This window comes from Spermophilus citellus, assembly GCF_964194105.1.
Source record: "Spermophilus citellus genome assembly, chromosome: 9".
Classification (NCBI taxonomy): domain Eukaryota; kingdom Metazoa; phylum Chordata; class Mammalia; order Rodentia; family Sciuridae; genus Spermophilus; species Spermophilus citellus.
In genome coordinates this window covers 93,204,866-93,349,044 of record NC_138191.1, presented here as the reverse complement: position 1 = coordinate 93,349,044, position 144,179 = coordinate 93,204,866, and the positions used below count along the sequence as shown (strand labels likewise).

At 43.3% G+C, this 144,179-nt stretch overlaps 1 protein-coding gene across 9 annotated transcripts; it reads left to right on the top strand.

Moving 5' to 3' along the window:
- Window positions 1-42,543: 42,543 nt before the first annotated feature.
- LOC308655739 (uncharacterized protein) lies at window positions 42,544-103,259 on the top strand. Of its 9 annotated transcripts, XR_014023513.1 has the most exons (7): window positions 42,544-42,771; window positions 49,818-49,930; window positions 64,731-64,864; window positions 67,662-67,737; window positions 89,256-89,349; window positions 90,059-90,122; window positions 90,623-90,899. XR_014023513.1 is itself a non-coding variant. In XM_081305950.1 (5 exons), exons 1-5 carry the CDS (start codon window positions 42,575-42,577, stop codon window positions 103,242-103,244), a joined length of 408 nt encoding a protein of 135 aa, XP_081162076.1. In that variant the 5' UTR covers window positions 42,544-42,574; the 3' UTR covers window positions 103,245-103,259. The 9 variants fall into 9 exon arrangements, 3 of the variants coding, with proteins under 3 accessions (XP_081162076.1, XP_081162077.1, XP_081162075.1); XR_014023512.1 differs by lacking the exon at window positions 64,731-64,864; XR_014023511.1 differs by lacking the exons at window positions 49,818-49,930; window positions 64,731-64,864.
- The last annotated feature ends 40,920 nt before the right edge of the window (window positions 103,260-144,179 follow it).

Sequence of the window (144,179 nt, the reverse complement as noted above, 5' to 3'; positions counted from 1 at the left end):
GTGGTGAGGCAGCACCTCATGGCAGGATGTACATGTCACAGCAGAGCTGCTCACCTCAGGGTCAGAAGTGAACGAGAGTGAGGGTGGGGTTGGGTCCCATTATTCCCTTCAAGGACCTGCCTTCAATGACCTGAAGATCTCCCACTGGGCCCAACCTCTTAGGTTTTCCCCATCTCCCAATGGAACAAGCCTTTAACAAACGGCCTTTGGGAGATATTTGAGACCTAAACTATAGAAACCACAAAAATTCTGGGTGAAAGAAGTCAGGAAAGAGTACACAATTGAATATTTCCATACACACACACACACACACACACACACATATATTATATTTCAAGGACAAACAAACTTAACCCATGTTATTAAAGACAGCACTATGGTTTTCTTGATGACTGCTGATTGGTGGGGGCAAGATGAGGCTTTGGGGTACTGGGATTCCTCTATTTTTATCTGGGTGCTGGTCCTTCACATAGTTGTGTCCCCTGGAGAAAGTTCATCAATCTTATACCTATGATTTGTGTACTTTTCTAAATATATGTGCAATGCTTCAAAATAAAGTTTAAATCAAAAGAGGAATAGGAAATTATTGAGAAATAGTTTGTGCAGACACGATGAAGTGAAAAGTATAACTCAACAGTCCAAATATAAGAAAGAGAGCAATTTGCTCCCTGTGCTTCTGAAATCTGGCGCAGAGGAGGGAACTGAGAACCAGCATCTAGTTTTCAATGATTTGCCCCAGAACTGTTTCTCTCACAAGGAGGACAATCACGGCTTTCAGGTTGAGGATAGACTCAGGAGGGAGGCTGTGTGTCTGGAGCCAAGTGAGTACAGAGAGGAAGGGGAGACCTCAACAATAATAATACAAGGACAGGCAAACTTAACCCATGTTGTTAGAAGACAGCAGAACCAAACTTGTTGAGTTTGTTCCCATATTTTTTCAAACCAACCCAAACAGTTTATATTTGGTGGAGTTTTTCACCACAGCACCTCATGAGCCTTGGGAAGGAGTTGTTTTTAAAAAATGTAGTAGAAGTCATTGGAAGCTTTTGAGAGAGAATGATGTACACAGGCTTGTGTCTTTAGAAGGGAGTGGATGGGGATCTGAGTGTGGAAATAGAGGCCACTGAGGGCTTAATGACAGTGGCCCGGGAGAGATGTCGATCTGATTGGAATCGAGGAGAAAGCAAAGGGAATAGAAAAAAATGGAAGAGATTCAAGACAGTGGTTTGATCTAGCTGGTGGGTTGGATATAAGAGATGAAGGATAAGAAAGAATCACTAAGTATTTAAGGCAGATTTTAGTGAGAAAATCTGACTAAAAACTCCCTGTGCGTGGGAACTCAAAAATATAAGTCTTGAATGTGCTAATATGAAAAGCTTGGTAGACATCCATGCACAAATAGGCAGAAGGCAGCTGAAAGTCCAAGTTTGAAGATTAGAGGAATGTTCTGGAATGAAGAGAGGTAGCAAGTTTTCTTGCAAAGCCTTCTCTCATATGCCTCTGAGTCAATATCTCACCACCCCTCTGGAGATCGTTGGAAAGTCTATTTCTACAAACAAAGAAACTGATGTTCAGAGTGGCTTGAGAGTCTCACACAGACCATTTGAAGAGTAAGCAGTGATGTCTAGAGAAGAACCAAACTTAATGAGTTCATTCCCACCTAAATAGCTTAAACTTGGTGGAACTTCATCATGAGCATGAACTGCTATATTGTAAGAGAAGCACTTAAGGCCATGAGGGTCAGCAGATATACTTGACATATATTGATCCCACTTGCTTTGCTCATGGGTCTGCATCTGCTTGTTAGACTTACTGTTACTTTTCCCACTGTCAAATGGGCAAGTGACACATGCTTCCTGCTCCTGTTAGAAAATAGACCTCTAGCTGCTTGGAGTCCTCCTACTTTTCTCTGTTTAGAACCTGATTTGGGTCATCAGCTAAGTAACTTTTAGGATTGTGTGCATAAGAGGGTGCTGAAAGAGAAATCCACTTACTCTCTTATAGACAACTGGGGAGCTTCATTGCTTACTTTGAGTTAATTTAGGTCAACGAGAACTCTGCAAGCATTTACTGCATATAAAATCTGTTCTAGACAAAGGAGGTCACCAATCTGGATAAAGGCCCTGTGACAAAGCCTTCTTCAGCTTGCTTTGCTTTTCCTTCATGGCCCTTGTAACATGTTTAATGATTTGTGCAATTTTTTTATTTAATGTCCACTGTTCCTTCCAGATCACTGCTTATACACTCTTTTCTCTCTAGGATCCAGTACTTTACTTGGAGGATAATAATTTTCTCATTAGATATTTGTTGATGAACTGACAGGAACTCAGAGCTGAGCAGCTGCCACAGACATAAACTAATATGTTTTAGTGCAAATACTGTTTTGGAACACTCCTGAGCCTATGTCCCTACCTTGAGAAACATGCCTGTTTCCCAAGTGTTGACATTTTACCTTTAAATCAGATAGAAAACTAGACCTACAGTCTCCTGGGAATCTACCAACTAGGATTTGTGTGGTTCCAAGTTCCTTTAGAGTAACACCCTACAGTGAGATGTCCGCAGAATGCTGATTTAGATATGATATGATTGGTGGTTGTCTCCTGTCCTTGGTAGCTCACATATCCTGGTAATTCTAGAATGACCCGCATTTCACCTGAAATTTTGGGCTCTCCTTGGATCCTTAGGGTGGTGCTTCAACATATTTCTAGGTGCTATGTTCCCTCCTTGATGGATTGGCCTTACTCCTCTTATGCCAACCTGGTTCCCTGTCCCAATCAGGAGCCCCTCAGTGGTTTGGAAATCTGAATTCCCCCTTCCCAGCCCTGAAGCAGTTACTAGGAGGAACCCCACAGGTCACATTGCTACCGTAAGATTGGAGCTTTACATGGGCTAACTCCCTTTATCATCACAAACCCACTCTAGTAGAATCTCAGTCCACCTTCTCACAGGTAATGAAAAAACAAAATAAAACAGGTTTACAGAAGCAAAGTAATTTATCTAAGGTCATACATCAAGGATCAGGTACTTAGCCTAAATTTTTCAACCCTCAATACTTTTAGGAGCATTCCTATCCTGAAACATAGGGGGCTTTGTAGTAAGTGGCCCCCAATATTCTTTACCAGGGTCAAGGACCAGAGGGGTATTTCTGAGAGAGCTAGAAATCTCTGACCACTCTCCCAGATAATTCAATTTGTTACTCCATTAAAATAATAAAAAATAAATACAGTAATACTACCACTGCTGGCCGTGTCCGGGAGGGGAGGGACTCACTAGGGTCTTCCCAGTGAGCAGATAACATATTTAAATGCAGCCCATCAGTCAGTAATCTGCTGCCACCCCATCCGCAGAGAGCTGCTTTATTGAACACTGTAATTGCCTGGATGCTGTTATTCATTTCTGTAGCTGTTGCTATTAATTAAATATTTTTGTCGAAAGCTCCCCGTGACATTTCTTTCTGCATTCTTGAATATCTGATAAGATATCCAGTCAGTACACTGGTACCCGCTGCATTTGGCTGATAGTCTTGTCCTAATTTCTAACCCTCAAAACTCTAAAGAAATGACACAGTTTAAGCGGAATGAGGACTTCTATTGTTACAGGATTTGGGGGAGAAGGGAGTGCAGGAGTCTTAGTGAAATAGATGCAAATGTCACGTTTTAGAGCTCATTGTGCAGGCTGAAGCTGGAAATTGGACTAGACCTTTATTGCAAGGCTTAGCCCATTCGGTATTTCAAAGAAAACTTTGTTGCATTGGTCCCTACAATCAACCCAGTAGAAACAGGCACTGAGTTATTCTTTCATTCATATTTAACCAGGATATCTGGAAGTGCTACCGTGTGCCAGGCCCTGTGCTAAGTGCAAGCCTGTATTGTAGAACGTGTGCTGTAGTTCCAGGTGTGAAGTTGCAGAGCCTGTGCCTAGTAAGGCTGGCAGCAAAAGGCTCAGGGCAAGGGGCTCAAGTATAGGTGGAGCAACATGCCCCTGCAGATGCCGGGTGAGATGCCGCGCTTGTGTATATGAAGAAGTGGATGTTCCTGCCGTCCTCCATTTATCTGAAGGACTTGGAGAAGGGCCTTTATTTTTTTCCTTGAAAGAAGAAGGAGTCAGAAGCCAGAGACCATGGGGTGAAGAGGAGGACAACAAAGGTAGAGGATGGCATTTCCCCCCATTCATTCTTAACTTCTGGTTTGGGTTGGTGCCCATGAGGGTAGAGAAGAGAAATTAGAACAGACATCATTGCGCCCCCCAAGAGACTGAGATGCACGTGGAGCAGTGGTGAAGCTGCTGTGGGACCTGGATGCATGGGACACTTCCAGGGCTAGGGAACAAGGCATCACTCCTTCATAGACCCCTGGTGTGCTCTAGCATCTCTAGGACTAGCAGCAGCCTTGGGCATGGGGAGTGAACAAGTCTGCAGGGACCCTGGCCATCTCCTGATGGGCACTATTGGGCTGGCAACAGGAGGGTGCCTTTAGGGAGCTCCAAGACTTGAAAGCTTTCAATAGGGACAGAGAAGAAGGTAGTGGATGTGATGTGGGTAGCAGGAGAACCATTTTTTTTTTTTTTTTTTAAATAGGTGAGCACATATATGGAGACTTGTGAGGCTGTAGACAAATTTGAAGAGTGATGGGATTCTTATGGGAGGACATTCAATTAGAAAAATTTGAATGTAACTTAACAAGTGAAACAGACTTATAATATATGGACTTTTTAGGTAGTCCTGTCCTTGCTGTGCTGGTAATGGTGTGAGGTTGAAGATGCTTTTCTCTGGGCCTCAGCTTCCTTAGCAATCAATGAATGTCTAGAGCAGTCCTTTCCTGTTCGCCCAGGTCCATGATTTCAGATGAGCTACTTATATGGTCCTTAAGCACTTAAGTGCAGCAACCTCCTATCACTAGGTGAGGGTTATATTTGCAAATCTAAGAAAGAAAGGGAAGAGCAAAAAGTTCAGGTTTTCATGGCAACCCAAATTCACAGAAGCTATGCATTGTTAAAGGGACTTCTGACAGGCAGATGAATAATCCCAAAGCCTTTCTAATGGGGCAGAAATTATCAGGAACTCTTTTTTTTTGGGGGGGGGGGTGTTGAGGCAGTGGAGACAAAGGCAAGACTAGTCAACCATTTTAATGAGATTTTTAATCAGTGCAAAAATTTTTGGCAACACTTTTAACGAAGGTGCTCAAATAAAAAATGTATTTATATTTAATGAGGCACTCTGTCTATTTATTATTTATGCAATAATAAATGCCAGTTCGTTATTAATAAAATATTGCTCAGTCATTAATCCTCAATAAATACAGTTAGAGTAATTAGTATTAAAGTGACACAGAATACTTCATAATGAGAAGGTAATTTTCTCAACGGTTAATGGATTATTCAAACAAATCTTAACTTGAAGGGATCAAGATCAAGTCCCTCTGGGGACAGGAACTAAGAAGTGATAGTGTAACCTTGAAAACTTTGAAAGTCTAAAGACTTGGAAATGAGGCCAGCAGGGGTCCTTAAACTGCTTTGAGAATCTCAGGTTTCTCAAAAAAAAAAAAAAACAAAAAAAAAACAAAACAAGTACAGAAGCTCCATGGACCTCACAGAAGCCCCAGGTCTGGACAGAATTTAAGATCAGACCTTACTAAATTGTGTGACCTTGGCAAAGTTATTGAGCTTCTTTGCACTCTAGTTCCTTTGTAAAAAAAAAAAAGAGAGAGAGAGAGAGAGAATTATGATGTCTTCCATTCAGCATGGTAGTGATGATTTAAATGAGAATTTGGAATTTTTAAAGACCTAGTACCTACCCCACCTGGCACATAGTAGATGTCTGATCAATGACAGTTCAAGCTAAATCCTATAAATAAGGTGCATTTCATGAGAGTAGCAATAGAAATTCCAGTCCCTATTTCCTGAGGAATTCAAATTTAGGTAACTTATCATTACTGCCCTATTCCTCATCTTTTCTCAAAATTCTGACTTTCATTCCTAGTCTATTGATTCTTTCTGGTTTACCTAAGCTGTTTGCATAGACGTCATGTCACCTTGACAGTATCTTACCTCTAACTGTGACAGAAATAACACAGAAGAGTAGGAAAGCTTGAGTCTGAGAAGAGAGGGAGCCTCATTCCCCCCCCCAGCTCTGCAGAAACTCCAGACAAAGCTCTGCCTCCCTGGACTACTGTCTTACCACACGTTGGGACAAATAACTCCCTCGGGCTTTAGCATGTAAATGTTTTATGACCCTTCCTTAAAGTGTGGGTTCTTAGTATTTTCTCTTCCGGTAGGGCTGGGGGTGCTGTTGGTGACACTGGAGAGAATGTCAGGTTGAGAGAGGACAATCCAGGGACCAGCCAATGCAGCTCAGCTTAGAAAAATACTGCGGAGGAGCTGGGGGGCAAAGGTTGGGGAGTATGAGCCTGGGGGCTGAGGCAAGGAAGGACCTGTCCCCCAGCAGAAGGTCTGCCAGTGAGAGGACTGATTCCAAGTCTCAGTTCCCAAATAAGGACCCATTGCTTCCAGGAGGTGAAGTTCACTGGTCTCTAACTCCATTCAGCAACTACAAGTGCATCTGTGTGATGGGCACCATTGCAGGTAGGGGACCTACAGAGGTCATTGTGCCATCTCTCTCCTCCACAACCCCACAATGAACAAATCACTGTGTTAGATATGATCAGTGCAGGAAGAGAAGCAAGATATCTTTAGAAAACCCTCTCTTATGTCTTCTAAAGAACACCTGAGTACACACCAGGATTGTGCCATTTCCTAGCCTTGTGTGTGACCTGAAACAAGTTACTTAGCCCCCCCAGTGCCTCAGTTTCCTCTGCTGTAAACTAAAATAGTAATCGTGCCTTCCTCACTGGGTTTTTGTGAATTTAAAATGAGTTCATACAATACATCACTTGAATATACTAATTGCTGAATGGTAGGAAACATTATTCATTCTCTACCCATTTGCCCCAAACCTCCACAGGAAAAGCATTTCACTGGGAGGCTCTAAACCAGTAGTTAAACTGAGAAGAGACTGGAACAGGCAGATTGGAGCCTGAACTTTTCTCTGTCACCTGTTGGTTAGGTTCCAGTTGGGACTTTTCAGTCTGCCTAACCCACAATCTTCTCATCTGTTAAAAACAAACAACCACAAAAAAAGAGATGGAGCTGGCTAATACATGACCTAGCCAGTAAGGGCGAGGACTGTGGATTATGCAGAGTTAGAAAGGTTTCTGTTTTGCTTTGTTTGGGGTTTCTGTCTCTGCTACAGGCCCTTTTCTAACTACACGCGCTCACAAAGCGTGAGTAGTTAGAAGTGAGTAGTTAGAAGTTCTCCAGGAAGGGAGAGAACTTAAGATTCACCCTACTTATTTAATGACCCATTAACCTTTTGCTGAAAATTGGCATTCTCTAGAAAGTCCTTTAGAAAAAGTTATCTGATCTACATTCTTATAGGAAAACAAGGTAGGACCTGGGGTGTATCAGTTTGCCTGAGCCGCCATAACAAAACATCATACACTGAGTGGTTTAAACAATAGAACTTATTGTTTGAAGCAAAAAATTTCAGACAGAGGTGCCAGCTAATTTGGTTTTTGGTGAAGACTGTCTTCACACATTACAGATGACCACTTTCTCTCTGTGTCCTCACATGGCCTTTCTACATGGAGCCACCAGTCCCATAGAATAGGACAAGGCCTTCACTTCAATGAGCTCATTTAACCTAAATTACCTCCTAAAGATTTTATTTCCAAATAAAGTCACTCTGATGGTTAAGGTTTTGACATGTGTATGCCCCTCACCTCAAAATTTAGTCCATTGTGGGAGGAAACTGACTTCTCCATCAAGGTTACACAGTAAATCTTTAGTAAACTGAGACCAGGACCCAGAACTGCTGGCATGCAACCTCATGCCATTTCAGTGTCATTTCTTAACAAATCAACTGAGACAGTCCTGTATTTCATTCATTCCTTCACTCCCCAGGAAAGGAGTGCCAATCACAAGCAATTCATTATGCTTGACTAGGCTCAAGGATTTCAAAGTCAAAAACAGACCCATTGATCTCCAAAAGGGAACTGAAATTCTAAGGAGAATTAAATGAGCTCCTGGAATTCTGTACACAAGGTGTTTATCTGCACCCACCAGCACTGTGCCAGAACCTTGGAGCAGCAGGTCTCATGGAACAAAGGTGCAATCCCAGCACTGTGCTGACTAGCTGGATGTCACAGGGCAATTACTTAACCCCTGTCTAAAACCCAGCTTTTTAATGTCATAAATAGGGATCTGACTTTCTAGAGTAGTTTGTGGAATAAATGTACAAATGTATATAATCTCACATTTGCCGGGCTCTTAGTAGATCTGTGGTGAATGCTAACTTACCCTTTCAACTAGAAAAGGATGTTAGAGGATTTGTAGGCAACCAGACCTGCAGATACTCTTTCTTCCTGGACATTAGTAACAGAGTTTGCACTTGGTCTTATTAACAAGTGTGTGCATGGGTAATCAATTTTAGATTTCCAGGATCTCAGGTGCGATGCTAGCTTTCATCATTTATCTGCCATTACTGCAGGGGACTGATCCCACTGAGACAGATTTATTAATAAGCACACATACTTTGTTGCTAAAAAGCCATTGAACCTCTTCTTTAAAAATGGGAACATTTGTGTGCTGCTGTGAATATATCCATATCCATTTTTAATTCTCACAGTTCCTGTCAAAACCCAACCTTCCTTTAAGAGGACTTTCTCTATGAGCTACCATTTATTTATCACCTACCAGAGACCAGGATAGCATAGTTATATTATTTCTCTTAATGTTCAGGATAAACCAGCTAGCAATGTCTTATAAACCCTATATATACATATTTTTTGGTACCAGGGATTAAATCCAGAGGTGCCACTGAGTCACATCCCTAGCCCTTTTTTATGTTTTATTCAGACACAAGGTCTTACCAAGTTGCTAAGGCTGGCTCAATAGCTCGTGGGCCAGCAGCACTGGGAGCAAAGCAGGTGCCCAGGTGCTATGCCTGCTAACTAGGATGTGGAATGTGTGAACCGTCCTGAGTCACTCATACACACCATCACATCCTTTCCCTTACCTCACAATCCTCCTGCCTCAGCCTCCCAAGCCGCCAAGATCATAGGCATTCATCACCATGCCTGGCTTGAACCCTATATTTTGGAGAAGAGACTGGAGATCAGCCAGGTTAGGGGCAGTGCACTGGTTCTCAAAGCAGGCTCTGGACCAGCAAGCAGCAGCAGCAGCACTAGAGGACAGCATATTCTCAGGGCCCCTCCCAGCTCTATTGCACTTAAAGCTCCGGAGGTGAAATCCTTCCAGGTGATTCTTATACGTCTGAAAAGCAGGGGGATTTGTCTCTGATTACACAGTCAAGAAGTGGCAAGCTAGAATTAGAGCTCAGATCCAACTGCAGAAGGGATGATTTTGACCCCCAGAGAACACTCGGTACTATCTGGACATATTTTTGGTTGTCACAACAGGGGAGAGGGGGCTTTGCTATTGGCATCCAGTGGGTCAAGGACAGGGATGCTGCTAAAATCCTACAATAGGCAGCACAGCCTCCAGGACAAAGAATTATCCAGCCCTGAGTCAGTGGCGCTGAGGTTTATACACTGTTGACTTATGAAAAGCCCCTTAAGGTGGGTGGGGGTCAGGGAGAGCCACAGAAACAGTTAGATAAGGGGAAAAAGAAGTCGAGAGAGAGAGAGAGAGAGAGAGAGAGAGAGAGAGAGAGAGAGACTTAAATGATCAAGAAGAGGAAGAAAGGGAAGGAGGGAGAGAGGGAGGAGAGAGGGATAAATGAGGGATTTGGAGACAGCCTATGAGAAGGCCTGTCCTGCCCTTGGATGGCAGAACACTGATGATCGAAATGGCCATTTAAAAATCATTGTGCCGGAGTCTGGGAGCTCCACAGCATGGAAGCGAAATACGTCTTCAGTATATCACGCTTGGTGCAACTTTTGGACGTGAAATGTACTTACAAAATAATGTGGCATTTCAAAAGCATGTTGTCCTCTGATAAGCCAGGGTCTGGAACCAGGAAAAAAAATATCTGTATGGACAATTACCAGACTGTAACGGCCGATGAATGTGATTTGTAACTTGCAGCTGCTATATTTATTTCGGCATATTAACATATAGACGTTTGTCACCTCACCAAATGCCTTTATTACTCTGTCCCACAGTGTGAGCTGACGATCTGCCGCCTCTTTCCCTCCTTGCACCCTCAGGGGTCACTCTTCCCCTCAGTCCTCTCTTCTCCTCTCACTGCCTTCTGTCCCCACTTCCCCATTGTCCCTGTCTGCTGTCAATCTTCCTCTCCCCTAGCTTTCCTCTCATTTCCCCTCCCCCTCCTCTCTTTGTTCTCCCTCCTATTTCCTCTTCTCCCTGATCTTGTCATTTTTTTGGTTTTACTTTTTTTCTAAAGCATTCTTGCTTGCTATATTAATTTCTTCCTCTGTTACCCCCCCTTTTTTTTCCTTCATTTTCTTAATTTATCTCCCTTTTGTCTCCTTGCACTCTCAATTTTCCAGTCCTTTCTCTTGCCCCTCACTTGCTCTTCCTCTCTCTCCACCCTCTGGGCTTTGACTCCATAAGGCCTTCACCAGCACATCACCTTGTATTAAAGGGGCTATTTTTCTGGACCATCCCTCTACTACCTCTGCATGCATGAGAAGGCATGCTTTTGGAAAGGGAACCTTGACACTTTTTATTGTGGGGGTAGGAGGGTCCCAAATGTGAAGAAATATTTCTGCTGCTCAGAAATACCATGGTTTCAGTTTCTGACTGTGGGAGGCAGAATAATGGCCCCCCAAAGACATCAGGTCCTAATTTCTGGAACCTGTAATTGTCACCTTATGAAGAAAAAAAGAATCATTACAGATGCAATTAAGTTAAGGACCTTGAGATGGGGAAATTATTCTGGATTATCCAGGTGTGCCCTACATGCAGTCTCAGTGTACTTATGAAAGAGAGACAAAGGGAGGTTGACACAGGCAGATAGGAGAAGAAGATGCTAAGGTGGAGGCAGTTTAGAGCAATTTGACCACAAGCCAGGAAGGCTGGCAACGGGAAGATGGAGGGTACAGGGAAAGCTTCTCCCTGGATCCTCAGAGGAAGCAGCCCTGCTCACAGCTTGATTTCATTCCACAAGGGATCCTGATTTGAAATTTCAAGCCTCCAGAATTGTGAGAGAAAATAACTTGTTGCTTTAAGCCACGAAGTTTGTAGTTATTTGTTTGAGCAGCCATAGGAAACTAACTCACAGATGCTGATCTTTAAGCCATGAGAAACAGGAAGTTCCAAGGTTTTGACTGATCTGTGACTGGTCCCTCTTTTTGTCCTGCTCTGTGACTCCCTCCTTAGCTGATGGATCCACAGGGCCCTGTGTTATGATCTCAGAAGACCTTTGTATTTTCTTTTAAACCTGGGGTGTTTAGCATATTTTGTTATCTGTAGGTTTGGGGATTATTCTATATTTCTTAATTTCTCTCTGTGCCTATTCTGCCACTTCATACATATCTTTCAGGCCCAAATTCTTTTTTTTTTTTTTTCCTGCCTGGTCTACTAGATTGCAGAATGAAATCAGAGGCTTTAGCATATGGCTTTTCATCTGCAAGGCTGGGCAGTTAAGACACCTCTCTGAGCCTCTGAATCTTTATCTATAAATCAGATTTAGTACCTAAAGCACGAAGATCAGCAGCTACAATATCAGCTGTAATCAGGTATATATTGTAGAACTCAAAGCATCTTAACTAAACCAGGGCCTGGATACCAAATCCATTTTAGAGATTATATATTTAATAAATAAACAACAATAAGAGAACAACAAGAATTTTGGGCCCAGACAGATGTGGGTCTGAATCCTAGCTCAACAACTTACTAGTCCTCTAAATTTGGGCAAGTTTTTAATCTGTTGAGTCTTTGTCCTTATCTGCAATATGGGGACAACCCTATCTGCCAAAGAGATTTACTGTTGTAAAGATTAATTAAAATATATGGATGTGTTCTCCCCAATGCCTAGCATAAAGCATGTTATTGTTATGACCTGGTATTACTAACAAAGATGATCATAATTCTGTTTGTTTTACTAACTGCATCTTTATGACAAAATCACTTCAGTTGTGATCTCAAGTATCCTGATTAAGGAAACAGGGGTCATTGTCCTTATGTCACTGGGAAATTATAAGGATTTGATGAAATCACACAAGTGACCACAGCTGGCCGAGGGACCAAAGCACAGTAGGAACTCATAAAGGGTCCTTTCTTCTTTAGACTACCGAGGATATCATGCTCCCTCAGCTCCACTGACAAGAGAAACCTTAAAGAAGCTATTTCTGATGGCTTTTCTTTCCTGATGAGTTTTTAAATAGATGGTTTTCAATTTTATGGAAAGCCCATTGACGCTATTTAAAACATGCATTGTTTCAGGAACACACTTCATTTTACCAGACAATTCCTCATTTAACCAACGATGCAAGGACTTCTTTAAAAATGCAATTTCTTACTTTTCTCTAAAATATGACCCAAATGAGGATAATTTCATAACCCAAGTAGCTGTGTTATGTAAGTCACTATCCCGATCCCACCTGTGTGGGTCAGAGCTCTTCTGCCCTTTGTGTGTCGGCTTCAATATGCAATCTGCCTTCGCACCTTGGCTCCATGTCAGTGTCTTCCGGAGATTGAAAGTCCACTGGGTCATTGCTTTTTGACTGGCATCTGTGAATGCTTCCTGGGCAGGGTGGCCATGTGGGAAATGTTGCTGGCCATCACTGTCAGATGACTGCTCTCAGCACCTGTTGGCCTTGAAGTACACACACACAAAGCAGAAACGGACACAGCCCCTTCTCCCAGTCACTGTCCATTTTGGCTCTGCCCAGTTCCAACTCCAGAATCCATCTCAGGTTTGGGCCAACCTCAGCCTTCCATAGCCTCCCCTAGCCATGGATAAAAGGTGGGGGTCCGAATACTAGGGAAATAAATTAGCATATGTTAGCCATCCCAGACCACATGCCAGGCCACGCAGAACTCTGCTTTTGATGCTGAGAGAAAACAGACTCATGCCAAGGCAGGGGATCTACACCAAGGAATAGGAACCCAGGAACTGGGGGAAACAGGCAGAAGTGACCAGAAGTGACTCTTCCCAGTGCAGTGATCCCAAAGTTTTCTGAGAGGCTCTCTCACCCACAGGCTTACATTTATTCTTCCCAAACACCCAGAGGTCAGTAACAATACGCATTACTGCATGTATATTGTTCATATGTTATATAAATACATATATGTTTTCTAGTTGCAGAGATTAAGCTTGAGTGTCCCAGCCAAGGTCACAAAGCTAGTTGATGGCAGAGCTGGGAGTCAAATGCAGTTCTGACCCTAAGACAGGCCACATGTGGAGATATTGAGCCACAGGTCCTTTCCGGCTTACCCAGAAATCCCTCACCTCAGTCCACCGGCCAGCAGAAGGAAGACATGTACCTGTAGGAACACAGCAAGGAACAGGGCCCCTTGCTATGTGCTTCTAGTGATTTCTCTACAGGGTGCCGTATTAAGAGAGGTAGGAGTTATTGGGAGGAGTGAAGAGAGAAGATGTAATTAGAAGACACTAAGAGCCCCTACTAACCAGATGTTGTTACTTAGCTTGTGACTCAGTTTCTTTATCTATGAGTCGGTAGAATGTCCCTGGCAGAGCTACTGTGAGACTAGAATGAGATGATCTTGAAAAAAAAAATGTGTGCATAGAGTTTGGAGCAGAATTCACATCCAAAGCATTTTCAACTGTGTTGTTTTGCATTTTTATTTCACAGAGTATTTGTGCTGAGGAGGACCAAGATGGTCAGCTCCTGCCACAGACAAATGCTCAGAAAAGGTCTCTTAAAAATGCTACATGCACTTCAAACCTAAAGCTAGCCTCCTGCCCCCTACCCTACCCTAATTTTTAATATATTTTTTTAACTTATCATAGTTACACTTCCACCTACAGGAAAACTTACATCAAAGTTTTCTCAGTTACTAGGAAGCCATTTATTACAAGAAATCACCTGTTTTCCACCTGAAGAAACTGATTTTTTTTTATAGGACTGGGATGAGCTTGAATGTCATCAAATGCATGTCTCACTTTTCTGTTTACAATTTCACTGTTGTGTATTCCAGATATCATACAGTGTTCAACCATTTCCATTTTTAAACATGTTATCATCCCCAAACGATCCCATGTGTCCATGTCCTTTTAACCTGAAAAGGGTGATATAACTTTGGAAAGGCTGGAGTGAGGGGAGCATTACAGGCTGGGCAGAAATACATGAGTCTACCAGAATACCTGGGCCAGAGTTTGAGACTAGGGCAGAGAACCAGTGTCTGGGAACTGAATGGATTGTTGGCATTCAGAGCACACAAGGTCCATCCCTTAGCAGCACTGATAGCTAAGCATGTGGCCAGAGGACACTGCAATTGTGCTACAACTGCAGTGTTCAGGAGATTTCTTTGAAGAAGATTTTGTAAACATGCTACATCCTCATGGGGAGCCTCAGTCCAGATGCCTGGACTGCTGGCTGAGTCCAGGAGGGGCTCCGTATGCCTGGCCTCAATAAAAAAAAGCAAACATAATCAATGGCTCAAGGTCTGCGACGAGATAAGAATATTGAATAAGACATAGACAAGCAAGACCCCTGTTCGTATTTCAGGTGATAGGAGCTCATCTATACTCTGGCAATATTGGCTAATTAATAATCATGATGCTGATGACAGCTAGCATTGTCTAGAAAATAATTTGTGGCAAGATATTTTGCTCAGAAACCTAGATCCCATTTATGATAGTATCATTTAGTTCTCACAACTCTTTGAGGTAGGTACATTGATGGTTCCTCATCTATCCATGAGAAATCTAGGGCTAGAGAGGTTTAGAGACTTGCCTAAGTACACACAGTAACTATGTGGCAGTCAGAAGCCAAAACCAAGTTGTCTCTACTTCCCCCACATCACTCAGGGGTGGGCAAAAGAGCAACAGGGAGCAAAGGACCAGCACATTAGAGTTTTTGATGCTGAGTTCGAGTTCTAATCTATTTCCTCCCTTAACCCCAAAGGCAGCTTTTTGATGTTATAGTGCACAAATTAACAAGACACTAAAATATTCTGACTTTGTAACTCACAGGTTGACTGACTGGCAAGTTACTCCTCTCTCTTTTTTATAGCTGTAGATGGACACAATACCTTTATTTTATTTATTTATTTTTGTCTTGTGCTGAGGATCAAACCCAATGCCTCACATATGCTGGGCAGGTGCTCTACCACTGAGCCACAACCCCAACCCCAAGTTACTTCTGTATGCCTCAGTTTCCTCATATGATATTAAAGAAGAATAGAGAATCAGAGGATTTGGGGGAGAATTTAAACAGGTCTAGCATCTTGCCTTTCATATAATCAGCACCAGTAACTCACTCTGACAAGTCCTATTAACATCCCCATTGCAGAGAAAAAGGAGACAGGCTCAGACAGGTGATTCATACTAGCACAGAGCCCAAAGTAAAAAAAAAAAAAAAGTGGTACAGGCAGCTGGTGGGTTCTTATTTCTGGACACCAAGACTTTTCTTGACATCAGATGCTCAATAATACTTGTTGAATGAAAAGTATACAAAAGAGCAGAGGCCAGTACAAACCAGGTTCCAGGGTCCAAGCTACAGGAAACTCCTTGCCTGCCCAGTGAATTCTAGGCCTCTGGAAAGGATGCTCTGAGGGACTGACAGACTCCCAGCTTGCAAACATCTGCTTTCACCTCCCCTTCCTCAGGAATGTTCCTGTGAAGGTGAAACTGTGAGTTCTGAAAGGGAACAGTGAATAGCTGCTCTTGTGCATTGTTATGCAAATGCTACACAAATTGGAGCCTTAAATCTGGCCCTAATGATGCCACTCTGCTTTGTCTTCCAGCTTCCCTGACACTCATTCTGAGATGCACAGTACAGATGTTAGTTTATTATGTACACCAATAATTCACTCTTCCTCTCATCGAGGTGGGCTGTTAGCAGTCACCACGGCAGGCAGTCCTGAGAGTGACGGAATGAACCCCCAGAAAGATGTGTGATTTAAGCTCTACGCAGCCCACAATTCACACGCTTTCCTTTATTGGGGGCCCAAGTCGCTGCTCATCAAGTGACTGGCAGATCCAGAAACAAGGCAGATCCTACAAAGAGGTTGATTAAAAGCTTACTTGAAATTTGGAAAATAATAATTTTTTTTAAAAAAATGATAACATTAAAAGAAAAACTCAAGATGCACAAAGAAAACCAATTTAGTTTGAGCCAATCCCTTGTCCTCAGAAGGATTAGAAGAAAGGTTCTGCTTTATGCTAAATGTAGAGATGGCTTTGCAGCCCAAACATATAACGTCCTGCTAATTATTCTTTCAAGCTTCAACATGTACTTTATTAATCTTCTTTTCCCACTTTAACAGCCCCGATGCAGACTGAATTCAGTGCATAGGCAACAGGACTGGTTGAGGTTTAGCGTGTCAGCTGTATCTTCCGTGCTTGCCACCCAAGGGCGTGCAACCTTGGCGGGCTCAGAGGTGGAAGTCACGTCAATCATGTTTGGCGTCACCCTTCCAGCAGATGACCTGCCAGGAGCATATCAGCCAATGCGCTCAAGATAGGATGCTGTGGTCTCTTCAGAGAGTCACTCAAAGAGAGACAGCTGAAGGAGGACAAGGAAGCAATGATAATAAACCTGAAGGATTTGGGAGGTGTTCACTCTCCTCATTCTCAGCCCATAGGAAAAATAGCAAAATGGATAGTTCCATAAAAATACCAATCACATGGAAATGAAACAGCTAAAAGCTCAGGTTGATTTTATGCTTTGGGGGCCACACTCTGTTTTTTCATATATCTGTCCATCCACTTACTAATTTGTGATTGGATGAATTATATCTAATAATATATGTCAAGTATTGTGCATGGGACCTAGACATGTGATACTTACATACCATCTGCTTCTGGGGAGGAAGGAAGAAAAAGAGTATCACTGTGTTTTGAGTATCTACTGTGAGTCAGACACTGTGAATTAATTCTGAATAGCCCTTACACCCTGAGAGGTAGAGGTTAACTTCATTTGTCAACAAGAAATGTGAAGTTCAGAGAGTTTGAATAACTTGCCCAAGACCACACAGCCAGAAAATAGACCTGAGATTTCAGAAATGCCACTCTCCTGATTCAGAATTCTTTCCAACCCCAAATTACAAATGCTTAGGATGCTTTAAATACCTGATTAATGTTTATAATGCAACATAGAACTAAAAATTGGAGGGAGACTGTTCGAGAAGAAGATGAGGATCAGGGTAAGGTAGAGGAAAGGGTAAAGAGAGTCATAAGAGGGTGGATATAATAAAAGTATGCTACATGTGTGTACGGATAAGATACAATGAAACCCACTATTCTGTATAAGTAATATGCACTAATAAAATTCTTTTTAAAAAGTCAAAGAGATAAAGCAATGTGAAAACTTAGATAAAAGAGAAGATGTGAGCAACTAACAGGAGTTGGGGAAGGTCTCTGGAGAAGGAATTAGTTGACCTAGGTCTTACAAGGGTTAGACATATGAGTGACCAACCTCAAAAAGTCCATCCTGAGCAAGGGTGGAGCCTGCAGAACATGGGTGAAGTTCAGGCAGCTCGCAGTAGTTCATGTGTGGATAAAGGCAGACGATGATGTGGTAGAAATGGCATATAGGATTAGGTTGTAGAACTGCTAAGGCCACAGAAACATTTTTCATTAATAATGTCTAAGAAAATTAATTGCATCTTCTACCTGCAGAAGACAAGAATATTGAGCTCAAAGCAGTCATGAGTCATGCCAATAAAATTAAACTCAGCCCCTTGTGTGGAATACATCAAGGTCTAACATGACACGGAGATCAGAAGACCTGAGTTCAAGTTCAAGTCCCAGTTCTTCTGCTCATCAACTAACTTGGAGCAACACGGCCTGCTGTAGCTGTGTTGGTTTGCTTGGTGGCTTACATCACTCTGAAACCCTCAGTACCACAAGTGTTAATCAGGCTAAGCATCAGATACCAACCACACAGCAGGACAATTAGGGGAAATACTTAAGTAATATCTATGACACGTTTCTTTCTCACAGATATTCCAGAAACTGCACACACAGTGAGGCCCAGAAACATGTACAAAGATTCTCCTGTTTCAACCCCAGAGCAACTCTGAAAGGTCAAGAGCATCATCCTCCTTTACAGATTGGGGAAGAGATCTCAAGATCTCAAGATCCTATCCCTAGGAAATTGGAGCAAACCTAGTTATATTAAAATTAGTGCTCTTTCCAGTAAATACTACTGCCCCACTATCCATTTGCATTTGGTATTCTCAAGTCCATAGGCTGTGGACCCATCAGAATGTCTAGCAAAACAGGAACAATGTTCAAACTGCTTTTTTGCTGTATGATATGTCCGGTCAGGGGAATGCTGAAATAAAGGCATTGTGTAGGGTACAGCTTGCTGAGAATCATGTGTCATTGGGATTCACACTACCTAGTTTATATAATAAATGATTTTTATAGAATATAACATTGGAAGGAGGATGAAGTGAGATAGTACCTGTTAAGAACTCTTGATAATATTAAGCATTCTAGGGAAAAGGCTCCACTTTCACAGAAAAAGTGAAGAAAATTTATTTAAAGTAATAGTTTTTTGTAAGCTTGTTCTCTATTTCCCACTACTAAAGTATAAAATACCTGCCACCTAAGAGTGTACTTTGATAGCACCAAAACACCCAGCATGGTGCGTGACATTTCTAAGAAACTCAGTTTGGTGAATTTAACTAACATCCTATTATATTTGATAATGATGATGATGATCACTGGGGTTTGTTGAGCAGTACCTACTGCCAGGCCTGTGTGTTCACTGTTACATATTTGTTGATTCTGTTAACTTCTAGCATACCCTTGTGAGGTGGCTGCTATTTATTATCTTCTCTGTTTTTCAGGTAAGGAAACAGGCAGAGAGGTGCAGCAGACTGCTGCAGCTCACCTAGCTAGTATGCTGGGGCACTGGGAGTGAAGCCCAGGCAATCTGGCACGTGCCCAGGTACTACGCTCTGCTAATAACTGTGATGTGGAATGTGAGAACAGTCCTGAACTACTCATAAGCACCATTACATCCTTGCCCTCATCTGATCCTCGGGTAGAGTAGGATTATTCCCACCTTAGAGATAAAAACACCAAGGCTCGAGGCCATACACTTGACTGGAAAGCAGCTGCATTCTTTTATTACAGAAAGGACTGCTCTCTTTTGCCTTCATTCAGGAAAAAAATATATGTATCTGAAAAAATTCCAAGAATTCTCAGAGCAATTACAGAGCCTCTTGCCACCAACACAACAGAACCTTCCTAAAGCCCCACACATGCCTGGAAGAGCACACACATAAAAGTGTAATTTGAACACTTGTCGGTGTTACCCCCTTGTTGCAGGAGAAGAAGAATGTTTATGCACAAAAATAAAAAATAAAAAAAAAATCTAGCTGCATTTCCCAGTTTAATTAGTTTTGTCAAGTGCCTGCAATATGATTTCCATGTTAATTTCCCCATATCCCATTTCAGTTTCTTTATATTCTACTTCAATTATTTGCTTAAAAATTGCGAGAGGCACAATGACTATGTTTAAATTCCACTTGACTCAACTAACATTTACTGATGTTCTCTCTTGGACTAGCTCTCAGAAAGCTGGGAATGTGTTCTTCCCTCTCCTCCCAGGCCTATTACAGACATTACTAATCTACCAACTGCTCCCCCGTATCCCACACCTCAAAAATCCTTTCAACATGGCTTTTCAGGCAACTAATAACAACCAATTAATGCTAATGTGGGAAAATACAATACATGCTTCAGGAGATGGCATCTTTACTTTTATAATTTTTATAATTTTTCTTGAAAAATACTTTTATTGAGCATGCATATATATTTTAAGTAAACAGATTATTGCTTGTTTATATATTTTTTAAAAGCTCTCTGAGCCATGAGACACAGAGATGACTCAGACAGTTTCTGCCACCAGGAACTTTACTATGATCTGGTGTGAGAGGACTGACCAGTTACAATGCAGTGTGATTCTGATGGCACAGATACAGGGGGTGAGAAATGCTTGAGTTCTGGAACCATGTAAAAGTGATAGCTGTAATTATTATGGCTATTGAGAAAACAGTCTCCAAATGCTAGCAGCTTAACACAGCAAAGGTGTCTTCCTCCATTGCAATCTGAAATGGGTTAAGAGGCCCTACTCCATGGAGTGACTCAGGGATTCAGGCTGCTTCCAATCTATATCTCTGTAAACTCTGCAGAATCCTTGACTGGGCCCCTCCACCTGGCTCACAGTATGGACTGAATAGTTTTATCCCCCAAAATTTGTGTGTTGAAACCCTAACCCCCAATATGATGGAATTAGCAGGTAGAATTTGGGGGAGATGATTAGATCATGAGGGACTAATCTTCATGACTGTGATTAGGAATAATTCCCTTGTAAGAAGAGACATGAGAACTTGCTCTTAACTCTCTGCTCTCCCACATGAGGATGTAAGGAGAATGTAGCCATTTGCAAACAAAAAGCTTTAATTTTGGAATTCTCAGTTTGCAGAACTGTGGGAAATGAATATGTGTTGTTAAAGTCACCCAGTTTATAATACTGTGTTATAGAAACCTGTATATGGATCCTGAGCAGGAAGAGAGGGTTTGGCAGATTGTGGAAGAAGGTTGTTATGGTTTGGATGTGAAGTGTCCCCAAAAAGCCCATGTGTGAGACAATGAAAAAACATTCAGAGGTGAAATGATTAGTTTATGAGAGCCTTAACCCAGTCAATGAATTAATCCCCTGATGGAAATTAACTGAGTGCCAACGGAAGGCACCCTACGTAGGGTGTGTGTTTTAATCAGTTTTTTTTTTGTTGTTGTTGTTGTTGTTGTTGTTTTTTGCTGCTATGACTAAAAAATCCATCCAGAACAATTTTAGAGGAGGAAAAGTTCATTTGAGTGCTTACAGTTTCAGAGTTTCAGAGGTCTTAGTGTCTAGACAGCTGGCTCCATTCCTCAGGACTTGAGGTCAAGCAGAACATCATGGCCCAAGAGTGTGACAGAGGGAAGCATCTCACATGATGATCAGCAAGCAGAGAGAGTCTCCACCTGCCAGATACAAAACATACCCCAAAGACATGGCCCCAATGACCCACCTCCTCCAGCCATACACTACCTGCCTTCAGTTACTGCTCAGTTAATCCTGTCAGGAGTTTGATTCACTGATTGGATTAAGGTTCTCATAGCTGAAATAATTTGTCCTCTAAGCCTTCTTGCATTGTCTCACCCATGAGCTTTTGGGGGACACCTCACATCCAAACCATAGCAGCGTGATTGGAGGAGGTAGGTCATAGCAGGTGTGCCTTTGGAATATATATTTTGCATCTGATGAGTGATGTGGAGTGCCCCGCCCTCTCTTTCTGAATCTTGATCATGTCCTGAGCCACTTCTCTCCACCACACACTTCTGCCATGTTATTCTGCCTCACCTTGAGACTGAGGAATGGAGCTGGCCTTCTATGGACTGAGACCTCTGAAATTGTGAGCTCCCAAATGTTTTTCTTACTCTAATATTGTTCTTGTCAGGTCTTTTGGTCACACCAGTGAAAAAGCTGACTAAAACAAGGGTTTAGAGACCAGACCCAGAAGGCATGTGCAGCTAACCTGTGCCTGCCTGACTGATGAGCTGCTGGGGTACAGGCTGATGTCACTATTCTCTTCTTGGTATACAAAATGACTATGTTTCCCAATTTCTATTTAAAAGTAGGGGTCATGAAACTCAAATCTAACGAATAGAATGCCTCTGAGTCACCCTCTGGGGGAAAGCCTCCCAAACCACTTCAGACTGTGATGTGAGAAATAAACTTTGGTTATGTTAAGCCACTGGGATTTTAGGATTATTTGTTATAGTAGCTTTTGCTAAATTACTCTACCTAATAGAGATTCCATTTCTTTTACTCTAACAAGGAGATAATAGTGCCCTGCTGTGAGGATCAAATAATAAATGGGCATAAAAACTCCCAAGTGATCTCCTGTAGGAGGTTAGTCATCATTCATTTTATCCTAGAAAAGCAGTTGGGATGGCAGTATGGAGTCAGCCAGGAAGACTTCTCCAGTACCTGTCAGGAAGATGGCCAAGAAGCCCAGGCTCTTCCAGCGATCACAGCATGCCAACCAGAGCTCGTGACTCCACAAAGGGACTCAGGTTTCCTTGGGTTGCTTCCTCTAACAATCCTGCACAGAGGATCCATTAATTAAGTCACAAGGGACCATCCTTAGCAAAGTAGTGTGTCAGAAAGTAAGTGCCAGGCACAGTTGGGCTAAGAGTCCTTTCTACAACATCTGGATGGTGATTGACAACTCAGAGGTGCCCCTTGCTTCTGTTCCAGGGCTTCTATTTATTTGAGCATGTGATGGTTTAGATATAAGGTTTCTCCCAATAGCACCTGTGTTAGATAATGTGAGAAATTTAGGGGTAAAATTATTGGGTTAGGAGAGATTTAACCTAATCAGCTGATTAGTCCCCTGATGGATTAACTAGGTAGTGACTAGAGGCAGTATGGTTGGAGGAGTTAGGTCACAGGGCAGGGGTGGTGAAAGAGCTCTCTCTCTTCCCTTTCTGCTTCCTTATTGCTATGCCCTAAGCTGTTTTCCTCCACCAAACCCTTCCACCATGACATTCTGAGTCACCTTGGGCCCAGAGCAATGGAATCAGCCGTCTATGAACTGAGACCTTTGAAACCGTAAGCCAAATAAACTTTTCCTCCTCTAATTGATCTTGTCAGGTCTTTCAGTCACAGAGACAAAAACACTGACTAAAACAGAGTATCATTAATAGACTCAATGGTGTGCTGGAGCAGGCTCAGACCAGAAGAGGGTTGGTCATGCACATACGCCCAACCCAACATTCATTCCCTCACTTAGAGTCTGTCATAATGGGGGTTCTCACTTTGCAAAAACAGAGGAATGTATGGATCATGACTGTAGTGGAAAGATTTACAAGCATGCCACTGGCAATAATATAACAACTAATAATAATAATAATAATAGCAGTAGCCATTTTTTCTCTGAATGCTCACAATGTGCCAGGGCTCCATAATTAACAAATAATAAACAGGTATTCCTTTCCTTGTTCCTCATACCATCCATGAAAGTAGACAATGCTGTATTATTCCTATTCCAAAGTGGAAACTAAAGCTTAGAGAGGTTAAATCACTTCCTAAAGGACATATAACAACAAATTAGGAGAACAGAGTTTGAACCCAGCTCTGTCTGATTCCAGACTCATATCATTTCTACTCTATTATGTGGGAAAGAGAGTTTGCAATTCAAAATGGGATTCTTGAGGGTTATTGAGTTTCTATCCACCCAGGGAGGAGAGGAATAACAGAACATTTAAAATACATCTGTCTTTGTGTGAGGATGTGTGATCTAGTAAGAACACTGTCCCACACTGTGGGTTATCAGTCCTCCAGGGATCCCCATGGGCTCTTCTAAACAGTCGATGCTGCTGATCTGCCATTTGGGCAGATAGGGAGACTGACTTATGGTGTTGAGTGGCTTGTTTTAGGCCAAAGATGGCAGGTGCAGTGTGGCCCCTGGGCCTCGGGTCTTCCATGACACTGTCTAGCTTTAGAACTCGAAAGCATATCCTTCCCCCATACAGTATGATGGCTTGTTTATATATTTCTGTCTACTGCTGCCATCCCTTGTGAGTCTGTTGGCAGCAGATTTAAAGGTCTTCCATCTAAGGGCCTCCAGGGTAGAGCAGGGGGTGCCAGGCATGTGGTGGATATTTTATGTATGAATCTGGAATGACTAAATGGCTACATAAATGGCTGAGTGGATGACAAAGGAGTGAGGGAATAGATTTTCCTGGCTGAATGAGGGAGGACTGTAACAAGGAGGCTGACAGGGAAGGGAGCGGTCCCCAAGAAAATGGAATGAAACAAAGAGGGCGAAAGGAGGAACACAAAGCAGGGTCAGAGTGGCCACTGGAAAGTAGCTTGACCTCCTTTGTGGCACTGTTCAAGGGCTTGTGCAGAGCTCGGCTTTCACAAACCTGTTGTGATTTTGATGCTTTTAATCAGCGAAACTGCAGGCTCCTTCTGTGGCTCGAGAGAGAGAGCCAAAGTCAAACAAGAGACTGCAGGAGGCAGCTGCCCTGTTTGTAGCCTTGGCTTTAGCTCTGCCAGCCCAGCCAATGCCAAGTGGAGCCCATGGGCCTGATGTGGAGACACATGTCTGAGCCATTCAGGTCCAGTGTGATCCTCAGGCCCTGCAGGTCAACCAGCTTTCCCTTCAGAATGGGCTGCATTGTGTCTGGCCCCACTCTCCCTCTGTCTATCTCCCCCGAACCTCAGGCCTCCATCCCCTGTTATCCTTTCCTCCACACTTCTTCATGCTCTTGGCTTATTTGCCTATTTCCTCTTTCCGTTTTGAACCCCGAGACTCAATACTTCCTTCTACTTCTTGGCTCTGACATCTGGCTTTTTTCCTTGGTCACAATTTGTATTTCAGATTACACTGCCTTTGGCCTTGAGTGGATAAGCAGTCAGCTGCCAAGACTGCCCCGTCAAGCATGTCCTGAGCAGGAACCCAGTCTCTATACCTGCCATTATTTCTCCATGGATGCTGTGCTGGTCAGGATGTTTGTGTTTTCACACTTACACCACCCTCCCCCACCCCCAAGTGATCATTCCACAGCAGGGGTTACTCCATCTTGGCTGCACCTGAATTGTCTGGGGTACTTTTTAAAGAATCCAATCTCCAGGTCTCTTACAGAATCCCTTTTTAAAAATCTCAGGGGTTATTCTAATGTAGAGCCAGGATTGAGAATCACAGATCTAAAGCAATCGGTTAATCCCATTTCCCTCGCAAGGGCATCAGCCTGAGACTCAGTCTTGCAGCAAAAAAACACACAGAGGCAGCTGTGAAATTCTTGTTAGGGAAGACAGAAGAAAGACACGTAGCTCTTCCTCTGCCTCACTGTCATTTCCAGCTGTAAAGCAGGAGACTTCATTGCTGCTACCATCTTGGAGCAATGAAGCCTGGGGAGAGTCAACACACTGAGGATGGTAGAATTGAGTGACATGAAAAGAACCTCAGTCCCCAAGTACTTGTTCTTGAACCAAGGAACCAATCTGACCTCTGATCTTATTTGATGAGATAGTATAGCTCTTAGTTGTTTATGTCAGGAGTCAACACATTTTTTTTTTCAGTAAAGGGCTCAAGTATTTCAGGCTTTGCCAAACATACAAGCATGCTACTCTGCTCTTGTAGCATGAAAACAACCGTAGACAATACATAAATTAATAGGCATGGCCATTTCAACAAAACATGATTTACCAAAATAGGTAGTAAGTGGAACATGGCACTCTTTCAGGCTCCAGCTGGCTGATCCTCTAGCTAAGTCATCCTTCTTAAGTGATTCAAGGAAAATTCCCAAAGCCAAGTCTTCATGACTGGTACCTCCCAAACCCACTGAACCCCGTGTATACGTTATTTTTTGTGTGTCTGTTAGTCAAGTCATCCTTGATGTCCTATAGGCACCCCAAATTCAACACATTTCAAGTGGTTTCATTTCTCCCATACCCACCCCTAGGTCTGCTTCTCCCCTCCTTTACCTGCTTAGCAAATGCCCTGTCACCTTGAGTTGCTCAAACTTAAAACCCATGTTATCTTTATTTCCTCTATTCCCATGAGTCAACCAGCCACCGTGTTCTGTCAATCCTACCTTTAAAATATGTTCCCATTCTACATCCATTCAAAACCATTTACTGTGTTCCAGGCACAGTGCCAGAACTCAGAATCTAGCAATGATAACCACAGAGGCACTTCCTGCCCCCTCTGAGCTTGGACAGGACTATGGATACACAATAGAAAATTGCTGGTTCCTGCCATCTGAGGAGCCCCACATGTCAGCCTCTGCACTAGGCACTTTACAGCAAGAACTTGGCTCTTAAAGACAAACCTGAGCCCATATATTATTGTCTCCTATTCATAAAAAGAGAAATTGAGGCTAGGAAAAGTTGAATCACACCAAGGTCTTAGCAGCACAGAGGTGGCAGCAGTATAATGAGGGGCAGATCTGTCCCCACACCCAAACTCAGGTCCTCCTCCATACTTCTGGAGGTTAGGCCTTTAACTATAATATCACTCCATACCTGCTTGTGCATCTTTGCATGGAGTTGGCCTTTTGAGTCACATCGCCACTTTGGGAATTTTCATCAAGGATATGTAGGCTGCCACCTGGGTCCCACTTTGCAAAACGCCTGTGCCAAATGTCTCCTCAGCACAAGGGTTGAGCAATTAGCCACAGGCTATTAAGACACCCCATGTTAGAAATCAGTCACTCTCTTCTCTGCCAAATAACACTGCCACCTGTGCCAAGTCAGGGCTTCCTCCCAGAGAACGACAAACATCCAAGTGCTGGAGGTGGGCATCAAGGGTCCTCAGCAAAAAGCTCCCTCCTTCATGCCTGGTCAAGTAAGCATGGTCCAAGCAGACCTGAGACACTCTGGCTGCCTCTGCTCTGTTATTTTCCTCTCACATTGCCAAGTTAAAGATGGGAGGATGATTGAAAGTACAAAACCCCCCAAATTGCACAGACTCAGGTTCAAATCCCACTACTGCCTGAGGCAAGTCACCAAGCCTCCTCTTGCCTCACCTTTAAACTGGAATCGTGCTCTGGCTGCCCAGAGTTCCCTGAGCAATGAGGTCTGTGAAGAAGCTAGGGCACTGCAGGGCCTGAGCAGGTGCTCAGGGGGCAGCTGCCCTCTTCCCTGCAGTGGCTGCCATGATAACAGCTCCCAACCAAAGGCTACAGGGCTGCTGCTTTCTCTGCTCCAGAGATTCTAATGTTTCCTGTGCATATTAAATTTCATTATCTTTGTCCTAGGGAGTGATTATCCCCACCCTACAGGTAAAGACATTGCAGTACAGAGACATTTAGGCAGGTAGCAGACTTAGGACTTGAGCCCAGGGGTTAAGCCTTTAACTATAATATCACTCTGATTCCCACCTCCAAACCCCGTCCTTACTATTAGACAGGTGGTTGCCGGAATTCTCAGTAAGATCAGGGGTCCTAACTTGATGTCCTGTGTTTCCCTATTGTTCTTAGTTTACCAAGTCTCCAAAGTTGGGGGTTCTCCTTCATTCTTGTCAACTGTTCCTCCTAATGTTAGTCAATGTTCTGCTTGCCTTTCTATTGAACTAAAGATGAAGAGTTCCCCTTTATAGAGGGACAACTAATAGATAATGCTTTGGACTTTAAGTTAATGTTAATTCTTTTTATTTTATTTATTTTTTATTTTTTTTATTGGTTGTTCACAACATTACAAAGCTCTTGACATATGATATTTCATACATTAGATTGAAGTGGGTTATGAACCCCCAATTTTACCCCAAATGCAGATTGCAGAATCACGTCGGTTACACATCCACAATTTTACATAATGCCCTATTAGTAATTGTTGTATTCTGCTACCTTTCCTATCCCCTACTATCCCCCCTCCCCTCCCCTCCCATCTTCTCTCTCTACCCCATCTACTGTAATTCATTTCTCTCCTTGTTTATTTTCCCATTCCCCTCACGACCTCTTATATGTAATTTTGTATAGCAATGAGGGTCTCCCTTCATTTCCATGCAATTTCCCTTTTATCTCCCTTTCCCTCCCATCTCATGTCTCTGTTTAATGTTAAACTTTTCTTCCTGCTCTTCCTCCCTGCTCTGTTCATAGTTGCTCTCATTATATCAAAGAAGACATTTGGTATTTGTTTTTTAGGGATTGGCTAGCTTCACTAAGCATAATCTGCTCTAGTGCCATCCATTTCCCTGAAAATTCTATGATTTTGTCATTTTTTATTGCTGCATAGTACTCCATTGTGTATAGATGCAACATTTTTTTTTATCCATTCATCTATTGAAGGGCATCTGGGTTGGTTCCACAGTCTAGCTATTGTGAATTGTGCTGCTATGAACATCGATGTGGCAGTATCCCTGTAGCATGCTCTTTTAAGGTCTTCAGGGAATAGTCCAAGAAGGGCAATAGCAGGGTCAAATGGTGGTTCCATTCCCATCTTTCCCAGGACTCTCCAAACTGCTTTCCAAATTGGCCGCACCAATTTGCAGTCCCACCAGCAATGTACAAGTGTACCCTTTTCTTCACATCCTCGCCAGCACTTGTTGTTGTTTGACTTCATAGTGGCTGCCAATCTTACTGGAGTGAGATGGTATTTTAGGGTGGTTTTGATTTGCATTTCTCTGACTGCTAGAGATGGTGAGCATTTTTTCATGTACTTGTTGATTGATTGTATATCCTCCTCTGAGAATTGTCTGTTCAGGTCCTTGGCCCATTTGTTGATTGTGTTATTTGTTATCTTATTGTCTAATTGTTTGAGTTCTATGTATACTCTGGATATTAGGGCTCTATCTGAAGTGTGAGGAGTAAAGATTTGTTCCCAGGATGTAGGCTCCCTATTTACCTCTCTTATTGTTTCTCTTGCTGAGAAAAAACTTTTTAGTTTAAGTAAGTCCCATTTGTTGATTCTTGTTATTAACTCTTGTGCTATGGGTGTCCTATTAAGGAATTTGGAGCCCGACCCCACAATATGTAGATCGGAGCCAACTTTTTCTTCTATCAGACGCAGAGTCTCTGATTTGATATCAAGCTCCTTGATCCATTTTGAGTTAACTTTTGTGCATGGCGAGAGAAAGGGATTCAGTTTCATTTTGTTGCATATGGATTTCCAGTTTTCCCAACACCATTTGTTGAAGATGCTATCCTTCCTCCATTGCATGCTTTTAGCCCCTTTATCAAATATAAGATAGTTGTAACTTTGTGGATTAGTCTCTGTGTCCTCTATTCTATACCATTGGTCCACCCGCCTGTTTTGGTACCAGTACCATGCTGTTTTTGTCACTATTGCTCTGTAATATAGTTTGAAATCTGGTATCGCTATACCGCCTGATTCACACTTCCTGTTTAGAATTGCTTTTGCTATTCTGGGTCTTTTATTTTTCCATATGAATTTCATGATTGCTTTATCTATTTCTACAAGAAATGCCATTGGGATTTTGATTGGCATTGCATTAAACCTATAGAAAACTTTTGGTAATATTGCCATTCTGATGATGTTAGTTCTGCCTATCCATGAACAGGGTATATTTTTCCAACTTCTAAGATCTTCTTCTATTTCTCTCTTTAGGATTCTGTAGTTTTCATTGTATAAGTCTTTCACCTCTTTTGTTAGGTTGATTCCCAAGTATTTTATTTTTTTTGAGGATATTGTGAATGGAGTGGTTGTCCTCATTTCCATTTCAGAGGATTTGTTGCTGATATACAGGAATGCCTTTGATTTATGCGTGTTGATTTTATATCCTGCCACTTTGCTGAATTCATTTATTAGCTCTAATAGTTTCTTTGTAGACCCTTTTGGGTCTGTTAGGCATAGAATCATGTCATCTGCAAATAGTGACAATTTAAGTTCTTCTTTTCCTATTTTTATGCCTTTAATTTCTTTCGTCTAATTGCTCTGGCCAGTGTTTCAAGAACTATGTTGAACAGAAGTGGTGAGAGAGGGCATCCCTGTCTTGTTCCAGATTTGAGAGGGAATGCCTTCAATTTTTCTCCATTCAGAATGATGCTAGCCTGAGGCTTAGCATAGATAGCTTTTACAATGTCAAGGAAAGTTCCTGTTATCCCTAGTTTTTCTAATGTTTTGTACATAAAGGGATGCTGTACTTTGTCAAATGCTTTCTCTGCGTCTATCGAGATGATCATATGGTTCTTATCTTTAAGTCTATTGATGTGGTGAATAACATTTATTGATTTCCGTATATTGAACCATCCTTGCATCCCAGGGATGAATCCTACTTGATCATGGTGCACAATTTTTTTGATGTGTTTTTGTATTTGATTCGCCAGAATTTTATTGAGGATATTTGCATCTAGGTTCATTAGAGATATTGGTCTGTAGTTTTCTTTCTTTGAGGTGTCTTTGTCTGGTTTCGGAATCAGGGTGATGTTGGCCTCATAGAATGAATTTGGAAGAGCTCCCTCTTTTTCTATTTCCTGAAATAACTTGAAAAATATTGGTATTAATTCTTCTTTAAAGGTTTTGTAAAACTCCGCTGTATACCCATCCGGTCCTGGGCTTTTCTTGGTTGGTAGTCTTTGATGGCTTCTTCAATTTCATCCATTGATATTGGTCTGTTCAAATTGTGTGTATCCTCCTGACTCAGTCTGGGAAAATCATATGACTTAAGAAATTTATCGATGTCTTCACTATCTTCTATTTTATTGGAATATAGGTTTTCAAAATAATTTCTAATTGTTTTCTGTATTTCTGTAGCATCTGTTGTGATATTGCCTTTTTCATCCCGTATGTTAGTAATTTGAGTTCTCTCTCTTCTTCTCTTCGTTAGCATGGCTAAAGGTCTGTCGATCTTATTTATTTTTTCGAAGAACCAACTTTTAGTTTTGTTAATTTTTTCAATAGTTTCTTTTGTTTCAATTTCATTGATTTCTGCTCTGATTTTAATTATTTCTTGCCTTCTGCTACATTTGCTGTTGTTTTGCTCTTCCTTTTCTAGGGCTTTGAGATGAAGTGTGAGCTCATTTATTTGTTGGTTTTTTCTTTTTTTGAGGAATGACCCCCAGGCGATGAATTTTCCTCTTAAAACTGCTTTCATTGTGTCCCATAGATTCCGATATGTTGTGTCTGTATTTTCATTTATCTCTAAGAATTTTTTGATTTCCTCCTTTATGTCTTCTGTAACCCATTGATCATTCAGTAACATATTGTTCATTTTCCATGTGATGTAGGATTTTTCCTTCCTTCTTTTATCATTGATTTCCAGTTTCATTCCATTATGATCAGATAAAATGCAAGGTATTATCTCCACCCCTTTATATTTACTGAGGGTTGCCCTATGGCATAATATATGGTCTATTTCTGAGAAGGATCCATGTGCTGCTGAGAAAAAAGTATAGCCATTTGATGATGGTTGATATATTCTATATGTCAGTTAAGTCTAGGTTATTGATTGTGATATTGAGTTCTATAGTTTCTTTATTCAACTTTTGTTTGGAGGATCTGTCCAATGGTGAGAGAGGTGTGTTGAAGTCACCCATAATTATTGTGTTTTGGTCTATTTGATTCTTGAACTTGAGGAGAATTTGTTTTATGAATGTCGCAGCACCATTATTTGGTGCATAAATATTGATAATTGTTATGTCTTGTTGGTGAATGGTTCCTTTTAACAGTATATAATGTCCTTCTTTATCCCTTTTGATTAATTTAGTCTTGAAGTCGATTTTATTCGATATGAGGATGGCCACCCCTGCTTGCTTACGAGGACCGTGTGCGTGGTATATTTTTTCCCATCCTTTCACCTTCAGCCTGTGTATGTCTTTTCCAATCAGATGTGTCTCCTGGAGGCAGCATATTGTTGGATTTGTTTTTTTTTTTTTAATCCATGATACCAGTCTATGTCGCTTTATTGGAGAGTTTAAGCCATTAACATTCAGAGTTACTATTGATATATGGTTGGTACTTCCATCCATGTTTGATTATTTATCCTTTTTTAAAAAAAAATTAGTTTGTTTCTCCATGATTATCTTTCCCCTTGCCCTCTGTCTTTACCGAGGCACTTCCCACTGATGGTTTTGGTTATTGTTTTTCATTTCTTCCTCGTGTAGTGTTTTGCTCAAAATGCTTTGCAATGCTGGTTTTCTGGCTGCAAATTCTTTTAACTTTTGTTTATCATGAAAGATTTTTATTTCGTTGTCATACCTGAAACTTAATTTTGCTGGATACAGAATTCTTGGTTGGCATCCATTGTCTTTCAGTGTTTGAAATATATTGTTCCATGACCTTCGTGCTTTCAGTGTCTGTGATGAAAAATCCATTGTTAACCTTATTGGTTTACCCCTGAGTGTAATCTGTCTCCTTTCTCTTGTAGCTTTTAATATTTTCTCTTTGTTCTGTATATTGGATATCTTCATAACAATGTGTCTTGGCGTTGGTCTACTGTGATTTTGTGTGCTCGGTGTCCTGTATGCATCTTCAATTTGTATATCTGTTTCCTTTTTTATTTCTGGAAAGTTTTATGTAATTATTTCATTCAGCAGGTTACTCATTCCCTTGGTTTGAATCTCTGTACCTTCTTCTATCCCGATGACTCATAAGTTTGGTTTTTTTATGTTATCCCATAACTCTTGGATGTTTTTCTCGTGATTTTTTACCAGCCTTTCTGAGTTAGCTAGACTCTTTTCAAGATGATATATTTTGTCTTCATTATCTGACATTCTGGCTTCTACTTGCTCCACTCTGTTAGTGATACTCTCAATTGAGTTTTTAATTTGGATTATCGTTTCCTTCATTTCTAGAATTATTGTTTGATTATTTTTTATAATCTCTATCTCCTGATAAAGATGATTAACTTCTTCTTTTATCTGTTTATGTAATTCATTCTCAATGTGTTCTTTCGCTGCTTGAATTTGCTGTCTTGTATCCTCTTTAAGGTTCCATTCCATCTGTCTAAGGTGTTCCTTGAGTTCTTTATATGACCATTTTTCTGATGACTCTAGGTCCTCCTGAATATTTAGGCTGTCCTGCATTGTTTGTATTCCTTTTCTTCCTTGCTTTTTGAAGCTGCTCATGTTACTTCTTGTTCTGTTTGACTGATGAGTTACTGTTTACTCCTATAAATTTATTAGATGCTTGGAAGGAAAGGTATTAGAAGGGAAGGGAAGTAGTCACTAAGGGGAATGAGAGTAAGCAGGTAGAATTCAAGGAAGGGCTGATAAGATAATTGAAAAGAAATGAAAAGACAAAAGAAAAAAAAATAGGAAATAAAAAAGAAAAAAATTTAAAAAAAAATAATAAAAAAAATTAAAATTAAAATTAGAAGAAAAAAAATTTAAAAAAATTGTAAAAAAAAATTTAAAAAAAACAACAAGAAAGAAAAATGAAAATGAAAGAAAAATCCAAATCAAAAAAAAAAGAGAGAAAAGAAAAAAAAAAACTAATAAATGCAGTCTTAGAGTTTGATTAACTTCTCTTCCAGTAGGTGGCGCTGTGCCCACCAGGCCAAGTTTCTCCTATCAATACGCGCGAACCAATCACTGTGCGGCAACTCCTCCCAGACTGGGCGAGTCTCCAATCCTGAGTGCCTAGGGCCTCCTCTTGTGTCTAGTCACTTCCCACTTTTCCTCTAGCCAGGCCCCTCTCACGGGTGCCGCTCACCACAATACTGGCTACACGCCAGGTCTGCTGCTCCCAGGAGCCCTGTTTTCATGAATGACTGGGCACACTCTTCCAGTTTGCCATTCCCTCAGACCCTAAGTTTGTAGAGCTTGGGGCTGAGAATCCTCAGTGACTTTTACTTGCCCTCCGGTAGCCACGTCCCCAGTAGCTGGTGCAAGAGACCTCAGCTGTCAGCAGTGGTGGGAGCGGTAGTTCCGCGCCGCAGGTCCTGAGCCACCTCTAAGTTAATGTTAATTCATAATAATGCATTGTGCAGCCATTTTTCAGATAATAAAACCAAGGCTCAGAAGGTGACAGTGATTAAGTGCCTAGGTGGAATTTAAAGCTAAGCCTCTCTGCTCACAGTTCCTATACTTTTTACTCCATTCCAAGAGCTCTGATACCCCAGTGCAATGCTCATTTTCCTTCTCTCTGCCTGTCTGTGTTTCTGTCTATCCCTGTTTCTCTTTCCCTCTGTCCTTCCCACTCTCCCTTTTTCCCTTTTTCTTTTTCTCCCTCTTTTCCTTCCCTTAAGTAGCTGAGCCACTCTCCAGCTGCCAGCATCTCTGGATCTAGTCTGTTCTAATGAGTTCAGAATTCCCAAACCTCAGGGCTGGCTGGTTGCCTAGTACAGCCCCATTTTCCTCAGCACTCTCCAGCCATGGACTCTCTGCCCAGGTTGTATGCAGTAGGCTTTTGGTCACTTTTCTGACCTTGCAAGGATAACCATCTCAATCAATGGACTTAGTATATGGCTTTGGATGGGGTACTAAGAATGATCACTTGCCCGGAAGCTGAGACCTGAACTGGAACTTCAGTTCAGTTATCTATAACTGGCTCAACTAGAATTTACAGGTTTCCTTAAAATAAATGTTCCCTGGGTATTCAGACTAAAGCCATGAGGCTCATTTGTAACTACCCCAAGGATCCTGCTTCTTTGATCTTTGGGCTTTGCTGATACTATGCTTTCTGCATATGCCCATCCTCCTTTGCCATACCCCATTCGGTGGGGGGGAAGGTGAATTCTTCTTGTGGAAACCTCATTCTTTGAGAAAAAAAGCCTGTACCCACCCCCATCTCAGCTTTGCATGCATCTCTGTGCTGTCTTAGGGCTGATTTCCATCAGTCATCAGACAGGACTGGACTCTTTTGTTGATCATAGCTATCTCTTCTGTCAGCCCATAAGTCCTGCAAGGGCAAAGGCTACCAATTCCATAGATCCTAGTATAATGCAAGGAACACATTGGCTTAGATACTCTGGAACATGTGTTTTTAGGAAGGAAAGATGAAAGAGAAAAAGTAGAAACAGAAGAAATAGACAGAAGGATAAGACAGGGAGAGAGAAGTAAGAAAAAAGAAAACAAAGAAGAAGGCAGAGAATAAAGGAATAAAAAAGAACAGCAGAAGAGAAAAAAAATCAGGGATAGGAGTGGGGAGAAAGAAGCACATGCAATCTCCTGGAATGATCTTAGGAGGGGACACAGACATGAGCAAGTCAGGGGTCCTATTCCAATGGTGTTCAGAGACCAATCAGGGAGACAGAATCAGTCCGTGGTGAATATAACTTGCAGAAAAAGCAGGCTGCATTGTCAGTTAAACCAGCTGCAAATCTGGGTTTGAGATGCTCTGCGTATGGCATGGTAGGAGCTGGTTTTGAATCCAGTTGACAGGAACACTGGTAGCATCATCTTCTGGATTTAATGATAGTGATGAGATAGAGCCAGGTTCAGCATGGTTTGAGAGGATAGCTTCTTCCTTCCTATAATCTGGGCCAGAAATCTGAAATATCTGATGTGCACTGTTCTGTATAGTGACTGACACACAGCAGATGCTGAAATATTTATGGGGTGAATAGATACAGGCATAGAAATGATTCAGGAGAACAGGATCACATGCCCAGCATCCTGTAGGCATTTAACACAATTGTTAAGGGGTTAGATGAATGATTGTTGTGTGATTCCTGAGACCTACCCTGATGCCTGGCACATGGTGAGTAAATGTGTGCTAAATGAACAAAATTCACAAGGTTTCATCTTCCTCACCACCTACCCCTTTCCTGGGCCTGGAAGCCAATGGAGGCACTTTTTACCCATTCAGCAACAAGCCTGCCTTTGGCACTCTGCAGTCAGCACCAGCAAAGTCTCAGACTGCCTTGGGTTAAATGACACTGAGTTTAAAGCCTTCGATACAGTTGCTTGTTCCTTTAAGAGATGGAAGCATGTTCCAGAGTTTCTAAGCCAATGTGTCTGCAAATATGTTAGCATTCATTTTGTTAGCCCTTCAGTCCCCGTTTAAATCCTTCCTAATTGCTTTTTCTGGAATCAGAAGGTAGTAATTGTTTTTATAATCACTTCCAGTTTCCAAACCCACACTGACATTTCATTCTCCTCCAGACCCTTTTTAGACTTTCCTGAGAAACTCAGCAGTACTGTGCTGTCCAACTCCTGTGGGTAAAGATTCGGGGTAAGAGATGATACATGAAGGAGAAAAATCCCAGCTGACTACTGCCTTGGAGATGGCAGGGGCCTTACACTGTCATTTGAAAATATTATTATTCAAAGAGGAGGCCATGTGACACAATAAAAGGACCAAAGGTTTTCGAGTTAGGAGACCAACATTCAAATCTCAGCTGCTGCACGGCATGACCTTAAGCTAGTCTCCATCCCCAGGCCTCAGTTTCCCCCTTTATGAAATGAATGAGCTAGAAATGCTGGCCTCTGAGATGATTCTCAGCTCTATTATTCTGAGGTGCTAAAATGACTCAGGTCATGCTGAGGGCCAGAAAATGAAGGGTGATTCAGACTGCCATGGCAATTCATATTTTATTTATTTTTAAATTATGGAGGAGTTCCTTTGCCAACTACAGAGGTCCCTCTCACTGCTGGAACAAATGTCCATAATTTCAAAGCTATAACATTAGGCATTAAATTTAGAAAATAGAAAGGGAATAAAATGGTGCTTTTGTGTTTATAGCTTTATTAATAACTTTTACCTCATCAATAATGTGGTACATTTGCAACCCCAGAAGGCAAGAAAATACCTAGCACAGGAAGAAGAGTATGAATTAACATTTATTTGCTACCTGCATAAATTATCATTTATTGAGTACTTATAATAATCTAGACACTAGGCCAGAGATATTTCTTATGTTGTTTCCTTTCATATCTATAATCATACCATGAGGTAGGCATTATTTTCTCCATTTTATAGATGAAAAATATGATGCCCAAGAGGATGTAAACTTGTCCAATGCCATATAACCAGTAAGGCCAATTTGAACCTAGGTCTCTCTGATGCTTGGACCAATATTTTTCCTACTGTGTCACTTATGAAATGTTCTTGCTAAGCAGAGCGCTTCCTACTGGTGGAATTAATCAAACAGCAATTAGGGATGCCTTAAGAGGGATTGCTGTTCTAGGAGTGGAAACTCAGTGGTTGGACTGGGGATCTCTAGAGTTCTTTCCAATCTGACAATGATTCTATAACCTTAAATAATTACTCAAACAGTAATAAGCAAATATCACTAATTCCCCCTGGAAAAGCTTTTCCTCTTTAATGTCTCACAATTATTTTTTTCCAAAAAGAATACTATTTTTTTCTCAAATTCAGAAAAGTCCACTACCCTTGTTTGATTCTTTTGATAACCACCCAAACACAGAAATATTATACTACACTAAGACTTCTGTACCATTCTCCCCAGGAGGTAGACCCAGGAAGGTGGATGTTAATTCAGTAGCATAGGAAATGTCCACCTGCAACCCCGGGGCAACACAAACCACGGCTCTCCTGCTTATTAAAGAGCTCTTTTCCTTTTACTCCATGTGTTCAAGGCAGCATTATAACTACCACTTCTACAGAAAGCCACGGATAGTAACCACCTAAGATAATTCTTTCTCCAGCTTTTTAAGTAGCTATTTTCTCTGGAATTCCCACCAGGAGTTTTGAGTACATTTGAGTTTCCTTGCTAGACAATAAGCTAAGCACAGAAATGTGTCATAAGAAACTTCATGCAATGAACTTCTCCCTGAGGTGACCTTAGCAGCATCCTCATCATTATTAGTATTTCATCAAGAAAAATTCCAGCTTTTTCTCTCACAAATGGACAACTTTGGCTAGGATCTGGACTTCTGAATGGTTCTTTTCAGAGAAAAGTAAAGTGGGCCCTGTAAACAAAGCCTTCCTCTCCCTGACACTAGGCAGAAAGAATTCCCCATGCGAAGCTGGTAAACGGCTTCCAACAAGAGCATCTTGGGAAGAGAAAGTCAACCATGGAACTCAAGTGCTTCAGAAGTGAGCAAAAAGAAAATTCGAATCAGTGACCTGAGCACAGATTCATAGCTTGAAGATTCATGGGAAAAATCTGGTTTGAACCCAGCATGTGGCAGAGGCTAGAAGTCCCTCGAGGCCTAATCTTTGTGTGGTTGTCATGCCTGGTGCATGAGAGCCAAGCATGTGTGAACAGCTCATGTAACCAATTACCACGAGCCAGTTGCTGTTCTAAATGTTTTTCATAGATTGGCTCATTCAATTCTTAATAAAAACCCTGTGAGGTAGTTATTGTATTACTACTAGTTTATGGACAAGGAAATTGGAGATTAGAGAGATTAAACAATTTGCCCTAATTTATATGACTCCCAAATGGTAGAGCCAAGATAGAGCTCCAGATATTCTAAATAAAAGCCCAGGAGGGGTACCTCTAAAGAGCGGGTAAGAGAATTACAACTAATAAGAATAGATAGAGTGAGAAAATAAGTGGGAGGTGAACATATGAGTACTCATAACTGAAAAAATGGGGGAAAAATGAAGTACGATCACAAAACCAAGAAGGTGGTAACAAGAGGACAACTTATATTGTCAGAGCAGAAGTCATACAAAAGAAGGCAAATGGGCAGGCAAAGGTACAGGGGAGAGATGAGAAAGTCAGGTAAACACAACAGTGGAGTGGTGAATGATCTAGATCAATTCTAAACAATACGAAGCATCCAATGAAGTTGGGGCGATGAGAACTCAGGTGAAGCTTCCACTGTGTTCAGAAAGAGCAAAGGCAGTAGGAACCTGCTGCATTGAGCACAGAGATGCTTCAGAAAATCCATCTTCCTCTTGTAAGTCAAAGCTACTCTGTCTGGGAAGGGGCTTGCAGAAGGGAGAATGGTGGTAGAGAATTCAGGGCGTCAGTTGCCTTCTCAGGAACTAGAGAAAGCTGTTGGGCAGAACCTTCAACACAACTAGTCCTCAAAAGCCAAGCCCCTGACTTCAGGCTACTGGGTGTCTGGAGGATCTGCCTGCCCAAGACTTTTATCCAAAGTAGCACTCAAGGCTCTCCAAGACATTGGTGCCAAATAATTGCATCAAACAGACTGCTGGTGAAATGACAGCTGACATGTGAAGCCCCTCCTCGGTTATCAGCTTGCAGGACAGAAATGCCAAGACAATTTCTTGGGGATGCTAGAAAGATTCTGGTGAGGCCTTTAGCAAGCCAAGTTCAAACTGCTCCTCTGGTTCCTAAAGGAATTAAAGGAGTAGGTCCTGGGAGGGTGGCCCTGGGTTTGAGTCCCTTCTGCAAGCAAGTCCCTTCCCCAGAAAAGCTTCAACAGAGGACAAATGGCCTCTAGGCTCCTTGTAGTTTGACAGTGATAATGATGATGATGATGATGATTGATGATGATGAAAATGACGATGACTACTATTCAAAAGGCATGATTCATGTCATATTTGAAAATATACTTACTTCTTAATTTCCTGCTATTCCTTAAAACAAAGTTAATTATGTTAAAAGTAAAATCCTTATTCTGTTTGGACCTTACTATTTGTGAGTATAATAATATGACATCTGGGATTTGCTTGAAGATATTTGAATCCCATCTCCAGTCTCAAATGAGAAAAATGGATAAAATAAAATTAACAAAATACTGAGGTTGTTGAAATGGGGTAATAGGCAAATGGGACTTCATTAAACTGATCTCTCCACTTTAATGTAGGCTTTAAAATTTTCACAGTAAAACTAAGAATGAATAATCACGTATAAAATAAATGTATTCTGTGCAGTCTTTTCCTGCCCTTAGATTAAAACTCCATGATATCCCTGCTCCCTCTTAGATAACAGGCAGTTCACGGGATCTTTAAGTCATACATTTAATTTCTATTCAGAAATGGGAATGTCTAGTCCAAGGTATACATCGAAGCTTCTCTGTGATTTAGTTTTGATCTTACTTGTCTCAGTTCTGGCCACTTTGGAAATCCACAGCAGGAAAGGGATTGGGCAAGCTTGGCCAATGTGCCCTTTCATTTCTCTGATCTGCCTCCAATTCCTCATTTACACCTCACCTGTCCCAAGCAGGGGAAGCACATTAGGAGAACCAAAGAGGAGATGCCAGAAAGGTCTTGCTTATATTGACAGTATGGCAAACTGGCCTTGGGGTCTCTGTATCTTGCAGATGGTTAAGCCTGCCTCTTTCTTAGTCTAGAGGATAGTTTTGAGAACACTAGAGCAGAGCTGTCCAAGAGAAATCTAATGCAGGACACAAATCTGAGTCTTGTAAATGATTTTCAATTTTCTAGTAGCTACAATTTAAAAAGTAAAACAATAAAAATAAAAATAAAAAAAACAGGCAAAATTAATTTAAATAATGCATTTTATTTTGCCTAACATCTGAAGTAGTATTCCAACATATAATTAATATAAAATACTAATGATATACTTGACACTTTATTTTTCATACTACCTTTAGTAAAAACTGCAGTATATTTTACACTATCAGCACATCTCAAGTTGCATACTAAATTTCAAGCCACATGGGCCTCGTGGCTTCTATACTGAAATGCATCCTTTTAGAGATTCCCATCACTAGGGACTCCCTCTTCACTTGTACTTTCCTTGCTCTTGACCAGGATGTACTGATTACATAGCCTGTTCTGTCAGAGAGGGCTCGCCTAGTCCTGTTGCCTGGGTTTTGTTATTCATTAAGTAACTTAGTTATTAGAGTTCACTCTCCCAACTGTTCCTGTTTGGAACATGAATTCCATGGTCATACTACCTATGGATACTTATCTCATCTGTGGAAAATCCAAGCTTCCTGGCAAGCTCCTTGCCTTTGAATTCCCCCTGCCCCCTGGACAGTGCACTGGACAGGCCCTTGGAACATCACATCTGTTCTCTCCCATGAGTCTCCTGGCAGGTCCTCAGGAGCACTCACCCAGCCCTGGTCCCAACACACTCTGGAGCGTGGACAGATTTCTACCTATGCTCCCTGCCAGAGGGGTCAGGCCATTTCTCCTCTAGATCAGGGCTCTGCAAATGAGAGCCCAATGAGCTAAGCATGGCTTTTACATTTTTAAAAGATTGAAAAAAATATACAAAGAAAGTAGAATCTGTCACAAGGACTATGTGTGTCCTGCAAAGCCTAATAGCAATTTGTCCCTTTACCAAAAAAAAAAAAAAAAAAAAAGGTTGTGGAGCCCTACTATTTACCTTCCAAGCAGGAGAGGAGGTCAGAACAAATCTCACTAAGTTTCAAATGCCAGGATGCATAAACGAGGCTGCTGCCTCAGCTGGAAGTTGAGAAGGGCAATCTTGACCTCTCACAAGGCCTGAGGACAGGAGTACCTTGCTCCCCCAGCCCTGTCCTTAGGGGCACACTGCAAGAACATGCCTAGCTAGACCCTCTTTCACCTCCTTCCTCTCCACTCTTTCAACTTGAAGCCATATCCTTTAATAATCTACATACTTTAATTTGTACTGCCCTTTGGAGTTCCACTCTTATCATATTTAGTACATCGACAAAGTTTCAGTTGAAAGCTCTGGTTATTCTACTACCCTCTTCACATCACCATCACCACCATCAACTGTGATTTAGTTCCCTGAACAGCCAATGGATTTATTGGGGTAGGAAAGAGTTAATGATAGTTAATTCACCTGTTCAACACCAGCACAACTACAACCCCAAATTCTCTAAAGACATTGCAATCTTTTTCCCAAATGTCTTCACATTCTTTGTATCTTTCCCTGTGGCATTCCTTTCCTTCTCTGTTCACCTGCCAACCTCTGAGATGCAGCTCAAATAATTCAAAAACAAAATTTTATGGGAAAATTAAAAATAAACTTCTCTGATTCTCTCAAATTAAAATAGCAACTCCAGCAAGGGGGAAAGACACCATCATGCCCATTCCACAGCCAGAAAGACACATCCCTCCTCTTGTCCACAAACAAGTGCATCCCATCTGGTTGTAGAATGACTCTTCTATCAGGGAAGGGACTCTACTTGTTAAACCACTTTGAAAAGTTTTATAAAATACCGAGGCCAGATTAGCATGTTGGTGTGTACCTGCAATCCCAATGACTTGGGAGGCTGAGGCAGGAGGATTATAAGTTTGAGGCCAGCCTGGCTACCTTGGTGAGAACCTCAGAAACTTAGTGAAATCCAGTACTGGGGAAAAAAAATTATGGAGGCCTATCCCCCTTCCAGACAAAGGAATGGGTTTCTCTGAGTTGAGGTCTGAACATGGGCATCTTTATTCTTCAGTGATCTACTATGGAGCCAGAGCTGAGAACCACCACAAAATGGGGAGTGACCAGAAGCTAAGGACTCTAGTTTGTCTCTGTAACTCTAGTTTAGCAAAGATTCATTCAACCAAAGTTGTCCAATGAATAAACTATGAATACAAGAGAAAAATAAAGAATAATTTATGGAAGTATATTCATACAAGTTTATTAAAAACCGTTGTGAGATAAACAACCATATATTTATCTAATGACTTCTGACTTATTGGACAGGCTTGTGTAACCGTATCAAACATATAAATTAACTAGGCCCCCCACATCTAACGAAGCAGTTTTCCCAGTTGTGGTAAATGTGGCCTTAAAAGAAATATAGATGGATGCTGCAAAAACAGGAACATTAAGCCAGTTCATTAGCATAGTCTCTAAAGTCCAAAAGACGGACCTCCAAAGCCCCCTCATGTAATGCAGATATATTTCAAGGTTGTTATCCCACAACTGTCAAACCCAGCCTCTTCTTGCCTTCTGCTGTGTGATTTATACTCAAGAGTGGCATGAGAGTTTTTTTTATTAATTTGTTTGTCAAGCAACACTCCCGGCTCTCTGGTAATTATGTTGCCTGTTAGTAGCATTAAGTACAAACATATCTCTTGGTTTATTCACTTGTTAATATGTGCCTCTCCTATATTTAGATGCAGTGATATATACAGTCATGAGATCAGAAAATTGCTGATGGTCAGGAGAGGACAACTGGAAGGCACGTCTGCCTTTTTTGCCTGTAATTAATATGCAGTGCACTGGTGGCACGTGGTGGAGAGATCAGATGAGAAGCTCTGCGTCTGAGTTGGCCCCAGTCACCCTGTCTTTGGACAAGTTAGCTTACTGCTTTGTGCCTGATCACCCCATCTCAGAAACGGAAGGCAATAATGAAATCCATCTTGAATGCCCAGCAGAGTGTGAAATAAGAGAGGAGAAAAACACTTCGTAAGTACAAATAACTATGTTAATATGCTTTCTTCATGCAATCGGTTGCTAATACGCCACACATCTACGGCGTCAGGTACTACAGGGATATAAATAGCAGTGGCTGCTGTCATCATTGCTATTATAGAGCTCCTACTACAATAATGAAGTCCTCTGGGATCTTGTGGTTATTAGTTTTGTGTGACAACTTGGTGGGGCCACATGGTGCTGAGATATTGGGTCAAATATTATTCTGGGTGCCTAAGAAGTTGTCCCTAGGTGAAATGAACATTTAATTGTTGACTAAGTAAAACACAGTGCCCTTTAGTGCAGGTGGGCCTCATCGTGTCCATTGATGACCTCACCAGAACAACAGGGCTGAGGGAGAAGAGGAAGCCTGTGGGTGTCTGTTCTTTACTGCCTTCAGCTTGAGTCGGAAACACTAGCCCTTCCTGCCTTTCTGACTGGAACTCAAGCCATAGGCTCTCCTGGCTCTCAGGCCTTCAGGCTGGCACCAGAAGTGGACCATGGGCTCTCCTGTGTGTCCATCTTGCTGGCTGCAGACCTCAAGGTGTGTCAGCCTCCACCATCACAGGAACTTATTCCTAACAGTGAATCTCTCCCTCTCCCTTTCCCTCTCCCTCTCATTCACACACACACACACACACACTCTCTCTCTCTCTCTCTCTCTCTCTCTCTCTCTCTCACACACACACACACACACACACACTCACACACTCATATTATATTGGTACTGATTCTCTGGAGAACACATCCTAATATCCATCTTTAGCAATACAAGCCCTTTGGGGATCTTTGGGGATCTTCAGAGATGATTCTCTTCCACTAAAATGTCGTATGTTGATGGAAGTTTCTCATCTGCACCTACTAGAAACAGTTGTGTTAGATGACAGTGATTCAGAATGGCGGACCAGCTTTAAGAACACAGATTCCCAGGCCTGAAACATTTAATCAGTACCTTTAAAGATAAGAGTCCAGGGATCTGGATTCCCTAACAGGCTTCTCAGTAATTTTAGCTGACTAGATACATTTGGTAACTACCCATCTAGGTGGGCTAGGAACCAAGGATCTTCCCCGTGTCTAGATTGCTATATCAGGTCCTTAGGTTTGGTTACTATTTTCCCCTCTTAAGTGACAAATGAACTGGACAGATAATATATGAGACTTATAATAACGAATTTCAGCTCTACTCATATTTCCCCTGTATCTAAGCTCCCTGGGGACCTCCCCAACACCTACTGAATACAATCTGACCTCCTTAGAATGGTGCTCAAGCTCCTCCACAATATGACCCTGGGTGAGTCTCCAGTCTCATCCTCATCAGTCACCCTCACATGCATCTCACAGTCTACCTCCCCCAGAGTGCTGGGTCCCTTCTGTGACCCTATGCATCACTTCTATTCTCACCTCTCCCTGTTACCCCAATCACTCATGCTACAAGTTTGGGCTCAGGTGGCATTCTATGCCATGCAGCCTCTCTGATGGCTCTCTAATGACCTCCTTTATATTATAGCTATCCCTCATGTACACATCATAGAACAGGAACTTAGCAAAAGCAGAGCTGTGTGCTTCATGCCTGTGTCCTCAGAGCTCTGTGTCTGGTGCACAGCCAGGTTCATGTGTTGAATCGATCCAGGACAATTTTTTTTTTCCTACATGATGACCAAAAAGGAAAAATTTTAAAGGTGGGATATTTAGTTACAGAACATGAGAAGGATAAGGACAAAGGGCACAGCATGGGGACCAGAGAGCATAGCATATTGGTTAGAAGCAAGATCTCAGGAGAGACACAGCTAGACTCCACTCCCACCTGTCCTACTTAGTAGTGATCTGATGGGTCATGTGGCCTCACCGTTCAGTGTCTTCACCTAGATACAAGGAGACTGATGATACCAACCTCCACAAAGAATGAAATATGCTCATAACTAAACATGTTATTAGGGTATAGTATATAAACCATTTAATAAGTTATACTTAAGATACTTTCCTTAAGATATTGTTGTGTGTGCGTGTGTGCGTGTGTGTGTGTGTGTGTGTGTGTGTGTGTAGTGATTAAACCCAGGGCCTTGTGCATACGAGGCAAGCACTCTACCAACCGAGCTATATCCCCAGCCCTTTCATGAAGATTTTATCACTGTTTTAGCAACTGAGAACAGACCTGGACAGTGGAAGTTCTCTGATTTATATGGACTAGAAAGTGGAAGTCCTCAAGCTAACTTATCTTCGAGGCCATTTCCATTTCCAAAGGGTACCTGCCTAGGGGTGGGGGAGCCCCAGAGTTATGTTCTCATCTTCCCCGGGGTTGCCTTTCTTCTCTGATAAATTCCCTTAGGAATATAGATCCACAGGAGATTTATGTGTGTGTGCTGTTTTCCAATAGTTAAAGCAACTATTTGCCACCACGAAACATCCATTCGTGTCCTGGAGGTCAATTCTAAAGGTGCCTGCATCTGTGAAGGAGAGGATTGATAGAGGCCACAGGCCACTGACTTGATATTATTGCACTTGAGACCAGTCTCCTTTGACTCTGTGCAGGAAGGAGAAATGGGCCACACCTTGACCTCAGCCTGGAAACCTTACAGACATCCTTGGAATTGAAAAAGTGATTTTAGATACTATTAGGCCCAATCCACTGCCCTGGGCATGTACTAAAACCCAGGTTGGACTGCAGAAAATCACTGAGACTAGCTCGGGAGGTTGAGGCAGGAAGATCACAAGTTCAAAGCCAGCCTCAGCAATGGTGAGGTGCTAAGCAACTCAGTAAGACCCTGTCTCTAAATAAAATATAAAACAGGGCTGGGGATGTGGCTCAGTGGACAAGTACCCATGAGTTCAATCCCCTGAACACCCTCCCTACAAAAGAAGAAGAGAATTAACAAAGCTATTGTTGCCAAAGGCCACTGAGTCTATGATAAAGACTGCCTTGTTCTGACAGAAATGAGAAAAAGAAGGACAATGGTGTAAGGTTTTCATAAAAGTGAACAAATTAAACTTTTTAAAAATCTAAGTTTCAATTCTTTATACTTTGATGATGTTAAAATTACTCCACATTTTTGTTGTTGATAGTGGTGGCTGTTTTATATACCTATAGAATCCCCAAGAGTTTGGGACCTTTTGGTGTCAGGATTGAGAATAGCAGCTCTGGAATCAGAAAGACCTGGATTGTTATCTTTGCTTTCCTCCAAGTTGAGTGATTTCTCTGCATCTTTAAAATGGAAACAGTGATAATCATGCCTACCTTCCAGGACTACTATGTGATGAAAAGACCTACCAAATAGCATGTGGTTAGCACAAAATGTGGCACATTTTGTGGCACAAAATTCATAATGATAGGTTATTCAAGTTTTTCAAAATTCAATCATGTAGATAAAAATGTCAAAATGAAGAACCAACTTGGAAGGAACTAACAATCATTTAACTCTCCCATGTGGAATTCCTCCTAGACATAAATGGTATTCTTTGAAGACTACTGGTTTTGGATTCAGACAGACTGGGTTTCTATGATATGTACCTGGGCCATTTGGGTGGGATCAGTAAGTTTTAATAAGGTAGCCCATTTCTCTGAGCTGCTGTTTCCTCATCTGTTGAGTACAGTCCCTAATACAGAACATTAACTCACTAGACATTTTACACCCATGCTCAAAATATATGCAGCAACCCCACAAGATAGATTCAGTTAATTATCACCATTCAGTTGATTATTGTTTATAGTTGAGTATATTAATAGAACATAACTATATAGTTATCAATAACATGAATTGCATTGCTAGAACAAGGATAATTTCCTACAAGACTGGGGTTACAACATTTTCAACAACTGATTGATATATAACCTTATTTTTTGTGTGTTTCTTGCTCTTTGGAGCATCAGATGACACTTCAGTACCATGCTTTGGGGCCACATCCAAAGATAAAATCACCCAACAGGCACAAAAATGCAGAACACATGGCCCTACACAGAACACGCAGGGCGCCCTTGTAAGAAGGATGAGAGATGAAAAGAGGGCAGAGCATCATCCGATTCAGCGTCAGCTTGGGATGTGCATGTGGGGAAATTGCAACTTTTTGCTACTCTGCCCATGTCTGCTAATGACCATAGGAACAGCCAAGTTTTGATTTGGGGCTTACAAATAAATTTCAGTGAACAGTTGCACTTGCAAATATAAATCTGTGAATGATAAGGATCAACTGTGCTATTCTTTTTACAGATCCAAGGCTCAAAGAATTTATGTTATACAAGTAGTTAATGGCCAGGTGGTTGATTTGAGAGTGGGTTTATGTGTCTCTGATAGCCCAGGTTCTTTCTATTACTAGCCCTTCATCTAGTGCTGCCTGTGTCCCAGTTACCTTCAGGAAGCAAGAATGGTCTGAATAGCTCCCTCACATGAGGATGATGAGCATCGATTTCACCAGTGCCCTTTAAGGGGCTTTGTAAACTAGAGCATTATACAAATATAAAGGGTTGTTATAAGTGGCTCCACTGAAGTGAGGTTACATGATCTAGCATTAAGGCCGATCATAATGAACTCTCTGATTCTTCCACAGTAGAAAGAGATGAAGTTAAGAACCAGACCTTGAGAGGTCCATGTTTGGGTAGCACTCATCCCAGCAAGCAATGAGCAGCCAGGAATTCCAGCTAACTCAGTGCAGCCTCAGTGGGATCACCCATCTAGGTTTCTGAGAGCAAAAGAAGTATTCATAGTATATTCAGTTAAAAAATCAAAATGCAGGTTGGATGCACTAAAAATAAATAAATAAATGCTTCTGATGTCAAGTCCACTCACAGTTGCTGTTTAAAAACAAACAAAAAAACCTGCCACCCAGGGCCACAGAAAACAATGCAGCCGCATTGTCCAGCAGATATTGATGAAGGGGGATGTTGTCTCAAAAATCATCTTGAAGCCATTTGCTGTGCCTTAATGAGGGAGGGGGCTTGGAGCCCATGGGCTCTATGTTAATTACAAAAGATACTTAATAATTGAGGCCAGAATCATCCAATATAGTTTCTGAAAAATTAACTATCTCTGATTAAAATAATCAGTAAAGAGGGAGAGCAAGGACTTCATGTCCCTTCACTCACTAATTCCACTTCAAGAATGCTAACAAATTGACCAAATGAAGGGGGAAAAATTGATGTAGAAAGATGTTCATAGTGTAGCTCTGGCTTTTAGCTTTTGTAAACAATGGGATTTGGTTAAAAATTATGATGCTTTCACACAATAACAAATAAGTGTAATTAAAATGATTTCAAAGAACTTTTAGCAACATAGGAAAATATTCAAAGTGCAATATTGGTAAAAATACATGGAAACAGGATACAAAGAACATGAATCAAATTGAGTGTGTGAGTGTATTCTTAAAAACAAAATAAGCAAACAAAATCTGAAAGAAAATATGTTAAATGTTAACCATGATTGAATATTATCTGCAAAATTATGACTGATTTTGTCTTCATTTCCAAGGTTTCTACAGTAAGCATATATTATTATTTTTTTTAAGATGGGGGAGGCAAATAGCACAAGGAAAGTACAATCCAGTTTGCTATCACACTCTACACCTAAAAGAGTGCTTTGATGAACAGAGACACAGATTAAACAAGATTTAGCCTGTTCATCTAACAGGTCACTGATCTGTAAAAATATCAGATGTTTTCAGATTTTTCAAATCATTTATTATTAAGCAACTAGTTGGAGTGTAGCCAACTTAATTAAACAAAGAACATGAGATGGCCCCATCCCCAGAAAAGCCCCTGGAGGTGCTGGGATTCTCCTCTGTTCACATCTGCATGGCTAGAAACTGTGCCTGCTACAGAGCAGGAGCTCAATAAATATCTACTGTGAGCTTGGAGACATGGAAACAAGGCTGTAACACTCACAGTTCAAAAGCATCTTTCATTCATTCATTTATGCAGTCATTCTAAAATTCATTAACTACTTATGCTCTATGTGACAAGCGTGGGCAGCTTTTAAGACCCTGAACAACCAACGAGAGTCTCAATATATAAATAAATAAAGGACTTCATGCAAGAAGAAAGTTTTTGAAAAAAAAAATACTGAAGGAGATTGGATGGGGGAAGAATTTCTCTGGGTAGAAGTTCAGAGAATGTTTCCTGGAGGGAGTGGGATGTGAGTCAGGAGAGGTTTTATCAGACTGAAGTGAGGGCATGGAGATAAGTCCTGAACATAGGACTTTATAAGATGTGGAGAACAAAAAATGCTTTGTTTGGTCTGCACATGGCAACCTGAGGAGATCCTAGAGGTGGGGCTGAGCAACACATTTGGACCTGGTTATGTAGAGAGGGTTTGGAAAGGCACAATAAGATTTGCCTTCTCTGGTAGAAAAAGGAGAATCACTGAAAGTAGGAGTGACCTGTTCAGAGAAATCTTCTAGGGAATGCTTAGGCAGCAAGGGGATAAATTGGATGGGAAAAAAGAGATCTGAAATCAGCAAAATTCTCCATGGCAAGAATCTCCAAGAAACAAGAAACGATGGCGAATGCCCTTCAGATGAGCTTTGGAAATTCAGTTCTAATTCATTCCTTCACCAGGCCTGTCTCAGCTCTCAGCTGCAGGATTCCCTTCCAGTTGAAAGGATAGGAACCAACCATTAGAGAGATGCTCAAACTCTGGGCTCAACTACCAGCCCTGTATCTGCCCCCTCCCTCTCAGAAGAAGCTGAATTGCTTTGCAAATGTATGCAGATACATGTGAATAACAAAGCCATTAACATGTGCCCTAAGCCTCAAAGGGAAAGGTTTGCTTTGATCAAAGCTCATAATGGGATATATCCAAGGGGCAGAAAAGCAACATCCAGCTCAGCCCAAACAAGGGAAGGTTTAGATTCTGGAGCAGAAAGCCCTGCCTTAGTACCTACTATTCAGTCAGATATTAGGATGCCTAAAGTTGGAATTGCTAGAAAAGATCTTCCATCTGTTTTAATTTATCACAGCTTCAAATACAGATAAAAGTGTGTGTGTGTGTGTGTGTGTGTGTGTGTGTGTGTGTGTGTGTGTTTTAATCTGACCCTCTAAACTCCGTTTTTCAAAGTGTGGTTCCTGGACCAGCAGCATCAGCAGCATCCTGGAAAGAGTCAGAAATACGGACTCTGAACCAGATCCTAGCACCAGTGAGTGAGAATCTGCATCTTAGCAGGATGCCAGGTGGGTGAAGCAAAAGCACAAACACACTTTAATTTTAAGAGTACTGATTTAAATGACTTCATACCCATAATTACAATTTCCTACAGGACGGGGCCATTTCTTACTGTTCTTCTGATCCCCAGACACAGTGCAGGTCACATAGTAGGTTATCAAAATAAGCTTCTGTAAAATAAGATCACAGCTATCTCAGAAGCTGCCGTAGAGTGAAAGCGACGTCAAATGTTCAAGCACAATGCCCAGTATGGCTGTGGTGATGCTGGGGGTGCCCAAAGTTCTTTAATTCTTTTCTCATTCTTATTCCTCACTAAAAACAATTACTGAACAGTTCCACTCCACAGGAATGTTGAGAATCTTGCCTTTCACAAACATCTATTTAACCCAATTCCATGTCAACCAGCAGGAGTTACAACCTGTGTTTCACCAACAAGGAGAGCAGGGTCCACAGAGATCAAAGGACTTTTGCTGAGTCTTCCAGCAGTGGAAGCAGAGCTAGAATCTGAACCAGGCCCCTTCCAGTCCACCCTGCCCATAAGGCAGAGCAGATCACACTTGTGCCCTGCGGAATAGCCTCTGCATAAACATAGAATCACAGGTCTTTAGCGCAGCTTGGCAGGAGAGGGTGCCACCTGACCACAAGGTGGCCATGCATTGGCAGTGGCAGCAGGACAGTATTGCAGAAGACCCAGGGAGACCCCCGTGATCTGGTCCTGCCTGCTTCTCTACCCTCAGTGCCTTCTTTGGAGTTGATCTTTCCTTGGTTTCTGGTCACATTTGTCAGTCACAATGCCATCAACACATTCCCGCAGTTCACCCTAGTCCCCTTCTCTGCAATAAACTGGGCTAGTACCTTTGTGCCAGAGAGCTTCTATTGGCCTCCTTCAGACCCTTCAACCTCCTCCAACTTGCCCTGTGGCCCTGGGGGCTGATCCATGTGGGCTACAATGGGTGACCAGGAACCTGCTTCCCAGCTGTGTTTGGCAAGGGACTCAGGGAAAGCAGGAGTATTCATTCTTCAGCTCCTCCTCGCTGCATTCCTCTAAGGAAGGACCTCTTCCAAGAGACAGATGACACAGGACTCTCTCCATCTAGATTCCAGTACCTGCAGTCTCCTCTCATCCCGCAGGATCCTGTGTGTTCCCAGTTCAGCACCACACACCTTCACCCAACCTGTGGTTTCCTTATGACCTCACCTTTGGGAAAAAATCCTCCTTGAAGTATCCTGTTTCAAGTGTGTTCTGTCTCCTGTTGGAAATCTGATTAACTTCCTTCAAAACTCCGTCCAACCATCCCCATCTCAGATTCCAGGACATCTTGGGCTTCCCACTCTCACAACATTGCTTACAGAGTACCACTAGTGTTCTAGTTACCTGACTTCTTCTGGGTTTGGGAGAATATTTTTGCTCTACTCTACAGCTCCGGCACATGGAAAGATGGAAAGTACTTTACAAATATTTGTTGAAAAAAAAGTGACAAAATTAAATGTTCTTAAGCAAACCATTCTATCTTACAAAAATGAAAATTTCTGCTTTTTTTTTTTTTTTTTTTTTGGTAAGCAAGGTGATCTTTGAAAAAAAAAAAAGTCTAAACTGGGCTTATTCCAGAAAACTGAGACAGATAGCTACCCTAATTATAACCCACATATGGCAGTGTGATATTGAATATTATAGTAAAATTTGAGGACTCTAAAATTGCTGGAAGAGTGTGATAATGGAATCCTAGAATGGCCACCAGTGGTCCCTGCCTCCTGCTAAGCGTAGCCTGTGAAATCCTCTACCCTGAGTATAACCTGGACCTGGTGACTTTCTTCTATCAAATAGAATATAATACAGGTGATAGGATATGACTTCAGCAATTTAATTATAAGAGTAGGTCTTCTGTTTTGCTGGCAGTCACTCTTTTCGGCTCTCTTGCTCTGATGGAGCTAGCTACCAGATTTGTGAACTACCCCATGCAGAGTTCCATGTGCTAAGGAACAGAGGGCAGCCTCCAGCCAGGAGTCACAGGAACTAAGCCTTTGGTCCAGTTGCTTGCCAGGAACTGAATCCTCCAGTAACAACTAAGTAAGTTTGAAAGGGTATCTGCTTTGGCCAAAACCTGGGATGGCTACAGCCCCAACTAGTATCGCAGTTTGAGCCAGAGAATCCAATAAGTGGCCTTCAGATTTATAAAAATCATGAGATACTAAATGTTGTTGCTTTAAGCCAAGATCTGTGGGGGTAAACTGTTACGGAATAGCAGATATCTAATAGAGTCCCTCTAATTTAAATATTAGTGACCTGGTTCTGTTTCCAGTCTGCTAGATCCCATGGAAAGTGAATTAGAATGGGAAAATCAGAAGAGGAATAAACAGAGAAAGGGATCAAATCTTTCTAGATTTTATTTACTCTAATAATGCTAAGCTCAGAAATTATTTCTTCTAGACTGAAGAAGAAATTCAATGGGCCCTGCTATCTAGCTGGCCTGAGTCTGCCTTGTCTTAGGAGTTTAATCCAAAAGGCAATTTGGTTTTGCTGCTCGTGGGCTTTGCCCCCCATTTGAACCCAACATTAATGAAAACCAAGGCTGCCACTTACAGGCCCTGATGGGTGATCTGCAAAATGGCCACCAATGACACCTTCCATGTGTGTCTGTGCATGCTTCTCCTCTATCAGGAGGTCAGATCTCTTGCCTTTGAACCTGGCATCTCATGCCCAAAAGACTGTAGAAGAAGTAACCCCATGCTAGGGGCCAGGACTGGCACTTGGAACCTTGATGGAATTTATTTTTGCCTCTTGGGATCTCTGAGACACCATGTGTTCACCAAGTCTGATTACCCTGATGGAGAGGGAGGCCACATGGGGAGAAGGAGCTGCAGAAGGTGGAGAGACTGGAGGGGGGAGGGAGAAGAGGAGGAGGAAGAGAAAGGAGAAGAGAGGAGACACCCAGCCAGCTTCCAACATTCTGTCTTCCCCACTACAGTACCAGCCATTTGAAAGCAGCTGTCCTGGATCCTCTAGTCCCAGGTGAACTGCTCCAACCAACATGAGCAGCAAGAACTAACCACAATGAACTCTGCCTAATTGCAGAATCACAAGCAAATGAATGGTTGGTGGTTTCTGGGTTTCACTGTTGGGCCAATGTGTTACACAGCACTGACAACCAACACTCCCAAGGAACTGAGCTGTCATGAACGTAGGTCAGCTTTTCACCCACACTCCTTTGTCCTTACAACACCAATCCCTTGGGATGGTTATTGCCACCCTGTTGCAGATGAGAAAACTGAGGCCTAGTGGGGCCTAGTAATTTATAGCACATCAACACGAGTAGAGAATGAGTCAGAATTGGCATCTGAATCATAATGATTAAAATATGTGTACTTTACACTAAACACTGAGATAGTGCATCATGCCGGGCCACCACTGGAGACTGTAGTCTGGGAGAGTGTCACCCTTAGATTGTGAGATGCACACTCAAAAGCAGCACCAGGACCAACCAAAGTGGGAAGAAAGAAAAGCAAGTTGTAAATGACTCCTGGCCTGTGGGGGACGTTGAGCCCTACTCTCAGGGAATTGGTCACCCACAGAAAACTGTAACTTTGGCAAATGATGCAGGAAATAATCTCAGGTTATAGGGTGGCTTTCAGATTGGACTCAGGTTCTTGACTTCAAGTTCTGCCCAGTGACAGGAAGAGGTGCATTTTTCATGTTTTATGTTAGAAAGAAGTTTGCTTTCTTGGTTGCTTCCAGACACCTCTGGGCTTGGGGTGGGGTTGCAGGAACCAGAAAAGAAGAGTTTCCAGCAGCACAGCATGCTTCAGAATCAATCCTCTGTTAAGTGTCCTCACCAAAAACCTGGAGTAGGTGGTTAGCTGTGCATCCTGCAGGTCCCCTAACAGCAACTATAGTTACCAAGGTGCTTGGCCCATTCCAGGGACAGTTCTGAGCCTTCCTATTGTACAAACTCATTTAATCTTCACAGTGACCCCGTATATCAGGAACAATTTTCAGTCCCATTTTTTGGATGAGAAGTCGAGGCACATCAGCCTTAGTTAACTTGCCCAAGGCATGCTGGGAGCTTGCAATAGAGAGAGCAGCCCAGAGTCTGTGGCTCTGCCCTTGCAGCCTGAAAATGAGGCCACTGTGTGTGCCCCGGCACTTTGGGCTGCCCACAGGGAGGAATTAGCTCCCCACCTTCGGTGAGTTTACTGGAGGCCGGCTCTGGTTCTTACAGTTCCCACTAAATGTGACCAATTGTCTCATTACTTACTTTATCACAATCCATCAACTGTTCTTATCCAAAGGTCAAATTAACACTTTTATCATCATAACAACTGTATTGCAATTCTAGGCCTAGGGCCTCTACTAATATTCTCAACAGTCTGTGATAATAAAGCCCAGCATATGATAAAGCACCTGGCTTCAATACTCCACTCTCTTTCCCTGCTGGAAATAGCTCTGCTGTCTCCCTATCTTCCCTCCTGGAATTAATCTAACATCACCTCCCTGGGGCTTTGCTTGACGTCATGGCCTAGCTTCCTTCCATGTGGTTCCATGTCTTTACGTCTATATCAGCCCCCCACACACCCCAAAGCTTCCTAAAAGATCATTTTCATATGAATGCTGATTGTAGGGTATGTTTCTAGAAAATCTGACCCAGAAAAGCTTTGAAATAATAGGCCTAAAGAAGGGATGTCTTACTGATCTACTCACTCAGGTTCTAACTGGTGTAAGAGCTGTTATTTGTTTTTGGAGCCCCTTGCAGTCTAAAAAGGCACTAGTAGAGCCATGACTAGATATCTTTTACATTTTAAAAATAATTCTATGGTCCTCCTATAGAGAAGGACTGTAGGCAGGCAAGAGCCAAACTGAGGAGACTCTTGAAAGCAGGTATTTATAAAACTACAGGAGAGCCAGGCATAGTGGGGTACATCGGTAATCCAAGCTACTCAGGAGGCTGAGGCAGGAGGATCTCAAGTTTGAGGTTAGCCTCAGCATTTTAGCAAGATGCTGTCTCGAAATGAAAAATAAAATAAAAAGGGCTGAGGATGAGGCTCCATGACAGAGTGCTCCCTAGGTTCAATCACCAGTACTGGTGGGGGGAGGAAAAACAACAACAAGAGGCAGTTGTGTGTGGTTATTCCAGGACACACTGTAACAGGGACTCAGGCTGCTTTTGATTACAGCACTGACTCTCCACTTGGGCCTCCAGATGGGTAGCTAAGAGAAGGATAAAAGCATGGTACCTCTGCTTTCATTTGGTGTCTGTCTCATTTGCTACCTTAAATTATGGGTGAGAGTCCTGCTCAACTGTGAATGCAGAATGTTAACCTTTAAGGAGTGCCTGTCTAAAGGTGGTCATCCTACCCCTTCAAGGTCGAAAGCACCAATGTTAAGAATCACTAAGAGCTTTTCAAGATTTGCAGGGATGTCATGATCAGCAGATTATCAACTGCCAGCAGTCATAGCATCCTGTTCCAGAACACTAGAATGATGCTTGAAAATTCCCCATGATTATCTTGGACCTGAGAGTCGTTGTCCTAACTTGCTCCACGCATAGTTAGACTGGGTCTGGTTGCTCTCATCATCTCGGGTTTGGTTCTGTGGGGTCCTGTAAGCACCAGAAGAGATGATCACCTGCAAGACTCAGTGTTCCTGGAACTTGCCTGGTTTATTCTTCTTCTTCCAATTTATCTTAAGTTCCAGGAACACTAGGTCTTGTGGGTGATCATTTCCTCTGGTGCTTACAGGACCCCACGGAACCAAACCTGAGATGATGAGAGCAACCAGACCCAGTCTAACTATGCGTGTTCCTTATCAGGTCTCCATCCCACTAGGCTTGGGCTCCTTCCATAGAGAATTCCAACACTGTTGTTAGTACCTTGGAGAGACAGATTTTCAGTCAGTATTCACTGTTTGTGTCCACCACCATTCATCTTCTGTTTGGCCACTTGGGGTGAGTGGCTGATCCTTTTCCTTTAGGACCCCTAAGCTGGGTCTGTACTTCAGGACTCTGGTAATAAGACTTTAGAGATAGACAGGAAAAAAATGTGCTGATGGACTGGATGTGGGGATGGACATGTGGAACAGATCCAGGTGACTCCTTGATTTTGAGTTGGTGGTTAAGCAGCCTAGACACAGGCACAGATCACCTTGATATCCACATATTTGATTTTAAAACAAACCTGTAGTGGATTCCCTGTGCTACTATCTTAGTTCACCTTACATAATTTTCTTGGTTTTTTCAAAGTATAGAAAAAAAGGAATCAACTGTGGAATCTTGATTTACTATACAAACACTCAGCCTGGTCCTTCAGGAGGTTTCCTCTCACCTAGGTTTAACAGGCTTCCTCCAGACAAAACCACAATTTGTCCAGGGCACTGGAAGAGAGACTTAGCTTGATAGGATATATGGTGTGTGTGTGTGTGTGTGTGTGTGTGTGTGTGTGTGTGTGTGTAGGGGTGTGAAACAGGATCTTTCCACTCTGGGAGAGCAAGCATCACATCCAAGCCTGCAGAGGTGTGCAGGGATGATGAATGCCAACTCCTGCTCCCAAGGAAGCAACACCAGCTGGAATAAGGATCGTATAGCACCCCAGAGGTTTAGTGTGTGTGAAGGTAAATATGAGCATAATATCAAGACTAAGAGATACAAAGTTAGGTCAGGCACATGCCTGTAATCCCAGCAGCTCGGGAGACTGAGGCAAGGAGGATCACGAGTTCAAAGCCAGCTTCAGCAACAGTGAGGTGCTAAGCAACTCAGTGAGACCCTGTGTCTAAATAAAATACAAAATAGGGCTGGGGATGTGGCTCACTGGTTGAGTGCCCCTAAGTTCAATCCCCGGTACCCAAAAAGAAAAAAAGAAAGATATAAAGTTGGAAACTTAACTTCAGTGTCTCCAACTCCCCACCCCTCTGCAGACCACTATTCAGGTCTCCCTGGTCCCCCAGTCCCTGGCCCTCCCTCACTGAGCCCTGGCTCCGTTAACCTTGTCTTCTTATTTTTAAAAGTTCTGATGCTTTGACATCTGGGGCCTTACTGGGGCTGTGGGGACTTCCTTTCAGGAGAGAAACAACTCTTCCCAGCTCTGCTTTCAAATACAACCAACCAATGAGAACATGCCCCAGCTCATACACTCCTGGCCACCATCCAGTGCCTTAGTGGCCCCAGGGCCAGGTACCAGCCATGAGAGACAGCCCCAAGGCCCCAGTGCCTGCTAAACTATTCAAACTGGCCAATCCTATCCTTACAGAAGCTTCTCCACCTATTTCTCCCCAACAGAACCTTCTCTAAAGATTTTTGCCCCTGTTTAGCTTCTCCTTCCCTTACCTCTAAGTCAACCCTGGAGTTTCCCAGGGGTCCCCATGACATAGTGAGTTCAGGTTTTGTTTTTTTTTTCAATAGCAGTCATCTCCTAATCTGTTGGCCTTCCCATACATAAATAATAAAACTTGTATTTTAAAATCTTGCTATCTTCTTGGAGCATTCTGTCCACTCCTAGGTGCCCTACACACTTTCTCAACCTACAAAAATTTGGCTTCAGAGTCTCTACCCCATCCAACTCAATGCAGCATAGTAGTGATGAGTTTAGACTTGGTTGCGGGGGGAATGGCTGGGTGACCTGGGGAAGAGTCCTATACCTCTCTGGACCTCATTTTCCTTTTCATACAGGGATAATAAAAATGTCCATCTTACAAATGTATTGAGAAGATTGAATTAGAAAGAATGAAAATTGCTTGCAACAGCTCCTGGTGTACAGAAAGAATTCAATAACTGTTAGCTATCAGCATTGTCAATTATTAGGGAGCAAAGAGGAACCGTGCTTGCAAAACTAGCCAAAGATGCTCAAATGTCACCTACTGCTCCACCAGTGCCTTCTACAGACATGGAGCATAGGGTGGGCAGTGGGGAGGAACGATTGCATATTCATAAGCACCTCCAACCAAATTAATTGATAGGGTACGATAGTAATAAAGCGAATTAATTTCCATTTTAATAACTTCACATGCTACATGTTAAGTATAGGTCCACATTACCAATGGTCACACAATTTCCCCTTTGCATCTGTTCCGTGTTGATTATGATGTCAGGAAAGCAAAAGTTAAATCCCTTTTTCAGGAAGGAAAAAAAAAATCTAATTTAATAACATTGCCATCCTGTTGAAAGCAGGATTAAATCTTAATAAGGGTGGAAGGATGTTGTGTTTCATGTCTATCCCTCTTGAAGCCTTGGCAACTTGTTCAGGGATACAGACCGCGTTGTCAAAGGACTTCACAGCCCAACCCTGGCCTCATCTGCCGGCATCCAGGATGCCGGGAAAGTCACGGATGGTGCTGACACTTCTATTTTCACATTTCCCATCCTGGTGCTTTTTCTCATTAAAGCAGCTTGATTCTGTAATTTCTACCAGTACAGATGAAGATAAAATGACTCCCAACTTTTATTTTGACCTTATAAAACTATGTAATTGGTTCCGAACCTTCAGGCTAAATGAGTTTTCTTTGGATTAAGAACCTTGGTCAGAGGAATCATAGAGTTAAAAATATACCACATGCCCAGAGAGAATCAGCTCGTCAGCCAATACTCTATCTGAATGCATTGAAACTCACATCTAACTCATGAAAGGGGAGTTTTCCACTATTCATTTTCTTTCTCTTAAAAACAAATGTAACAGCTCAAAGTCTAATAAAACCCACCCATCTCAGACTGGAGATAGAGCTCAGTAGTAGAGTGCTTGCCTACCATGCATGAGGCCCTGGGTTCAACTCCAGTACTGCAAAAAATAACAACAATGAAAATGAACATCTTAATTCCCTTCTTTCTCTGAATCCCAACTCTCACCCATTCCTTATTACTCACAGGACTGAGTTTGAGCTCCTAAAGAGTGCATATGAAACTCATGGACTGGCTCTCCCTCATTCTCTGACCTCACCTCTCCCTGGTGTACCTCACCCATGCACCACCCTGGTACATCACATTATATTTCCCCACAGTGGCCACCCTAGTCCCTGGCTCGACATCTTTGCAAGTGCATTATGGCTTATCCAGAATAGTCTCTCTTACTGATCCTTCAGCAAAACTATTCATTAAGAGGTAGTTCCACTCTCCCCTGCAAAGGCTTCGGTGCTGTTAGCCTTCCCCGATGACCCTAGGCAGACACTGGGACCCTAGCCATCTGTGTTCTCACATAACCTCATGCAAGTCTGTGCATTACAGCTGCCAAACTAAATTGCAATGATCCACTTACTTGTCGCCAAGGCTGAGATTGAGGACAGAGACATCTTTTCATCTCTGTTTCCTTACATAGCATCTAGAACACTTGGACTCTAGCAGGCTCTCAGCATATGTTTGTGGAATGATTTGTAAGAGCCAAACTTAGGCAGTGCTTACTGCACAGAGGCACAACTCTGAGCCTTAACATCTATGTACATTGACTTTAAACATCCAAGCTGGTTCTATCACTATAATCCCTATGTTATAGTCACAGTTCCTGAAGCATCGAGGGGCAAGGTAGCCCACAAAAGATCACACAGATAACAAGCGACAGTACAGATTTTAGGCCAGAGATCGGCTATAGACAGTGGGCCCTTAAACACCACCCTGCACCTGCCTGCAAAGAAGGCCCTTGACAATACCCAGATGGACAGCCCAGATGAGGGCTGGCTGCCTGGACACTCCAGACTCTGGAGGACTCGGGGGCTGGTTCAAGGCTAGAGGGGAAAGAATGCTCTGATCCGACTGCTGGGCCATTAGACAGGCATATCTGCTGAAAAGGGCTCACCTCCCACCCCAGCCTTCTGGCAGAGGAAGTTCAAATGCCCACATGGTTTGGACTTTGGATGGTTGATAAATAACAGAAGTCACAAATATTCATTGTGGTCTCTTGCATACTGTTCATCATGGGCCAGGTCAGCTCTACCCTGAGGACAGATTGCTGGTGTCACAGATGACTATTGGACTGAAGCAGGGTGGGAAGTGAATCCAATTACAGGGCCACCCATAAAGAGAAGCTGGCTTCTTTGGAGTACTTCTGACAAGAACATGATCAATCAGACTTCTCATCAATGACATTGGAAGCAAGCTCCTACCTGGGCTATCAGAAGCACATCTGATTTAAGGACAGTTTTTTAAGGGTTCCACATTTAATCAACAGAAGCTTTAAAAATGCTCAATTTTAATTCTCCTTTTGAAGCTTTAATTCTTAGGGCAGTCAACCAACATTTACTTGCTATTGACTGTGTATGTTCCTACAGGCAGCAGGAACCTAGAAATGAACAAAATCAACAACAGGGGGCTGGGGCTATAGCCCAGTGGCAGAGCCCTTGCCTAGCATGTGTGAGGCATGGGGTTCGATCCTCAGCACCATATCAAATAAAGGTATCGTATCATCTACAACTGAAAAAATAAAATAAAATAAAGCAACAGCAGAACCCTTAGAGCTGCCAGATATTGGGCTTCTACTATATATCATCCCTTTAAGGAATCACAGGCACCAAGACTACAAACACTGAATGACAGTTCTATACTGGCATCACATACATGGCATTCTGGAAGCACACTCAATAAACAGAGAAGGGACAGGGGGAAGAAGAAACCCCCTTAGGATGCAATAGACATGCAATAGCACTGCAAAGACTATTTGCACGAAAACTAGAATAGCACAGCCCATAGTTTAACACACCTGAAACTGAGAATGCAAGGAGGGGGTATTGAGAGACTTAGGCGGGAGACAATATATTCTAAGGAGCTTAGATTTATCTTAAAGGCAAGGGCACCACTGACAGACTTGAAGTGAGGAGGAGGAAGGCATTATTATAATCAGATTTGCATTTCAAAACTAGCACTCCAGCTATCCCAGTGTGGGGTGATGAATTAGAGCCAGGAGAAACCAGAGGTAGAGATTCTAGGAGAGAGGCTGTTGCATGCGAACAGCTGAAAAGTGGCGTGTGACCCAGTAGCAGAGTTTATTTGTCAAATTCAGCACTAAGGAGGGTATCATGGAAATATGCATAGATCAAATGTTCCCAACGATATGTCCTAGAAGGAATAGATCACTAGCTAAGACGTGAATACATAGCTGCTCTGAGGCCGTTGCCTAACTAACAGGGCAGTGCGAAGAAGCCAGATGAAACTGAAATTCCCTGTCTCTTTGGACAGATCCTGCAGCAACGTTTCCCCCATCTAGGTACCAGTTTCTCCATCAACATATGGGGGGATATCATGGAACCAATGTAAAGAACGGTCCAGAGATATCATATTAGAAAGTGCGTCCTTTAAGGAATTGTGGAAACAATTAAGATTATATACCTCTTCAATCTCCAGAAGAATTTCAAGGTTAAAACAACAACAAAGAACTGGCAGGAAATTCAGAGACTACACAGCCCAAACTTTTCAATGCATAGACTGAAAATTTGTCCTGTTCTGTTCTCACTGCTTGCCTGGCTGTTCTAAGCTGAGCCATTTGACAAAACACTCCTTGTCCATGACTCATGACATCCTCAATGTCACTCCCACGAATCCCAAGGGATCATCCCCTCTTGGGAGCTCAGGAAATACTCAATGTCTGGCTGGCCTCCACTTTTCTCATCTGTGAAATGGGATCACTATTCTTCCACGTACTCAGTACAAGGCAGACTCTAATAGACAGGATAATCACATTTAATCACAGAGCTGTTAGATGTGCCAGTTACCTGATGGCATGTCCCTTTTCTGTCCTGTGCCTAGTTTACAGAAAACAACATTCTGCAAACCTCCTTGCTCTCAGGTTTCTGAGTGAGCATGACCACTATGAAGCTCTGTGGGAGGCTGGAGGCTCATGGGGGGGTGGGGACAGGGATGGTCTACTCCTGACTCTCCTGGCTTTCGATTGCGTCTTCAGGATGGATATCACCTTTTTAGTGGCTCCTGGACAGCCATGGCCTCAGAAAGTGACCCTGATCACATGAGGGGACTTGGTGGTTGCTTTTCCCTCTGTTCTTTCAGCCTTGGGGTGACAGTGGCTTCTTCCTGTCTTACCTCTAGCTTGCCTCAATGTCCCCCTTTGACTTGTTGGCACTTTCATATATGCGACCAATTCCTACACTCCATTTCCTGTACCCGAAATACCTGGAGAGATTTCTGATCCTAACTGATATGTTAAAGGGAAAGGGAGAAAAGAAAATAAGCAATATTATTTCAATGTTATGTATAAGGGAATAATAATACCCTTGCTCTGAGTATTATTTCATAATTTCAGCACAGCCTAATTCTTAAGGTTACAAATTTTGACAGAGAAAGTGCGTCCTTTAAGGAATTGTGGAAAAAATTAGATTGTATACTTTTATTATGAAATAATTTACAAATTATTTCACAATTTAAGCATAGCCTAATTCTTAAGGTTACAAATTTTGACCTTCTCCAGCCACACCCCACCTGCCTTCAGTTACCACACATCCCAATCTCCATAAGTGGCAACTCAAACTTAGCCTGTTTCCACTTCCATAAATTAGAATAAGAGTAATAACGACCTGTAGAGTGGTGGAAAGTAGGGATAATTATATAAGGCAATTAGCACAGGACCTGATACACAATGCTAAATATTATTAATAATAAGAAAATAATAAAAATGTATACAAACCTATGTGGCTGGTAGTATTATTCTTCATGACATATGAAGAAAGTAAAGTTCACAGAAGTGAGGTTATGTGCCCAAGGTCATATGGTTGGGGCAGGGGGTGGCGGCCAGACAGAGACCAAGAAAGGGAGCTACTAGGATTGGAACTCTATTTCCAAAACTTTTTTGTTTTTTTTTTCTGTTGTGCAGTTTGGCATCTGTTTTAGTCTGCATGTTCACTACTATGACTAAAAGACTCAACCAGAACAACTGTATAGGAGGAAAGGTTTATTTGAGGGCTCATGGTTTCAGAGGTCTCCATCTACAGGCAGCGGGGCTCCATTCCTGGGGCTCGAAGTGAGGCAGATCATCCTGGCAGAGCGTGTGGCAGAGAGAAGCAGCTCACAGGTTGATCAGGAAGCAGAAAGAGAGAGATCCCTGCTTGCCAGATACAAATATATACCCCTAAGCCACGCCCCCAACGCCCCACCCTCTCCAGCCACACCCCACCTGCCTTCATTTACCAATTAATTCCATCGTGTGATTAATTCACTGATTGCATTTAGGCTTTTGAAACCTAATCATTTCTTCCCTGAACCTGCATTGTCTCACACATGAGCTTTTGGGGGACACCTGACATCCAAACTATAACAAGCTCCCAACCGGAAATGATAGAGGATGCTGCAAACAGTGTCTGAGCTCTCTGGCTGCCTAATTATTTGTATGCATTTTTGTTAAGAGGAGAGTTTGGGAGGACCCAGAACCCTGACAAATCCCATCCCACAGGCGGGCCTACAGAACAGTAGGGTGGTTAGGGCCAGCAGCAGGAAGCACTGGCCCCAGGGAGGCCACACCCCCCACTCTGATGATCGGCTGGTCGGGGGCTGTGGAGGGGCCTCACCTTCTCATTACTGCTCGCTGAGGAGCAAGGGCTAATGGACTGTCTGTCCACAGGGACAGTCGGCCTTTCCTGGCAGCTCTCCCCACAGCAGCGGGGCCTGACCCCGTAACCTCAGCACCACGTGCAGGACCATTACCCATCCCTGACACTGCCCGCATTGAGAGCCTCTCATTACCGCCATGCAGATTGTTTCTGGCGATAATGAGGTGGCAAGACAAGAAACCAACCGTCCTGGGGATTTTCATCCACAGTAGCTGAGTTCCTAACCTGCCGTTTTAGAAAATTTCACTCTAAATTGCAAGAGATAATTTTCTCCAGAGACACTCTGACCCTTCTCTTTGTCCTTCTTCCAGGACCATGCTAGGAGCACCCCTTCCTTCCCCCCATCTTCGTCTTCCCTCTTCTCTCTACCCCTTTTCTCTATTCTCCCCTTTTTCCTGCCTTCTCTTTTCGCTGCTCACTTGTTTCTCCTCTTCCTTTACACAGCCTAGGGACAGAAGCGCTGGACCCAGATGCATTCCAGGGCTCAGCTCTGCTCCCCGGCAGTCTGGGGCCAGTGTGTCAATCTTGTGGGGCTTTTGTTTCCCTATCTGCAGTCCCAGGGTTTTGAGGTTATTAAAGGAGCTCATTGATAAAAGGAGGCTCATAGGTACAAGGGTACAAAACTGGAACAGCAAAAGTACAGATGCCTTCTGACACTGTGAGGTTTATTGAGTTGAGTCTGTCCTATGTCAGGTTCTGTGAAAGGACCAGGAAACGCACTAAGGCTTGCTTTCTTCTCTCATTTTGATACTTGAGAAAAGCCAGAGAGCTTTAGATTTTCAATAATAATAATAATAATGCTGATGATGACAGTTTTTATTGTTATTTTCAATCCCCTAGGATTGAACCCAGGGTGTACTTAATCACTAAGCTACATCTTTAGTCCTTCTTGGTAAAATTTGTCTTCTCTTTGCATATTTTAATATTGGTGCAAGCTCATATTTATACACGCACACAATAATATAATTTGGCCAATATCACTCCCCAGCACTTCCAGCCTCCCTGCCCTCTTCCCAATCCTCTGGCCCTATTCTCCACCTCTCTCTTTGATTTCCATGAGATCCCCACGCCCCAACACACACACCACCTTTCCTTCTTTGCTCCTCTCTAGCTTCCACACATGAGAGAAAACATACAACTCTGACCTTGCGAGTTTGGCTCATTTCACCATAATGGTTTCAAATTTCATTCACTTTCCTGCAAATGACATAATTTTGGGGCTGAATAAAACTCCACTGTGTATATATGCCACATTTTCTTTAACTTTTCTGATTTTTATTTTGAGACAGGGTCTCCCTAAGTTGCTGAGGCTGAACTCGAACTTGCCACACTCCTGCTTTAGCCTCCTCAGTTGCCTCCTTAGTCCCTGGGATTATAGGACTGTGCCACCATACCTCACTGAATTTTCTTAAACTAAATGAAGGTATGTGTTTTACCCACATATGTCAAATATCCAATGGGGATAACAAACTTTTTTTTTATAAGCCAAGGAAATTGAGGTCCAGGATATCTTGATGAGTGAAAAGTTCCAGTAGTCCAAACCACTGACTTCGGTCAAAGCCTTGTCCCTCCCACAGAACAGATTTACAGAAACAAGAACTTCCTTTTCCTATTGATTCTATCTTCTATTTTTTTTTTTCCTAAAGTAAAAGTCCCTTTGAAACTAGGAAGCATATGAATAAAGTAACAATGACACATCATTACTTTTATTTGCATGTTTTTAATTACTAGTGAGGTTGAACACATTTCCACATTAGCTTTCAAGTTACTTTGCTAGAACCTGTTTTATGAATTTAATTGGTCCATCTGGTATCCTCTCCACACATCATGAGCTTCCAGAGAACAGAGCCTGAGCATTACTTGTTTTTGTATCCTTTGTGCAGTGTAGTAAATAAAGCAACTTAGATGGAGTGGGCACCCAAGACAAGTACCCCTGCCACATGCCAAGCACCATGTCTGGAGATCAAGTGCACAGCTCTTGGGGATGCGGTCTCAGTCCCATGAGCCCTGCACTCTGTGGGACACGCACAGAAGGGAGTATCGATCAAGCTTCCAAGCCCAGCTCCTCCACTTATTGGCTGTGTGACCTTGAGAAAAGTTAATACATGTCTCTGGACCTTAGTTTCTTAAACTAAAATTAGGATGTTCTGGATGGGCTTGGAAGCCCTACAAATTTTTATCATGACATGCCATTTGTGAAACATAGGCTGAAAACAAATAATCAAATTGAAGTTATTTTGAAAATTCTGTGTTGTTAATCCATGGGTTGTATGGAGCAACACTATCCACAGACAAATGAATGTGAGTTACATATGTAGCCATATTTATGCAAATAAAAAACAACAGATGAAATTAATTAATTATACTTTATTTAATACAACATATCCAAAACATTACTATTTTGACACATGGCACTAGCCAAGCATCAAGAGCTCAAAAGCCACACGTGGTTGGTTAGCTGGGATGAGGTATCCCCTCTGGGGAAGTGGTGTTTTCTGCTGCTACTGCCCCCTGGTGGGTGCATAGATGAGTGACAGCTCACAAAATGGGTATGGTGGGCACAGTGAAGTGTCTGGGTATCCTATAAATCTTTGTCACATGCCCCTTTATGCCCCTCTCCACACCTGAAACACAGTGCAATTTCAAATTATCTTTTTGTTTCAAAAGGAAACAGAAACCTCATTCACTTGTTATGGTTAAAGAGTCACAGTAGAGTGAGTGAATGGAGGACATCCCAGCAATTCCACATGTGTGAGAATACAGGCCCTTCTACTGACACTGTCTCAGGCCAGAAGTTAGCCACATCATCTTGGTCTGAGTTGAAAGTTCAGTCTGTGACTTTATCTGGAGTCCACAAGAAAGGAAACATTCGTCAGCTCAGCTGCCCTCACTCTCCTTCCTAGGGACAGTGACGCTCTGCGTCACTAGGTGGCCACACAGAAAGCTTTGCACAGCCTTCTGAATCCTGGGAGACAGACAGGTGGCCTGGTATACTCAGATTCCTCACAAACTGGCTAAGAATATGACATGTTATGACCTGCTACTAAGTAGAATATGTTTGATTTTCTGGGGACAATTCATTTTGGAATAGAGAAAGAACATGGATTTTAGAGTCAGATTTGGACTTGACTCCTTAATGTGTCATTTGCTACATGGCCTTGAGTTTAAAATTTAATCTCTTTAGAATTCAGCTTTTTAACCTGAAAATAATAATTATTTTGCAAGATACTCTTAATATTAAATGATAATTATTCAGTAAATATATATTCAGCACATACTATGTAGCAAGCTCTGTGTGTGTATGTACATATATATGTGTGTGTGCATATATGTGTGTGTATATAAATTTATATATTGAAATATATATAATATTGAACATATATATATAGAACATATATATATATATATATATATATATATTGAATATAGATAGATAGATAGATAGATGGATAGATAGAACAAAATTACAGAATAGAATCCATCTTTTCTTTCATGGGACTTTCAAACTGGTGAAAAAATACATATTTTTAAAAATAGCATTTGAAAAGGACACTGTGGAAGCGCTAGGTTAGGAACTCCATGGCACAGGCACAGGTTTCAGACAGGACTTCCTGAAAAATAATGTTTAATGGAAACTGTACAATATGATACAAAACATTGTTTGGAGAGGTGTGGAGGGTACATAGAGCACTGTTCTAGGCAGACAGAACAGCAGGTGCAAAGACTCTCTGGTAAGAGGGGCTATAGATTATTTGAGGACCTGAAGGGCATTCAGTCCAGAAGAGAAAGAAATCTATGAAGATGGATTTTATGGGGCCAGATCCAGAAGGCTCTTGTGAGCTGGTAAGGGTTCAGTTCTCCATTCTCAGGTCATAGAACTTATTGGCAGGTAGTCAATAGGACAATGACATTGTTGCATTTCTTTTAAAAATCCTCTGGCTACATTATAAGACATGATTTCAGTCATGGTGAAGAGAGCAAAGTAGAGGCTGTATAGGAACATGGTCCAAATATCATGGGGATTTGGACGAGACATGTAGCGTGATGAAGAGAGAGGAACTCATCTGAGCAGTATGGAGCAGGGATCAGAGACAGAGCCAGCCATATTGCTTATCCCCATGAGCTGCTCTGTGGCCGAGGCTGATGGGTTTTGCCTGGTGCTGCTCTGTGCCCATTCACACCCATTCAGTGATCGTTTGTTGATGCCCTGATCATTGTAGGTGCTGGTGATACCATGGAAACACAGAGGGACCAAGATTTCAGCCCTAATGCAATTTAAAATCTCTTGGAAATATGGTAAGAATGATGTATGCACCAAGCTGCCACATGGTTGGGACCGATAAACACTGATTCACTTCCTTCTCCGCTCTCCCAGTGATGACAGAGAGCCCCAATTTCTATTTACATTTAGATAACTCTCTGTGAAATCACTCTGCAAACTAGGTGACACTGCAATCTTAGGAAAAGGTCTGAGACTCCCATGGTGTCAACCATACCCTCTCTCTCCCTCCCCAGACCCCTCTCTTTCTTTTTTTTTTTTCCTGTGGTACTGGGGATTGAACCCAGGGTCTCTCTACCACTGAGCTATATCCACAGTCTTTTTTATTTTAAGTCAGGATCCCACTATTTGCCCACGTTGGCCTTAAGCTTGCAATCTTTCTGTCTTAACCTCCCAAGCAGCTGGGATTACAGGCTTGCACCACAGCTCCTGGCTCTGTTGATCTCTCTGTTTGGGGTCACTCTCCATCTTCTCACTAAGCCAGGGCCCCACACGATTGCCTGCTGTTCCTTCTACACATATGTAATAGGGAAGGTAAGAAAGAAAGGGAAGGAACCACACTGAACTGAAAGTCAGGGCTGTGTCTTTCAGGAGCATTTACCAGGCACTGGCTCTCCCCAGGGTGCTCCATGGTCCTGGGGTAGAGTTTTATCAGCTCTGTTTACATCCGAAGAGGCCAGGTTTGCACAGAGTCTTCTGGGCTGAGAAGTTGGGTCTGACTTGATATAACCATTCCGGGTTTCTACTCCAGCTGATTATGAGTCAATGGCAAATGGTCTAATCTTAAAGTCTCCTTTCACATCATGTATCAAACTAGAGTTAAGACTGGATTGGTTTCACTAGTTTGTTTAGTCATGGTTAAAAAATGGTATAGGTAAAGGATATTTTGGTGCACAAATTAATTAGTGACCAATTTTAGTTGCTCTTCTCTTTCCATTTTCCTGCCAAGAGAGATCACAGTAGTTTCAGTTCATTCTATACCTATAATGAAAAACAAAAACAAACAAACAAGCCAAAAAAACCCCCAACTCATTGCTTAACATCTCCAGTGGTGCAAAGGGCCACTCCTCCAATCTTGTCCCATAATTTCATGCCACCATGATTGTTCCAGGCTTCTTGCCTTAGCTCTATGGGCCTCTCAGATTCCATGTTTCTGCCAACAGGTTAGCATGAGGACACCAGCTCCTCTATTTACAAGCCTAGGCCACCACATGAATGAGAAGTATTTACACACTGCAGGCTGAGCAGCCCCCACAGCTCCTAACCGCCTTGAAAGGAGGCCCTCCTGCAATGCCAATGGTTACGGCTGGACATAAAACCCATTATCAGCTCATTGGCTGTTTGGACATAAAACTGTTTGGTCCCACAAAGATATTCCTCCACTGTGGGAATATGTTTAATAAGAACCATGGATGACAGTAAAAAAGCACATTTATTTCCTGTAACCTACAGAAAGTCTTTATTGCATATAGGATAATAACGGGCCACTGTGAATTACTGGTGTGTAATTCCTCTGAGGAGGTCAGGGGCACAGAACACAGTGGGGAAGAGCTGCTGTTTAAACACAAGGCTTTGGAGTTGGAGAGGCACAGGAGGAAGATGAGTGTGGTGTAAGAGATGACGACCTGCTGTCAAGCAATGGCCCAGCACAGTCACATCCCAGAGGGCCCGGGCAGCCTTTCTACTCAGCAGCAGGTGGCCTAAAGCAAAATTACCAAGCCATACAAACATTAGCCTCCCTCATACATAATGATGCTCAAAGCTACATCCCAACTTGTCTTTTTACTGGAGCCTTACAATCCCCATGGGAGATCAGCCCAAGGGGCCCAGTGTTAGCCTGGGATGACCAGGGTTGCAGAATGTGTTGGAGTGTCATATAGAACACAGAATAGGGGCTGAGCAGACCTGGCTCATCAGGTTCAGTCCGTCCCCACGATGCCACCTCCTTACTGCTTCTCAGATGCTACAGGTGTGCTTCTGTTCCAGGACCTCTGCATCCTTTCCTTTACCTGGAACCCTCTCCCATCAGGTATCGGAATGCTTCCTCCTCCAACTCCATTCAGATGTTTGCTCTATTATCATCTCAATTGTATGTCCAACTGCAACCCCACCCTCAGTACCTGCCATCTCCCTTGTCAGCTTTGCTTTTACCCATAGTCCTTGTTATCATCTAACAGTCTATAGATTATCTTTATTAGTTTATTGTGTACTTTCCCCATCACAATGTAAGTTCCCTGAGGGCAGAGACTTCCATTTGCTTTGTTCACCCCTACAAGCTGGACCAGTGATGGGCATCAACTAGATTCTTAGCAAACACATGTTGAGTGAATGAGGATACAAATACATGCCCTAATGCTCTAAGGGTGAGTGGCCACTGGCCTTCAAGAGATATGTCACTGCAATACATTGCTGTTTAGTGCTGTTCAGGACAGCAACAGTGGTGGCTGCTTGCTGTTTACTACAGGTGCCACACACTTCACTGGGCACCTGATGTGACTGGTGTGTCTGATCATCTCCATCCTCCTGAGGCAGGCATTTTCCCAGGTCATGCTCATTTTCATTGTTGGGTACGTTGTCTATCTCATTCCATCTGCTTTCCCATTTCCCAGATCCCAGGCCATGGTGAGACCAGCATCCTAGTGCAAGATGTCTTCTGTCTGCCTCTCTAGCCCCAGTCTTCTCCACTGAGCCCAGGCCAAGGAGGCAGATCCCCAAGGACTACCCTGGATTCCAGTCAGGGTAAGCCAACGGGGCCCAAAAGGAGACCAGAGGAGAAAGGAGTGTTGCTCACCTGGGTGCCTCCCTGTGTGCACTGGGCTGGTGAACCCTCCACCAACCATCACTACTCTTCTCAAGGTGGCCTCTGCATGTGACTTTGGATCCCAGTACCTGCTCCCTCACCTGCATCTTTCAGGTCCACAAGTGGCCACAGCCCATAGCTCTGCCCTATCTTGTGTGGTTTCCCTAAGCCCTGTTGCTACTTCTTAAAGAGGCCCTTTATTAAGCCTTCCTCAATTGCCCCTGGTGAACTCGGAGCTCCCACCTTCCCCTCTGGCCTCACTCAACCTGATTCTCCCCTTTTAAAGGGAGTGTGCCTGTTACATGAGGAAAGCGCTCACCACAGTTCCTGAGCACTCTGCCAGTGCTCCTGAAACTTGGCTTATGACCTATCATAACCTGGTTGTTGTCTCCTTTCCCCCTCAGTCACTTCTATTCCCCTTGGTCACCCCGACCATACTGGGGATTTAGATTGTATCCCCTCAAAATTCTTATCTATGTAGATCCTCAGAATATAATCTCATTTGCAAACAGGATCGTAACAAGTGAAATTACTTAAGCTGACATGAGGTCATACTGCATTAGGATGGGCCCTAATCCAGGGACTGAAAACCCTAAAAGACTAAAAAAGCAGAGATGCGCAGAGGGGGAGTACAGCTGTGTGAAGGCAGAGGAGAGAGTAGAGGAATTGAACTCCCAACCAAGGAGGGCTGGCAACTCTGGAAACCAGGAGGAAGAAAGACAGGACTCTTTCCTCAAACCTCCAGAAAGAATATAGCCCTATTGACACCCAGGTTCTGGATTTCTTCATCCCTAAAACCATTAGAGAACAGAGAATAAATTTCCATTGTCTTAAGTCCCCCAGTGTGTACTACTTTTGTTACAGCAGCTACAGGAAATTCATACACCTACAAACTTCACCTTCTAGCTCACCTGAAATTTGAGCCTCCACAGTGGGTTTCTCAATTCCAGGTCCTCTTGGGTCTGCCTAGGGACCGTTCTCCCCCAACCACAGTGATTGTTTTCCCCATCACAACACTTAATCGATAGGGCCTTTCCTGACTCTCCAAGTCCTACTTCAGGAAGCCCCTCTTCCAAGTTGTGCAATACCCATGCTTTTCCACCCTGGCACCATTATATTCCATAGCAGTTATATGGCTGTCTTGTCCTTTGTACTATAAGGCTCGTGAGGATGTGACTCAGCCTGATTTCTACTTAGTGGTCCTCAGGGTGCCTGGCATCTATCAACCCTAATGCTCAGTGAGTGCTTACTACATTCTCAGCGCTGTTCTATACGTTTTATTTTTATTAACTCATGTACTCCAACTTACTTCCCTGTGAGGTAGGAGCTATTAATTTCCCCCAGTCTCCAGTTAGCCACAGTGGAAAGCAGAGGCTGAGACAGCCAGCAGCCCATCTGCATTATGCTTGGCGTTGTGCCAGATGTACTTTGCAATTCTACCAGCAAACCCCACTGTATGATTTCAGTTTCCAAGTGCAGATCCATCTTTGCCTTAACCTCATTTATGCCATCCTCTCTCACTGTATCACCCATGTTCGACTGTTGCGTGGCACAATAACTCTCTGCCAGCCTCCAAACAGTTTTCCCAGCCATCAAGAAGGCGCAATTGATTCAAAATGTTAATATCTGCTCACCACGGAGACCATCCGCGGGTTTCATCACTCACAGCGATGCTACCTACTGGAAATGCAAAAGTGCGGGAATCTTGAAGGCTGCGCAGGAGCTGGTGATGGGAGATGCAGGCTTCTTGGATAAGCACAATCTCACACAGGAAGATGTGCATCCTTTCCCTTAACTTGGGCCTTCCGGCATATAGATGAGAAGTAGTTTAAAATAATATGGGTAGGAAGGGAGTACCCACCCACACTACTGAATCTTCAGCTGTCGTGTATTAATCATGGACTGGGTGCTAGGAATTATGTTAGGTGCTAGCAACACAACAAAACAGAAGGGCGGGCCCATCTTATCCATCTTTTTGTCCCCAGGTAGGACCACACCTGCTACACCCATAGACAACTACACCATCTCTATTCCTTTAATACATCCAGATTAACTTACAGCAAAAAGTGGAAAACATTCCAGACCATTTGCAAAGGTCTCAGTGCCACCTTTTTTTTCTCCAAACATAGCCCTGTTCTATTCTGTTTGTCTCTCCATCCTGCTACTTAGCACAGGGTGCTGGTTTGGGCTCCTATTGCTCCTCTGTTCTGCTCAATGCTATCAAAACTTCTCTAGAGTGGTCCCAAGCATGGGCTCTGAGCCAGGTGGTCTGGCTGACTCCAGCTCTGCTATATTCTGGCTGGGTTATCCTAGAGAAGTCACTGAACTCCACACACCGCAGGTATCTCATCCAAACATTGAAGAAAATAATAGTGCATACCTCAGAGTGTCATTGAGACAACTGAGTGTTAAGAAAGTTTTGCAAAAGAGTGCCTGACACATAGTAACCACTCAATAAACAGTCTGCTAATTCTATTCTTATTGTTATCATTTGGTTAACGCTTGAGTACCCACAGGACAGTGTCACTATAAATTGATTCATTTTTATTTATGTTTGTGTATATTCATTTGTGTGTTTAACCAATATGTATCCACTAGCCACCAGGTCTTTGTTAGAAACTCTGAGGAGTACGGAGGTAAATAAGACACAGTCTTGTCCTTCAAGGTGCACACAGTCCAATGGGGCAGACATGCAAGAAATAATCATCGTCCAGAGTACTACATGGAATGCTTTATTTGCTTATCATTTTCAGTTCTCCTAGTAGCTTAATGGGGCAAGGATTCATTATTATCATCCCCAGTGAAATCACAGTGAAGTTAAGCAATTTCCCCAAAGATGCACAGCTTGAAATTGGCTGAAAAAAAAAAGGATCTGAATCCAGGCAGTGTAGCTCTTAGCTTTGCTACCGTCACAAAACTGAAGACTGTGACTGGTAGACCTGCTGGGTACACCTGGGAAAGTTACACAGAGTAGACTGGCTTCTGATGTAGGAGGACTTCCTATGCAGTGCAGGGGGCACGCCAAGCGTGGATGAGCAACCTGAGCCAGGAAAGGGGAGCACTCAGGGGGGACGTGGTTAGTCTGGAAGCCAGAGACTGGGCGTGGTGCAGGGTGAAGTGCAGGAAGGGCAGGAAAGGCACTAAGATAGGTTGGGTACAGGTCCAGGAGTTGGCACCAACTTTGAGGCAGGGGGGACTCACACACCAAATGACATGGTTGGAGCTGGAGTTTAGGAAGAAGGCAGAAAGCTAGCCCTTGGAGGTAAGGAGCAGGCAGGGAAGTCGGGCAGAATCATGCGCACCGCCTCTATGTATTATGGTCTGTGCTAGTGAAAGAGCATAGACGCTCATGTAGACAGACTGGATTTGAACTTGGATTTCATTCTCCTTGCTGTAGAACCTTGAAACTCACTCACCTCCTGAGATCATCTCAGCTGAGTAAAGAGCGGCTGGTTGAGGCCCCTTCCTAGGATTCACAAGGAGGCACCTAAAGTGAGAAAGTGCAGGTGCTGGGGACGGGTCCTTCCTCCGCATCCTTTCCCACCCTCCATGTGGACCAACTGAGTGTCCCTAAGCGAGGACTGCCGACAGAGAAGCTCATCTGGGGTTGCATAAGCAAGCGCACTCGGGGCCCAGAGTGAACTGCCAAGGCTCCGCGCCTGGGCCAGGAGCCTGGGCTGCTAGACAAAAGTGACATTAGCCCGAGCAGCTTGCTCTCTGATTACCTCTGCTCACATACCCCTCCTGCGGTGACATCCCATTCCGATGTGGGGCAGCTGGTTCCTTGGCAGGGGGATGCCACATTCTAACTGGGGGAGGCCACCATTTAGGGAAGCCGGCCAAGCCAGGGGCCGTCTGCCTCCCTGCCACTTCCTCCAGTGCTGCTGGCAAGGAGCAGGGGAAAGAAGGAACTCTGAAACTCAGGAACTCTGTCCCTTCTCGGGCAAAGGAGAGGAGCAAAGGCTGGGGAGAGAAACCCAGGTCTGCAGAGGGCTCCAGAACACACTCCCTCACCTGGTTCCTTCACACGCATGGATGGGACATCCCAGTGTAAGAGAGGGCTTATAGTCCCTGGGCCTTGGCGGGGAACAGACCTGTGTTTGTCTTACCAGCTTTGAGATCCTAAGCAAGTTGCTCCATGTGTCAGTTTTCTAGGCTGCCACAGCCAATGCCACACACTGGAGCTTGGAGAACAGTATTTACTGTGTCCTAGTTCTGGATTTCAGAAGTCTGAGGTTAAAATGTTGGCAGGGGTGGTTCCTTCTGCAGGTTTTCAGCCTCCAAAGCTCTGAGTTAAATAAGCATTTTTACTTCATAAATACTTAGCTTCGGGTATTTTGTTATAGCAACAGAAAAATGAACCAATGAAATTGAGAAGGTAAGTGCCTGACAAAGAACAGGTATGAATAGCTAGGATGAGGAGAGGCGTCCGTTCCATGTAGTTAATCTACTATCCCAACGTTACCAAATTTAGTGTGCTAACATGCCTGTTGGAAGTTTAAAGGCTACTTAATCTAACATCTGTCTCAAATAGTAAGGAAACTGAGGCCAAAAGAAAAGAGAAAAAGAATTATTTTGGTGATTAATGAATATCCTTAGGCTAGAACTAATTTTTTCCTTTGTAATAAGAAGCCTTTTCATCAGGGAAACATTCTCTGTATTAAACATCATATATAGACATCTATCTGTATATACCTATAGATAGAGATATCAATATTTATAGCTATACATATTTTCACTGCACTATAATACACTAACAGTGTGTCTTATGCAGCATAAGCTCTTTTTTCTTTTGTTCTGAGAGTCATTTTTATGTTCAAGGTTTATTATAATACAACAAGGGGCCCAGGGCAGGAATAACTGGCCCTATTACCACAGATGAGGAAACAGAGGTTCAGAGTGCTTCAGGACTTTGCAAGGTCATGTAAAGAGTATGACAATGGTTAAAGCATGGCTCTTACTGCTCTTTGTCCAGGGCTTTCTCCACTACAGCATGGTCTTACATGTGGCTCTCTGTCACCTTCAAATGGAAGAACACTTTGACACTTTGCAAAGTTTGGGCAGGGCCTCTACAGAAAGTCCTGACCACCCTCCTCTGTTATTCCAGCAGACTTCAGCCGGTCTGCCTGCCCCAACACCATCCAACGAAAACATTGAGGGCTCACTGTGTGGACTCTGATTTCCCTCAAGATCTTTTCCTGTTTGCACTGTAATCCTGTTAAGTAGGTCCTAAATCATCACAATATCACATTGGGAAACTGACACATGGGAAGCCCGAGCAAGTGGCCATTTCCGCAGCTTCTGAGTGACTGAGGCAAGATGGGACCTTCACAGCCTCAGCTCTCCTTCAGTAAGAACGATAACTGCTTCCCAGTGATGAAGGGAGGAATCCATGGAATTGAACACGGAAAAGCATTTTTTAAAAGTCACAAAGTATCATATATATCTAGGAGGGGGCTTATTATTTCTTCCTTCCCTGGAATGTATAGGCTCACAATAAACCAAAGAAATTCCATTTCAGATCCTACTCTCCCTTTCATGCTCAACTGTTACAGTAAAATGAGGGCCTGGGGATTTGGGGAAATAATCAAGAGCCAAGGACCAGCTACAGAGATATGAGATGGGAAAGAAGGAACCACCAGGCCTCGTTGTGCACATGATTTGCAAGCTGATGTGTAAACTATTGGCTGGGGCCAATTACTCTCATCTTAATTAATGAACACACAACCCACAATCTGTCTGAGAAATGCGAAAAAATATGGCACGTGTTTGTAGGCTGCAGCGCGCCAGCTACCAGATCTGGATCACCTTCCTCAAACTGCTGGGCTGGGAATCACCATGGAGACCACATTTTAGCATCCCGACAACACTGAAATCCATTCCATTCAAACCACCACCCTTTGTAAAGTGCCCCTGAGAAGTGTGCGCTGTGTGGCTGGCCCCGGGGCTTGGCGCTGCAGAGCTATCTGAAGACAGGCAGGTGACCCCCTGCCCTGCAGGACTGGGAAGGAAGGAGCTGCTCAGCACTGTACCTGGCACTGAAGGGGGACTCCAAGGATGGGGACACCAACTTGCTTTCCAGGCATTGAGCTCGGGCCATTGGGAATGACACCAGACACTTTTATTGAGTGCTTACTCAGAACTAGGCACTGTGCTAACTAAGCAATATGCACAGATGATCTCATGTAATCCTCCCAACAACCCCATGAATGATTGAATATTAACTTCTAAGATTTATTGAGCACTTACTGTGTCCTGCACATGCCCTAGGCTGAGTGCTAGTAGGTCCTAGGATTTACAGGCTTATGCAAGACCACTGGTTAGTAAGTGTCACAGTCAGGAATTAAGCCGCATAAATTCAACTTCAAAAGTCAAGTGAGCTTAACCATCATATGATACTATAGCCAACTGCCTGATATTTGTTGAGTGTTTTCAAGGCTGACAAGGATCTTTTATTTTAGCACATTTCAAGTGTACAGTCTAGTAGTATGAACCACAGTCCCCATGCTTTACAATTATACCTCCCAAAAAGCTGGTTATAAAAAGAATTTAAGAAAAAAAAAGAAACTGATATTTTAGCAAATTTCAAGTACACAACATACGAGGGTATTAACTATAGTCACCATGTGTATAATTATACCTTTAAAAGAGCTGCTGGATAAAATCAAAATCTAAAAAAAGAAAAGAACCTTCTATTCTGGTAGAGGGAACTAGGGTTGGAGGGAAACAAACAATAAACAAATGCAGTTTTTGGCAGACTCTGGTTTGCACTGTGAGGAAAATGTAGGGGGCGAATCGACGACAGGAGGAGCATGAGAATGAGCAGGGTCACAGCTGCAGACAGGGGGCTCCCCTGAAGCCGACCCAAGGCTGTGGTGTATGGGACCCACGGCAGTGGTCTTAGGACGTCTGATGCCCTAGGAACACACCCCCGTGGAGGAGGGAAAGGACACAGGGCTTGGCAGGTGAGATAGATAGAAAGTGTCACTCAGCCAGAGCCTTGGTCAGCCCTGAAGGGAGCTCCAAAAATGGAAGAGCCATGCAGAAGTGTCCCTTCATATGTCCACATTCACAAGGGCCAGCTGAGGAAGGACCTGGCCGTGGGGAAGCAGCCATCTGCAGCCGAGGCCCTTCTAAAGGGAAGGCAATGGAAGCTACCAGCACCCAGCGCATCCAGCAGCTGGGCCAACAGCAGGTCCCTCTCTGAAGGGGGATCTGGAAGGCACCTCATGGTGAACACCACAGGGTGACCTGAGGGGCTGAGGCAGTGACAGCCAAGCTATGTCCTGAGTGAGATGGAAGCAATGAGGGAGGCTAGAAGTAGCCCCAACAGGCGGACTGCTCTTCCAGCAGGGGACAAAGAGCAGATCTTCAGAACAAAAAGTAGCATGAGACACCGCGAGACAGAAGTGGTGAGGGTAGGGTAACCCTCCTGCTTTAGACACACAGTCCCAGGGCAAGGCACTCGTGAGCAGTACAGGTGTGCATCTGGTGTGACCCATGGCTTTTGGATGGGAAGAGATTGATTTGTTAAGCTTAAAACTCTCGTAAATGCTTTTTATGTTATAAGGATCTTATGGATTTAATTGACCACAATTGCGTTCCATCAACAGGTTGTGCAACTGTTAAAAATAATCGTAATTGCAAAAGAGCATTTAGTATGTGCCAGGCCTCACTCTGAGGGCTTGATTTATATTAATTCACATTATCTCACAGTCACCATATAAAGTTGGTATTATTTTCCAGAGGAGGAAACCAAGGCTCAAGGAGATTAGGTAACTTGGTCAGGACTGCGTAAGTGGTAAGATGATGATCCAGACTTCAGCCTGGGCATCAGGCTATGGTGGGGGGAGGGGGCTGTGACTGACCCCACAGTAAGGGTGCCTGGGTATGAATCCTGGAGGTGTTTCTAAGTGTGGAGTCCAGCTCTAGGTACCAGAGTCCTGCTCCTCAGACACCTCAAGACACTGTGATCAGTTATTTCTCACCTGTTCACCCCCTTCTCTGGAAAGAGTCAGAGCACTCTTTCCAAAGCAGAATTGAACAATGCCTTTCTCCTGTTTAAAGCCCTTCAGTGATTTCCCCATCTCGGAGACTAAACTTCTCATCTGGCCCTTGGTCCTGTCTCTCCAGCTCTGCGTTACAGTTGTCTTTCCTTGTATCCTGGCCACACCTCAGGGCCTTTGCATGCAAAAATGGCTTCCTCCCTCCTCTCCGCTCTAGCCAATTGCTTCTCCTCATCCCACAAGTCTTACATAGAATATAATGTTGATTTCTTATTTGGGTCGTTAACATTAAAATTTTCATGAAATGGAAACTGCAATGAGTTGATGACTGTCTAATTTCCTACCACAATGTTGGTACGATGAAGAGAAGAACCCAGACTTGCTCATCCCCCTACCTCCACAGAGTAGACTTGGCTGCGCAATTCCAGTGTGGTGCCTGCAAGAGCAATGGCATGTGTTTCATCATCCAATGCGTTTGTTCAGAAGATGGAGGGCAGAGCGTCAGCATGGTCTTACACCTCAGGTTCCTGTCCTCTAAACAGTGAGATCTCCTCGCATAGTTCCTGTGTAGATCAGAGCTAACAGAGGCAAAACCAGCTGGGAGTCCAGCAACTAGCAGCCCATCACTAATCTAGACCGACCACCATTCTTGTTGTATTACTAGTAACATTTCAAAAAGGACAGGGTTAAGACTGCAGGCTCTGTGGCCAGTGTTCTGGAACCAAACGCCAGCTATACTACTGGCTGCTCTGGTGCCTTGTCCTCCTGTGCCTCAACTATCCCAAACTGTAAAATCAGGACGATCAGAGCCCCAGACTCCTGCCGCTGTTGTGAGAAGAAAGAAAGGGAAGGGAGGGAGGAAGAGAGAGAAAGAGAAGGGAGGAAGGGGTGGAGGGGGAAGGGTAAGGAAAGATGGCAACTGAGATCAAGGAGCAAAAGCTCAGGGCAGGCTGTCACAGGCTCCGGGCAGAGCTGCTCCAAGGCAGGTGAGAGGTCAGGCGGGACAGCATGCGTGCCGTCTGGGGCTCAGGACCTAGACTGGCCAGGGTAAGGCAGGAGAGACTGGGCTGGGGGTTGTGGTAGAGATGCTTGTCAGAGGGTCCTTGCATCTATCAGATGCTGAGACAGGAGGATTTATGATGCTTTCAACCTCCATAGTGGAGTGTTTTCTCTCTTTATTTCACCTACACTTAGAAAAAAAAAAGGGGGCTATGTTCAGTTCACCCTTTGTTAGGAACAAAGCAAAGCTTTAAAAGATGTCTATACAGATTCCTGGAATATTCCAGAACCCAACAGGAAGGTTAAAGGCATCAGGAATCTCTGACTCTTGGGCTCACCGTTCTAAACTGGAAAGTGAGTAGGAACAGAGTAGGGCAAAGGCACCTCCAGTGTGGCCATTACTGTCACAGGTACTTAGCTTGTCACAACACCACACCCACCCTGGGCTTCACAATCAGCCTGGGCTCTGTCCCTCGGGGCTGTGTGAGGAGAGACCACACAGGCTGGAGGAGGTGGTTCTGGCAGGAGATGGCAGGAGAAAGCAGGACACGCTGTGTGACAGTCCTGCTCTGTGCCCAAAGCCCTCCACACATGTACCTACTCTGTAGCATTCCATGCAGACTTCATAGGGACGTGGTGAAATGGTTTTCATTTTCATTCATTCATCTACCCAACACGTGTTATTGGGTACTTATTGTTATTATTATTATTGCATTCTGACCCCGTCCCATCAAACTTAACCTCTTAACTTCATGCTTGGAGAAAGAGACACAGATGAGTGAGTTGTCCAGGATCTCCACCTGGGGCATCACCCTCTAAGGACAATAGTATATATTCCCTGTCCTGATTTAATTAAGATGAATAATTCCATCTGCTAGTATCAGCACCGATGGCAGTCATGGTAAATACCATTACCACTTGATGGCTAACAAGAACATATACGTGACCAAACCCATGAAGTGTGTAGGAGAATTGTCCCCATTTTTTAAATAAATATACCAGGACTCAGAGAGGTTCATTAACCAGCCCCAGTTCATTGAGAGAGTGAGTGGGAAGGAGCCTGCTCTGAGAATACCACTCTTCAGCACAGCCCACGTGGTATCAGTAATTACTGTCTCCATTTTGAAATAGTATCTCAGCTACTGCATGCATATTTAATTGGATCTTTCAATAAACCCAATGAGATAAAGAGCATTATTCCCATCTCAGAGCTGAGGAACCTGAAGTTCAGAAAGGGTCGGTAACTTGTGCGGGGACATGGTAGCAAGGGCAGGAGTTAGGACTCAAATGATCATTTCGTGATTCCAACACCCATGCTTGTTTCATTAACCACCCCACTGAGTGCCCACTGGGAACCTCCTGTGGAGAGATGGACACTGCTGGTCTTGCCCCAAAGCCAGTAGCCTAGGATTTCCCTTTCCCATACTTCTGAGTGTCTCAGTCGGAGGCCCAGCGTTCTTCTTGGGGAACAGCATGGAGAGAGGCAGAGGCCTTGCTTGGTACTAGGCCAGGTGCTTAGGGACTGGACCTGCAGGGAGCTGACACAGTTTCAAGCCTCCTGCCCTAATTACTTGATAATCTGTTATCGCACAGATGGAATTAGGAGGGAGGTGCATTCAGGTTTTGCCTGGGCAAAGGCAAGCAGGTAGAAATACTTTACTCTCAGTTCACAGGAAGAAACCTCCACTGAATCTATAATGAATTCCAAATGTTAGTTCAAGAAGACAGGAAAGGAAGTGGGTATTTGTTGAACATTTACTATATTCCAGCCATGGGGCTGACCAAGGTCATATATGAGAAGGGTTGGCTCATTGGGTCATCCCAACAATGCTAGGAGAGACAGATAAACACTGCTCTTGCAATATGTAGGTGATGAAGTGAAGGACTCCAGAGGTGGATGAGCCAGAGAGCTGGGTCAGGGCAGGTGAAGAAGCTGAGACTCACTCCTGCAGAAGTCCCAGAACAGTTTAAACCAGGAGCAGGATACAGTTGGAAGTGTAGTCTAGAAAAATTGCTCTGACTTCTAAGGAATTTTCTTTAGGATGCCGCATTCTCCAGTTAATCTGAAGGTTGGCCAAGGGTGTCAATATATAATCATGAAAATACTGGTTTATGTAAAGGGAAATTCTTTTGGTTGAATTCTCAGTATTTGAATAAGATATTATTTTTGAAAATAGTGGCAAAATTAACGTTTATCGGGCATTATCAAAAAAGAAAAGAAAAATTTCTTCTGCTGTTGCTGCTGCGAAGTTGGTATGTTTGAGAAGGCAAAGACTTAAGGCAAGGGGTCTAGAGTGTATGAGTGTGAGAGGTGCCGAGGGCCTGGGTCTAGCGTACACAGGGAAGGGTGGCTATCCTCCTGCATCTTCAGGACACCAAGTCCACTCTACATGACTGATGGGAAGCCAAGAAGAAGCAACAGAATAAGGGGAAAGGAGGAGCCGCAGATGATTCTCAGGGTTCTGACCCATGTGACTGGATGGATGGAGGTAAGGTGGGGTAAATGTGAACATATTTTCAGGTAGAAACATCCAGCTTTCAGTCAGGGGCTGGGGCCATGGAGAAATCCCTGACTTAGCGCTGGTCCTTGCAGCCAGGGGCATGCATGGAACTGCTGGGGGAGGAAACATGGTAAGATTGGAAGTGGGGAGTACAGCAGAACACTAGTGACACCAAGAAGAGCCCAGAGAGAGGCTTGGCAAGAGTGATCAGAGCAAAGGAGAAAAAGAGGAGAATCCACAGCTGCTTCTAAAGGACCAAGCGCTCTCGGGTATTGACTTCGTTCACAAAGGAAGAGTGCTGCTAGTCCCACTGAGAAAGTATTCTCTCCAATGAGATCTCTATCGTGCTGGAAAAACACACAGTGTGAATTGGGAAAGATCCAGAATCCATATGAAAAATTATTAGATTTTTCTAATAGAATTGAAGAGATTGGAGGAGCGAGGAAGAGGTCTCTGGCATCCCTGCTGCTGGCCTGCTAACAGAAGAAGATGAAGGACCTGGACTGTGGCTTCCTTCCTCGAGTCTGTGCTGACAAAGATATGATGTTGTCACTTTTGACACAGAACTGATGCTTGGCATACACTTGATGCTAGCTAAATATGGAAGGCGTCTTGAAGCATAAGCCAAAGAATGAACAGACGGGAACAGAGCTCCTGACAAGGTACATGTCACACAGGGCTTGAGATTCAACCAGTGCCTATGACTTAACCAGTGCAGTACCTAAGACAGGTGCCTTCCCACTATCCTATCCTTCAAAAGCAGGAGTGTTCCAGGAACACAGGGAAGACCACAGAATCACAGGATCTCAAAGCTGGAAGGGACCTGAATTGTTACTTTTCAAATGATTAACAGATGTATTAATTTGCTAATTCATTCATTCACTCTAAATATATATTTATCAAATAAACACTTATTATTTCCACTTAGTATTATTCTAGACATGGGGGATACAACGTAGAACAAGACTGATCATAATTCCACCCTCATGAAGCTTACATTCTATCAGGGGACAGGCAAAAATAAAAAGACATATCATTACACTATAATACAAAAATATATTACTTAATAGAATATGACACATAATAAAACATATATTAGAACATATAATATATAGAATAAAAAATAAAATATATGTTTGTGGATTAGGAGTCATCTGGAGAAAAACAAAGTAGGATGGGACAGTAACTGTGGGGTAGAGTTGCACTTTTACATAAATTCACCACCACAGACTCTTTCTATACTATCTCACTGAACAGTCTTCTCTTCCTACATTTATTCATACCCATTAGTTGATTTTGTTTCTATTAAAGACATAAGAAAGATAGAGGCCATCGTTATCATTAGAGCTAACTCATTGAAGATTTCTTTGGAGCCAGTCATGGTGCTGGCTTGTTTGCAAGCAGCATCTCATTTTATCTTCACACCAGTATGGAGGTAGCCACTATCATGACCCATTTTACAGAATTAGGGGAGAAAAATTAAAAGGGGGGAAAAAAACAGTAGCAAATGCCCCTAGCTCTCCCTGGACCTGAAATGCAGCCTGCCGCCCACAATCCCTCCGCCATGCTTGGGTTTCCTTGTGGGCAAGAGGGGAAAGAGAAGATCCAGCTCTAGAGCTTCTGTGAGAGCTAAAAGATACAAATGCATGACAGAGTGGGAAGCCAACCAGATAGATCTGATTCCAAAGTGCAAATCTCTAACACAAACTATTCTGACTCATTTTTGAGATGAGGAAATTGCTAAGTAGAAGTGATTACAGTAATGATAAGATTATAATATTGACATGATCTTGCAAAATCTCCCTGACTCAGCAGCCCAGGCCACCAATTTAGAACAGAATAATGACATTCTTTATAGTTCTCATGGCTTGAATGTCTGCCAGGGCTTAAATCAAAGGGAACTCAGGACCGTATTATATATAACCTGTAACTTCCTCAGGTTTCTCTTCAATTCCCAGATTTGGTTTCTTCCAAACAGATGAATAAGCACCATACAACCCTGGTCATGATGGTAATCACCGATACTCTTACAGTGCTTCTAAAGTACATCCCAGTCCAAGTACTTCACACATAATAACTCACTTAACCTTTGCCAACAATCTTAACGAGGTAGTTACTATTCTTTTTTGTTGTTGTTGCTGGAACTGCAGATTGAACCCAGGAGCGCTCAACCACTGAGCCACATCCCCAGATCTTTTTTATATGTGATTTAGAGACAGAGTCTCACTGAGTTGCTTAGGGCCTTGCTAAATTGCTGAGGCTGACTTTGAACTCACCATCCTCCTGCCTTAGCCTCCTGAGTAGCTGGGATTACAGTCATGTGCCACCACACCCAGCTGGTAGTTACTATTCTTATTATACTGATTTTATTGTGAAGAAACGGAAGCCTTGAAAGTCAAACTGCTTGCATATCACAGCAGCTCTAATGAGTAAAATTGGCCTGTGATCCCATATCTCCCAAAGTCAGAGCCCTGGCTTGACACCTACACTTTCCTGAACTCAGCACACTGTCCAAACCACCATGGGCTCCCCCACCGCTCTGCCTTCATGCACACTGTGCTATCTGTCTGGAAGGCTGTTGTTTCCTCTTCCCACATTCTCAACTGATTAAATCCACTTTTCCCTTCAAGTCCAGCTCAGCACCATCTCCCGTAGGAAGCTCTCTCTGACTGTTCCCACCTCCAAACTCCAGAGTAGATGCCCTCTTCTCTGGACTCAGTACAATGCCCGCCTCTATCACAGCACTAAATAGTACATCAAACTCTTCTGTACTTGTCCCCATCCCATTCTTGCAGACGATAACTTGCTTTAAGCTTGAGACTGTATCTGGCAGAATGCTCGGAGTGTAGGGACCCCTCCATAAATATTTGTTGAATATTAAGTGTTGACCTTGTTAGAAACATTGATGGTTGTATCTCTGGGATGCATAATTCCCTGGCTCCTTTCTTACAGACTTGTGAGAATTCTAGAGAATTTCAAACTAGGGAATTTAGGTAAATTTGGGATTGGCCAACCCACCTTGTGATTTGTACGAGAATGTACTCATTAGCCATCCAGTAACCCATTACACCAGTCACAGTAATCCAGGGTATGCAGCTGACTTAAAGAGGCATGACCAGAGGAAGAATAGTAATTAGTTCAGAAGGTGATTGAATAGAATCTCACTCTGCTCCCAGAGGGAAGCAGGAAGCATGCAGCCCGTGAGGGTGTTATCAGCCATCTTGACACCTCAAGAAGATGAAATTGACTCCACAAAGTTGAGATTAAAAAGAAAGAACATACTCTTGTGATATTGATGAAACACAGCTTCAGACCAACCTTGACTTCTCCCCTCCCTTGGTACATCTCAAACCCAGGAGCCAATAAATTCCATAGTCGTTTAGGTCTCTTTGAGATGTGCTTTCTATTACTTACAACAAAAATATATTCTAAATGTTTTTTCTGTCCAGCTGGAGATGGGAGGAAGGGTAGGTACTACATGAAGGAATGATAAAGGCAGAAGCAAAATGTGGGAAAATAGAAAATATCATGAGAGATGTCACCAAAATTGCACCTTAACTGTGGTGTGTGGTCGCTGGGAACCCATTGGTGATTTAAGAGGAGAGGAGCGCTTTTCCTTTCAGAGCTGTGGCTTAGAAACATAATTTTATCTCACTCAACCTTCAACTGCTAGAGTGCGCTTTACATCGTTGTGTCTTCATCTTTGCAGATTAATCGTCACCTGGAAAGAATAATAAATATCTCAAGATTTCCTCTAGTAGGTAAAAATATGTATTTCTGATGTTAAATAGAAAACAACATTCTCAGGGAAGATTCTGTGTGTGTGTGTGTGTGTGTGTGTGTGTGTGTGTGTGTGTGTGTGTATAGGAAACAGATGGTATCTCAGAGCCTCAAGTCTGTTGGCTTATAATACCAAGGCAACGAACTTTACGCCAACAATTAAACTAGTCTTCCCAGTAAAATGGCAACCCCCCCAATCACATGGCTCCCAAAGATATTGCCAATATGAAGTGTTTAGAGTCACCAGAGGAAAATAAGAAGAAAACTTTGCAACAGCAAAATTAAAAAGAGAAGATCATAGTGTAAGGAGACGGGGAAGGCAGCTAACATTTCCTGAATATCTATTCAGTGCCATGAATTGGTGAGGTGCTTGCCACTCATCAACTCCATCTTCCCTTGAAAGGCAGAGATGCAGTCTCCAGCCCCCATGATTCCAAAGTCCACCAAGTCATGTACGATTTTAAAGTTCCTAAAAGTGAATCGTGATGGAGCCAAGCTCCAATAACCATTGCCTTCATCCAGCTTCCATAACTCTATTCACCCTTTGGTTTGCTCATTCTTGGGTTCCAAAAGCACTGATGGCTTCATCCAGCCAAGTTAAAAAGGCAAGTCTCTGTTTCCTTGAATGATTAATATGGTCATGTGAATTTTTTGAAATTGTATGCAGAAACAATCCATCACTTCCAAGAGGAAAGTTGAGAACCAGGTCACAATTTCTCCACTAAAGTTAGTTAAAGGTAAAGACTTTATCCCTGAGTGATAGTGACAAGAATAGCTCCTTGCTGGGCATTCCAGTTGGACTACAGGATGCGAAACCTGTGCAGTGCTAGACCACTGTGATTGGAGAAATGCTTGTCACTGCAGCATATATTTGCCTATCCTGACTGATTCAGAAGGATCTGTCATGACACAGGAGTATCTGCTGAACCCAGGGTCAGAACCAGGGTCTATAAAACTCTACATATGTTCCACTCTGCATGTCTACTTTGGTCTCTCTTGTCCTCCTTCCATCTCTGACTCTTTATCTCTGTCTCCATCTCTTTTGTGAATCTCTTATTTCTCTTCTTGATCCTTCAGTCTAACCCAGGGGGAATCATGAAAAAGATGTTTGCCTCAAAAGCTCTTGAACATATTTGTCACAAGTCCCTTTTCCTCCCTCTTCCTCCTCCTCTTCCTCCTTCTACTTCTCTCCCTCTCTCTGTGTGTTTTACACACACACACACACACACACACACACACACACACATCATTGTCACTTGGTTTTATTCCCAAATTACAGGCGGACTTTGATCAGCTCAATTTACAATCCAATGCCCACACCTAATCCAATCATACATGCCCAGGAGATGAAATAAAAGGAAATGGCTGTTGCTAAGGGGACACCAAGGTGAATTACTATAAAGTAGATGTTAATAATAGTAACTAACACTGAGACAAAGTGTCCTCTATGAGCCTTACATCTGTTGATTCTCTTTGTCCTCGGAACAACGCTATGAGATAGCTACTAAGATTATGAGCCCCATTTTACAGATAAAAAATAAAATGGAGACTCTTAGAGGTTAATTAAGTTGCCTGAGGTAACAGCTGATAAGCAGAAGACCAGATATGTGCACCAGGAAGTCTCAACTGAGTCCTTGCACTTGACCTCCAAGCTATGCCCCCTCTTATAATTGGCATCTACTGTAAACACCTGGTTTCTCCAAGTAGACTCTGGGATCCAGAAGAGCAAAAATCCGGATCCAAATCCGGATCCAAATCCACCATGCCTACGAGAGTATTAGAAAGAAGGAAGCAACCTGCAGCAAGGACTGTGCTAGATGCATCCACTTTGAACAACTGCGGTCACTTAATGGTCAGGATGTGCTCAGGAGTTGAATGACTTTCCCAAAGTTTTATAATTACTAAATGAAAAGGTCATAACTTGGAAGCAAATCTTCTGATTCCAAATCCAGTACTTTTTTTTTAGTTCTACTGCACTAGGGTATTTGTGTTGGTGTCAAGAATCATAAATAAATCCAGTTCCCCTCCCTCTCACTCACTTCAAAAGATACCATCCCTGAAGGTTGAGAAGGTATGACAGAGGCCCCTTCTTGCAACTGCACTGGTAAAACTGAGAAGGCAACATTTAGGTCTGCCTCCCAGTCCCTCTTTCCCAGAACCAGGCTTTTGTGTCGTCTGTGCTCTGTGCAAAAGAAGAAGGAGTTCTGAGCTCTGAAATTCAGAGTTGGCGGGGACCTGAGACCTGGCCAGGCTAGGGGTTCTGGGCTGGGCTCCAACCCAGCAGGAAGCTGGAGAGGGATTGAAGGACTTGGAAGCGGGCCAGGTGGGCAGAGTGGACATGCAGGAGAGGAGCAAATGTACAAGTTGCAGCCTGGTGCTGTTGTTGGGTGGGGGCAGTGGTTTTCCTGGGTCATGTTCTCCTGGGAAACGACACATCTGACTTCTAGAATATTCAAAGACAGAGCTCCTCATATCACATCAGGCCGTGTCTTATTGGCTCAGGCACTAAGAAGGCAGAGCCTCAAAGAACAATGATTTTTACTGTTGCAGAGATCTGGTGGGGCTGAGAGGGAGCAGGGACTGACCTAACCTACACCTCTTTTCTATAAGGAATAATAATAATAATGACAATGACAATGAGGATACCATCTGTGGTCACTCGCCACTGGCCATTGCATGTCCACTCACATGCTGATCCAATCCACACTTACAGAAGAGAAGACAAAAGGTAAATGATTTTCCCAAGGTCACATAGCGAATAATCCAAAGAACCAGGATTTGAATTCACATCTGTCTGATTCACAAAGCTCTGCCTCCCCAGTGAACAGATGATCCATAGCAAGTCAGGAAGTGGCCTTGGAATTGACCAAATGGGCTCCTTACTCACTAGATGAAGAGGAAAGAGAAGGAAAGAAGAGAAGTCAGGAAGATAATGAGAATGAAGAAGACAAAGACAGCAATAGACAGGAAGAGAGAAATAACAGGAGGGAGAGAGACCCAGGGAGAACAAAGCTTGCACCAAGGATCTTATGTAATGCCAACAGATGTAGAGGAGAGCAGGGGAGAGAAGGATTACAGGCTTGGTAATTGTTCTTCTGACCTCAGCTCCCAAAGATCAATGGGTGCGCCAGCAGCCTAATGGACTAAGTGCCTTCGCTATTCCTCAAAGCCAACTGCCTATCCAGAGGAGCAAAGGAAAAGGAAGATCAGCGGCCTCCACAGGCTGGGGACCGAGGCCCCCTGTGCTGCCCCTATCCCTGGGAGTCTGTGCTCCCCTCTCAGTGCCAGGGGCCACCTCAGTTCTCAGAGGGCAGGATGTTGACAATTATTGATCCTGAAGTTCAGAGATAAGCAGCGCTGGACTCTGAGCACCACTGTGCTCCAGTCTAAGAGTCAAGCCCTCAGAGCTCCACTTTTTCTCTTTAATGACTCACTTTGTCTTTCCGCAGCGTGCTTCCTGAGATGGGCAATTTACAACTCTCTACGGACGTGCTTGCCAGCCCCGAGGAAGGAGAGAAGGATCAGAGGATAAGCTGGGCCCAGGTGACAGAGACATCCCTCGACCACTGCCTTCCAGCGGGGAGTCCTCCTCATCTTGGGGTTCAGGCTTTCCCTATGTCTCATCTGCCACCCTCAGGCTTTCCGGAGACCCAGCATGAAGAAGTCCTCAGCCTCCTCTCATCTTTCCTCCGTGGAGATCTGCTGCCCTCTTATTCTGGGAGAGTGGGCTGGAGAACTCCTTGATTACCTAGCTCAGTGACCGTGAAGAAATTCCTTATGTCACTATACCTCAGTTTCCATACCTATGAAACGGGGCTCTTGACATTGAGACCAACCTTTTGGGCAGCAGATAAAGTGAGTCATTGACTTCACATCAGCACATTGAAAGCATGAGATTGTTACAGGTCAAGGGCTTACGCAGAGTAGGGTGATGATAATAACTCCCAGGTACAGGGAGGGAGAACAAGGCAGCTTGTTCAGGAAGTTTCTTGATTTCCATGTGCGAGGAGGTGGGCAAGTAAATGATTCACCTCAAGGTCCATAAGAACAGACTAAGAATCCAAGGAGTCAGGTAGCTCCAGCAAAGCCATAGGGTAATGTGGTTAGATGGCACTCTGCAGAGGATACTCTGGGTCTCATGGCCCAGAATCATTGTGGAGCATCCCTCAAAGGAACTTTCCCAGGCTTCCCACACAGAAACAGCAGCCTCTGCCCTACTCTCTCCACTGACTGACAATGTTTTTCCTTATAGTCCTCAAGATTAAGATTCCTACTCCCCCTGCACCCATTCTGTTACCTGCCCACTCCATCAACAGGTAAGCTTCATGAAAACAGGGACATTTGTCTAATTTGCTCACTGCTATATTCTCAGCATCCAAAATAATGCTTAGCATATAATCAGCTCCCAGCATTATGGAATGAATTTGTTAATAAATAACTAACCATTCACTCCATATTTCAATTGCCTTTTTGTTTTTTCAAAACTCCCACCATGTAAAACCTCAGTGATTTGGGTTATAAACATCTAGTACTGGGGCTGGTGATGTAGCTCAATGGTAGAACACTTGCCTAGCACGTCCAAGGCCCTAGGTTCTATTTTCATTTTTTGGGTACCAGGGATTAAATCCAGGGGCCCTCAGTCATTGAACCACATCCCTAGTCCCTTTTATTTTATTATTTTGAGACAGGGTCTTGCTAAGTTACTGGGGCTGGCCTTGAACTGGCCCTGAGTTGCTAGGATTGCAGGCATGCACCCCCAAGCCCAGCATGGAACTAAGATTTAACATGTGATGTGGTCTTTGTTTCCCTTCTCCAGGTACTAGAAAGTTCACTGGAGAAGATGAAGTTGGAGGTAACTGTGTGTGCATAGGGCTTTGCCAATGGGAAGGGGAGGAAAGCTGTGTCCTGGGCAGATATATGGGAAATGTAGGGTCCATCTGTTAAGGGGTATCCAGTCCCCACCACTGCCTACCCTTCAGTGACTAAGTCTGAAGAGACTCCAGATGCATCTGAGTGACTTTGACATCTTGGAACTGAAGGACACTGGGGCACAGGTGGTTCCCCTATCTTTTCAATAAAACTTTATGACTCAATCAAGATCCTGAGAGTTTTTTTTTTAATACACAATGGGTTAGTGACTTAGAACATGTGAAAACTCTTCTCCATATCTCAACAACACATTTTCCTCTGGAGGAAAAATAAGCCTGGCCAGGTAAGCACCGGGAATAACAGATGTGTTTTTGCAAGATTATACTCAAGGGACAGAAAATAAAGGTTCTGCTGGATGCAGATGTCCTAAAAGCAGCAAGTTTATCCTGTAACCTTGCCAACGCAATGCTTACTGTTCTCAACGCTAAGCTGGAATGAGGGGAAGAAGAATATTCAAAGAGTAAATCAACTTGAAACTCCAAGGCAAACAAGAGCAGAAATAGGAAAGCCCTTGACATTGAAGTCAATCATTAAAATTGGGCCATGCCTCTCTTGCCTCACTGATGTAGAATTGTAGCAGAGCTAGATTTATCTTGGAGGCTGTCAGACATTCTGGAAAGAATTGGAAAGGGCTGCAATAGGATTGAGGCTCTGCCACTTACTGCAGGCAAAAGTGATTTGAGGAGTGGTGGGAAGGCAGGCGCCTTGTCCAGATGGCTCTCCTCCCTGCCCCGAAGGCTTGGTATTACGTCATAGTAGTAGTTCCTGCTATTAAAGAATCAGTCTGGCTGATTCAGAGGAGACCAAATTGCATCACTGAACTAGGCAATGGCAGAGCTGAGACTCAAGTTCTTATCTGCTCTACTCCAAAGCACTTGATCTTGTCACTATTCCTTATTATCTTCCAATGGGTGATTAAGAAAAACACAACCTACAGGTTGTACTCAAATGAAATCAGTCTTAGTGACCTGCTTAAATGAGATACCCATAGAGAATCAGAATACCTGAGTTCAGATCCCATGTTTGGACACTTTTGAGATTTGCATGATCCCAAGAAAGTCAATTTCCCCTTACAAGAATGGACCTAATGTTGGTGCCAGTCCAAAGAGGATAAGTTGAGATTCACAAACAAATTGTAAAATGTCAGTAACTCACAACAATGCAGAAATGAAGAAATTTTTTTGCTTAGGCTCTGTGTGTGTCTCTCAAGTCGTCTGGGGACTCTTCTTTATATTAGCCTCACTCTAGCACTTAGGCTGATGGAGCATCCACTAATTGGAACACTCCTGGCCACCTGGCAGAGGGGGTGGAGATGATGAGAATGCCTCATTCTGCATTTAAATGCTCATCTTGAAGCTGACCAATATTATTTTGGGGAGCTCACAACTCCTTGGACAGAACATATTGTTTTTAATTAAATGATAAAAGGACAAATTATGTAGAAAAAAAAAACAAACTGTACATCTTTGCATTTTAAGTTCAGGGAAGCAATAACTCTCTGTCTTTCCCCCCATTTGCAGGTACTTTTTTCTGAGAAGTCTTATTGGTGAGTGCTGGTAAATTTTCAGATGCTCATAATGCCTACCACTAGTTCAGGATGCAACAAAGAAGTGAATTTTTACTATCAGAAGACATTGAAATGGTCGTACAAACTTTGAGCCTATGAAAAAGGTGTAATGCCTGAGAAGGATCATAGAATCATAGGATTTTATATCTGTAAAAGACTTCAGCAGTCCTCAGCTCATGTGCTTATTTTCTCAGAGGAGAAAAAAATAAGGCCAGAGAAGGGCCATGACTTGCCCACAGTTACAGTCACACAGCAAGTTAGTGTCAAGGCCACTAGTTAGTGCAAGTCCTCTGCTTGCCACACACAACACACTATAGACTCCTTTCCTCTAGTTTTACCTTCTCATCTGAAGTGTTTAAACCAAATTTTGCTCATTTACAATCTGTTCTTCCTTTAAGCTCTTGGAGTCACTGATCTATCTAGACCTGAAAGCTATTCCTCAGGGATCAAGTCTGAAAAAAAATTAGAAATGGCTGGAAGTGTGGGTTATCTATACCTCATCTTTATCCAGTGTGCCAAGGCGTAACTCACATCATTTACATGGTCCTGGGAAAAGAGACTAGGAAAATGGAGATTAAGACCAAAAAAAAAAAAGGCAAAAGTAAAGAAAAGCCCTGTGTTCAAAGAACTTCCTGTCCAGATAAGGAGGGAGAGAGGAGTACAAATTATAGCTCAGAGACCACTAAAGGGAAGGAGGCAGGGGAGCCTAGAAGTGGAGCTGTGGGAGAAGATGAGCAAGAGGAGAGTCAAGGAAAGCCTTGTGGAAGACGGTTCCTGTGAACTGACCCTTGGAGGACCATGGGGACGAAGAGCAAGAATAGCCAAAGAAAGGAGGGGAAAGGGCAGCCCAGGCAGAAGAATCGAGCACATAGCTGGAGGCAGACCACAGCTCAGCTCCCCAGGCCCCTGGACACAGCTGAGCCATGCTCTGGGGTGGAGGCTCAGGCCCCGGTGAGCCAGGCCAAGGAGGCTGGACGTCCACCTTTGAAATCTGGGAGGAGGGGATCACTGTTACACTAGTGGTAGACTCAGGGAAGATGGGCTTTCAAATACCATGAAATTTACTCTTCTCTAGCGAGAAGCAGTCAAGTGGTTTAGAGGAGAAAATGAACCCACTTTAAGAAAGCTCTAGGTTGTGATTTTTGATAAGTGGTTTTCTTGGACGTCAATAAAACAGCACAAGACTCTGCTTCCTTCTCCTCAGGAGAGGCACAAACCTTTCTCTACATCTCTTTTTCCTTCCAGCAAGGAAAGGGCATAAGTAAAAAAAAATATATATATTTTTTAAATTTTCTTTCTCCCTTGCCCCTCCCCGCTTTACAGTGAAAGCTCATCCTAGAGGACAAAACAATAGATTTCACTAACTCAACGTGAGGCTATGGGGGTAGATGCTAAATTTCCCTCCTTGGCTGTCTGTGTCTATGTGGGCTCCTGCCCTCCACAGCGTCTGTGTATGTGGTGATGGGAATTGAACCCAGATGCCCATGCTTGCTTAGCAGGTGCTCTACCCCTGAGCCACAGCCCCTGGTTTGGGTCTTTTCCCTCCCCACTCTCCTCCATGGCACTCAGGTCCTATGGAAGCTGGGCGCTGGTCTCATCCATGCCCCCCTAATACCTGGAGCATGGGGGAGTTTAGCAAGTGCTGAACAGTGGGAAGGAATAGTAGACAAACACAGAAAACTTAGGTCAGAGTCTGTTTCTCGATTTGTGAATTCTGTTATGAGAAGGCTTCTTACTGTGGAACTGACCTACCATAACATTGACTTGCGCCCATCACGAAGCATTCCACAAATAAGGAGAATGTGCATTATGTGCCAACCACTGTTCTAGGCATCAGTCAATAGAACAGACAAAGTCTTTACTCAGATGTTTGTGTTCTAGAGAGCAAGCCAAGCAATAAACAAACAGACAAATACAATGACAGATAAGGCAATTACTGTGATGAAAAAAATTAAGCAACATTAAAGGATTAGAGTATCTGGTGGTGGCCAGGAAGTCTCCTTGAAGAGGTGACACATCTGAGCAGAGACCAGCAGGAAGCAGGGGAGCATATCATGAGACTCTCTGGGGATGGAGCAGTACAGAGAAAGAGAAGAGCAAGCTCAGGCTACCCACTTGCTGTGTTGTTAGAACAGAGAATTGCTCATTGTGGGGGGAAAAGAGAAGCATGGGAAAAAAATCAGAGATACCTGTAGGTCATGGGCAGGGCCTCCAAATTGTCCATAAAACATACACCTATACTTACATGTATCTTTAAATAGTTCTTTTAAATACTGGGTCTTTAAGCCACAGTTTTCTCATCTGTAAAATGGGGATAACTATTTGTCCCTCATGGGATTTCTGTGAGGATCAAATGGGAGGTTTCTGCCTCAGGTACCTTCATTAAATGCAGCTATTGTTGTGGCTACTGTCTCTCTACTCTAGCCTCAGGGCTTGTTTCCCTCTAACTTTCTCTTGTGCTATGAGAGGAGGCATCACCTGGCACTATCTTCTTTCATGGTTCTGTTATTTTCTTGTATATAAAAACAATACCTTTATTTTTATTCATTTGTTTTTATACAGTGCTGAGGATGAACCCAGTGCCTCATGTATGCTAGGCAAGCGCTCTACTACTGAGCTATAAACCCAGCCCCGGTTATTTTATTTTATTTTATTTATTTATTTTTGTTCCAGGGAGGGGAGGAGCTATCCTGGGGTTGTTTAGAAGCAACCCTGTTTTCAAAGGTGCATCATGGGTGAGACACATCCAAATGTACAAAAATACTATGCATCAGGCTGCAGCAAGAGCTCTGTGGTCCCAACCTATAAGCAGAAGCTGATTAAAAAAATTAAGCAACATTAAAGGATTATGTTATGGGTATGTGTGGTAGCTTAGACTTATGAAAAAAACCCTGGGCTCAGGTTGCCAAGGACCTGTGTTCAAAACTGAGGTGCACCAGTTACTGGCCCAGAAATTCCTGGACAAGTCTCTTCTGTCTCTCTGAGCTTTAGTTCCCATCGCTGTAAGATACTCAATATATGATTCAATATATAGGTCTATAGGTCACATAGGTCTATACATATATATGCAAACTGCATAAACATGGAATGTCACAGGAAATGTGGAACAAATGATAATGGGTACATTGAGAGCAATGTATTTGAAAAATCACATACAGCCAAAGGCCGGAATCGAACGAGTGGGTTAATAACATAGGTGCTTTTAACTACATATCCGTGAGGTTGCCATTGAAAGCAGATGGGTAGAATTCATTTGGGAGTTTATACTAGGCATTTAACGAGGACCAGTGAAATGAAAAATGGTATTTGATCAGGATGAAAAAAAAATGAACTCCCTTTTTATAGGCAATGCTGGCTTGTGAAACTGCCTGTTACCCTGGAATGGCAGGACCCAGTACAAAGGGGACAGATGCGGGAATTGTGTGTCTGTCCAGCACTCCTGTGGGATGTCCTTCCAAAGCCTTCTGGGTTAGAGGCTCTTTCTTACAGAATAAGTAAATACCATGAAGCTGCTATCCTGTGCATGGATAAGAGATCCAAGGCTCCAGATAAAGGATTTAGATGTTTTTCATTAGACAGGGTTATAGTGTTATTTTCCAAGTCTGCCCCTTATGAGGGAAGAATCGTTGCTCTCCATATGTTCTGTTTCGAATGGGTGGTGTGGGAAAGGAATGCATTAGCAGAGGCCCTGAATCCTGTGGGCCAGCCTCCCTTGATGGCGCAACTCTGCTGGAGTCACGCGCCCAGCTCAACACCTCACACCTTTAATGGAAATACTTCTATTGTTGCTCACAGAGTTCTTCTTGGTTTGACATCTCCTACCTGGAGAGGCAGCTGGAGGGATTGAAACACACTGCTGAGATTTCCCCAGTGCATGTCCTGTCTCCTGTCCATCTGTCACCGTGTGTTCATTCCCTCCATCAGTATCAGACCCTGGGGAGAAGGAGGCCATCCAGATACTTGATCTCACACTTGGAAGTCTTTTATGGCATCTCATTAACCACATTGTAAAGTTTTGAGCTTTTAAAGCTCTAACCTACCTCTCCAGCTGTCCCCTCTGGCCACGGTCCTTGCCTTTCTATACTGTGTTCTCCTGTGCTAGGGAACTGCCCGCTTCCTGAATATGGCGGGCATAGATTCTCCTGCCCCTGTATTTGTGTTCCTGCTGTTCCTTCTGCACAGAATTCTTTCCTTTGGATCTCTAGACAGAAAACTCCTATTCACTCTTCAAAGCCTGATAAGACTCTTTTCAAAACTAACTCCCCCTTGCCCCTTCCCTCCGTGCCTTTTCAACTCATGGCACTAGTTCTTCCAGCTAGAATGCAATAGGGGCTGTGTAATCTGAAAGTTGCTGCTTCAAATCCTGGCTTGATCACATGCTGGCCATGTGATCTTATGTAACATGTATCATTTTCTGTGTCTCCATTTCCTGAAATATGCAATGGAGACAGTCACACGGGAGCAATGATGGATGCTGCATGGCACATCTGGGGTGAGACCTGAACACGACATCGTTCCCAAGGAGCTGAGTGCACAGAAGGCAGTAGGAGGCAGAAGCTATTCCTGTAGCCACAGCTCTGTAACAGGGTCTCCATAACTATGCTCTGAGCTTTATTACTCCCTAGCTGTGCCCTCTTAAAGGCAATTAACTTTTAAAGAAGTAGCACTTTTAGAGGGAAAACTTACCATGAATGACTCGGTCAATGAAAATAAAGGATTGCCATCCTGCCGTTGCCTACATAGTAATTCTCATTATAAGCCTATTAGGTCACTCTACCAAACATGGGCTTTTTAAGGTGGGAAGATCCTAGGTCTGGAGGAGTTTGATCTGACATTGGGGCTCAATGAATGTCAATCACATCTGCTGAGTGAATCAGCTTGACTTGTGCATGACCCCTCCCCATCACCTCCACAGGAAACAGACGGAGTGGGAGGAAAACCAGCAGCCCTGAGACTAGGACTCAAAGCAGAATAGAAGTTTGCACTCTCAGGAAACACAATGCCATTTACTTGGAAACAGGAAGTCAGCTGGATAAGAGAAAGCTCAAGCAGGGCAGAAAAAGAAATATGCTCAAACGTGTCAAGGGCTAAGTGACAACATCCATAGACACAAAGGCCTCATCAAGTTCCTCAGCGTTGGATTTTCTCATTCCTTTCTATATTCACTTATTCATACATTCAAGTATTTACTGATCACCATTATATTCCTGGTGAGAGATCAAATCACTAAGGACAGTTCCTGCCTTTTTGGAGCTCAAGGTCTGCTGGTGCCAGGGAAGGCTGTGACTGTTTTTGCTTTGTGTGTTCCTATCAGCCATTTCCTCCGTGGCTCCCATTGCACGTGTAGTAAAGTCCTTTCTGTAAGAGTCAGCCTGGCATTGCTTCGCTAAGAAGATGAGGAGAAAGCTGGGTTCTGCCCACGCTTCAACCAGAGCTTCAAACAGGAAACACACAGTCACAAGGAAAACTCGAGGATTCCAATTTCTCTCCAAGTGGAAGTTCTAATTTTAGAGCTCTTCTCTCCCTGACCTCAGAAGACTATTAATTTTCACAAGAGCTTTGCCTTAAAAATTTATGGAGACTATTTTAAAAGACATTGTACAAATAAGAAATAGGATAGGGACATTTTGCTGAGAGGAAGGAATACAAGTGGTCAAGAAAGACCCACATTAACTGAGCATGTGCTATGTGCTCGGTGCTATGGATATTCACTCCTCTATTAAAGAAAACCATCTTCTGATCCACTCTAATAAGTAAAGTCCTTTGGGGGCACTATTCATATCTAGGAAATCATCATCAGGGAGGTATGGTGGTCACCCTCTCAACCCTATGGAAAACAGGAAAGCCAGAGAAACCCAGTCTAGGCAACTGAGTGTGTTTCTGGAATTCCCAAGCCTGACGAGAATCAATCTTCACTGACATTCTCAGTGGTGAGAAATCAGGTTACCCATTTATTGATCCACTTCATTTTTTTTTATTTTTTTTATTTATTTTTTTATTGGTTGTTCACAACATTACATTTACATTAAACAAATGCTTTTCACCAGAGCATCATCCATGCAGAAAATGTGGTGTTAGGCATTGGAAGAAAATGTCAGCGAAGATACCATCTCTACTCTCAAGGAGCTCATGGGCTAGAGGCAGTGGCAGTCACAGACATTGAGTCTCCAGGGCAATGTGATAGCACTCCATGAGAGCAGATTGTCAGGAAGCTACCAGCACCGTATGGAAGGGTCTGTTGATGGGATCAGCTAGGACTTCTCTGTGTAGGATCCAGGGCTAAAGCAGAAAGGCAGAGTGTGGGGAGGACATTTGAGGCAGAGAAAGAGGCACAGTGGTATCTTGGAAAGTTTTATGAGGCACAGCTCTGCAAAATGGAGCATGGGCCCTGCTCCACAACCTACCACTATGTCACCATTTCTGAGTTGGCCATAATTATTGTGCCTGTGAAGATTCACACCAGCCATGCTCTTTTTATCTGAGACAAAACACAGCCCTGAAGATGTAGCGGAGAAAGGAGGGCTCCTATTCTTTTTTGTTTTGTTTTTTGTTGGTATTGAGGATTGAACCCAGGGTGCTAAGCCATATCCCAGCCCTTTTTTATATTTTATTTAGAGACAGGATCTCACTGAGTTGCTAAATGCCTTGCTAAGTTGCTAAGGCTGGCTTTGAACTTGCGATCTTCCTCTTAGCCTCCCAAGCTGCTGGGATTACAGGCATGCACCACGGCAGCACCCAGCTAGGGCTCATATTCTGGCTTTGCCTCTTTCTTGCTTTGGGAGCAAGGCATCTGATATCTCCGAGCCTCAGCGTCCTTTCCTGCAAAACAGAGCTCTGACAGCTGTCTTGCGAGTTGCTGCAAGATTACACGAGATAATGCTCCTGCAGCACCTAGGCCTGTGTCTGTCTGTTTATGAATCCGTGGCATTTTTTTTGCCACTATTATTATTACTACTATTATTATCTTGAACAAAGATTAAGGTTTTCAGTTAATGTCTTTGGCTGAGACTGTTTCTGGAAGGAGAGATATATTAGACAAAGAATTGCCCCTCAATAAAAAGGTTTTCAATGTTCTCTATTAGGAATCATGAGCAATCTGACCTTGTAAAAAATAAAACGGTCTGAATTCTTTACATCCTGGCTTGGTTCCTAAAGGCAGCTAAAGTGATATTAGAGACAAAGAGAAACATTGCCGGGCAAGGCAGCAGGCTTAATTTCCGAGGTGAATGAGATGGATAGCCCCAGTGCCCAGCGGTAAACCTCTTAGTATTTATGAAACTGAAATTACACCATTCCAATAAAAGGGAAAGTTAAAGAAGGATGCACTCTACATAATGGCCTCTTGTTAGGCCTTCCTGATTACCTGGGCTCTGTTTTCATGAAAACCACCAGCGCCCTGTGTTTCAGGCCCACCATCCACTGGGGGCAGACAGGAACTGTTTATTTATCCAAATGAAAATTTACACTTAAATAAAAAATACTAGTGGTGTTTGGGTTGGAGAAACAATTACCTAGACTCCACATAGCAGCTGCAAATTGCATAGGCAGTAAAAGCAAGTCGGGGGCACAGATTACAGCGCTGCGGCCCGACATCAAAGGCAGCCAGCCTTGTTTCTTCATCTGCAGTTTGAACAATATTTCTCTTTGATCTTGGACACCAAGAACCAGCGTGGGGGAGCCAGGGGAGGAGGGGAGGTCTCTGTGTGGATGTGTAGCAACACACAGCCCACCAAGGTTGCATGGTTGAAATGCCAAGCAGGGTCAGGAAAACTCCATTTAAACAAGCAACTGACATCTAGATAAAAGAATGAAGATGGAATGGTTTCATTCAATCACTCACCCAACCGAGTGCCCATGTTGTGCTGGCACTGGAAGAACAGAAAAAGAGAGGGGCTATGTGCAATACAGTCAGAGATCTGCCTTGAAGTCTACCCTGGGTACTGCTGCCCGGGAGATCCTTGGCTTGTTTAACTTTTTGCATCTTATTTGTCTCCTCTCATCCCATCAGGCACCCATTCCCTTTTGTTTGCCACTAGGCTCCTGTCTATTGGGGTGAAAATTTAATCTTCAAGATTTGGGCGTCAAATCTTTCCCTATCTCCTTCTCTCTTGCCCTTACTCAAAACTCTGCAAATTTCTTGGGGTGGGCCTCCAGTCCTACCTTCACACATTGGGCCCCAGATCATAGCTCTGAACCCATTGGCTGGCATCTCCATTGAGCTCCTGCTGCTAATTCAGAGGGATAATCAGCCAAGTACAAGCACCTGACCCAGGACACATGACTACACAGCCCAGCTCAAGGTCAGGCAGGCAGACACACTAACAAGGAGGCCAATTTGCTGGAAGAGAGGCAAAGAAAGGACTCTGATAGTATATCAAGGAAGACACTTGAGCAAAATTCCAAAGGTGAGTAGGCACTCTGACTTCAATTGTTCAGATGCATAAGCGGACTCAGAACCATACATATTTAATAATACAGTGCTTCCTTGAAAGTGCTCCTTATAAATATATTGCACCAGTGTTCCTTCTCCACTGCCATTGTTGCAGCCCTTTCTGTCTGTACTGGCAATTTGCAACCTGCTCCCATAGAGGTCCGCAGGCTCCTTGCCCTTCCCCATCCTTCAGAAAAGGTAAGGTAGGACCCTCCATCCCCATCTTCTTCCAATAAAGCAGCCATATTTTTTTTTTATCAGTTTTACTTGTTTACTCTTCTGAAAAGTTTCCTTCAAGAAAAGATTCAGAGCCTATGGAAAGCCTAACAATTACAGGACAAGACCTGCTCTTGTTCACCATGCCACAGCCCTCCTCGTCTGAGAACTGTGGGAATCTCAGCACATCACCACCAGCAGCACCCAAGTGTCCCATTGACTAATAATAGTTACATTTAGCTTGCATACTCATGCCACCTTTCCTCACAATGACAGCCCTGTGAGCCAGGCAGTACTAGCCCCATGTTGTTAAGAAGCTGAAGCTTAGAAAAGTTAAGTAACATGCCCATAGGGTCACAGAGGTGGCAAACAATGGCCCTCAGACCCACCCATATAATATCATCACCAGGTATAGCATGGAACCCCCTTAGCTCACCATAAGCTCCTATCCATAGCCTACAACCAACCAAAGTTTGGCTATTCTCCAAATGCATGCTCTTTCCATGCTGTTCTCAAGGCTTCTTTCTGGGGTTTTCACTTGGTAATTAGCAGATCATCTGTCTAGTGACCCAAGCTCAAAACCAATGACTTCTCTTATAGGCAAACCCCTCTTCCCCACTGCCCACTAGCAGTCAAGCCACCAAGTCCTATGACCTCCTGATTTTCTTCCGTAATTGTTAGGAAAGTAGTTAAACTCTAAGTGGTTCATGCTGCCACATTACAGATATCCAGATTCAGTGGCATTTCAAGGTGCATTCTTTTTACCTGCCAAAGGTTGGCTTTCCTCTTCATCTCATTCCCTCATCAATCCAAGATGGCAGCCATACGCCTGTGCTAGTTAATTCCCTCACTCTTGATTAGAAGAGAAAAAGATGAGTTTCTCCTTGCCCCATCTCTTTTTTAGATCTAGAAAACTTCTTTCCTAAAGCACACACCTACCAACCCCAGCAGATTTCCAGTTCCTTTCATTGAAAATATCATACATCTTTCTTAATCAAAAAAATCATAATGGGAAGAGAGTGGTCATGTTAAAACTAAACTAGAATCACTCTATGATCTGGGAAGGACCCTTTGCTTCAACTTATGTTTAAGTGGAGATTAGACAGTGAACTGCTATCTCTCACCCATGTTATTACAACAGGTTCTAACAGGACTCTTTCCTCCCAATTTGGTTTCTTTTACTCCAACAACCATTCTTCAGCCAGGATAAAGTGTTCATGAAACAAGACAACTGTATTTCTTCTTTATTTAATGATTACAATGGCAAACACCAGAATAAAGCACCAACATTTGGAGGTAGCACACATAATCTGCCCCACAGACATAAAATTTATCTGCCTCCACTGTACATGATCTCATCTCACCAAGAGTTCCAGACCACCTTTTTTACCTAGAGAACTCTACTTGTCACTCAAGACTCTATTCCACAGTTTTAGTTTCCTGGACACAGGGAAACCTACAGTGCTGAATCTTAGAGCTGGGCAGGGCGGGTATGAAGAATTTGACTCAAAATTAGCAGTCAAGAGAATGTGACAGAATGTGACACAGTAGAGTGTGCATTAAAGGGACCAAAAGAAAACCAGAGACAAAGCCCCATATCATCAGCCTAAGGGCACCAAAATGGGGCATAAAAACAACCTTGAGAGTGCCTGGGATAGAAGGCACCTATGATAGTGGCTGGGGCCTCCTCCTAGCTCAGGGTCCTTACAGACACCGGGAAGACCTCCCCTGGCCCCTTTGCTCTTAGGCTCACTGCTTGCCTGTGGCTCACTCTGCTCTGTACTGCAGAAGCTTGAGTCTGAAGCCATGTGTTCTGGGCTCATACTTTAGCCTGTGTTCAATTAGAGGGGAAACGGAAGTGGGAAGCAGTACATGTGGGGAGAATCTCATTACTCCCCTGTCTCTGCCTTGGGCAGCATCACCCAGACTCTGTGTCTCTGTGACTAGATCCCTGACTGGAGAGACCCACTGAGGGTGAGGGGCTCTGGGGCTGGCTGTAGGATTCCAGCAACACAAATTCTTCACTTTGTCCCTCCAGCCTAAGGGTGGTAGCAGCATCCTGTTATCACTAATCTCTGGGAGTCAGTCAATCTTCTGCTGGCTCTGCAGCTCTTCCATCACTGTGCAACCTAGACTCTGAATTAAATTTTCTCTGTTTTCTATTCTTTGAGTGGATTCTGTCTTTATGATTGGACTCTGACCGCTATAGGCGCTGAGCTGATTCTGCAAGATTTCTCTGGGAAATCCCTCCTTGACCCCTCCTTTATTTTGCTTTTAGGAAGCGGAACAGCATGATGATAATGACAAGCCAATGGTCTGCAGTTGATAGATCAAGATTCCAACTCCAGCTCTGCCTTTTACTATCAGAAAGCCTTGGGTACAATCACCCTGTCTTGTTGAGTCTTAATTTCTTCAACTAAAGTTAAAAGTACCATCGTCTTCTGAATCATCATTAAAACCAAATAAAGTACTAGATAAAAAACATTTAGTCCAGCCCCTGACATTATGTGTTCAAGAAACGATCTCTTATAAATCAACCCTCTATCATAATACTTTTTCACTGTATCAGTGAATGATTTAAATGTCTTTGACATCTGCTACAGCAGTGTTTATCAAAGTCTAATATGCATCCAATGAACCTGTGATTGCATGAAAATGCAGATTCTGATTCAGTAGGACTGGGGTAAGGTTTCTGCATTTCTATCTCTGCTCTCACCTGATACTGATGCTATGGTCCAGGAACTGTCTTATGGTTTGAATGTGAGGTATCTCTCAAAAGCTCATATGTGAGATAATACAAGAAAGTTTAGAGGAGAAATGATTGGCTTATTAGAGTCCTAAGGCAAACAGTGAATGAATCCCCTGATGGGATTAACTGAGTGAAAAGAAGGCAGGTAAGGTATGGCTGCAGGAGGTGGGGTCCATGGGGGATGTGCCTTTAAGGTTTATATTTTGCATCTGGCAAATGGGTTCTCTATCCATTTTCTGATCATCATTTGAGTGGCTTCCCTCCACCACAATCTTCTGCCATGCCTCATCTCAAGCCCCAAGGAATAAAGCCTGCTATCCATAGACTGAGGCCTGAAACCTTGAGCCCTTAAATAAACTTTTGTTCCTCTAACATTGTTCTTGTTAGGTTTCTTTGGCCACAACAGTGGAAAAGCGGACTAAAACAGACTGCCAGTCTCCAGACTCAGGGTTGGCAACCTTTATCTGCAAAGGGAGAAAAAGTATTTTAGGAAATTGAGAAAGTATTTTAGGCTTTGGGGCCAGTTCCGTCTCTTCTGCAGCTATTCAACTCTGCCAACAGAGCTTTATGTAGAAAAATGGGTACTGGGATTTGATCCCAGGGCTGGAGTTTGCTGGCTCTTGCTCTAGACTCTAAGTTGTCTCAGGGCATGGTTAGTTTTATTGACTTTTTAATTGTCACCCCCCCAGCACAGTCTGGCACAGAGCCGACACTCAATAAAGGTTTGGTGTGTGACTGAATAAAGTCTTAGGGTATATTCAGTCCTTTGTGGAATTAGAAATTCTCAAGCTAGTTGTTTGTTGAGTGTTTACTATGTTCCAAGACATGTTTCCGGTATTTGATAGATGTTATTTTTTTTTTAATGCTCATCACCACCTGAAGAGGTAATTGTCACTGTGGACACTCCAGAGATCACAGGAGGGCCAAGGCTGAGGACAGCACTGAAGCAGACATGCCTCAACTTAGCTCTGTCCAGCCATTTACTTTGGCCCGTGTTTCTTTCCAGAGGGTACATTTCAAAGTCCCTTCTCTCAGCATGCTCCAGAGGTCTCCTCCCACCTTTTTCTCTGGATTTTTATCTTTTTGTAGATAACAGAATTTTCTGGAGGACTGAAATCATATCCATTCTTTTCTTCTCCCATCACCCTCAGACCCCATAATAGTGTGAGGCACATGGTAAGCACTTACCAAAGAATTTCTGATTGGTATTTAAAAATATCCTGCCCTAAACATGCATTGCTACGAATCTAGGTCATAAGGAAAATGTATTACAGACCTCTATGTCCTCAGAATATACATAGAAGTCGAGAAGGAACATACCAATTATCATATCTAAAAATGTCTATAAAGGTTATTAATAATTTAGCAGATACGTTCAAGTAGGGAAAGATTTCTGACACTGTGTAAGTTGCTGGTGGTTAGAGATTGTGTGACCAGTGGAGACCTGGGCATTTAATGGTGATTCCTATATATGTGTTGACCAATAAGAGGAGGCGGCAAAATACGACAGTCAGAAGAAGACCAACAGGCTTCAGGTGACGGGGCTGTACCCAGACTCACCTGCCTGCTGGCTCGTGTATGTGTTATACTGACCCTTGACACTCTCTCAGAAAATGAGGGCTCTGGACTACAGCATCGCTTAGGCACTTCTGGTTTTAAAATGCTATGACTTTAAAAAGCAATGCCGTTACTAAAGATATTTCCAAGAGAATTGTCCTTAAAGGAAATGACCCCAAATTACCAGAATTTTAAGATAAATGCCACTTCTGTGTGTCTGAGATCTCTACTATTGGCACTATTACTCTTTTCTCATGGCATTCTTTTTGTCCATTATCGCCACCAATTTTTAAGATTTTTTTAAAGTATCTGATAACCAGGATTGTTAACACTGTAAAGTAAGTGTACATTGATAACAAGTAACGGACTCATAGACTTCCTTAACTAATGAGGATAAGAATCAACGTATACGCCTTGTGACAGCCATTGGAGCTGTGGTGGAAGACCCCTTGTATGTATGTGTTTATTTAACATGTGAAGGAGGTCCTTAGGCCTTGGATTAGAGTGCTCCCTGAGACAGTAACACTTCACTAGTGTCCCTGCTCCATGAGGGAGGGAACTGTACACTGAGATGGTAGAACCCTGCTCCAGAACTCACACCCAGAAACTAGGTCAGCTGGTTCCTCGTGAAGTGAGATGTCAAATAAAGGACATTAGCAGCATCTGTGGCCTCCGCACAGTCACTAAGCTACCAATGTCATGAGGGCAAACGACCCTACACCACTGCTACCCTCTCCTCAAGTCTGCCTGCACCAGACATGATGGCTCTCAAGCTGCACTTAGGACAACAATCCAGAGCCACATGGACCAACCGGGGCTTCTCCCCATGAGGCCCCAGGATGTGCAAGGGATGTCCAGTGTCCCTTCTCTAGCACAGTGGGTTTTTGCACGAAGCCTGGGATTCTGTCCAACCACAAGGAGGCCACACTGAAGTGGACACACCTCCACTCAGTTCTGTCCAGCAATTTACTCTAGAACTTGTTTCATTCCACAGGCTGTTAAGGGCCGAGTGTTAAGGGCCAAGTGAGAATTTGGGGTGGGGGACAATTGCCAACATTTATGAACCTTGTCATGAGGGCTTTATATTTATTAATATGTTTAATATTCACAATGACCCTATGAAGTAGGTCCCATTCTTATTCCTGATTTATAAATGAAGAACCTGAGGCACAACGCGTAAGTGACCTGCCCCAGGTCCCATGGCTGGCAGGTGATGGAGCTGAATCCACACCCAGGCTTCCTCTCTTACACACAATTCACAACTGTCAAATGAAAACACCACCCTGTGCCTACAGGGCTTCCATCAATGAGAAAGACAGAAGGTAAATCATTAATTTTAAGTTAGTGGTTTAATCACAGCTAATAGTGATAAGAAGAATTTCCAGGAGACTTACAAACATGCTCAGATGAACTGATCCTCACCCAAGGAGAAAAGGGGGGGGGCATAAAGGAGCTTGTCCCCAGGATCAAAGGGTGGCATTGAGCTCTAAAGGTAAACAAGAGTTCACCAGGTTGAGTAAAGGTGAATCTTCCAGCAGATGAAGGGGAATGGGTGGAGACCTCAAAGGCAAAGAGGAGTGGGAGTACTTAGGGAATAGCACAAAGCCAGTGTGGTGGAGCGTGCACCAGGTGAGGCTAAGGAGGTGCCCAGTGTCCGTATCTCCACATCTCAGCTCAGCAGCTATGATGGGACTGGCAGGCTGCTGTCACTGTCTCTGTTTCACAGCTTGGGAAACAGGGTAGGGGACAGAGAAATCACACGAAAGTCACTCATCCAAGAGCCCCCATGTGACACCCATGCAGGTCCCTGATACCTGACCTTGGTTCCCTTTCCCTGCTGCCTCCTATTGGTTAGGATACCAAGAGGCTTTTCCAAAATAGAGTACAATGGGGATTCTTTGCTATTTAGGAAAGAAAATGAAACATTTATTGAACATTGCTTCTCTCATTTAAAGTAATTTAATCAAACCCTCACACCAAAAGGCCTGAGGTTTCTATTTCATTTTGCAAAATTATGGAAATAAAAGGATCAGAGGGATGGAGGCAGCCCCCCAGGGGCAGGCAATGGCACGTGAAGCCGCCAGCCTGCAGGCCAGGTCCTCGCTGCTGCTCACCCGTCTGCTCCCCCCATTCCTTCACGCTGCCTCTAATGGAAGCAGAAAAAACAATCAGTAGAGAAAGCTCTGATAAAGCCCCAAGGAAACAGAGGCTCAGAGAGGACCTAGAAGCCATGTCCTTTGCTCACCAAAGTCACCACAAACTGCATAGTGTAACCATTTTTCCCTGCACCTCCCACAATCCCTAGTAGTCAGATGGCAAACCCAAATTGGGTAATAAAATAGTAAAAGTCCTGTTTATAAATGGGTAGGGTGGATGAGAGGAAATCACAAGGGTAGCAATTCTGGGTTCCATTGCCACCTTAGTTTTGCAGGAACAAGGAAAGATGGTGGGTTGGGGACGCTGAAGAGGGCCAGACGTAGGTATGGAGGGCTGCCCACAGTAACTGTGATGGTTACTCCTCAGAGGTACCAGAGGGTAGCATCTAGGGGAATCAATATCCTAAACCACGCTCACCTGCCAACCTTCCACGGGTGCTCCTTTTGGCCAAATTCAACTGGAAGCCAGAGGGTGGTAAGGGATTAACTGTGTTCCCTCAAAGATCTTATGCTGACGTCCTAATCTCCAGCACCTCAGAATGAGTCCATATGTGGAGACACTGTAAACCAGTAACTAAGGCAAAATGAGGTTCTGAGGATGAATCCTAACCCCATAACAACTGGTGTTCTTAAAGAGGAAATGTGTACACAGACACACAGAGAAGGAAGAGGATGTAAGGACCCGGAGAAGATGGTACCTTACAAAGTCAAAGAGAGGAGGGCCTCAGAAGAAAGCAACCCTGCAGTCACCTTGATATGACCTTTAGCTTCCAGAATCACGAGAAAATAAATCAGCAGCAGGCTTCACGCAGAAGCCAAGGGTGCTGGGGTGAATGGTGCATCCCTGGCATCCAGGGTCACAGCAACTGGTGGAGGTGGGAGGGGGCTATCGAGGGACAACCGGAAGAGATCCCATACAGCTCCTACCACACCTGTCAGGAATGGGTCTTTGAAGATGTGCTAGACAGTATCGATAATGCTGGAAAAATCCAAGCTAAACAATGCTCACCCAAGCCTGAGCTCTTTCTCTGACCACAGCAGCTGTCCCTGTTCCCTTTCCTTACTAATTCCCTCCTGGGAGGCGCAACTGGGGTTCCCCCATCCTGGACAGGCCTTTCTGTACACTTCTGGGTGTCCTGGAAAGCCTGGCTATAAGGTAATGGGTATCTATCAACAGGGACTGCATCTTCCTTATTTCTGAGGATCAAAAGAATGGCTGATGGGCTGAATGGAGAAAACCAACATTTATCGACTGCCATCTATGTGCCCCATGCTACGTGAAATGCTCTCACGTGTTTTAATGCTAAATGAATCAAAATCAAGGACAAGTTATTATTAACTACTCATTCAGCCTTTACCATGTGCCAGTGAGGTGAGAGTGAAATACTTAACCACCTGCATGGCATAGCACCAAAAAACATACCAGAGAAGATGGTGACCATAAACCCAGGGACAGCTGAAGATTAGCCTGGCATCAAACCACTGTGCTGAGGGATCTATTGAACTTTTTTTCTCTGACTCTTCATTATACTAAGTGAGATAGATATTACTATCACTGTAAACAAGGAACCTGAGACACAGAGAAGTTAAGTTTGTTGTGCAAGGTCACATAGAAAATAAGTATGGAACTGAGACCAACGACATTCAGGACTGCTTGGTCCAAGGGACAGTTTTCAACTATGCTGATCAGTCTCACTACACCACACCTGCATGTGTGGTCACTTTCCTTGGATCAGTCTCCCCACCCCATCCCCTCAAGCCACTTTGGGCTCAAGCACCATCCTCCCAGCAATTCCTTCTATTTAAAACCTCTTCACCAAAAGCCTGACATGACCTCCCTCCCCAGCCTTATTATTTCTGTAGCATTTTAAACTATTTTTATTGAGGTAAAATAAACACAACATAAAATTTAACCTTTTTAACTATTCCAAAGTACATGATTCAGCAGCATTAAGCACATTCCCTATGCTGTGCTGCCATCACCATCCATTTCCACAACTTTCCATCATTCCAAATAGAAACTCTGAGCTCATTAAAAAATAAGACACCCATATTTCTCTGTGGACCCCTAATAACTTCTATTCTGCTTTCTGCGCCCATTAATCTGCCTGCTCTAGATACCTAATGCAAGTGCAGTCACGTAACACTTGTCCTTTGGAGTTGGGCTTGCTTCAGGGTTCATCTATGGAGTGACATGTGTGGATGTCATTCCTTGTTAAAGTTGATTACAATTCATTGCATGTATATACCGTATTTTGTTCACACCTTCATCTGCTGATGGACATTGCGGTACTGCAATCTTTTGGCTGTTGTGAATAATGACGCTACGAATATGTGTACAATATTGGTTGAGTCCCTGCTTTCAACTCTTTTTGGGGAAATGCCCAAGACTGGGGTCAAGCGGATCATATAGCAATCCCATGTTTAACTTTTAAGAACCTATCAAATGATCTTACATCTCTGAAGCATTTATAATCTTGTGTTGTATGACATTTGACTAATTTACTGTAATTACCGAATGCCGCCATCCACTAGGATATGGGTTCCAATATCCACTGCTATGAGCCCTGTAACTAGAACACAACTGGCACAAAGTAGGTGCACAACAAAAATTTGTTGAGTGAATGTGTTTTGGGTGTGGATCCTGGCCTTGAGGTCAAAAGTCCTAGACTCCCCTAGAGTAGAATAAGGTCTTTGCTCAAGGTATCCAAAAATTTGGCATCAGAGAGAGAGAGAAAACTGAGGGTGAGGAGGGGAATGAGAGATGAAAGCAGGAGGGTAGCAGTGGGTGCTGCGCCCGTGTGACCCTGCCAACAGGAAAGCCATTCACTGGGGGCAAGTGTGAAGACACCATCAATCACATGAGGAGAGGCATCCAGATGGAATGAGGTGGACAGTTCAGAGGAGAGGGTAAGACAGCACGGGGGTCTCAGGGGCCGTTAGGGTGGGTCAAGCTGAAGAGTGGATAGGGGGGCCTGCTCCATTGAATAGACCATTAAAAACAATGTTTTGAATGTGTGGTCCATGACCATGCCTAGCACGTACTAGGTATTCACAAATATTTATTTAGTGATTAGTTTCTAACCTCAACCTATCACTAATTTGACATCTCACTAAGGCAAGTCATTTCCCCTCTGTGCATTTTACTTTCCTAATAAATACAGCAAATATAGGTAAGTCAATGAATTCATGTTAGATTTTTTTGAGGGAGGGTTGTTTTGTTTTGTTTTTGTTTTTGTTTTTGTTTTCAACTAGAGAAGCACTCCCACATCCCTCTCCCAACAGATCTCAAATACAAAAGTAAATGCAAGGGCACCCTCCAAACCACAGAGACTGAGAGTTGGTCCCTCTATGCCCTGGGAAGTCTGCAGCAAGATGTGGAGGCCCCTGTGCCATCTGACCCCAAGGTTCATTCCAACATCCCCCTCGTGCCTGCACAGTCCCTTCTACATGGAAGCTCCATCCTGGAGTTTGACAGACTCTCTTCTGAGCACTTTTCACATACTAACTTATTTAATCCCCAATGTAGAGATCAGAATATTGAGGCACAGAAAGGTTGAGTCAGTTCTCCAAGGCTACACAGGCAGTCAAGTGTGCAGCCTGTAACCAAGGGATTAGGCTCTATGGCCCTCACTTTGACCCACAACCCAGCCTTGCATTTCTCAATAGGTTCATAGTATGCACTGTGCCCTGCTTAATGGAACTGAGGAAGGGGTGGGTTGATGGACAGAAGAGAGAAACAGGAAAATAAAGAGAAAAGAAGACAACAGGATCAAACTGGACCCCGAGAAGCACTTGGTTTCAGAGTGGCACTGTCTGCCAGGACCGAGACTCTAGGAGCAAACCGGCTGCCTTCCCGAGTCTTAGAATCAGCCCTGATGAGATGGCTTCTCCTGGCTCCACATTTCCTAATCAGAGATGGTCAACTTCTATTCTTATAGCAAGGACTTAAAAGAGAGGACTTTTCCAGAAAAAAAAAATGAAAGATGTCAAATTAACCAAAATTAAAAAAAAAAAACTAGAACAAGAAAAACTATATTAGGTGAATAAGGATAGGAAATTTAAAAAGCTACCCACATTCCCATAGATATTTTTCCCTTTAATGAATTTAATGAAATAGAATACACACAACTGGATAAAAAATTTTCTGAAAAGCCTGGTAAGCATCATTCAAACCCTCTCAATCAGTAATTTTCATATTTCCCAAAGCCAGCATTTTCATTAAAGTGGTACAACATTATGCAAAGAATAGAATTCTACTGTAATCTCTGGAAAAGTACACAAACTGGCAATAGATGAAGGCAAAGAACAGAGGTTTCCTACAGAAACAGAGGTCTCAGAGTTTTTCCAAGAGGCTGCCAGTCGCAGAGCCACCATTCTTCGCTGGGCAGAACTGTGCTGCATATCACAGGGTGGGCAGCATCCTGACCCTTCCTGCTATGTGCCAGGAGTGACTTGAAGTCACTGTAAACACCAAAACTACCCCCCACACCCACACACACACATACACACCGAGTTCCAGATGCCTCCTGGAGGGACCACACTGACTTTGGCAAGAATCTCTGGCCACCAGTCCTGACCAAGGCAGGAAGCACTGGTTGAGTGCTTCCATGGCCTTAAGCACATCAGAGACAAGTAGGAGAGAGGGAAGACAGTGACGTAGGAAGCAAGCTGTCACTAGGACCCCGTGTATACCCAACACATGATCGGCCCTCCGTTAAAACTTGTCTAATGTGATACCAAATGAAAGGCTTACAGATCATAAAATGAAATACCCTCCAAGGCTAGGGTCCATCTTGCAGTAAAAGTAACTAAGTCAACTGAAAACACAATCTGCAAATAATAGAACCAGATGGGGTCCCAGAGACTGTCTGGTCTAAGGAGCAGGAGACCTATTCTGTAAAGGACCCGAGTGTAGAAACTGTCTTGCAACTGCTCAACCCTGCCTCTGGTACATAAAGGGAACCATAGGTGACTTGCAAATGATGGCTGTGGCGGTGTCCAGTAAAAGTTTACTCACAAAAAAATATTCAAGTGAGTGTTTAAATAGTTATATGAACACAGGACCAATATCCTGACCATCTCTTCTGCCTCTGGCCCCAATATGCCTCCACCTAGCACTGGGACCGATTTGTCCTCATTTGTGACTCAGTGTGTGACACTTTGTCCATTTCCATAGGCCCTCTGGGCTTAAGAATAATTTTTGGCATTTCTTTTGATTTTTAAAATCCTTGTATTAAAATATGACTTGTCTCGGTCACTGAATTTTGGTGTCCACTTAAACTTCTCACCTGTGACTAGGGCCTTGTTTGTCTTGCCTGAATTTGGACCCTGCCTCTGCTCCCAACCACCACCCTGACCCATCTCCATTGGTGTTACCTTTGTCCCTTTCCCCAATGGCCCTGCTTTTTGTCAAATGGAGTGACAGTCACCTTCTTGCCTAGAGATCGTGCTTCACTTCTTCACTCCCTCCCTCTCCTCCCTCTTGCATGCTGGAATGATGGAATCCTTTCCTGCATCCCACCACGGGCAGTTCTCACCTTCAGACCCTTTGAGGATCAGCTTTGGCCCTAAGAGGTCTTGTCCTAGAAACCTTCCCAGCAAAGCAGACCTCCCCTTGAGGAGCACTGTCCAGTGGCTGCCGAGAAGTCTGTCCTTATCTCATGAGGGAGCATGCAGTGCTGTGGTAGGCCCAGAGATGGAGGTACAAGAGACAGCTTCCTATGAAGCTTTGGACCCCAGAGGAAAAGAACCTCCTCATCCCAAAAGCACCTAATGTGCAGCACCCTCAGTATGTATGGAACTAGATAAGCCCTTTCTTTTTTTTTAATTTATTCTTTTTAGTTATGCATGAGAGTAAAATATATATTGATATAGGATACATACATGGAGTATAACTTCCCATTCTTGTGGCTGTACACGATGCGGAGTTACAATGGCTGTGGATTCATATATAAATATAGGAAGCTTATGGACAAGTCCTTTTATTTAGATTTTCAGAGTTTAGATGACTAGGGCAGAAAGGTGGAGGCTTAGATAGGAGATATCCCCCAAAAGCTTATGTGTGAGATAATACAATAACATTCAAAGGTGAATTCAGATAATTAGAGTTATAATCAGTGGAAGAATCCACTGATAGAGATTAACTGGGTGGTAACGGTAGGTAGGCAGGGTATGGCTAGAGGAGGTATGTTACTGGTGGGGCAGGCTTTGGGGGTATATATTTTGTCCCTGGTGAGCAAAGTCCTGTCTGCTTCCTGATTACTATGTCCTGAGCTTCTTTCCTCCTCCAGGCCCTTCTGCCTCATCTTGGGCCCAGAGCAATGTAGTTGGCCAACCATGGACAGAGACCTCTGAAATAGTGAGTGCCAAATACAATTCCATCCTCTAAAATAGCTCTTGTCAGGTCTTTTGTTCACAACAGAAAAAGAAAATCTGACTAAAACCCTCAGGAGGACTGACTTCATGCTTTAGAGTAAGAGGAGAGCAGCACTGTTTTGTGTTTTATTAGTTGAAATGAAATCACTGGGGAAAATTGTCAATCACACTGTGGGTAGTACTGGACCCACAAAATATAGTAACCACCCCTCATACTTTCACTGGCTAGTCTACTGCAGAAATATCTACGTGTTTTTCTTTTTATTTCTAGTACGCTCTTTTTCCAAAGGAAAGAAGAGAGCCAGTTCAGAAATAAATTACCATTCTTAGCTAAACCCCTATTTCCCAACTTCTTAGTCTTCCTTTAACCCATTTATTTAGTTTTTTTTTTTTTTAAAAACATATTTAAATCCATTGGAGGGAATTATGAGGGAGACAGATGAGACAGGTCCCAACATTTGTATGCACATTAAAATAAAGAAAATTAAACGAAAGATTAATAGGGCAGACAGGTAACCGTGTAACGTGATTTCACTTGGAAGCAATTTATTTCCATTCAAACTGTGATAAATAACCACCAAGTGATATAATAATTACCCATTTCTTGGTGTCGAATGGGATGTGGAAATTATTCTCTGAAGTGAAAACATCCCATGGACTTTCAAAAAGGGAATGTCGTACATTCAATAAAGCGACAAACCATGACCCCAAAAGAAATTGAATTGGCCTGTTTGTATTCCCATCGCTGTGTCTGAAAAGTATGTTCTCGCCCTCCAAGGTAAACCTCCCTTTCTGTTTGATAAAGTCTTATGATTTGTGACCACAAAAACTCTGAGGACTCCATAAATTTTGTGCTTTGGCACTCCTGTGTGAGATGGAGCCCTGAAAAAGATGGCCACTGAAGAAGGCCACGTTAAGGTCGAGGAACATTCCTACATTGAGTAGTGTGGGAAGCCATTCTGACACGTGATTGGGTGACTCCCATTAAGGGCCTGAGGCGCTTTGGCTCTGTCGAAGCTTTCCCGACCCTTTCCTGATGAGAGCGCCCATCCGTGTGGGAGTGTGCCTGACCACTGACCCCGGGGGCCCAATCACTGACCCTGACCTTGGAGTGCAGCCCCCCCTCAACCTTCATTGGATGGAATTCTCCCCTGAATCTCTTGTTCCCCAATAAAGGGCTACTCCCAGGCGTGTTTGCTCTCTCTCTCTCCTGCTAGCCCTGAGTAATCCTCGCTGCCCTGCTGGGCGGCTAGAGGAGGGAACCAGAGAGGGGAGCCGTCTCGGACCTAGCAATAGAAATAAGGTAACTGTCTGTGTGTTTATTTCAATCTCTTCTAACTAACTTTATGCCTAGAACCTCATGAATGAAACCACTGCGCAGGCCGCGTGGTAGAGAGTAGTTATCAGTGGTTATTTCCACATGCCCTCCGGGCTTAAGAATAACCAAATGCATTCTAAAATTAGGTCTTTTTCAGTTTAAAACAAGGCCCGATCTGTGAACCAACATTCATTAACACCCACAGAAGCATCTTCTTTGCTGGAGTTCTTTACTGCTCGTTAACACAGGGGCTGCCATTGTTTTCTGGCACACAGTGTGCTGTAGACGCATGCGTGCTTCATTGCATACCAGAAACACTGCTGACAGGAGAGGCCATCGGGCAGAGACTTTGGTGACAAAAAAGAACTGGACTAAGACTGAGATTGGTCTTGTCCTGGATTGGCCTCTTACCAGTCATGCAGATTTGGGCAGTTCACTGAAACATCTCCAGCTCTCAGTTTCTTCATCTATAAAACGGGAATGATGGTACATACTAGCAACCCTTTGGACAATTGTGAGATGTTGCTTAAATCCACTTCAACTTTCTATTTTTTTTTAAAATTAAGGGTATATAAATATTAGGACTGGGGGGGGGGAAGAAACACTCCCTACTTCAAGAAATTTACTATAGAGGAAGAAAGAGTAACGTGTATAGATGTGCAACTTATCCAAGGCTACTGTGAGCTGCTGTCATTTCTGTTCAGGTCACCTAATGCTCCAGAGCTTCCTGCCTCTTCGCTCTTTCATTTTTCCTGTTATCCATTCATTCATTCCTGTATTCCATTAATCAGCAAAACTTCCTTTAGCTTTCACAATTGGCCTGACCTTGGGGACACAGAGATAAGTCACATGCCATCCACTGCCCTTAAGGAGCTCCTAGTCCAGCAAACGTCATGGCTTTGCAATCTGCAAAGCACTTTTTTTCTTGAGTGTGCGCACATGCATGCATGCCCATATGTGTGTGTGCGTGTGTGCGCGTGTGTGTGTGTGTGTATGTGTGTGTCTTTAGTACTGGGAATTGACCCTGGGGCAACTTTACCACTGAGCTATATCCTTAGTCTTTTTTTATTTTGAGACAGGGCCTCACTTAGTTGTCAAGGCTAACGTCAAACACAATCTTCCTGCCTCAGCCTCCTGAGTTACCGGGATTATGGGAGTATGCCACTGAGCCCAACTTGCAAAGCACTTTTAAATAAATATTTTCTTATTTGATCCTCAAAATAACCTTATGGGATACATATTACTTTCTCCATTTTAAAGATGAGGATACCAACCTCCCAGATAAATGAAGTGACTTGTCAATATCAAGGAGCTTTCAGTGATGAGACAACATGAAAACGGTGGCTTTATACTTTGAATCAAGTGCTCCTCCTCCTAGACCACAAGTGTCTTCCAGGAGAGAGGCCAAGTCATCTTGCTGAGACCATGACACCACCTAATGCTTATAAGGTCTTTTCCCTGGAGTAAAATTCTGGTCTCTTTAGCCTTCATAAGGGCTCAGTTGAAATAAAGTTCTTTCTTTCCATCCTGCCCTCCTTCTTGGCAAGTGTTTATTAAGTAGATGCACCCACTATGTGCTAGGCACTGTGTTGGGTCTTGAAAGTTAAGAGGCATTAGAGATATAGTCGCTGCCTCCTGGAGTTCAGTTTCTAGCAGGGGACTCAGAAAGGACCAAGCTATCTTCCTTATGACATAAGTGCCATGACAATAAAGATGTAGGATGCAGTAATAGCACATAAAGAGGAATCCACACTAACATTCATGGATCTGGGGAGAGTCTCTCAGAACAGCCAAGAGGTGCCTTCGTCCAGGGCATGTTTTAAGCAGAGGGCATCAAATGACCAAAGCTGAGGAGGACAGTGAGTGGGAGGCCATTGGGACCCACAGTTGTCCATTGTGATTGGATAAGTGAGACAGCAAAAGATGAAGTAGGGAGAACTTGGCTTCTAGACAGGAACTCCCTCGCAGACACATGCGAGAAGTTGCGACATTACTGTGAGAACCACGGAGGGATTTTCAGCAGAAGTAACACCATCAGATTTGAATTTTGGTAAAATAACTCTGAATGTTCTTTGGAGAAGGAGTCCAAATAGAAGAGAACAAAGGCAGAATGACCTATGGTAGAGAGCTGTGGTGACGTCACAGGTGTGAGATGAGGGTGAATTTGAACTAATGCGGTAGATGTGGGAAAAGACAGAATTGCCAGATGCCACCCTCAGGGTGGATTGGTGCTGTCAGTGCCTGCTTGAATCAGCACAGGGTGGGCCTATTGAACACCATGTCATAAACTAAGCTAAAAGCAGCCATGATGGTTCTACTTACCCAGTTTGAGATAAAACTTAGGCTAAGAACTTGAAATACCCTTCAGTATTTAAGAATGAAAACAACTCACTGATATTGGTCCAGTTATTTCCCCTACTTTACAAATGCCCATACCTAGGACTCACTGGAGCCATACTAAATCTGCATTTTTTGGGAGGCAGTGCCAGGAATCTGTGATTTGGGATCCAATGATCTTAATGTGAAATAAATTTTCAGGACCACAGCGGTGAAATACAAAGCATGTGACATTTTTTATTCTGGGGAACAGCTTCAATTAATAGAAAAAAAAATTTCAATTCCAAAAATAACAATTTCAATTAACCTGGTCTGCCTTATGCTTAATGACATACAAATGCCCTAAATAATATGAAATACCCCAGTGACAAGTACACATAAACCGTTTAGCTGAGACTGGGACTGAAGGCACTCTTAAGAAGAGATACTGTTTTAGAGGAAGGTATCTTTGAAGTCCCCAGATAAAACAGGCTTCAGACAGAGAACAGAGTAGGATGATACACCCAGGATTCAAGGGCAGCCCTGACATGTAGACACATTGTAGAACTTCAGCGCTACAAGGGACCTGAGATACCTTCAACTTCGGGGGTTTTAAAACTGTTCCAGAGACAACTGGGGTTCCTTAAATATCCCTGAGGAACAAGATGGAGACTGAACCTCTAGGGTTTGGGCTCTCCTCATTCAAGTAACTCAGTCTGTCTTTTAACTGTTTTACATATTGGACTTGATCTAGAATTCTCTTTAAAGAAGGGGACAGAGATTTGGAAATAAATGAGTGGAATATATATAGCCAACAAGTCTATCACATGTGCTTTGAGCATTTGGGTACCAGGGAAACTCACTGTGAGGTACAGAGGATGCTAATGTGATTAATATACAGCCTTTGCCTGCATCTATTAGGGATTTTTAGTTGCAAGCAACAGAAATCAACTCTAACTCACATCAATGAGTACCCAAATTCTGGAAATCACTCAGTGTAGTTCTAGAATGATCAAGCACTTGAACAATCAGATTTCAGGTAGGGCAAGAACCACAAAGTTTAGGGGATCTTGGCTGGGAAAACCGTCAACAGAGTAGTTCTGCTTCTCAAAAGCCAAACTCCCAGGAAAAAGTTAGAGCTGTATTCACCTGGCCAAGAACTTGAGAATGTGCAAGGGTGAAGGCAGAGCACCCTCGAGGAAGGATGACTTATCCTCCCGGGCAAAGCACATGCAAAGAGATGGGAAGGGGAGCTCTCAAAGGCAAAGTGGCGGAGAGAAGGAATGTACAATGGGAGCTGAATGAGTCAAAGAGCGATGTCCACGAGATCTCTCATCAGGTTTGGTTTCAAAGGGGAAGTACTGGAAACATATTTTTCCAGCCTGCTCAATATCCCCTGTCTGAAGCTTCCCTAGTTTATCTTTCTCCTCCTGTAGTATAAATAGATGCTGGTATGTTCTCCTAGGCTTCTGCAACCTGGCCACAGTCCATTGGTGATGGTGCTGGGGGGGGGCGGGGTGGCATTGTGGGCCAATCAGGGACACTTCCCTGGAATTTTTAAACATTTAATGGAGTCCTAGAGGTTTGTTGGTAGCCATCTCCCTCCATCTTCAGGAAGTTACTTAGAGACAATGAAGACACAGTTAAGAGAGAACTAGGGCTCTATTGGAGTCCCAGACTCCAGTTGACGCTGAAGCCAAATTACACGCACTATCCCTTGTCACTAGGACATAGGTCACCTCATATTTTTAATATCAAATAAGCAAAACACAACACTTGATCTTCAACCCAAGTCAGTTCAAAGTGGGATTCTGTCATCTGCAATTAAGGGTAATTTCATCAACTTAAATGCCCATATAGCTGAAAATCAAAACCATCTGCAACAAATGCCATCAGACTGATCTGACATTTAGAAGAGAATGAAACTACATGCATAATCCTAATAGATCTCATCTACCAAGCACTTGGCTTGAGCAACCACACAGGGGCCTGGCAGACATTATTGGATGTACTCTTTGCATTGGCCCTGCAAGGACATACTAGATCCATCTCACAGGTACAAAATTGAGGTCAGAAATGTTAAGCAACTCACATATAGTTGCCCAGCTAGAAGATGGCAAAAAATCTGGATTAAAATCTGATTCTGAAACACCCTTTTTTTTTCTTTTTTTTTTTTTTTTGCCTGTCAGCCAGAAAACATAAATGCAGTCTTACCCCTTGTAACAATGAACAGTTCAAGTTGCATTTCTGCTATTTTAAAATAAGAAATCTTTCTGGTGTATTTTTGCTGAGTCTAGACTCGGTGTTAATTATCACCTGATTATAGCCCATTATTATTTAGGATGTTGCTGAGGAGTTGAGTTTACAAACATATTTCAATAGGACATCGACCCCCTCAGCCCACCAAGATTGTTGCAGTTCTCACTGTGTGCAGTTTTACAACTCTCTGATGTTCATTAGGGTAAAAATTTATAAGCCTGACATCTTGGCCAGGGAACGGTGCATCACTGTTTCTGAGTTAGGGCCCTTCTGGGAGGGCAGCGTGTGGAGCAGAGCACTTTGTTCCTGCAGCAGGCGGGGGTGCATGTTATTTGTAGTCAAGACCATGTGAACACAATAGCACAATTCTTCTCAGAAAATGCAGATGGTACCCTGGGGGTAGAAGAAGCATAGTGTGTTAAGGCAGAGAAGCTAGGATTTCTGCCAGGCTCTCCTTCAGGCTCCAGCTGTGTGATCTTGGGCAAGTCACTGTCTGGGCTCCATCTTGCTATGAATAAAATAAAAATACTGCTGTCCATCATCCTGTCCCACCAAAATGACTCTATGGAATGCTGGTGCAAGACAAGAAGTTCTGTGAAAAAGGCGTCCCAGGGTCAAGTACACTTGAGAAAGGTACTTAAAATCATACTGGTGTTACTAACAAACTTCCTGGAGATGTAAACACATAATCACTCTGCAACACAGGATGCGAGATTGTCCAGATTTCTTTCTTTCCTCTTTTTCTTCATTTTCTTCTTCTTCTTTTTTTTAATCATGAAAGGATTTTTTTTCTTTTACCCCAATAACTACTTTTAACATCCCATAGCACATGGTATTCGCTTGGAACACCATTTGGAAAATCCTAGATAAGAAAAGGATTAAATGTCTCTCTGTGCTTTTCTTTGTGCGGCAGTCAGTCCTGTTCACATCCCACTGGGCCTGGTGCTCTCAGCTCACTGAGTTCTGTTTCTCTTGTTCCATTCTGGATCCAGCCACTTCCCCCCATTTCCATTTCCACTGTGGCCGCACTAATCCAAGCCACCACCTTTATCGTGTATTTATTTTCTTTATCTCTCTTTCCTCTTCTCTCTCCCTCTCCCTCCCTCCCTCCCCTCCCCCTTCCTCTCCCTCTCTCCCTCTCTCCTTATTTCCAAGTCTCCTAACTACTCTCCATAATTCCTTTCTTGAGCTTACTATAATCCTTTCTGCACAAAGCAGCCTGAAGTATTTAGGAAGTTAAACTAGATTCTTGCTGGCTTAAGATGCTACAGTAATGTCCTACTTCACTTGGACTAAATCCAAAGTCCTTATCATGGCTTACAAGGCCCTACACAAATCCAAACCCATTTTCTCCCTCTGACCCTCTCATGCCACTGTACCCACTCCCTATATTCTGGCCACAAAGCATTGGCACCCACCATTTCCTCTGCCCAGAACTCACATCTTCACTTCACCATCTCTTGCAAGTCTCAGCTCAAGCATTATCTCCTCATGACGCCTCTCCAACCGTGCAGGTAGACTAGCTCTCCAGCCAAAACACTCTTTATTAGAACCCCATTGGAAAGTCTTCCTCATGCATATGTTGACTGACTTATTGCCTAACTCCTCTACCAAGGAATTAAAGTCCCTTAAGGCCAAGAACCTAGTCTACCTAGTTCACAGCTTTATCCCAAAATCCACAACAGTGAAGAACACACAGTAAATACTTTTTTGAATGAATGCATTAGTAGATGCATGACTGTTTCCCCAATTAGACTCTGAATTCCTTGGGCAGAATGTTAATTCTTACACTCTTCCAAGTTTTAGCTGAGTGATCCCAATACTTCTGGGACTATTTTCTCTTTTTCCAAATGAGGATAATAGTAGGCCCCTCATAAGTGCATAATAAAATTAAATGAAAACTTTAATATGTTCTTAGCAAAAATGCCTGTCAGATACAGCATGCAGATGATGATTTCATTTCCATGTTATTATTCATGGAACCCAAGCTCCTAAATCAGAACTCAGCACATACTATGCTCACAATAACTATTCTCTGAATGAATATATTTTCCTAAAACTGCTCCAGCCACTCATATATATGAAGCCCCATGAACAAGCTCCCAAAGTCCACCTTGAGCTTTCCACATGGTAGTGTGATCTAAATCTGATACCCTGTACAGAAAACGGAAGCCTGTGGGAGGTGTGGGGACACTCTGCCCTAAAATGCTTAAAAACAAGGCAAAGCCAGTGCTCTGAGACACACCTCTGCCTCTGAGCACAGGAATGGATAAGGAGTGGACTGGATTCTGGGTGAGTGCCAGTTTCCATACTGGCCATAGCAGATAAGGAAGATGATCCTTGTCCTTATAGACCTTATAGACCCTGTATCCCAGGGGGAGCGGTGGACACACAACACACAGGCAGTCTGGTGAGTTAGTGCTGTAAAAGGTGCTATTGTGGCACAGACAAGCATGCCTGCAACAGGCACAGGAGGTCAGGAAATGCCTCCTGAAAGATGAGATTCCCACACTAAGAGAGGGAAGAATACTACCTCTAGGACAGTACCCCAAGGCAGTGAGGTTGGTAGACAGCTGTTCAGAAAGTCTGGGCTGTTCATTGGTCAGGAGGTACATGGAAGAAGGGTGTGTTCAGGACGATGCCGAGGATTCTGGTTTGGGCAAGCTGGCGGCTGGTGATGCCCAGGTGAACGGTGTGTCTTCCAAACACTTCCACATGACTGACATCAGACCTGCATAATTTGCCTTTAGCAAACATCTGACTCTGACAAGCTCCAGCTTTTCATTGACATCCTCCACTCTGCCATCATAAAGTGCCTGTTGTCAAAGGCTGAGGCACGAATGGCAAAAACTTCTGTCTAATGAGTGTGCAAGAGTGTGGGCATGTGTCTCTGTACTAGAATCCCTCAGGGTTCTCGTGAACCAAGAGCTCACTTCAATGACCCTGTTGTGGTAATTAATACGCTCCCTTAGCAGACTGTGCTGCGCAGGAAAGACAAGAGGAGCAATGGGACGCAGACTGGATGCCAGGAGACGACACAGTCCTTGGGAAGTACGGAAGGTCCTCGAAGTGCAGCAGCCTCTGCAGAGGGGAAGGCTGTTTTTGTATAATCATGTTTTTGTATAATCATGACTTTATTTTTTGTATAATCAACACAGGAAGTGTCCCTCCAAAGTGTAAGACATAAGGTCACTCTGTTAAGGTGAACGTTTATGTCATTATTCATGGTGGTGTGTGGCAGTGATAGGGAGTGCATTCTGAAGGAGGAAGAAGTGGCTTCCTATCCATTCCTACCCAGAGGGCGGGAAGGAGGGTTATCTAGTCCAAAATTGGAAATTGCCAGCAATGCTCCTTTGGTGACACCTGGAAAGTGACTGCTAGAGAGAGCCAGCTCTGGTATTCTGATGGTCAAGACTTTCCTAGTATGGAGAGTATGCAGAGCTGGGTCATCACATGACAGCGTCCAGGCTAAATGGGGCTTCCATATGATTTCTGTGACTGAAGTTTTACTGGGACACAACTGCACCCATTAGCTTATGTACTATCTATGGCTGCTTATATTCACCAAAGGCAGTGATGAGCAATTGCAGCAGAGACTCTAAAGCCACAAACCTTAAATATTTACTACTGAATCTTTGATGATACTTATATAGAACACTGTATAGCACTGAGATTCTGTCAATACCCTGGTCACCCCTATGATAGACAAGGCTGATATTCAGTCAGTATGTATTGCTACAAATGTGTAAGTTGGTCATCGTTGGCATATATTGTGATTAGTCTAAGTCCATGGTCCACTGGTTGTTAAAAAAAATTTTAATATCACACTGATGACAAAGACTAGAAATGTATGTACTCAATTTCCCAAATTTCTTTAAAGTTTTGTAGTAAGGTGACACAGTTCTAAACAATTAAATAGAAATGGAAGTCTACTGAAAAGATTCTAGGAAAGCTTTGGTTCTTCCTCCTTCATCTTTCCTGGAAGGTGATACAGTGCCTGGCTCGGAGACAGCCATCCTGTGTACAGAGGTAGAAAGACAGAAACAGCCTAAGTCCCTGGAGGCATTTTTGAATAATTCAATCAATATGAACAATAGTTCTGGACTTCTTTTTAGGTAAGAAAAATAAAACTCTATTTTTAAGCCACTATAAATTAGGAGTGATGATTTGTTGCTATACATATTCTTAACTGATGGAATAACCAAGGGCCTCAAGTATTTCAGGTTCCACTAGCAAGGCCACACCTGTAGTGACATGGTTTCATCAAACACTTTCAGTTATTCCATTGAACTCAACTTAATTCATCTGATCTGACTCAATGTCCACCACATACTGTTTAATTAGAACTTGCCTGATGAATAGACTGTGAGCCAGAGAGAGCAATTCTGCCACAGACTGGCCCTTAGTCCCTGAGTTCTCCCCAGAATTTCAGTTTCTTCCTCTATAAAATGAAAAATCTATCCTTCCATTTCTAGTCTTTCTTCCTGTTCTTTCATACTATAATCCAATTCTCTAATGCTAAAATAAAGGAAGAATAAGGTAAAAACTGCAAATGAGCATTAAAATAAGCTCTGAGCATGCTGGTGGCCAAGGCAAAAGAGAAAATGATGATAGAATGCTCATTTTTTTTAATGAAAGGAAAAATACAAGCTTCCAGGAGGGACAGTTCTTCCTATTGTTTCAAAACTCAAAATGCATTCATAAGCAAGACAAGAACAACATAAATGCAAGGCTTTCGCCAGTGTGCTTCAAAGCCTTCTTTTCAGAAAGCCTCAGAAGTGTCAACACCAGCAGGCTCATTTGCATACTGAAAATGGTCAGTTCATCCATCAATCTATATGAATAACATATACATTACAACATTCTCACTTTGCCATTGACACAAAAATGATGATTATCATTTAACAAGCAATGTCAGTTACTAATATGCACACTAGGACACTTCTATTTACCTCTCCTAAATCTCAGAGGATCCCCCACTGCCAGAAGAGAGGCATTGTGGATATCCTGTGCTCATAAGGCACTGTGTTCAGTGCCTTGTGATTAACAGACTGCTTTACTTGCTGCTGGGTCTTTACACAATATGTGAGGGAGACAGTGTCAGAGTTACAGCTCATATTGCAACTGATGGCACTGTTCAGAGAGCTGAAGTGATATGACATGGCTGTCCACATGAGGTTCAGGAGTGAAGGGAGCAGTCCACGTCCCTCCATGCCTGGAGTTTCTACAGAGAACACTCGCTTTCCCAATAGACATCGCTCATGTCTGAATCCAGCACTTCTGGCTGGTACCTCTTTCCCAAATGAGCCAATGCTTCACTGGGAGACTTGGAAGCAGCAGCTCCACTTTATTTCTGTTTCGACCGCTGTCACACAGAATCAATGAAGCTTCAACATATTATCTCAAATATATAGTCCTGACAGCAGGTTCGATGCCTTACAACAGCCTCGTTATGGCTGATTTTAAAACATTAAGATTAGAAACAGGAAAATGGAACAAAGTGGAAGTAAAAGATATGAATTGAGCTTTGGTCCAAGAAATCAATAAAGGATAGCCGTAGTTCACTGTGGACTTCTGCATCTGAGCCATACGCTAAGGACCAGGCCATTAGGCAGCAGCAGGTGCTTACTCTGGGCTTACAGGTCAACACTCCAGACCCTTCCATCAGTCAATCACAACTCATTCATCTGCCCCAGGCAGAGACCGAGACATCTGTTTGCAGAGGCCATTGCAGGTTCAGCACATGAGCAAGGTCTTAGGGTGGATCTTCCTGTACCCTGACTCTGCTTATCTTCAATAATGGTCATAGTAGGTAACACATCCTAGGAGATAACCCCATGCCAGCCACCACTGTATTTTTTCTGTGCTCATCACTAAATTCTTACCCACATGTGAGGTAGGCCTATATTCACCCTCTTTTTACAAAGGAAGAAATGGAGATACCAGGAGGTAGAGGGAATTGGCAAGAGCTACATTCCTAGCAACTGGTGGCACTGGGCAGTGAAGCCCAAATTTGTGCTCATAACCACCATGCCATTCACACTGTAGACTAATGCTCCTCAGAGCATTCTTCTCTGATTGATGGGCTCTTTGCTAATAAGGTAGCCACCAGGTATGTGAGAAAATCCAATCTTAGCCATGAGTCACATGGGGCTATCAAATATGGCTTAACCAAAGAACTGCATTTTTATTGAATTTAATTAATGTAAATTTAAATAGATGCACATGACCAGTGGCTCTAGACTGTGCAGAGCAGGTAGTTATGCTATAATCATCTTAGGTTCTGACACCTTAGTAAATGTCTGTAAATGGTTTACCACGGTACCTGGCACGTAGGAGGCACTCAATCCATATGAGCATGATTTTTTAAATTTTTTTTTTAATTTGTTCTTTTTAGTCAGACATGACAGTAGAGTCTATTTTGTCATATTCATACAAACATGGAGCATATCTTATTCTAATTAGGATCCCCATCTTGTGGTTGTACATGATGTGGAGATTCATTGTGCTGTGTTCATATATGGACGTAGGAAAGTTATGTTGGATGCATTCTTAACAGGAGTAAGTATTGAGCAAATATTTACATGCTTTTATCTGAATTATAAAATGCAAAATGCTCTGAAGATCCGATTTCATGTATGTGCACATTCTGTGCATGTTCCACTCACTTTGGCAGCAGAGTCTCAGGTGACCTGAGCTCATCCAGTGGCACGAATGACCTGAACTGGCAGAAGGCAGCTTATGGCATTATTTGTCCTTCATTATTTATTGTATATTTTATAGGAGAAATATTAATGTGTCTGGTTATGGGGAGTGCCCAAGCCTGGCAGGAAGTGTTTAAAGTAATAACACATGTGTCATGTGGCCTTTCCTGGATCTGAAACACTATAAATTTCTGGCACACATATGGCCCCTAAGGTTTCAAACATGGCACCACAGACCTAGGTTTGTGTTTCAATCCCAAGGTGGATGTGACAGAGCAGAGAGAGAGAGAATAAGGCCTGACCTGAAGACTCAGGGCCTCACTAGTATGACAGTCGGATGGAAAGCTGTCCCTCCCCAGGCAAGCTGGAGCCAAGGTTGGGCCAGAGCCTCCCTGGCCAGGATAGAGGCCAGACAGGCCTGAGGATGGGACCCTGAACCTCCACAGGAAGCTTCCTTGGGGGCAGCCACACCTCCAGTCATTGCTTTATAAATCTATTCAATAAGGTTATTTAAAACAGCCCTGCAGGGAAGAGGCTGAGTCTTGCTTAGTGAGTGAGTGGGTTACTGTAGATGCTCTCATGGGACCCTGGGCTGACACAGCCATTCCCCCTGTGGAGCCAGCCTCTGCTCCCTTCACTTCCCCCAGGTGCCATGTTCCAGAATGCCTTCCCTACTCATTCCAGAATGTCAGGGATTCAGATAATAGCTCTCTCACCCCACCAGCAGGCCCTAGTTCCTGAAGTCTGGCCTCATCCTCTGGGACCAGGCATTGTACCTTACTGTGGAGATCCCAACTTGAGAGATGATGTGGTGAGGTGGAATCCACTCTTCACTCTTCCTGACTCTGGGATTTGGGGTAAATGGCTTAGACTGTGTTCTAATGAGCAAATACTTATTATATTTATTACATTTATGTAGTAATAAATAATAACTCCAAACGCCTTAGCAAAGCACATGAGGCACTGTAAGACACTCAGCAAGAGGTGGTTAGTGGATGGGAGCCTCCTCTTAGTGGGCCTGTGGGTATAAACACATGGTCATCATCATTTATTACAGTGGAGAAAAAAATATATGGGTTTAAAACAAGTCTGGCCTGGAGTCTTTCCTCAACTAGGGGACCTTGTACCAGGCCAACGGCCCCTGTGAGCCTAGGTCCACCTGGGAATGTACCTGGGAATGATGTACCTGGGAATGATGCTTACTTTTCATGGAAACAGCCCGAATAACCAAAGGGGAACCCACATATCTGGAAAGCCACAGCATCTGGCCCATGACGGATGCCTCTTTCTCCTGTCCACCCTTCCCCTCTACTAACAAGCCAGCACCACCAAGGACTGTGACATTCTCCTTTCAACTTCAGCTGCCTAATAATTCCTAACTAAGAATGGTGGAATTCAATACCAAAATCAATGAGGAGGCTCCACATGGCCCTTCTTAATCAAAATCTAAAATGATGATGCCATCGCCCGCAGCCACATCAGGGCATGTACCTAGGAGAGAGGCATCCTGGGAGAGAGGACTTGGCAGAGGTGCCATCTTCCTAGAAGCAGGAGCTCAGAAAAGTGGGCCTCTGTCTTTAATGATGGGATATAATTCCAATTTCACAACTTAATTATGACTGGATGAAAAGGACAGCGTGAAAAACTAGGTGTGGGGTAGGGAGTTTCATCTCGTTAGGTTCCCTGACACCTCATTAGGAGCTTTGAAAAACATTCTGCTTCCAGGCAATTTTGCTACTATCTCGATTTTTTTCCACGTTTATCTGGCTCCATTTATTTGACTTGACACAGGTTGGAAAATGGGATCTTTGATTTTTTTCTTTTTTTTTTTTTCCAGCTCATCAACTAGCACTTCTAGTTCCCACTTAAAGACACAAGATTCTTTGTCAGGTTATGATGGTTGGTACTATAGGATCAGAGCTGCCAGAGACAACTTCTGGGACATGCTGCTCCCCACCCTGCTCTAAGTCTTCCCCATTGTCTATGGGATCAAGTCCAAACAGCATGGCGCCCAAGTACTTTCTGCTTTTCACACCTCATGCCTACACACTTCCTCCAAAATGTCTACCCTAACAGGGCTGTTCATTATTTCCCCTGCTCAAGAGAAAGTGCTACAATGTCCATGATGTCTCTCTATCATCTTTTTCCATTTGCCCTACTACCTAGGAAACGATCAGTTACCCATATAAGTTCAAGTTGACGATTCAGTTCTCTGTCAAAATAGGAAAGAAAGCAGAATACAACAGACACTAGTATGTAAAAACGTGGATGTGTAACCGATGTGATCCTGCAATCTGTACATGGGGGAAAAATGGGAGTTCATAACCCACTTGAATCAAATGTATGAAATATGACATGTCAAGAGCTATGTAATGTTTTGAACAACTAATAAAAAAAAAAAAACTTTGTGATTTTTCCCAGATTTCCTTCCTCCCTTTTTTGCATGGCCAGCATCAGGACATCCAGATTTGAATGACAGGCAGTGGTGCATGTCTTCCGGCCCTATTCAGCTGTAAGCTCTGTCACAGATAACTTCCTATTCTCTGTATGTGCAGCAGACTGGACAGGCCTGTCCCAATCTGTTGAGATATATGTCAAAAGTACTTGCTATCTCTCAGACACCAAACATGGCCAAAAATATATATATATATATTTCAAATTAAATAAAACATTTGGAATTTTCTTCCAATCATAACCTTCTCATTCCCTTCCTTGTTATTGAGTAATCAAGGGCCAAGGCCAAGTTAGAGTTCTTCCATGGGTGTATGTTATACATATTAAGAGAAAAGTTAAAAGGATGAATATTTCCACTCTCTGACACTGAGTTGAGTCATGTAATAGTATGATACACACACAAAGCTTCTTAATCACTTCTTAATCTGAGAACTGAGGTTCTTTCACTTCACTTGGATGTGAGCCAATGTTCATTGTATCCCATCATAGTCAAAGGAATAAAAGTATGCAACATTTGGAAACAAAAAGAAAGTCTCAGGATCCTAAATACCATGCACACTTTATTTGGAGGTTCTGTACCACTGCATGCTAAACTAACTGTGAAACAGAGTCAATTATTGCAATGTGGGAAAGTCATTTGGGTTTACTGAATGTAGTTTAATTTCCTGCAAGTTTCTGACTGCCCAATGGTAGGATAACTCTGGATGAGTCCCTTCTTTGAGCCTCCATTCCCTCAACTATAATGCAATACACTTTGTTGTTATAGGAAGCAAAAGCAACAATGGATTATATATGAAAAAAATGCTTTGTGAATGATCAAGTGTTAGATCAATAGGAGTGAGTCGTTACTGACATTAGGAGATAGCCAAGGGTAAAATGTATCCTCATATTTGTATCCTTTATGGTAAATCAGACACTTTCACACCATGGCAAAGAGACCAGGCTTTAGAGACCAGCTGAATGGTGTCCAACCACTGGCCCCATGACTTAATGGCCAGGTGATCTTAAATAAGTCATATAACTGCTATGAGTTTCTCCTTCTTGTTTATAACACAGAGCTGGCAGGACTTTGGCAATCATTATTAAAAATTAATGTATTTCTGAAGGATAGAGACACAGAAACAACAGATCACAGTATGGCAGTTTCAATATTGGAGCAGATGTAACACAGAAATCACAAACACAGTGCCAAAGATGGGATACATTTCATCCAGGAGCTTGCTCTGCAGAATTATGAGCTTTCCAGGAAAACAAGGTTGGGGAAGGATGTTCCAGGAAAAAAGGACAGTAAGCACAGCGAGTGGCAGAAGAGAGTCTTGAAATCTCTTGATTTCTCTTTGTTCTGCTTTCCTGTATATAAAATAGGAATAGAACTATCTTTCTATTTTTTTCTAGGTAGTCTCAAGGTGAATGAATTCATGTCTTCATAACAGAGTTCCCTCCAGGGCAAGAAGGAATACACACATTCAATATGGTGGTCACCACTCTCCAGACCTGGCCTACGACTGGGGACCATAGGGCAAGTGATGGCCAGCACAGCAGGTAGGCACCACAGGGATGGGAATGATCCCAGCATTCTTCCCATAGTCCTTGGCCGTTTCCCCAAATGGGTTAGAATATGTCAAGACATTCAGAAAGGGAAGGTCCAGGTACTGGATGGACTTACTGTCTCCAGACCCTTCTTGCAGGTACAAACAGCACATTTTCTTAAGCCTTTGCTCCACCTGAGAGCATCCTTAAAACCAGGGCCACAGATAAAATGAAAAATTGTAGCAGGGGTTTCTAAGCTAAAGCAATTGCTGATGGGGGCGGGGGCGAGGGAGATGAATAATAGCTAAGTAGGTCGAAAGAAGAGTATTTTGGGAGCTCTCTTATTCTTCTATCAAAATGGAAACATTGTACCTTGACAAAGCTCTCAGGTTTTAGGAAGCCTTGTAATTTACCTTCTATAGAAGACATAGTTTCCCCCTTTGTTCTGTGAAACAGTGCAGTATTGAGTGACAAGACCCAGGCAGGGCCCAGATGCACCCTTATGAGCTGTGTGATCTCAGGCAAGGTATTTAGTATCTCTGGTCCTCAAATTTCCCATCTGGAAAATGAAGAAATTTCACTAAATTGCTTTTAGTCCATTCTGACTCTTGCTCACAACTCAATTATTCAGTTCCTATCTGTGACCATGTACCAAGTTTGCTAGTGGAAGGGCAGGAGAAAGCCATTTATAAAGACTCCAGCCAGGCCATATTCATTTTGTGGTCATACAGGAGAGGGGAAGACAGATATGGCAGTCACCAAACATCTACCATATGTGACATAACATGCTAGATTCTTATTTTCCGTGTTCTCATTTGAACCATCACATCAGCCTGTGAAGTGGTATGCAGGGGTGATAACCACCTCCTTCCACCCTTCCGAGTCCAGAACTAGGTGAAAAATGCATACAAAAGTAGAGCTCAAACTCTATTACTGACAAAGTCTGATTGGAGAAATGGCAGCCTGCAACCAGAATGAAGCATTCGACTGTGCCCTTCTGACTACCTTGAAGAGGGACCTTCTGCATGGAGGAAACACATAGGTGCAAGAGTAACTCCTGTAGGGCCTGACCTGTGGCATCTCGACCAGCAACCCAGCAGGCAGGAAAGGCCCCCCTCTGTCTTTTGGAGGAACATGGGAGCAGGTACAAAGAGCAGGTGCTTTCTGCTCCCATTCTTCCTTTCCCAAGGATGGAATGGAAACTTTTTCCCTCTATGTAAATATGGGTACAACGCAGGATAAGCCACTCCTCTAAAACTATGAGTGACTACAGGGTCGGACACGCTACCCAAGGGCACCCAGTTAGGAAGAGAAAAGGCTGGGGTCTGTGCCTGCCACGCACCTTCCTTTCCCACCCACTCACCTACATAAAGCCACATGCAGACACACACACACCTTGCTAAGACAGTGTCATGAGTATCACATGAATGATAGAAATGGTATAGACTATTTTTAAAACATGTAGTATAAACATCTAGGTTTTCATGGTAACTTGTCATCTCAGCATCTCAGTTACTGTGAATTCACATACGTACATAGATGTGTGTATTTATATGGCACCATCCTGTAGCAATAAGATTTTGGGATACACATAATCAGGGCAATAAAATGGTTGCTCTAAGAATAGATATATCATCTCGAATTTGTATATGTTGCCCAAGATCTTATTTACCCAGACTTGTCAACTCATGCAGGAAACAGCAATCATAGATGTGAGCACCTCTAGAAAGATAGTGTTCCTTCTACATATGTTATTCTCCTTCTTTCTTCCTTAAGTAAGGTTTCAAAGTTTTCATTGTCAACATCAGTTACTACCCTGGGCTTAATACAGTGATGAACTGTGGGTGGGGTCATGTCTTGGCACTGATGAGCTGCCCATGTCTCTAAAACTGTGCTCTACCAGGACACGTGTCCACCTGAACAACAGAGGGGGTACCTGCTCTTTAGAATTTGCATATTATTGATGAATTACAAGCTACCTATGAAGATACACCAGATAAAAGTTTCATATTTCATTTCTCCTTATAGTTTTACGTTTTATACAAGGAAGCAGCCTAGCATGAACTGTGGAGTCAGATAGAATCTGACACTTGTAAGCTGTGCTTCCTTAGGAAAGTGGCTTTGCCTTTCTGAGCCTTATTTTCCTTATCTACAAAACAGGAGCAATTAAGAGAGAGTACTGAAGGTTGTGTGGCCATGCAATAGTAATGAGCAACACGCCCAGCACATATTAAGTGGTTAGAAAGAAGGTGGTGACCTCTATTTTATGAAGTAGACAATGTGGTTGTAACAGATCTGGTTCTAGATCCTCCTGTGATTGTTCACTATAATTATTATTACTACCATTCTATTTTAATCAAAGGGGATTCAAGACCTGGTTTTCTCATTTCTCTTGTATGTTTATGTAGTGACAAAAGACAGGAGCTATAAATTAGTATAAAATGAAGCATTGTGCTAGGGGGTTGTGTTGACTGAAATATTAATTTATGAAGGTATATTGAGAAGAAAATTCAATAGCCTTGAAACAAACAGCACAGAGATTCAGCAGGATTAGGAATGAGTTCATTGTTGCTGGATGGTTTTGCCTATTCATTTGTTTGCTTTTAAATCAGCACATTGTAAAAAAACATGAACTTTGGTTTAGCTGCATTTGAATTTCAGCATACTTTGTTGTAGCTTCAATTCTTAGTTGATGCAAGTTCCTTTCACTAATTTTTTAAAGAAAATCTCTATGAAAAGAGCATAATAATGCCAGTGATAATGGTAGCCATAATATTTACATATCACTTGATAACTTTTGAAGGGATTTTCAGTGCATTCTTCTCTGATGATCACTCTGAGGTGAAGGGTCGGGAACCGTCAGCCACTTTATGGATCAGAGCCCTGCAGCAGGCAGTGCCACCCAACCCAAGCTTTGGGGGAGGTCAGTGGACAACCTCCAATCTCTCCAACAGGCTCTGGGAGGGAAGAGACAGGCTGTCAACACAGAGGGTCCAGAGGAAGGGAGCAGGCAGGAGGTTCAGGGAACTCTGGACTCCATTATCTAAGACCCGTTCCACCCTCTGACATTCTGTGTCTCTATGAAGAAAGGGCTTTTGTGCATCAGACTGATTTGGTTCTGGCATGAAGTCAGTCTGGCGTGTTCCCACAGAACGTGCTACACAGAAAGTAAAGGCCTCAAAGCTGTGGCCTGGCAGGGCTGCCTGCTGTTCCCCTTGGCTAGGCCAGGGCCAAGATTCCTGACAAGCAACAGGAAGTGCAGAAGTGACTCTAGCAGCCTCTTCTATCTTCTCTCTCCCCAGCAAGCCAGCCCCCTGGACTCCCCATAGGCAGGCCCAAGCTGGGAAAAGCTCCTTGAGGTTCAGCTTGAAACCAAAAGGCTTCCAGAGCAAAAAGGAATCAACAATAGCTATACCATGACTCCTCATTTGGAAAGAGCCCACTTCTTTCAAAACATTGGTCTTAAAAGCAGATGATCTTTCTCCTCTCCCTCGTATGTAAATAGGGATCTATAAGGATCTGCCTGCCATTTGTGAGATCTATCAATCCTGCTACCCCTGAAGGAGCATGTAGCTTTTTCTTTTCTCCCCAGCAGTGACTGTGTGACAAGTTATACATACATATACAGGGTAGTGCATACAGGGTGCACTGCTACTCTGAGAACCACCCCACTGCACCTGTAGGAGACCCAGCCATTCCAGAGATGTGGTCTAGATGTGGCTCCTAGTGGGCTCCTGGTTACACTGTCCTGGCTAGTGCCAGACTAGCAGGATGTGGAAGTAGCAGTTCCTATCCCCAAGGATGACATAATTACAATGGATTAGCATAACTTGGACATAAGCTGTGATCTTCCCACCTTTAATAATGTAAGCTCAATTTCCTGACCTCCCATTCAAAGTTCTTTCTGGGAATTCTTTTGTACCTTCCCATGAGCTTACATTCTCTCTATTTACATACAAAAAAAAAAAAAAACCAAAAAACAAAACAAAACAAAAAAACCAAAAACGGACAGATCATTATTAGATGTTATCTCTTAAAAACTGAACCTTTGTCTGTCCCATTCTTCCATTTCTGATTCTCAGCATCTAAAATGCAACACTTTGGGAAATTGCCTAGTTTGGCACATCAGGGCTTTCTGATCGAGTTGCACAATGATTTTCTTATTCTCTACAGTTGCTTTTTCCCACCATGCATCTTATACCCCTGCTTGGTTAACACCATGCTATTTTATGCCTCTATACTTTTCTATAGAGTCTCCATTTCCTGCACTTACTGCTTCTTCACCTCATGTACTCCTATGCATACTTCAAAACACCATTCTAGAATTTCAAGGTAGTACATACTGGGTGCACTCCCTTGCTAATGTTTGGCTTGACTTGTCTAGTCTGGTTGTTCCTCCTCAGAGACCCTGCAGCACTTTGGATTTTCTTTTGTAACCTCTGCACAGAATGCTATCCTCCTTTGCTCTTCGTGGCTTTCTCTCACACTGGAGATAGGAACCCTGTCTTGCCTCTGCCTGCCACTGGGTCTCCAAGGCCAATGTATGGCAAATGTTTTATATATATGGACCCTCAGAGTGGGCATGAGTTACTCTGCTTCTACTTTAATTCAGCTGTTTGTGGCCTCCTGGTCCTGCAATTTGGCTAGTTCAAGGGCCTCATCAAGTAGTTTTCGTAGGACTGGTAGTGAACAGCATCACCAAATTTATCTTGAGGCCTTTGAGTTCCTTTGGTCTTCATCTCTGCCCTTCTTTGCAGGCTTAATTCCCCACCCCAAGGCACACAGGGTCCTCATTTTCTTTTCAATAGGCTTCTCAGAACCTTAGGGCTCTGCTTCTTGCTCCATGACTAACTAGCTATGTGACCTTGAGCTATCACCCTTTCTGAGCCTCATTATCCTTACCTGTCATATAAGGTAGTGTCTTAGTTTATTCATGCTGCTATAACAAAATACCTTAGACTTGGTCATTTATAAATAATACAAATTTATTTCTCACTGCTTTGGAGGCTGAAAAGTCCAAGATCAAGGTGCCAGCTGCTCTCAACTTTCAAGATGGCACCTTCTTGCCATACCTCATATGGAGGAAGAAACAAGTGCTATATCCTTAGTTGGTGGAAGGGCCAGGAAGAGATAGATGGTATTAGTGCCCTTAGAGTTTCCGAATACATCTTTATTATAAGAACACTATGAGGGCTAAATCCTCACGAGCTAATCACTCTCCATAAGCCCCACCTCTCATGACCTTGGAGTGTACATTTGTGACCTAGCAGGTAGAATGGAAAATGAAAGTGTGTTACTAGGAGACGGAGCGCCTGGTCATAGAGGTGGGCCAGGAAGCTGGCTTCATGTGGAGAGGAGGTCAGGAAGACTGCAAAAAAGATGTGCACACTCAGAAACCTGCACTCCAATCTCATCTCCAGCCTTCAGTCCTACCAAGCCTCCAAATCTCTGTTTCGTTTCTCCCAGATGAGACTACTGTAAGCCAAAAATAGATAATGGAGGTGAAAGAACTCTCCAACATGAAGTTCTACAGTTACTATGGTCTCTAATGTAAACCGTCAGCTTTGATGAAGATGGTAGAGATTTTAAACAATTTTCCAATATGCATTCTAGAACCTATTTCTGTGAGGTATCTATAGGAGTCAATGGATGAAGTACAGACTGTGCTGTTCTATAGGGAAATCAATTTAAGAAACAGTACAGTAAGAGTTGACGAGATGTCTTTACTGAGGACTTGACTAGCTACTATGTCCTGAGTCTAAAAAAGAAAAATTAATTTTTGCAAGGTTTCTCACTCCCTTTTGGCCATAGGACCCTTTTGGTGTATGGAACATTAAATGAGCATACTTTAGGAAATGCTGCCTTCAACCAAAGGAAATATGTGATGTAAAAATTTTGGACACTGTTAAGGAATTCAAAGGAGACATGGGGGGGGGGGGAAGTGCTTTCAGCATGCTTCATTTCCATCCCAGCCCTCTGGGAAGACAGTCAACAGCCATACACAGAACGCTGAGAGGGCTGCCACTGCAGTCAGGACACCCGGGTTGCTGTCCTCGCTCTGCACCAGCCCCCTGTGTAATCCTGGGCCAGTCAGACACCCTCTTAGATGTTCAGTGTGCTCATGTGTAAAACGCAGGGCTGGACGGCAGAAAAATTGAGACCACCAGAGACCAGTTGCCTAGGCTTGGATCACTGCAACAAAGTGTTTGCTGAGGGGGAAGAAAAGAAAGGACAAGGCATCATGAGTATTTGATGTCACTGTAAAACACAGCCATGCCCAGTTCTCAGATAATTGATTCAGGAGCAGGTCATCTGGAACTAAAGGTCCCCTGGTAACAGTGCTCCAGAGAGCAGAAACCAAGGTAAATATATGAGCCGCCATATGCAAGACTGCTACGGGAGGGGGTACTCTCCCACACTCCCACCCGCCACCTATTTTTCTTTCTAACACTTCCTTAGTCCCCACTTGCTCTGGGGCTGTGGTCTCTCCCCATGTGGCCTGAGTGCTTTCATATGTCCCCCACACATCATGTCCTTCAGCCTCACATCCACAGCATATCAGACGCCAGGAGGACAGTGTCCAATGGCCTCATAATACCCAGGACTGCATTAAAATTGGACCACAAGACCAAAAACCTGAGCTCACTATTCACAGCAGGCTCTTAAAGTAACAGATTTATAACATGTGAAAGTAGATCTCACATGCTTAGAGATCTATCACTAGCAGAATAGTGTCTCCTCCTCTTCTGCTAGTGATAGATCTCTAAGCATTAGCTTTTAAGCAAGTAAAATCTAGAGGCTGGGTGGAATTCAAATGCACTGGATTCAACAAGCACTTTCTGAACACCCACAAGGCAACTGGAAGCTTCCCTGCACAGGGCACAGGTGGGGGTAGGGGGTGACTTCCATTTATCAGAGTAATCAAGACCTGTAACTTCCTGATGTGGCCGTCCACTTTGATCCTCACTACTAGGCATTAGTGACAGCATTTGACAGGGGAGAGGACCTGAGAAGTTAGTAATTTACCAAATACCACAAACACATGGAGAATCCAGAATTTGATACCAGACCTGTCTGAACCTAAAGCCAAGCTGCCTCACCAGCTATAGATAACACATAGGAATCACTGCTGCCTCAGGAACCGAGGATGGTATGGAGAGGTGACAGAACAGACAGGGCAGAAGGGTGGGGAGTACACAGAACTGAGAGTCGGGAACTATGTGTGTTTGTCTGCTTTGGTCTCAGAAAACAAGAAAATTAAAACACTCGGGAACTATGTGTGTTTGTCTGCTTTGGTCTCAGAAAACAAGAAAATTAAAACACTTGAATGTCAACATCTATTTTTTAGGATCAGTTTAAAAATCCATATATTTTTCTACCCCAAAGAGTCACAGAACTGTAAGACTACAATCTTACAAGACGTACATCTTCTAAGTTCATTGTTTTATATGATAAGGAAATGGATCCTGAGACACCTTTAATAACTTGCTGAAGGTCGTATAGTAATCACAAAGACTGCCCTGGAACCTGTATCCCTGGTGCTCAATCTATTGAACATCACCTCACACCACTGCTTCTCAGGCTTTTAGCTGAGGTGGTGTTACCACTGTTTACAGGTGACAAGTCCTTGCTTCCCTGAATGCTGAAGTATAGCACCAGAGAAGCACACCGAGGCAAGTTGTGGAGTGGAAAGTGGAAGCTTTATTAAAGGATAGCAGAAAAGACTTCTCCCCAGAGGAAGAAGGGGACCCAAAAGGCAGAATCCTGGAACAGAGAGGTCCTCCCTCTTTTATAGCTAAGGTCTTCTTTCAGCTTTCCCACATTCATGTCCTTTGTTTATCTTGCAGTGATAGAATGCAGGTGGGAAGGCCCAAAAGGTGGGAGAGAGGTGGGCTGGAGGAGTAATCTGGGCAGGAAGGGTGGCTTTTGATTAGCCCCTCCCTGTTTGCTGGGAGCTGCTTCATTAACAGTTCCTTAGGATGGGTTCTGGGCCTTGGGGACATTAATATTTCAATTTCCCCAAGTGCTGCTCTGTTTTCCTGGACTCCATTCTCTATAATGGCCTCCATTCTTTATTTTACTGGATATTAGATCTGATTTACTTAACTACACTAACTCCCTCTCTGTAAATTTGGCTTCAATGGCCTGAACAAAGACATGGAAGCAGGGAAGCAGGGACCAGGATGGAGAACTTCTGGAAGTTTCTGAGGAGAAAGGCAGTGCAATAAGATCTGGGTTTTCAAGATCCTCAATCTGGTGGTGAGAAGCAAGAAAGCTTGAGAGAAGAAGATGATTTAAGAGGGTAAGGACTGAGGCTCCTCTAGAAAAAAGGGAATGAGAATTGAATGAGGGAAGTGATGGTAAGGACGAGAAAGGAAGAGAATGTGGAAGATGCTGCGAAGGCTGGATAGATGGTGGGTGTGTCGGTGGGTGGGTGGATGAAGGGATGGTGCTTGGGCTGGGCCTTCTCCACAGGGATAATATCTCCCCTACTTTGAACTCCACCAACTGTGAATCTAATTTTTTACTTTTCCCCGAGTAAGACCTTAGTAATATCAAGAAACTATAGACCTCTTCCATTTTCTGGGTGATAGGTAAAAACTCTCTTCTATCCCACCTGCACATAACCTTGAAGTTTTCCTTCCAAAACCACAATTTCATCATCTCCCCCTCTTCTCAAATGCTTCAGGGGCTCCCTACTGCCAATATGATCAAAATACATTAGTGTTTTCTGTCATCCATGACAGTTATCAATCAATATACTATGAAAAAAAAAAAAAAAGGTCTGAGAAGAGCCTAAACTTTGCCACTAGGTTTCGTTTGATTTTAATCGGGCCATTCCACTTCTTAGATGTGTGTCCTTAGCAGATGGCTTAATTATATTAACACAGGTGTATAATGAGGGCAACACAGTAATTTATTTATTTATTTATTTATTTATTTATTTATTTATTGGTACTGGGGATTGAACCCGGGGGGGGGGGGGCTTAACCACTGAGCCACATTCCTTTGGTTTTTTTTTTTTAAATTTTATTTAGAGAGAGGGTCCTGCTGAGTTACTTAGGGCCTCGCTAAGTTTCTGAGGCTGGCTTTGAACTAACAATCCTCATGCCTCAGCCTCCTGAGCTGCTGGAATTACACACGTACCACTGCACCTGGGGCCACAACACAGAAACTTACAGGGATGTTTGGGGGAATAAATGAGCTGATACATATAAAATGTTCAGTACATAATAGATTCTCAATGATATAAACTATACCATTAAAAAAAGATCTTGGACTCCTTATAATGGGGTAAGGAGAGTTATACCTCTTCCTCCCAAGGGTCCTTGGATGGCAGATACTTCAGACTCCTGTGATGGCATATTTTATACATCTGAAAGATTAGCTACCACCCTTTACCTCAAATCTCTTTCTGTTCAAGTTTCAAACAATTTTCACGTGTCAAAGCTATGGCCACTGCTCCAAGAGCCTCCTCTGTGGGCCCTGCCCCTGCCCCAAGATGGTAGTGGACACTCCCTCACACAGCTGGCTTGTCCCAGGGGGTCAGGGTCATGCCCTCACTGTCTTCCTCTCTCCTGCCAAGTTCCTGCCACACCTCACTTATCCGCCTACCATTGGCTGCCCTTTGTCCCACAGTCAGAGGAAGATGAGACAGAAGCGCCGTGCCAGCAGCATTAAGTGGGTGTTTCAGAAACAGTTTTCATGGAACAGTGAGCTAAGCATATGATTTTTAAAAAGAGAGTTTCCAGATGAACTGTTAATTCCATTTTTAATTTCTTTGAGGTTCCCTGGGGGCCTGAGTGATGGTGTTTTTGTTTCTGCAGGAAATGGATTCTCTTCATTCTTGATCTGGGGGATATGGGCACTGCCATTACAATTGCAGTCTCATTCCTGCCCCCCCCCCCAGGAGAGTTGGAATCAGAGCTTTTCAATAAAAAGGAACCGGAGATTTCCTTGGATCTAACCCTGTGCTCTCCCCCATTACCCCAGGGATAGGGAAGAAAAGGAGGAGCAGGTAACCTTTGAGCATCTTCTTCTGTCCCCCAACCTTCTGTCTTTTATGGATAGACTTTTATCACCTGCCAAACTCCTTCTCACAGTTCAAGGCCCTGCTCAAAGGCTCTCCCTTCTCCAGCTTTCCCAGTTTCCCCACTGTATGTCAATTGCCCCTTTCTCTCTGCGGCCAGAACCTTTTCTTTATGCCTCCATTTTAATGCTTCTCATCTGATGTTTTACAAAACACAATTGTCTGTACTCCTCACTGTGCATACCAGGTGTTCCCAGGGCAGCGGGTCCCAAGGCAGTCCCTGTGCTTTAGGAGCACATGGAGAACTCACTGGTAATGCAGAGTGTCATTGTTCCCAGCCAACATCTCCCCTTACCCCCCTCATCCCCCACCACAAACTCTGGGGGCGGGGCCCAGCAATCTAAGTCTTAAAATGGATTCCAGAAAATTCTCCTGCACACTGAAAGTTTGAGCATCACTGCTTTAAGGGTAGGATCAGGGAGTTATTTGCATTTGGCAGAAAACACACACACACACACACACACACACACTCAAGCGCAAAATAGCCCCTCAATAAGGGTTCTATTGAATAGAAGTGTTTAATTAACACAGGCCCCTCATACGCTGGTAATTATTATCTGCATCAGAAAACAAGATACCTGAGGAAGGATTTACTCAAAAAGGGGGAAGAGGCTGGGCACTGTGGTGCACACCTGTAACCGCTGTAACTCTAGAGGATGAGGCAGGACGATTGCAAGTTTGAGGTCAGCCTCAACAGCTTACTGAGGCATTAAGCAACTTAATGAGACCTGGTCTCAAAAAGTAAAAAGGGCTGGAGATGTGGCTCAGTGGTAAAGTGCCTCTGGGTTCAATCCCCAGTACCAAAAATAAATAAATAGTTTTTAAAAAGAGAAGGAAGATGAGGGGTATATAAACTGGCCAGCTTTCCACCTTACTAGTGCTTCTTTTAAAAAATATTTTTTTGGGCTGGGGATGTGGCTCAAGTGGGAACGCGCTTGCCTGGCATGCGCGGGGTGCTGGGTTTGATCCTCAGCATCACATAAAAATAAAGATGTTGTGTCCACCGAAAACTGAAAAATAAATATTAAAAAAATTCTGTCTCTCTAAAAAAAAAAAACTATTTTTAAACTATTTGTAGATGGACACAATATTGTAGATGAACACAATACCTTTATTTTATTTATTTATATGTGGTACTGAAGATTGAATCCAGGGCCTCACACATGCTAGGCCAGTGCTCTACCACACTGAGCCACACCCCCAGTCCACTAGTACATTCTTAAACCAGCATAAAATGTTTTTCAAAAGACCAGTCCACATACCAGCAGGTATTCAGTTCAAATCAGCTGATAACTGCTTTGTTTCTGGGGGCTTCCTGAAATGTTTACCACTAGGAGTTCTTCGCCATGAAGGTGGTGTCTGGCTAGACAGTTCTGAGACCTCTGTTTGCATCCAAAGCTGTTTCACACACTTGAAAAGGCTGGCAGCTATGGTGTTAGGAGGCCCTGGCAGAGGAGGCAGGCAATAACAGTGTTTATTATTGTATGGATCCAATAAAGCAGGTCAAAATCCTGTTCCCTGGAACACAAAAACTATCTAGAATAAGAGCCTGAAATAACACAGCTGTCCTATAAGCTATTATTATTTCCCTCTAAAACCAGCATTTCAAAAGGTTTCACTTTACTTGCCTTCCTCAAGTAAGACTCCGAGTTTCAAAACAAAAAGATAACAACCCCCTGACCCAGATCCTTCCTTCCACAGGGTTTTCCCTGTGTATCTTTATGTGTATTTCTGTACACAGCCAGATTTTCACCACACAAATAGAATGATGTCTTGACAGAGCATTTCTTTTTTTTTTCTGCTTTTTTTTCCCACTTAATTCTTTCCTTCTGTTCAGTTGCAGTTTTATTTCTTGCAGGAGGGTCAGTGCATTTTAATCACAATGCACGTTGGCTTGCTGGAGCTATTGATGAAAGAATTCAAAGCTCAGCCACTCAGTTCATTTAGATGGGAACTACCAAGTCCAATGAGAAAAGTAAAAGGGTAAAATGAAATTACACAGCCTTTTGGCTCATTTCCCATTTCTGTGTATATAAAGGCTAGGGATGGCCTTTGATGCCCCAGATTCAGGAATAATAATGCCCTGGAAGGAGTTCATATAATATTAATAGCATTTTATTGAGGGAGATAAATATAAAAACCCAAATTTAAAAAAAAAAACTGACTTGGCAAGAAAAAAATAATCAAAAGTCCTTTCTCCCTTATTTCAAAATAACAATCATCACCAAAATACAGTAATAACTAACACATGTACAATGCTTTACAGTTTGCAAAATGCTTTTATATCCATTAAGTCTGCTAACCAGCATGGTCATTACTAATAGCTAAGATTTATGGAGAGCTTATGATACACCAGGCATGGCGCCAAGCACCTTACATGGATTATGTAACTTAATCTTCATAACAACCCTCATGGATGACCTCATTTTACATAAACAAAAACTGAGGTTAAGTGACTTGCACTAGGTCACACGGCTAGTAAATCTAAGATGTAAACCCCAAATATAACCACATCGGCATCCTACAGGAGAGAATTACAGGCTGAACCAGATTAGGGGATATGTCTGGGGTCACCCAGCAGGAATTAGCAGAGCCCAAGTGAGAACAGGACAGTCCTGATTGTAAAGACAGCAGGCCAGGCAGCCTCCTCATCCTGTCCACAAACAGGCCCCGGGAAAGACAAGGGCCTTTGTGGCTATTCCCCTATGTCTCCTCTTCTGACAACACTCCCTAATGTGCCTTCTGTAACCAACACAGAAAAAGAAGCAAAAGAAAGGAAAAACTGTAAAGAATGAAAAATAAGCACAACTAAGAAAGAACACAAGCAGAGGCGCGGATGGGCAGGCTGCAGAATGGGGTGTGGCAATGTGGGGGGGGGCACCAAACCTTCTGTACTTGCTAAATTCAGAAGCCCTAGTGCTCTGCATAAAGGAAGCAGCCCAAGCCAGCTTCACATGCCAGGTGATTGCACTGTAGAATTGCTCTCAGGACAAACCCTCCTGTGGGAGGATAAAGAGTGAGATTATAGAATGTCTGGGGCTAAGATCTGGGGCTTTCCCAGGGCAATGTCCCACTTGCAACTGCAGCACCTTGTGAAGTGCCTGGCATGTTGGGAACTCCCAAAGAGTTCTGCAGAACTGGACTGCACAGAGCCCGGCTGCTGTTATCAGCAAGGCACCAGAAACTTTCACTTTTGTGACTCCATGTCTCTTCCATAAAACACAAACAGTAACAGTACCCCCTCCAGGAACACCCTTAAGGTTAAATGCAATGATGCACATCAGGCATGTGACACATTGTCAGGCCCACAGCACGTGCTCAATAACTGATGGTGATGGCCTTGGTTGTTAGAGTTAGTACTGGCATCAAATGAAGTCATGTCACTTCTACTGGAGCTACTCAGACTGGCCGGTTCAGTTTCCCCATTTTACAGAGGAGGTAGTAAAAGTCCAGGGAGGGAAAGAGCTTATCCACCATCACAGCGTGTTCAAGCAAGGGAGGTAATAGGAATCCCATCGACCTCTACCACCTGACTCAGTGTTGGTTTCCACTGACACGTGCTTCACAGGTACAAGGGGTTTAAGCAGAAGCATCTGACAGGTGCTCCCAGGCTAGGAAGGCAGAGGGTTAAAGGAGCTGGCTCTGAGTCAGCCAAATACCATTCCTTATTTTTTTACTTATTTCACTGTATGGATTTAAGCTGTGCATGTTTGATACAC

Coding starts and splice junctions, on each gene's coding strand:
- LOC308655739 (XM_081305949.1), top strand. CDS start 42,575: ATGCAGTGCACTGGTGGCACGTGGTGGAGAGATCAGATGAGAAGCTCT. Junction 89,350..90,058: donor AGAGGATAAGCTGGGCCCAG/GTGACAGAGACA, acceptor TTTTCCTTATAG/TCCTCAAGATTAAGATTCCT. Junction 90,659..90,785: donor TGGAGAAGATGAAGTTGGAG/GTAACTGTGTGT, acceptor CCTACCCTTCAG/TGACTAAGTCTGAAGAGACT.